The sequence below is a fragment of the Camelus ferus genome, chromosome 32 (assembly GCF_009834535.1).
Source record: "Camelus ferus isolate YT-003-E chromosome 32, BCGSAC_Cfer_1.0, whole genome shotgun sequence".
In the NCBI taxonomy this organism is placed as follows: domain Eukaryota; kingdom Metazoa; phylum Chordata; class Mammalia; order Artiodactyla; family Camelidae; genus Camelus; species Camelus ferus.
Window position 1 is genome coordinate 9,768,601 of NC_045727.1, and position 128,765 is coordinate 9,897,365.

Sequence of the window (128,765 nt, forward strand, 5' to 3'; positions counted from 1 at the left end):
GCACGCATTGCACATATCTGCATACATATGCAGACATGTGACCCGGCACCACAGCTCCCACACCCGCCGTGTCTGGAGCACATGCTGACTGTCGGGCCGGGATCCCCGGGCTCAGACCCGTCCGGCCTGTCCAGATGGGAATCTGGGGAGCTCTGAAGGCATCTGCAAGTGCTGGGGGCTCAGCATTCTATGGGGGTGCAGACCCCAGGCCCGGAGACATGGATGGGAGGAGAGTCAGGCTGGCAGTGTCTGAATTTGTGGCAAATTTCCTGGGATGGAGGGCAACAGTGATAAAAGCTCTGTTTGATCGTCCTGCCCAGGGAGGGCTTGCTGCTGAGGGAGATGGACCGGCGGCACCTAGAACTTCCTGTCCGAGGTGGGCCCATGGGGCCGTGTGTCCTGCACTTGCAATGGCTGCATCGTGTCCACGTGGGAAAGGAGGTGGCCTCGAGCCCCCTTTCCCCCTGAAGTCCGGCTGCAGGCCCTCTGGGGTGGGGTGAAGAGTGTGTCCTGCCCCGGGAGCCCCCAGCCCTCACAGCCTGCCCAGGGGAGCAGGGGTGACCCTCATGAATGTGTCCACTTCTGGCTGCACCTTCAGGACCACTTCCCTGTGACCCTGTGTCCTGGGGACCTCCCTTTACGGCCTCACGCACCCCAGCACACGGACGTTCCATCACAATACGACTGACACGAGTCGCAAGGTGTTTTCTCTCCGTTTGTCTTTTGACCTGTTCTGGGGTTTTTTTTGGTCTTTGTTTTCCTTTTTTGGTCATACATTTAAAAATTCTATTAGTCTAATGTGTCAGTCTTCCCTTTAACACCTCTGGATGTTGAGTCATAAAAAGGCTTTTTCTGAACCAGTGTTGAAGAGGAGCTTCCCGGATTTTTCCTGGTATTTGTGTAATTTCATGTTTCCACTCAGCTCCCCGACCCAGTGGGAGTTTGCGATTGTGTACAGCGTGTGCGTGAAATGTGGGTTTAGTTTTGTCTCTTTCCAAATGGCTGCCCAGCTGTCTCAGGACCATTTATTAGAATGTCCATCTTCATCCCGGATCTTGGAGAGTCTGCTTTGCCCTGGACTGAATTTTCACCTGTGTTTGGGTTTATTTCTGGAATTTCTAGCCATGGTTTGAGTAGCGTGCCTTACTGTCTGGTGAGGTGTCTCTGGTTCTGGACAGGTTCCTCGGGTCGCAGTTCAAGCGTCAGGCCTGCTCTGCGGCTCTGACTCCACGGACACCGCTCCCCCGTGCCTGCCTCCCCTTCCTGCTGCTCCTCCTGACCCTGACGAACGCACTTTGTCACCTTCATCCTCTTGGATGTTTCTGCCTTTCTTTGATGTCCTTTATTGCATTTTCACTTTCATTTGAGTCTGTTCTCCTTTGGACACTATGTAATTTATTTATTTTTTTAAATTAATAGACATCTTTAGAACAGTTTCAGGTTTGCAGTAAAATTGAGCCGGAAGTACCGAGAGTTCCCATGTCACCCCTGCCACGTGTCACCTCCTCGAAGATGCATCTTAATGTTCCTCCCTGCCCCTTCCTCTCCTGTTTCTTCTGTGACCAGGGGCTGGGGCCTAAATGCCACTCCTGTCCACCAAGAACCAGTGGCTGCAGACCGACCTCGGAGAGAGGGTGAAGGTCACGGCCGTGGCCACCCAGGGCAGGTATGGGGGCTCCGACTGGGTGACCAGCTATGTCCTGATGTCCAGCGACAGTGGCAGGAACTGGAAGCAGTACCAGCAGGAGGAGGGCATCTCATTAGGTCCCTTCCTGTGCACATATCCTCACACATCAGAGCGGCATCTCCACCAGCTGCAGAGCTCAAATCAGAATCACTTTGCCAAGGTGTTCATGCATTTTCAAACGCAAGACACAGCCATAATTAAGTAAGTGCCTAAGAGTGAAATAACCTTATAGTGCTCTCAAAATTGGAATGAAACCCTGTGGTTTCCATTAAAAGTGTGCGTGTCATGTGTAGTTGGCGTGTGCTGCGGGGCAGTGGGAGGTTTGCCTTGTCCCCAGTTATCCCCAGGACCAGGGGGTCCACCCGTCTGCTCCTCCTGGGATCTGAGGTTTCCCAAGACAGGATGGAAGAATCCATGTCTGGCCTGGGCAGAAATATGAAGTTGCCCCACGGGGGCTGCAGGGTGCGTCCTGCACCCTGGCTGCTTAGTGAGCTTTGGGTGGAGACCTCAGTGGGTTCAGTGACCGTGTGTCTCTGAGCCACGTTTCTTTGGGGCAGATGTTTTTGTTTGCTTGACTTTGGTGACTATTAGAGAACTATGCAACGTCCACATGTTCCATTATGTGCCCATCGCAGCAGTCTTTGCGGAATCTGCGAACCCTGCTCGGTTCTGACAACAGCTTAAAATGCCTAGTTTAGGGGCCAGAGCGCGGGGCTGGGAAAAGCGAGACCATCCGACATCGAAGGTTTGGGTGAGAGGCGGTATCTCGAGGTGGTTTCGATCTTTATCTGATGTTCAGCATCTTTTCATGTGATCTGGCCATTTGTATGTCTTTGGAGAAATGTCTGTTCGGGCCCCTCACTGGGTCGTTTTTGTTGCTGCTGCTGAATTGTGAGTTTGTTCTATACTCTGGACAGTAACCCCCCATCAGACATACAATTTGCAAATAGTTTCTCCCGTTTCATAAATTCCTATTCACTCTGCTGGTTGTGTCCTCTAATGTGCAGCAGGCTGTCATTTTTATAGTCTTATTTGTCTGTCTTTTGCTGCCTTGCTTTATTTATATATTTTTTAACTTGGTTTTTTGGGGGGCGGCAGGGGAGGTAATTGGTTTATCTATTTTTATGTTTTAATGGAGATACTGGGAATTGCACCCGGGACCTCATGCACGCTAAGCAGGCACTGTACCACTGAGCTGCACCCTCCCCCATTTATGTTTAAAGAGGACATTGGCAGGTTGTGCTGAAATAATCTATCCTTAAAAACATCAGTGAAGCTATAATTACTATTTTATATTCTAATTTAGAGGCATTTCCTCTTTTCAACTTTCTTTTAACCAGAGCTATTTTCACTGTCACAGAGTAAAATCTCTCTGGTTGATAATTACTAGAATTATCCTATTTTACTCCCTTAAAACAAAACAGCCTGATCTTGGCATTTCTGACACCATCGTTTGTATTTAGCTGCCTTTAAAGTAAATCAACACTTTGTTAGAACCCCGGCCCTTCCCTAAGCATTTGTTTCAGAGGGCAATTGTGAAAGGCAGTATTGATTAACCAAAATGTTTCCTTTCATTGCTCCAACTATTAACGCTCTTGTTTACGAAAATAATCTATGGTTAGCTGTGCCAGCATGTTTGCAGATCTCCCACTTTTTAAAGTACTGTTTTGCACTGGCATCCCCGCGCTGAGGTGGGTTTTCCTAATCAAGTCACGAGGTCCCACAGGGTCTGCTGTGCACTGTGGACTTCATCCCAGGACCCGGAGCCTCGGGCCACCCTCCTCCTTGGGCAGGTGCCGGGGCAGCAGCTTTGCCTGCCTGCAGCCTGGTCCAGGGCCCCCTGCTCTGGGGACCTGCAAGATGGCTCACAGCCGGCCCTGGGCCAGGCTTCCACGCCCTCGGTGTTCACCATCGGTACCGTGCTCCTGGGACTGGCTGATGAAAACAAAAAGGAAAGAAAAACTGTCGCTTGAGCTTCACTTATCGTCTCTCCTGATGGCTGACTGGCTCTGGGGCCGCCTGTGGCTACCAGGCAGAGCGAGAAGAGAGGAGGCCGCACGCCGCGGAGCCGGGGGCCGCGTCAGCAGGGACGCTCACTCTCACTGAAGAGGTGGGATTGGTCCTTCCTGAGTGACCGCTGTTGTGCTTCAGGTGAAGAGTGACTCTCCAGGGAGACGTGATCTTATGGGACGTATGTGAAGGGTGGTTTGGAAGGGTCTGGGAGCCTGGTCGGGGCAGAGGGGGGACCTCACAGTCGCTGGGCAGGGGGTACTGGTGACCAGCACCTGTGCGGCCCTCAGAGGCTTCTAGTGCCCTGGACGCTTGAGTGTTAAGTCCATCAAGTTCAGTGACTCCTGGAAGGTGTGCAGGGGCCATGTGGAGGAGGACCGGTCCCCAGGTGGGGGTCAGCGACCAGGGAGTTCGTCCTCCCGGGCACTTTGTGCAGCTTTCTCTGCTGAGACAAGGATGCTCACAGAGTCAGCGGCTCACACGGCACCTGCTGTTCACAACCAGAGTTCGGGACACAGTTTTGTCCAGGCAGCCGTTTCACACTGTTCTCTCTGGAATCTTTCCTCAGAATCGCCTGAGCCTTGAGTGGGGCCACTGCTGCATCGGGAAAACTATTATCTATTTACCCCACTAGTTTAATGAGTTAGCTGGTTAGTTTTGTTGCCTGAAGTGTCCAGAGCGAAGAATGAGATGCAGGGATGGGCTCACGTCAGTCAGGCTCTGCAGGGCCCAGTCCGGCCCTTCTGGACGGCCGGGCAGGAGGGGAGGGCGGCACGGGGCACCTCCCCTCTGCTGCCCCCTGTTTCCTCCCCTCCCAGCTCTGTCTCTCCCCCTCCCCTTCCACCTCATCCCCCACAAAAGCCAGGCTCCAGACAGAAAAGGGACCTGAATGTCTGGGAGGACTCAGGCACAGGGATCTACTCAGAGCTTACTTTGGGTTTGGTTCCCAGCTGTTAGAAAGAGGACTCTTCCCTTCAGCTCCACCTGCCCAGGGGTCCCTGCAGCTGCCGGGCCAGGCCCAGTGGGGGGCCAGCCCCACCCCCAGCATACACAGACCGCAGGAGGTCGTGCCCTTGAGGACCAGTCTGTACTTTCTGCAGAAGCGCTGGGAGCTCCTGCTCTTTTTAAGAACCATTAGAGCTCTGATTCCAAGGTCCCACATACACTGATGAATTTGAGGTGTGAGCCATTTCGGATTCAGTGAACACTTGAAATCCTGGTCCTGTTGTGCAAGCCCTGTCTGTCACATTCCAGGAAGACACATTTGAGAAGAATAGAAAGGAAATTAATTAAAGTTTTAGCATAAAAGCCACATCCATTCAAGAGACACTTACATTTTTGCCTACAAGAATTTCATGCCTGTATGAACTCAGAACAGAATTCACCAGACTTTAGTGCGTCATGCACAGCTTTAAGCTTCTTGGATGTCTTCCACGTGTAAGCAGGAGAATGAAATGGGGAGAGGAGGACGTCTCCAGGAAGGGGTTGGGTACCTCGCATTGTGTCCCGTGGAGGCAGCTACGACCTCATAACACAGAGAAAGCTGGACTGTTCGGGTTGGGCTGGAGGGTTTGGGCTGCATCTGTAAATAAATCCTTATTTAATTTTTACAAGATCTGCAGTGCAAATTTAACAGTTAAATTCCAGTCTTGTTTGTCTTTGTTTGTTTGAAACAAAGTTTATGTGATCACAATGAAGGCGTTTGGGATGCATTTTTAAAAGCACTGAAGTGAGTCAATAAAAATACGAAGACATCCTCTCTGTAGGAAAGCAGGGCTCACACTGATGGAGGGCAGCCTTTTTACATCAGCCAAGTTTCCTGTGACCAATTTGGGGTCACAGTTCCTTGAATTTTTAATAGTTGAGCCCAAGATGCTGACCAGGTAGATGAATGAGAAAAAAGGGACCGAGCTCACACAGACAATGCACACACCGGACACGGCCAAAGGGGATCAGAGAGGCCCTGAATTCTGACCAAAAATTAAACGTTTTTGAAAGAAATTCAGAGTTGGTCTAATTTCCGATGGTTTGGGGGAGCTTTTGGCCCTGCCAGGCAGGCCAGGACCTCATCATAATCACTGCATCTTCAGTGGCTTTAGGGATGGGCTATTTGCGGAGAGGATGCGGGGGCCCAAGTCTAAGGCAAGGCCCAGCAGGGTCGCCTGGCCTTTTCAGTACCTGAGGCCCAGGCTGAGCCCCAGGTTAAACTGGTCTCTGGCAGGCAGACCCAGCCAGCCGTGCCCCCTCGACAAGCCTGCAAGTGATGCCTGTGTGCAAACTGGGGTTCTGAAGTCTCTCAGTGCGAAACACTTGGGGCTCTCACTGCACTGTGTCTGTGGGCTGGAGGCACTGGCACCACTGGATGCTTCTTAGGAACGCAGCGTCTCAGACCCCTGTCTGAGGTCCACAGCCTCCTCCAGCACGCAGGTGCTCTGTGCACCATCAGCCTGAGCATGGCTCCCACACGCCAACCGTGGAGCAGCCCAGGACGGGCACAGGACCCAGGCATGAGCACAGGGTTGCTATAGAAACTTGAGAGAGTGACACTTGCTGGTCTAATAATACAATAAAACCTGGGCTATTGTGTTGATGACACACTGCAGGCACTGGTTCCACCGCAGGAAAACGTTAGGCAAACCCAAGGCCGGCCTGGTGCCCTGGGCTCGGGGACGAGTCAGGACCCTGGACAGCGGCACAGGAAGATTCAGGCCCCCTGTGTGCTCGGAGCAGGCAGGGGAGGAGGTGACAGAAGGACGCCTCCTGAGGTCAAGGGGTCTCGGGATGGCGGGAGGGACCCCGGAGACCGCACCTGAGGCCACCCTGCTCCCAGGGCTGCGTCACTGTCTGGAGTGAAGAGATCATCTTTATGACAATAACAAGAAAGCCTCAGCAAGAACACAGACCAGGCTCACATCCCCCCTCGGGGACACTGTGGAAGAAAAAGGAAAACGGCTCTCCTGGCATCTCTGCATCAACTTGAGGTGGTTTCCCTCTGAGGTAAACCTGGGCCTTGTCACTAACTGTCAGCAGTCCCTGTAGTGTCTCTGTGGGGTAATTTCTGCCCCTTAGCTTCTGAAGGAAGGAAAATGAGAGGAAAGTCGTCAGTCATGCTGACATTGGGGTGAAGAGGCTGAAACTCAGTGCGGAGAAACAAGTAAGTCAAGAAGAAATTGGGGAAAACACTGTGAGGTGTTTCCAGAAATGGGGCCCAACATGAGCAGCCAGGGTTATGTTCAACGTTCACCGTGGCTCAGCTGGAGGAGTGAGAACCTGGGGGTTTGCCCAGCACGTGGTGCCATCCGTCCCCCAGCCCCGGGACACACGCTGCCCCTCCCACTAGGCCCTGTCCGGGGTCCTCCTGGGCTGGCGTTCTGGAAACTGGAACCAGCAACCTGCCCTGCAGGGGGTCTGCGTCTTCGGATCTGGGGACCCATCCTGTGTGTCAGATGCAGGTTTGGACTTGCGAGTCAGTGAGGCCCTTTCAAATGCTGGCACCAAGCTTGGGAACCAGAAAAGGTATCCAATAGACAGTACATGAACCTGTTCCTCTGCTTGGGAACAAATGAACTCAGGCCTGTGAAGCATTTCACACGGATGCTGAGCAGCTATCACTCTGGGAAAAGCGTGGCCACATTCACAGTAAACTGATTGAGAAAATTTTAAAAATCTTTTGCAGAACACACTACCCTTGAGAATACCTTTAGATTTTTTCCTGTGTAATCAATGCTATTGATTTCTATTGCAATTAAAAAAATACGTTCTCACTGGAAACCTGTTTGCCACCACATGATGTTTAAACCGCATTTGAGAGTCATCGTGTTCTTCAGGGGCATCTTCCACATCCTCAATGTATTCCCTAACCCCTGTCACCTTCCCAGGCCCCCTCTAATCCTGCACATTGTAACTGTTTCTATTATAAGTTACAAACTGAGGCTATTTCCCACTCCCTCACCTGGGAGAGGGGGAGGTGGTGAGGGGCTCTCAGTCTGTTTCTTTCTGTGCTTTGGTGCACAGGGAACCCCGCCCCACTGGGACCCTGAGCAAATGGGACCCCACCCCCACTGGGGCCCTGAGCACGGGGCCCCCCAGCCTGTGGGAACCAGGAGGAGGGTGTGTGAGGCAAGCCTCTCCGGCTGGGAGGTGGTTCAAGATTTTCACGTCTATTCTTCGGGGCTGCTGGTTTTCTGGGGGTGGACACAGGGGTCAGGAAAGACAAAAGAAGGGAAAGGATCCTGCTCAGGGCTCTGGGGGCAGAGGCCCAGCTGACCGGAGCCTGTTGCCTTGCAGGATTTCATGCACCGACTGTGACCGCCCCTGGAGGTCAGGTCCCTGCACTTCCTGCCGACCACCTGGACCCCAGAGGGCCAGATCAGGATGTGCGTGGAGGTGTAGGGTGCCGCCACCATGAATCCAGCCACGCGTGGGGCACCCAGAGGGCGGGCACGGCTTTCCTAACCTCACCTTCGTGCTCCTGCAAACCTGAGACAGAATCCAGACTGTTCTCCTTGGTCTCCTGAGTGTCTGCGCTCAGTCAGGCTGGGTTGGGCCCTGCCCCATCTCTGTCTCTGTGTCTCTGTCTCAGTCTCTGTCTCTCTCTCCCTCTCTCTGTCTCTCTCTGTCATGTCTCTCCTTCCCTCTCTGTCTCCCCCCCTCTCTGAACACCCTGTCACTTCACAAACCCCGAGTGGGGAGAGGGCAGGGGTCTCACCCACATGAAGCCCCACGTCCTCAGACGTGGCCTGGGTGTCGGTGACGTAGACCGGCTCCCGGTTGCTCACTGACCGTGCGGACGCTGCTCAGGACCTGCTCTCCGAGGAGCGCTGTGTCAGGGGTTTGACATGGGAGGTGCGTCTGTTTCCCTAATGAGGAGGCGATGACACTAGGGTGTACAGAAGTGTGAGGTCGGGAGTGTGAGCTGGGACGGGGGTGAGCCCGTCGGGGTCCAGGAGGTTGGTTTCCGGCTGTGGACAGTAGCAGGACAGGTGTCAGATGCTGGGGCGCAGGGGCACCCAGGGCTTAGCATCCAGGCAGGGCCTGCCAGGCCGCCGCTGTCTCCCCACTTAGGTGGGTGAGGACGCCCTTTCCCGGCATCCTGGCTGCGGGAATTTCCTCCTGGGGTTTGTGCCCCCCGCACTTCCCCCCAAGACACCCTAAGTCTCTGAAGGCACTCATTTGACACGAGACGCCCCCTGAGCTTGTACCTCCATGCATCCCTCCCGCTCAGAGCTCAGAGGTGGTGCCCTCGGGAAGGTCCTGTCTCCAGGCATTTCCCAGAGCTGCTGGAGCTGAGGGCACCCCCAACCCACCCCCAGGGAGCCTGACTGAGCCTCTAAAATTAGGAGAACCTGTCACGGGGAGCAGGAGGGTCTGCGGAGAACTCAGGAGATGACCCCTCCCCGCAGCCGCAGCCGGGAGACATGAGATGCTGTCTTTGATCCCAGTGATGAGAGACGCCCTCTCATGGCTCCTCCTTGAAGAGGCTCAGCTCAGCCTCCAACAGGCGGTTCACGGTGTCCTGCTCCCCTGCTCCCGCATCCCCTGTGTAGTCCAAGGACAAGCCACTCCTCCACCTGGACGACAGGGGGCAGCCCCCCACCCCAGCCCGCACCTCCATCCCGGTCACTGCCCAGTCACCCCGGACAGGCCCCGCTCTCCCACACCCTCTGGCTCCAGGCCCTGCCCCTGCCATCGGGATAAACCCTGGACCCTAGACGGACCCCCGCAGACTCATCTCCATGCCCCCTCCTCCCTGCCTTGTCCTCACACGATCGCCTGCCCTGAGGCACCGTCTCTTGTTTCATGTTGCCTGGGTTCCTGGCGTTAAGGGAGCACTCCTTGTTGAGTGACAAGGATGGTCACTGGGGACCTTGGGGATAGGGAACACAGGGCACCCTGACCGCAGTGGGGAGTAGGCGGGGACCCCCGGGGAAGGGGTCTCTGCAGATGGACTCCCGCCACCGGAGGACGAGCCGGGGGGTGGCCGGAGCCCAGAGCTGCCGACTGCACGGGGGTCGGGAGGGTGCTGGCCGCTGGCTCTGCTGGTAGTTTTCTTCCTTGCTGTCCCTTGGGTGACAGAGTCCTTTCCTGGCCACAGGTCCCTTTCCACGTTGGTGTCCAGCTATGCCTCTGACACAGGCCTCTTTGGACACCAGCTCCCACCCCCGGCTGCTCCAGGGCACTGGATCATCCCTCCCTCTGAATCATCTCCAAGGACCATTGGCCACCCGATGTCCTCTCTCAGAAAGCAGACCTGCCTTCCCGATGCCGGATTCAGTTAAATCGGGGCACCTCATACCCAGTCAGCCCCGAGCTCTGATATCCCTCCTTCCAAGTTCAGTTTTAATCCACCCAATTCTCTCCGCTCTTTATTCTCAGCTTGGTTTGAGTCCCACCTGCCCTACCTACCCACGTGACCATGGCAGCCCCCCAGGGGCCTCAGACTGCAGCTGGGTGGAGCCTGCCATGTGCCAAGCCCACAAACACATCAGCCAATGTCTCCATGGAGGGACTGGCCCTGGTTCTTAGTGTCATCTCTATGTGCACCTCACGTCCTTGCCCTGCACACCTGGCATCCACAGGGACCCAACTTCAGACCTTTGACAGGGCCAGGATGTCTCTGGTGGCCACAGGGCCTTTGCACAGAAGTGTCTGATGCCTGGACACCCAACCTTTTTCTGTTGTTTGAGGTGAAACACAGAGGAAGGTACACAGTTGGTTACACCAGCCTCTCACACCCCTCACAGCACCGGCCCTTCACCTGCAGCTCAGTGTCACCTGCTTTGAGCTTAATACATGAATACTCGAGGGCATATTGCTGGTGGCAACTTCCCAGCATGTGTCCCCATGGCAGTTGCTCCATCCCCATGGCAACCTGCACTTCCCTGGTGGGGCCCTCCTGACCTGTCAGTGGGGAGATGGATGAAGCAATGGGTGTGTGGTTGGGGGGGAGCAGGTGGGCAGTGGTGCCACCCACTCCTGCGTCCATGCCGGTCTGAGGTTAAGACCAGAGGGGGACAGACGCCCAAGGTTGGGATTATCTGATTACATGCAGGCTCTCTGAAGGGAGAAGCTGGGACCATGAGTCAGCCAGTCCACACGGCTGTGAAGCCACTTGAAAATGAGGGCTTTGTTCTGTGGGGAGGAGGAACCACGCACAGGAGCCGCAGACGGATCCCTGAACCTGCAACCAGTGCCTTCGCCAGGGGTGCTACCAGGAAACAAAACCACGCGGGAGGGAGGACATCCAGCCGGACAAAGCACAGCTGAGGGGATGCTGGCCAGCCACCTCCTTCCCTGCCTGGGCCGGAGCTGGCCCTGGAGCCAGTGCCCGCAGACATGAGGCCTCCTGTTGTTAAACAAGGGCCGAGGGCGGCCTTGCTGCAGTGAGTAGACCCACGTTCTACGGGCGGCCTCGGGTGGGGACCTGCCGCTGCTCTGCTCGGGGACAGGGGCAGGCAGCAAGGTCTAGCCCAGCCTGATGATTGCCGCGTGGATGGCTCCACGGTGGGCCCAGCGAGCTCTGTGTTCCCACTGCCCCAGTGACCGGCGGGCACATCCCCGGGGACGAGGGCAGTTCCCAGCCACGGGACCTGGAAGAGCCTTGAATCGGTCTTAGAAACCCTGGACAACAAAATAATTAAACTTGTGTGCTGCCCGAGTTCTCCCGTGTGTGCACGTGTGCGCGTGTGTGCGCGTGTGTCTGATCCTGTGCACAGGTGAGTGCTCCTCACTGCAGGAGACCCGTGAGGAGGACGGTCTCCCCCACCTTGTCAGCGGGTCCCAGGCAGACCCTGGGGCTCCTTCATCCCGTCTCACCCTGTCTTCACCTTGGACATCAGATATGCTTATAAAACACAAAATCCAAGTAAACTATACTAAAAAGTGTGTGACAAATAAGTGAATGAGAAAGTTTCAAGGAAGAGAAAGGAAAACCTACAATATGAGCCCTTCTAACCCCCATGCCTTGTGTCTGCAGCCTTCACACCAAAAGCAAGATGGCAGGGCGGTTGCTTCACAATGTCTGAAATTCCTCCTTTAGGATGAAAACAGCCCTCGGATTTCTGTTACACGGGAGCTTCTGTTCTAGGAAGCCCCCCCTCTGTGCTCAGGGTGAGGGTGGGAGGGATGCAGGGCTCACTGTCCTTCCTCCGTGGTTACTGGCACTGCCCCCCTCGGTGCCAAGGCTGGGGCTGACACCGAGTGACCATGTCCGAGGCTCTCCGAGCACTGCTGGGGGAGAGGCACGTCCCTTCAGGGACAGAGAGGACACACGTGCCTGGAGGGGACTTGTCTGCACTTCTGGAGAAAACTCATCTGAAGCAGGTTGCCTGTGGGTGCGGATCCCAGATGCTGGTGGGGCACGTCCTCTGGCCCCAGGTCATTGCATGTCACTCCACAGAGCTTCCTGCTGGTCCCCCTTGTTCAGAAGGAGTGGCCTGTGGGAGAACATACCTCATAGGAGATGAACCATTCACTCATTGTGCACCTGGTAAACAAATTACTTTTAAGCACATCAACCAGATGGAGAATTTAAAGCATGAATTTCAAAAAGAAATCCTCCTAAGGTGGGCAAGCGTTGTTATCAATGGTTTATTTTACATACGACGTGTCATTGAAAGCACGTTCCATGTACAGAAGTGCCCGCATTGTGGGTTTTGTCAGAAATCAGTATGAGAAGCAATAATTCCATCACTTTGTCTTAGAAGAAGTTACCCCACTAGGTACATGCCCGCCTGCCACCCCATCCTGCGGATCAGGAGCAGACGGGTTTGGATGTGTGGGGCGGGGAGCCCCAGGGTGATATACGGAGCTTGGAGGGGGGTCAGGCCCTCAGGCTCCTGCCCCCGTGAGGACTCCCAGGGGTGATGTGCTGGCTCTCAGCATCTCCGCCCCCACCAGACCACCTCCATCCGGCATCTGCACACCTGGGCTTCTCCGGGGAGGCTGAGGGTCCTTCCTAGTTTAGGGGCTTTTCCAGGATCCCTTCTCCCCTCCTTAAGTGGGCACTGTGAGCAGGACCCGGTAGCTTCCCAGTGGCCTTCAGAGGAGTTTGACCCATTTCTTACAGAGGAAGTGAGTGCAGGGGCCCGACGAGGGTAGAGGAGGCCTGGGGCCGGGCGGCCTAGGCTGTGGGCAAGTGGGGTCGGGCCCGTGGGAGAGATGGAGTGTTTATCTCAGTGTTACCCCAGGTGGTCCCTGCGGTGAGAGAGGCGTCTCTGTGGGACCATCAAAATAGTTCTTTAGAGGGGTCCTGTGCAGGAGTCTGCGATGTCAGGTCACCAGTGGCCATAGAGCGTGTCTAAGGAAGATGCAGAAGCAGCTAGATGCCGAGAGCGCCTGGGGACGACATGGCCACAGGGCGAGGTGGCCAGCCACTCAGACCGGAGTTCTCAAGAGTGCGTGCGTGGGTGAAAACAATCGTTAGGTCTCTCAAGCCCTGCTGGGGAGAGCGTTTGTCATCTGATGAGGAGGTGGGAAATGTACTGTTGATGTGTGTGTGCATGTGTGTGCCTACGTGCACACTGCATCTGTGTGTAGTGTCGTGCGTGCTTGTGTGCACACGGTGCATCTGTGTGTGTGCGCGTGTGTGTGTCTCTGCGTCTGCACGGCTCCACACACTTAAACACATTGATGAGCAGCAGGCTAACAACTTAGAACCACTTTTATCTTTTCTGCAGGATCTGAGGTGATTGATTTTGTTGGAAAAATTTCCCTGCTTTACAGATTTGCTCAAAATGCCAGGAGTCCATTAAAAGACATCATTTCTTTGAAATTCAAAATAACGCGGAGTGGCAGGACCCTCTTCCGCAGAGAGGGAAGAGGCGGCCGTGCCTCAGCCTGGAACCGGCGAGAGGCCGACTCTCTCCTCCTCAGCTCGGGTAGAGTGGCCCACCGGGGACCAACGGTCCAGTCCCTGCGTGTGATCTCTGCCGAGGGGCTTTTGTCCCCGGCCTTTCAGCAGTCACTGCGGACGAGGGCCTCCGCATACACATCTGTTTCCGCGCCAGACTGTTAACACGGACGAGCTGCGGCATGAGGCCCGGCGGGGCTCCTTATACCCTCGAGTGGGGATTCTGTCCGGGCACTGCTGACGTTTCGGACCAGCGGGCTCCCTGTGGGGGCATCCCGTGCGTTGTGGGGTGTCAGCAGCGCCCCCAGGCTGTCCCCACGGAATTCAGTAGCACAAACTCATGCCCCACATTGTGACCATAGGAAGTGCCTACGGGCCCGGCCACATCCCCTGGCTTCGCTACCCTAACCTCGGGGCTGGAGCAGCAGCACTGATCAGGGCACAAAGCCAAGAGGGTGTTCCCCAGGAGAACAGATGAGGTTTTGAAACAAAGCAGAGAGGCCGAGGCTGGAGCTGCAGGGATGCACGCGGCCTGGCCCGGGCCAATGCGGCGGCCTGGGCTCTGGGGGCTGAAAGCTTGGCTGGGGCCGGGAGCCAATGGCCCCTTTCCCTGTGCTCAGGCGATACTGAGCCCCCTCCCTGTCCGGCCCCGACGGCGTCCCCCTGGGCAGGCTGCTGATGACTAGCACTGGCACTTGGTCCTCTTTGAACACACCCAGCAGCGCGTGAACCCGACCGTGGACAGGCATCCAGGCAGTTCCGGGCACTGACAGGCCTGAGCCGCCTGGACCTGGACCCCGAGGTGCGGAGCTTCCTGGCGGTGGGGACGGTGGTAGACGAGGGTGCGGTGGGCCGGGGAGGGATGACCCCATGGAGTGGGCCCTGCCTACCCAAGTGCAAGGGGGCCCAGGTAGAAGGAAGACCCCCATAAAGAAGGCCTTTCCTTGTACCTGAGTCCTGTGTGCATCGTCCTGAAGGTGAGTCACTGCACTTTGCAGCCCGGTGGCCGGGGCACTGCTGTGCTGGTTCTGGCAGTGGGGAGGGGGCACAGAGGACAGGTGTCTCCACCCAGGCTTGGGAGCCTCTGCCTGTCCCTGAGCCCCTGGGTCTCAGCAGTGCATTCTTGTAGATGCAGATGTTACAGAGTCAAACAAATCATGGATTCAGCACATTCAAGCACATTTTAAAAATACCTGACATTTACCCCTTACTCACATACACCTAAACTGCAGTAAGATACAATGTTCTAATGCCATTCTTGTAAGCCGTTTCAAGTTTATGAACTATATATGAAAACAAGCTAAAAAAGTTTTCCAATGTTCGTTCGGTATGAATGGACTTGGCAGATCCCCATAACAACGGGTAAGTCTTGTCCTGTTTTGATCATCTGTGATCTTACTGCTCTGTGTACTGGCAAAGGCAAGATCGTATTTTATACACACATGGATGTGTATTCCATCCAGAGATGTATATAAGCTAGAAAATCATTTCAGGTTTTCACACAAGATGATTTTTGTGCAGATCAAAGCATCCTATTCCAGGGATGTGAAGATGGGTGTCCCCTCCCTTCCCCCAAGTCCGGCCACAGCCAGATCTGACAGTTGGTCTGATACATGACCTTACAGATGGGGGGGGTCCTTGGGACACGAAGGATGGACCACCCTGGGGAGAGCAGAGCAGGATGGGGGCCGGGCAGGATGGCTGAGCCTGTCCCCTGGTCCTGCAGGGAACTGGGTGGGGGGCTGCATCCTGAGCTGCCCTGAGGCCCGGGGACTGGGTCCTCACCCCCACCCTGCCAGCACTGCACACGGTCCTCCCCAGGGATGCAGCTTCCCCGGCTCTGGAGGAGCCCAGGCAGGTGTGACAAGGAGGAGGGGTCCGTGTGCTGCTCCAGGGCCCCCAGGCCTGGCCGCCCTGCAGCTGTCGCCCCAGTGCCCCTAACTAGAGATGCTGCGCTCTCATGTGGGGGCAGCAGCTGTGTGTGAACTGAGGCAGGATCTGCGTCTCAGAATTTCACTTAAAACTAGCACCACAATACGTAATTACGCAGAACAGAGCTACCTCTGACTCTTACTGCTGGACATGTGAATCATGACCTTTTCAAGCAAATTATCAGAAAATCACTAGAGAATATATTGATGTCATTTTTCTAAGATCAGCTTTGGAAGGATGTTAGCACCTGGAAAATCAGTGACATTTCAAGGAAAAACTTCGATGGATGTTTAGAAAATATTAATTTTAATGGAGAGGACATTGTTGATTTGGCCAAGAGGCAGCAACCACAGATCCTGGTCAGGGTGAGAGTCACGTGGGGACGGGTAGGGGGGGCCTGGGCTCTGCTGGGGATGGGCCCCATCAGGTCACCCCAGAGGCAAACACAGAACGAAGCAGATGTAACTCACAGTTGTTTTCCTGAGAGATGAAGAAACATGTTTTTGATTAAAATATAAACGTTAGACAGGATCTGGAGTGGCATTGCCAGCGGGCAGGCGCTTTACCACCGTTAGAGATCCCTCTCTGTCTGTGTGGCTCTGTCCCCATGATGCCACCCACTGGCCGGGCCACTTTCTTGCGGTCAGTCACCTTGCAAATGCCCTCCCGCCCACTGTTGGTGCAGGCGGGCCAATCACCTGTCTCCACTTTGCATTTCTCACTTGACAGTAAATATGTCCTGGAGACCACAGCACATGGGTAAGTGGTGACGTTCCTCAGCCTTTTCGTAGCTGCATAGGCTCCCATGGACACCACCCTCCTTCCTGTGTTTGCAAGGTGCGCCTCACAGTCCGATGCTTTCCTTCCTTGAGTGGGTTTCCCCCCTCAACTCTCCTAGTGCAGGAGGCCCAGGAGCAGGTCCTGTGCATGCTGGCCCAGAGCGCCTGTCACATGTATTCTGCACACAGGATTTGGGCACAGGTGACCAGGAGCAGGGGGGTCAGCCTCCCTCCAGAGGGTTCTGGTGGAGCTGGGGCTGGCTGGCTGGCTGCTGCGTTGGGTGTCTGTTAGGTGGCAACGGGACCCTCACCTGTTGGGGACAGAAAGCCTTCTCTCCCTCCTCTTGGTCTTAGCTTTGCTGTCACCTTGGGGGAGCTCAAGGGAAACTCTTAGCAGTCAGTATGCTGTGACCCTCTGATGCCCACTTCTCTGTTTAATAACCTACTTTATTACAGTTTCAGGGTGGGTGGAGAGTAGGAGGTGTGGGAACTCCTGCTCGTCCTCTGCCCTGAGGTGAAGGCACTGCCGTCGGGGTAGCCCTCGTTTGCGGGCCCCGGATTCGGGAAGGGCACCCTGTGCTTGACCACCTTTGGGTGCACGGTGGGGCTCTGGGAGTTCTGTCGCCCCTGTGAAGCTGGAAGTAAACTTTCTCTCCGCAGTGCGTTCTCCTGGAGAGTGGCTGGGCCGTGCGTGGTGCAGGGTGTCGTCAGCTCTGAAGGACCTGGTGATCCAGCAGCACGCTCAGGGCCACTGCTCGGAACTTTGGGCTCTGGGGACACTGGTGCCACCCCTTCCTGCTGCCTCCCGCCCTTTTTGCACAGGAAGTGCCTTCTTTCTGGTGTGCAGGGAGGGCTGTCAGACCGTAAATGCTGGAAAGCAAAGGCCATGTTCAAGGCTGGGTTCGTGTGTGTCCACATTAAAATTAGTCAAAAGTAAACTGAAAATTCAGTTCCTCAGCCACATTCCAAGGATTTGATCATCACCCGTGGCTGGCAGTACCTCGGAGGACAGCAGACAGAACATTTCCACTGGCCCCGAGACTCCATTAATTTTAAGTTAAATGACAAAGATGTGCCTTGTTTTCAGCACTGATTTGTCCATTTTTGCTGTGAGATAAACTTCCTAATGCGACCTTCTCTCTCTTTGTTCTAATCTTGAGGAGTATGTGACCTGCCATATACAGTCTCCTTCCAGAATATCTTGCCAAGAGTCCACATGAAAGGTGACCAGGGTGGGGATGCACATCTGTGTGGCCAGAAGACTCATGGCCAATTTTGTTTGCGTTTAGGGCCTGCTCATTGGGGTAATTAGTAATTTAATATAGTTAAGTGAGTATGAATCATTTAAGTACTCAGAGCTGAAATGGTGTCTTGGATGTGCGTCAGAAAAGCTTGGGGAGGGGGAGAGGGTACAGCTCAGTGTTAGAGCGCGTGCCTAGCCTGCACAAGGTCCTGGCTTCAGTCCCCAGTATCTCCATTAAAATAAATAAACCTAATTACCCCCCAACCCAGAATTGCTTAGGGGCAGGGATGTTGAGCATCTGTCCAACAAGAGTGGCAGGAGCTCGTGATCCCTGCAGCAGATGGGCACAGAGGGTTCACTGTCCTAAGCTCTGCTTTTGATTACTTTGGATTTTTCAATACATTGTTGGATTTGCATTTCTCTAATAACTAGTGAAGTTGAGCATCCTTTCATATGCAGTTTAAAAAACAGTGACGATAGCAAATACTGGTGATGAAATAGGAAAGAACAAACCTGAGTCCACCTTAGATTTGTTCCTTTTCCTTTAACCCTGTGCCCTGTTCTCCAGGCTTGGTCTTGCCAGCTGTGCTCCTTTTGTGAGACAATGTTGCCTGTAGCCTGAAATAGACAGGAGAGCCTGTTCTCAAGGCTCTGACCTTTAAGGATGGTAACACTTCTGCACTCCTATAAAAGTAACAAGCTGCAGAAGAGAAAATAACATTAGTTTTGTTGGAGGTTTTGCAGGAGCACCATGGCCTGACCCATGTGGACAGCTGCAGAAACAAACAATTCCTACAGCAAGAAGTTTGCAACAGCCAACCACACCCCCGCCCTTTTTTGTTGTTGTTGTTGTTGTATACAAGGAGCTTGTACTTTGACTGGGGGAGGATGGTTCTCCAAGAAATTAGTCTGCCACCCTCTAGGTCTGCCAGCTTTCCAAATAAAGTCACTACTCTTTGCCCCAACACCTTGTCTTTCGATTTATTGGCCTGTCATGCAGCGAGCAGAGTTTGGGACTCGGTAACAGTTTCAGATGTACAGCAAAGTGATTCAGTTACACATACAAATACATACATACTTCTCTTCAGATTTTTTCCCATTATATGTCATTACAAGAAGCTGAATATAGGTCCCTGTGCTCTACAGTTTGACCTTGTTGTTTGTATTTTATGTAGAGTCATGTGTATCTGTTAATCCCAAACTCCTAATTTATTCCTCCCCGCCCTGTGCCCTTTGGGAGCCATGTTTTGTTTTCTGTGTGCAGGAAGCATTTTTAGAAGCAGATTCCAGTGAGTTATAGGTGACGTACATTTAAAATCCTGGTAGATACTGCCAAATGGCTCTTCAAAAAAGACCGTACAACTTTACACACCCACCAACAGCAGTTGGTAAGAGTGTCTTGCCAACACTATACATTGTCAACCTTTTCCAGTTTGGACAATCTGAGAGGTCAGATTCTCACAGTTGCTTTAACTTGCCATCCTTTCATTAGGATTGAGGTTGGGAATCTCTCTGCCTCCCCCTCCCAGAACACAAACACATCCTCACTCACTGGAAAATACACATACAGAAAAAACAAATTTCTACTGTACAGCACAGGGAACTATATTCAATATTTTGTAGTAACCTATAATGAAAAAACATGAAAAGGAATATACGTATGTACATGTATGACTGAAACACTAGGCTGTGCACCAGAAACTGACAACACTGTAAACTGGTTATACTTCAATTACAATTTTTTGATAAAAAAAAGAAAATACACATACAGAAAGGTGCACAAAGCTTTATTTTATGTGTGTGTATCTATTAATGAATAGATGCAAAGCAAACACTTGAGCAAGGTCAAGAAACAACATGGAATGTGACCAGCTCCCCAAAGCACACCCTGCCCCCAAGTTCCCCTCTGACCACAGCCCCTCCCTCCCGCAGAGGTAACCGCTATCTTGTGATGAGAATTTCATGCTTTTCTCTATGGTTTTATCATCTGAATATGTACACCCAAATCATACAGTCTACTTTGGTCTATATTTGAATTTTCTATGGATGGAATCATATTACACACGTCCTTTGGGGCTGGACTTCTTTTGCCTCATGTTCTGTTTGTGAGATTCATGCCCTGTTGCATGGTGATCAGGTGTCATTTCACATGATTAAAAATCATTTCAAATTCTCTATACTGGGGGCTGGGGGTCTTCTCTCAAGAGTCTCTCTCTCCCCCTTGAATGTTTCATCGGTATTATAAAATCTCCCCACGTTTCTAGGGAGAAAGGTCAAGAAGGTGGGAAGAGGTTTGGGAACTGGGAAGAAGCTGAGGCTCAGAGAAGCCACACAGCCAGCAGGCGCCAGCCCAGATTCACATCCACGACTGACACCAGAGTCCAGGCTCACTGCCCCATCCCAAGGAGATGAAGCAGCTCCACACAGACCAAGGGCGTCCAGGGTGACCCGGGCTCCGTACAGGGCGCACCTAGACAGCGAGGGCTGTAGCGATGCAGAAGAGAGTTCATGGAAGGCTTCCTGGAGGGGGCAGCAGTTGACCTTTGCTCTGACCCTTCTTCCTCCCCAAGGCCCCTGTGCCCCTAGCCCAGGGTGGGGGGCTCCAGATGCTCCCACCTCTGGGCAGTGTCTTCTTGGAAATGACTTGTCTGCCTGGCCCCAGGTGGGTCCTAAGACAGGTTAGAAGGTGGAGGCCATGGGCCTGTGTTGGGTTCCTGGGAACCCCGTGGTGACTTACCCTCTGCCTTCCCCTTGCAGACACAGCCCTGGACTGTGACCTGAACTGTGAAGTCAAGCAGGACAGGGGCTTTGTGGACAAGGCAGGGGATCTCTGGCTGGGCCCAGAAAAGGGGATGGGGCTTGGAGCTGCTCCAGGCTGGGTTAAGAGGGATGAGGCCCCTCAGGTGTCCCCCTGCCTCCCAGCTGATGCCGAGGTCGGGGGGGCCAAAGAGGAACCAGGCATGGCTGGGGGTCTTCCACTGGGAGAAAAATCATCAAGAATTTTCAAGCACACAGGTGCCCAAACCTTCCTTTGAATGGAAAAGTCCTTCTGGATTTTCAGTCTAGACTGGGGGTCAGCAAATATTTCTCCAAGAGCAAGCTAGTGACTGTTTGAGGCTTTGGAGCCATGCTGTCTCCGCTGCAGGTACTTGGTTCTGCCACTGTGGGATGAGAGAGCTGCAGGCAACACAGAAACAAAGGGATGTGACAGTGTCCCAATAAAACTTCACTTAGAAAAACAGGCAGTGGCTGAGCAGTAGTATGTCAAGCCCCTAAACTTGGTGAAAAGGGAAATCTACCAAGGATGAAACTAAGAGCTTTGGGCTGGACTGTGGTGGCACTTAATGCACTGGGAGCTCAGAGAAGAAGGGTCAAGATGGGCTTGTGAGCAAGAAGGACTTACTTATGTCCACTTGAGCTGGGCTCCAGAGCGATGCCAGAAGGACAACATTCCAGGTGCGGGGACGGCAGGGGCCAACACCTGGAGGGAGGAATGGATCTTACAGTCAGGAAGCTGCCTAGGGAAAGAGGATGCTGGCTGGAGACATAACACGGACATCCATGAAAGACAGCCATGTAGTTAGACTTGACGGTGTGGGCACTAGGGAGCCATTTCCATTTCTTGAGCAGGAGTGGACCTGTCCTCAGAGGGTGGGGTGAAGATGAAGAGATGGGGTTTGGAGGCTGGCCAGGGGGACACGGGCGACGGAGGTGCTGGTCTGTTCTGGGACCCCACCACCAGCTCTGCTTTGCCATTGGCAGCAGCAGTGGGTCTGGGGGCCTGGTGGGTAAAGCCATCCTGATGGTGAGCTGTGACAGGCACAATCTAAACTGTGATGACCAGGACAACTATGTCCACCATGTGCACTGCCTGCAAGGTGAGGGGGCAATGGGGCAGCTCATGTCCCTGGTTTCCAGGGTCACTGCTCAGCTATTCTGCAGGGATTCTGACCCACGCAAGCGGCTCTGAAGGCAGAGCTCGGGGCCAGAGTTTCAGCTCCTGATACCGTGATGTTCCTTCAAACCGGCCTCAGGCTGGCAGCTGGCCCTCCCCCACACCCCCAGTGCCAGCGGGCACACACACCACGCAGAGCTCTGGACATGAGCAGACTCCCCTTTCTCACCCACTAGGGGAGTGGAGATGCCGACACGACTTAAGCACCTACCGTGAGCCGGGCCCTTTCCCAGAATTCTCTAATCCCCAAGCCGGAGGGCAGCATTTCCCCACTTCAGAGACGAGGATGCTGAGGCCCCTGGAAGCACTCAGCTAGTCTGCAACAGATCCAAGCTTTCCTATTCCAACACCAAATCCGGCCTTCTCCCCGGGTGCTCTAAGTTCCTTGGCCCTAAGGATGACAGGGATCAAGGAGGGTGGTCAGAGGGTTCCCCAGTTCCCCTCCCCCCACTTTTGGTCAAGAAGCAGGTTATCGCCTGAGGCCCACAGCACTGCTGCGGCTTGAAACGGGGGGCCAATAACTGCAGGATTTAGGGGCTCCCGGGACTGAGGAGTGTGTGGCCCCTACAAGATCCTGAACCTTCTGGCTGAGATGAGGACATCAGAGCCAGAGAGCAAAGGGACCCACGCCAGACGGGAATGTCCATGTAGAGGGCTGGGGGTCAAAGGGCTTTGATGCATCTGCCTGGAGCTGTTTTCTCACCACCCGCATCTTCAGCCTCACCTTTGGCACATTTTGGGTGCCTGCTGCGGGCCAGGCACCGTGCCAGGCGTCCCACATGGTTCTGTCTTTCATCCTCATAGCCTGTAATCAGTCCTAGGGAACTGTTATCATCCCCAATCTACAGCTGAGGAAACTGAGGCCCAGCGAGAACAGTAGCTCTTCCAGGGATGTCCTCACCTGGCGGATTCTGAATCCCAGCCCAGGCTGCCTGACTCCTGAGCTCTGCACTAACTCCCTCTACTAACAGGAACTGGGAGTTCTTGGGCAGTTCCTATGGGATCTGTCTTTTACGTGGATTGTTTCAAAGCTGCACGACCACCCTCTGAGGTAGGGACCTGTGTGGTCCCCAGTTTGCAGGTGAGGAAACTGAGGCAGCTCAGAAAGGTGAAGGGCCTTGGCCAAGGTCACAGAACCCACATCTCCTGAGCTCAAGTTGAGGCTTATCTGAATCGCAGCTTGAAGAGAGAATCCCTAAAGCCTGCCCCGTCCAAACCCCTCATCTTATGGCTGGTGAAATGGAGCCCCAAAGGGGAGCGGAGGCTCGCCCAGGCCCCACAGTGGTCGTCGGCAGCAATGGGACGCAGGTCTCCATGGAGTCCCTCACACAGAGTTCCCATTTTACAGATGGGCCAATTGAGGCATGGAAAAATAAATGGCACAGAGAAGGCTAAAGGAAGAGCCAGGGTGGTAAACCCAACTTTAGCACAGAGATTCCTGAGGTCTCCTCCCCTCCCTGCCAGATCCCCCAAGACCTGTTCGGGGGCAGGGCTCCTGGCTTCAGCCAGCTTGACCCTGGGCCCGTCTCTCTATAAGTTCAGATTTTCTGCCATTCCAGCCCTGAGCCCCTGCCCCTGGCCTGTGCGGTGCTCTACCTCACCTGTGTTGGGAAGCTGGGGGTCTCAGCCAAGGGCGGTGTGAAATTGGTGCAGGGTTAAATATAGACCAAAGGAACAAATAGAGAACCAGGACCTAGACCCAGGCTCATGTGATTATCAGGTGACAATGAACTTGAAGCCCCACCTAACACCATACTCAAAAATAAATTTCTCTAGTGGTTCCCAGTGGGGGGAGGGAGGGAGGCAATGTAGGGGGAGGAGGTTAAGACGTACAAACTATTAGGTATAACATAAGCTTCAAGGATGTACAAAGAACTCTGTCTTGGCAATAGTTTGAGCATAAACTCACATGGCCCGGTCTCTGTGGCAAGCGCTGAGCACTGTGTTTTCAACGTGTGTTGCTGCTTTAAATGTGTACCTGTGTTCTACCAAGGAGCAGTGAAGGGGACCATGCCTCAGCCTGGGGTGCTGTCACAGTGACTCTTGGCCCAGAGCAGCGGGACCAGATGGAGGTGCCTCCCAGGTCTCCACCCCACCGTGGGATTCTAAGCCCTGAGCCTGAGCCCCAGTCAGCATCCCTGACAAGGCAGGAGGCAGAATGTTGAATGCAGTGCTGTGTAAAATGCTTTAGACATAAACCAAGTTGAGAGCAAAGGCCCCTTGCTGACTCCATCGAAAGAGGGGCTCAGACCCTCTCCTAGCCCATCAGATAAGGTGTGGGACTCCAAGCACCACAGGTCCCCAACCTGGGCTCTCAGATGAAGTGCCGGCTTCTGAAAGCTGGCCACAGAAATCAGAAAATCAGAGGGCCACAAAGACCCAGGCCTCCCCAGTCCTGGCCCCACTTGTTTTCGGTTTCTCCAGCTACTGCCTCCACAAGCCTTACTTTTGGCCTGGACATAGAACACAGGATTGGTCCACAACCCATTGCCAGAGAGAGAGGTGGCCTGGATCCGGGCCGTGTAGCTCCCCTGGTGAGCCGGCTCAGCTTGGCCCCTGCACACTTCCTGTGCTCCTGTCTGGACACACATCCCCGCTGATCCTGGGGAAATAAAACACATGTGTCAGTTTCCCACAAACATGTGAGGACCAGGCAACTTCCCACCTAACAGTGACCCCGATTTGCAGTAAAGGGGGAAAAGCCAAGCCTTACACCGTGGCAGCCCTCTAACTCAGCACACCCAAGTTAACCAAACGTCATTTTTTTAATCAAAAAGAGTTCCAGAAAGACTAAATCATTAAGCCGAATGTAATACAGACTGAAAAATCATTTTCTGCAACACAGGAGTGCCTTGAGGGCGAGAATAAGCCAGCTCCTGGCACACTCAGAATCCCTCAAGGAGCGAGGAACAGGTAGAAGGCTCTAATTCTCACGGACTTGCCTCCTTACTTTATTGTTTAAGGTCCTAAGCTGGCCAGGAGGTGCTCCGTGTCACAGCCTAACTTCTGCTGTCACCTGTGACGGAAACGCACCTGGACACGGGCCACTGCCCCGTCTCACCTCGAGTGTGGTCCACGTTTTATCTCATAGATTAGAATCGCTCCACAGGGATTCCCAGGTTCTGGCCACTTTAAAAAGATGGAGCTCTCAGACCTTGGCTCCCAGGTCACCGGTCCAGGAACGTCATCTGCTTCCTCTGTGCAACAACTGAAACAAGTGATAAAGCTGGATTCTGGTCCCCAGGGAGGGACAAAGAAACCCCGGGCTAACCTAAGAGTACCCCCTACACGCAGCACGCAGGACTGCGGACAGCCGCCGCGTCAACGCCTCCTGACTGGCCGCGTGCCCAAAGCCAAGCAGCATCGAAACGGTGCTGAGAGAGCAGGAGCAGCCGCCCCCGGCTGCCAGGCCTGGACACGGGCCCTCGCACTCCGCTCCGCACACGGCAGATGTGATTCCTGTGCAGGCACGAAGGACCGTCCATGAGCCCGCCTGCAGGAAGCTGCTGGGAAGCTGGTCCATCAGCCACTCCTCCAGCTGCCAGTGAGGCTGGGGTGCTGGCTCCCTTGTTTTTGCTGCTTAAACCAGGATTCCAAGTGGTGAGCAGAAGTCTCTGCAAGTTCCAGCTGCAAAAGGCTCTGAGACATCAGCTGGGCTGCGTCTCCCCTGGGAGGGGAGGAGATGGAGGCCAGGGAGGCTGGCAACTCCACACAGGTGCTAGAGCCGTGCCCAGGAGGCCCCACTCCCAGGCTGCAGTCACTCTGTGCTCTGCATACCTGCCAACTCCACAGGGAAGCGGACGGGGCAGTTACCCATCCTTAAAGGTGGGTGGGTGGCTGGCTGAGCCACAGGCAGCTTCTAACTTACAAGGGGAAGGTGAAGACCAAACAAGGAGGACCAAAGGCTGCTCCAGGAGCTGACCTGGAGGATTGCTCTGATCATGCTAATCGAGACAGCTAACTGGGGACTCCGCTGCATCTCTGAGAACTCAGCAGGGACCCCGCAAACCCGCTGCGCACAAATGAGGGTAAGGGGCCGTGGGAATGTACGTGAACCAACCAGAAGGGAAAGAACTGACCCTGACTCGAGCTCCCTGCTCTTGGGTTCTCTGCGTGGAGAGAATGGGAGCGGGGAGAGGTGTCACCGTGAAAGAACGCTACCCCTCGGGCTGCTGGGCCACCAGGCTGCCTGCAGATGATCACCTGTTCTTTAATAAACATGACTGAGACTAAGGTGTCGGCCTCCATGTCTGTAACCCACAACCTTCTCCCCTTGACTGTAAGTGAGTTGGGAATGGTGCGAGCTGGATCACGCCATACCTGCAGGCACGGTTCTCTCAAAGACAAAGTTGGAGGCGCTGCAGCCCAGCTTCTCAGCCTCGTGGTTACAGCTGTGGGTATTGATGCGGTACGAAACGAAAGGCCAGAGGTTAGAGATTACAGTTCTCTCCTTGTCCACTCTGCTTTCGAAGAAACAGTACTCCGTCTCGAGCTCTTCTGGGTCTGCGGTGTTGTAGGTGTCCACCACCGCGGTGTTCCTGTTTCAGCTGGATATGGTGGTGCTGGCAGCCTGCATGGCTCCCTCTGCTTCCTTTTGGGTCTGCAAGGAAGAGAGAAACTTGGCTTATACGTGAGGGCCTCCCCCTCTTGTCTCTTCTATGACTTAGGTTAGAGTAAGAGAAAGAAAAGAAAAATCTTAACCTTGGAATAAAAGGAGCTATTCAGGTGCGTTGGATGAGAACCAACAAATAACACAGGGATTCCCTTCCTCGTTTTTTACTATGCTTTCTCTGCACTGCAAACCTCAGACTCGCCATGCACACTGCCTCCCGGCTGGCAGTGGTTTCTCAGTGGTTGCCGGAGGCAAACTAACGCCCCAGCCCCTGGCTCAGCAGCACCATGGCTGCTGCATCAGAATGTCAGCGCCATCTGCTGCACAGACCGATGGTGTGGGGTGCAGGCCCAGGGAGGTGGGCAGAGGGGGCTCATAGGCCTGTGGTGGTGGCTTTTCTGACCCCCTGCGACTGGGGAATAAAAGCAAGATGCCAGCAGCCAGCACTCACTTGGACCTCCAGGCCCCTCCTCCTCTGAGAGGGGTCTGTCTATGTTTGTCACAGCCCTGGAGGTCTTTTCCAGCCTGGCCCTGCCTCCCACTCCACGATGACCACCTGTGGCCTCCCCAAGGCCCTGCCCATGACAGGGGCAGCATCCCTGCCATGGGTCTCAGTAGGGCTTAGAAGGACAGGACAGAAAAGGGACTGCCTGGAATCACCAGGGCAAGAACATCTATACCCCAGATGCAGGTGAGGCGCCCAGGAAGCTGAGGCGTGGCTCTTCCAACGGCCGCTTCTGTGAGAGATGGCTCCCCCAGGAAACCTTAAAGCAGGCTCCTAGTGCTTACAGGGCCCAACAGAGACAGATCGTGAGGGTAATGAGCACCCAAAACTGGCCACGGGCCCCACTGTATCCGCCTTCCTGATGCTGGGGAAGGAAAGGCTGGAAAACGAGGCTGAGAGCTCCCCATCCTCACGCTCGACAAACCAGCCTACCTTCCTGGAAGGGGAGGGCACAGTTTGGAACCACACTTGTTGCTAGGAAGAACTTTTTTGACACCCACCAGAACAAATTTCCTGCCATCTCTTCAAAACCAACACAACACCCACTCGGGTCTACAAGTAGGAAGTTGCTTGGGTTTAACTCACTGCAAAATACTACTGGGTCAAAACCCCTCCCAGGGCCCAATCCCATTTACCTGGGATGACACCATGAGCTCACTCAGCAGTCTATTTACAAACACCACACTCCCAGAGGCTGCAGAGCCATTGACAGGGGCTGGGGAGGGAGGCCACACAGGACACCGCCAGGAAGGCAGGGGGCAGGCAGAATGCTGCATCCCCCATTCTCTGTAAGCAGCCTCGCCTCCCAACAGTGTGACTGACCAGTGGCAAACATCACCCCCAGCTTTCCCCACTCCCACCCTCCGGACAGCTTACTCCGAGCGGAAAACCTTTTTGACTCTTCAACATCTGTTGACATTTCAGTCACTTAAGCCAAACCACCTGACTTAAGATACAAAGGCAGCGATCAGCGACAGGTATTCCCCCAGATACGGACGCGGGAGAGCAGCTCATGAGCCCCAGCTGCTGGCCTGCTTCAGGACACACGGGACATGTGGGACAGTGCGTAACACACTAAACCTGACTTGACGGGCTTTAAGCTCCCAGACAAACTGTACTTAGAATGAACTGAAGGAAATAAAAATTGTCTTTGGACAATCTGGTTGTGAAACAGAAAACCTCCCTTTATGATTTTTTCAGTCATTCTGTTACCTGAACGCTCCTTCTACCTGAATTCTGTCGGAAACTGTGCGGACATCAGATGCAAGCCTCAGTAGGAGTCTTGAAAAACACACACATGAGGTTCTTATCAACTGCGGCACCTCACCATGGGCAAGCCACAGTATTACATCTGTCCTATGGGAAGAGACCAGGAAGTGGGACTAGATTTCAGAGAGAGGCCGCCAGGCCCGCAGGGTGGACACACGCACTGAGCACGGGAACCCGGCACAGAGGAAACCTATCCTGAAATCAACATGAACATGAGGCATTCATAGTACCTGTGTCACCCACAGCTCTGCCCTCGCACCACCGGATCTTGTGGTCCACATCTAATGAGAAAACAGGCACTGCCTTGTAACCATAAGCAGAAAGGCACAGGGCTTTTTAGCAAAACCTTTCCAGAGCCCGGACTCACAACCTGAACCTCGGGCAGGTCGGGGGGACAAGACAGCAACATAACCAGCCGCCTCTGATGCAGAATAAACGGACCGCTCCTGCCCAGCCTGCCTGGGACACTCAAAACACATCCTCTTCTGTGCCCACAGGAAGTAACACCGGCCGAGCCTCCACTGGCATGGGGAGATGGACGGTGCTGAGAACCGATGCCGGGAAGGGAAAGAGCCCTGGAGTGTGGGAAAGGAGGGCCAAGCCCCAGGTGGATCATTAATGAATTCAGATGGTGGACAAGCCCTTGAACCTGGGCTCTAGTTTTGAAACATCTCTGAGCTCTTTTCCAGCCCTCAAACTTTCTGACTCTCAGAACCACACGTGACATACAGATATCTGGACTAACACATGAGCCACAGCCCTACCATCCCTCAGTGAACAGATGTCACCGGCGGGCTGCGCGGGGCTGGAGGGTCCGCGGTTTTACCTGTGGGGGAGGAGGGCGTGGGCAGAAGGGGGCTGAGCGACAAGAGCTTCATTCTGCAGAGGAAATAGTGCCTCTGGTTCTAAAAGGTCTTCATTTCCTGTTTTAATGATTTTTCAAAGCAAGATGTCTATCTTTGACTATTAAACAAGTATCAGGAGGGTCACTTGACAGAAAAGAAAAAAGTCTCTTTCAAAACCATTCGTTGCTCCAACCTCGGCTAGCGTTTAAGGGCAGAGCAACTGCAGACTAAGCAGAAGCTCGGGGCCACCGGTGCCCCCCGGGTCGGGGGCTGGCAGATGAGGGATCCCTGGAAAGCAGGCAGGCAGCGGGCTGGCAGATGGGGTGCCGTGGGGGGTTGGGGACACGGGCTCATAGGGACAAGGCTGGTCTGAAATCCTGCTCCTCTGCCCAGATTTCAGGCATGAGGTTGTTTCAAAACTCTGCTCGATAATCTTTCAGGAAGAAAACGGAGCCAGCGGCCACCACTCCGTTTCCATCTCCTTCCCCAGACACCAATCACAAAGTCTCCCTGCTGAATGTCCCTCCACCTTTCTTTTTTTCCCACTAATTTTTGTTGCAGTAAAATAAAGTTTAAAAAAAAAAACTAACAAAATTTGGTCATTTTAACTTCTTTTAGGTGCATAATTCACTGTCACTGATTATTCGTAATGCTGTGCAACCATCACCACCATTTCCAAAATGTTTCATCCCTCCAAACAGAAGTCCTACACACAGTAAGGAATAACTCCCGTGTCCCCTCCCCTAGCCCCGGTAACCACTAACTCACTTCCTGTTGCTATGAACTTGCCTGTTCTAGTTTCATGTCCATGGAATCATACGATACCTGGCTGCTTCGACTCGGCATGTTCTCAAGTTTCATCCAGGCTTCAGAATCTCGTTCCTTTTCTTGGTTAAATAATATTCCGGTGCCCAGAAAGGCCACACTTGTTCACCCGCTCAGCTGCTGGAGGACACATGGGTTGCTCCCAGCTTTGGGCGGTCTGAATAATGCTGCCCTGCACATGGACCTCCCTCTGCAGCGGAGCAGACAGACGCTTGGGGCAGGGGCCGCTTGCTTTTAAAGGCTGTCTTTCATGGTGCTTCCCAAACCTGCTTGTCCAGGGTGCCCATGGCACCTGGCTATGCTTTGAAGTGGGGCTCCTTTCAAAACTGATTCTCATTTTTCTCACCCGGCTCCCTTCCTCCTCAGGCAGGCTGAGAGGCCACAGGAGGGGTGGGAAAGGCCTAAATCCTGGCTCCTCTGCTCACGGGTTTCTGCAAGTGTGGCCCAGTGGTTTCTGCTCTCTGAGCCCTTGGGCTCTCTGCACTGGGCTGAGGGTCAGCTGCACCTGTCACCTGTCACACAGCCAGCCTGCACCCCACCCCACCCCAGGGCAGGCTTCAGGCTCTGAGCCCCTTCCTTTGTGCAGAAATCCTACCCAGCCATGCCCACAGCCTCTATTTTGTCCCTCCTCCACGGCCACTGGGGCTCACCTTGAGGCTGCTGACCTACAAAGACCAGGGTGGTGAGACAGCACCAGACCCCGCCTGGAGTCATCCTCAGAGGGCAGGTACTGGGCATGAAGACGGCGTTGTGCAGGGAATTCTTGAAGATCTTGCAGCCCTCGGCCTCCTCTTTCTCGGCTTGCTTCTCAGCCTTGGTTTTGGGACAAGTGCAGCACAGCCCTTTCTCGCCACCACAGTTTGGTCTTGAGATTCTCCATCACCTCCTCGCCATTGATGATGCCATCGGCCTACTTCCTGATGGGGATTTTGTCTGCTTGGAAAAGAGGAGCCCAAGGAGAGCCAGGTTGCACAGGCTGGTGGGGAAAAGGAGGGGCTGTCTGCACTGGTAATCGCCACCGCTGCTGGGTCCCCGCCGAGGGCTGGCCTGCTCCCGGGGACAGGGACACGCGGAGCTGGGGCTGGGAGCTCACCTTTGGGGCAGCAGTTGTGCCGTGAAGGCAGCTGTCCTGAGGCAGGTGCCACCACTGCACGATGTAGGAACTCAGGCTGCTGCTGGGCAGAGAGGGCGGGTTCCACTTCACCATCAGCTGAGAGGAGGAGTTTGATGCTGAGAGAACATCCAGGGGAATGGAAGGACCTGGAAAGGGGAACACAGGGCATTTCAGAAAAGGGTCTTCCCGGCTGTCAGGTATGGGATGCAAACCCACGAGAAGCCAGAAGTTTGACCCAGACAGGAAAACAGCGGTGAACCCTGAAACACACAATGAACACTGAACTTTGTTTTGAGGTCTTATTAACCCCCCTTTACAATATCTGTTCTCACGTTACCTCTGTGGTAACGAACATCACTGAGCTGCAAAAGGAACAAGGTGGTGGGGGCTCGGCCAGGGGTGGAAAGGCAGGCTTAGACACTACAGTTAATTCAAACACCGGCTTTTCCTCATGTATGACAACTGCCATCCTCCAAAACACTTAACTCCAGCAGTTTTAGCAAAAGGTAAAACTGACCGACTTGGATTTCATCCGAGATTTAGGAGTTTAAAGTATTAAAGCCAACATTCCAGTCCCAAAGGGTCAGCTGTCTAGAAACTGTAATGTAAAATTTCACACCACAGCTCTCATTTCCCCATCGTCTCCAAGTAGCCTATGTTAACTGACTGCGCAAATTCGATTGTAAGCAGCTCCCTCAGTCTTTGAAGGGCCCACATCCTGTCACTGGCAGCTGAAATTAGTGGACAGAGAGGGTCAGAGGATGAGCACGGTTCCCTCGGAGCAGGACAGACCTGGAAGCACACGTGCCGTTACCTAAGGCGCTCAGCTGCGCACAGGCCGCCAGAGATGCCGCCAGGCAGGGGACGGTGCTTCTGTTCGAGGCAAGGTTGAGCTGGAAGTCCGACAGACATGTCACCAAGTCCACCGATGGACAGGAGAGGATGCAGAGATTGGAAAGGAGGTCTTTAGGGCCTGAAGAAGGAGCATTATGCTGTACACCAAAAACTGACACAACATTGTAAACCAACTACACTTCAATAAAAATATACATATACAAAAAAAAAGAAAAAGAAAAAGAAAAAGCACAATAAACGTCCCCCCGGTGGAGCAGGCGAAGGCTCCCTGACAAGGAGTCTCGCTCAGCCCAACCAACAAGGGGTGGACCCGTAGTCAGAGAGGGGTCCAGGGGCCTGTCACTGTCAAGGTCACATAGGTACGTTCTGTACACTGACATTTTACCTGAAAGTCAAACGGGTTAAGGAAGGCAACCAGCAAGAGCAGGGGAACACTGGGCGGGGAGGGGGGCTGACACCCTGGCCGCTGGACAGCGGAGGTGGCTCACTGCGGCTCGGACCCTCGCCGTGGTGGGGCCCTGGGCAGCGCTGGCTCCCCACACAACAGGAGAAGGCGGCCCGCGAGGCACTCGGTGAAAATGACGTGTGTCCACCCTGCGGGGTCAGCAAGCCCTGGCGGCTGGAGGCCGGGCCCCTCCTTACCCGTGGCCGGTGTGATGGGGTAGACGGTGAAGCGCCAGCCCCACCCGTTCACAGACCCATCGCTGATGAACGTCCACTTCAGCTCGTCCCCTGGGATGCGCAGCTCGCTGGACCAGTTGGACCACTCCTAGCCTGGGAGAGCGAACAACACTGGTGTGGGGTTCGCCCACCATCAGATCAACATCGACTTCTTTAGACCCAGAGTCATTTGCGCCCTGTCTGGAGCACAGCTGGCTCCTCCAGCCCACTCCTCCCATGCGTTCACACTGTGCCCTCAACACACCCTGCGCCAAAAAGTGGGGAAGCAGGGAGCAGGCAGGCAACGCCCCAAGGGAGATACTCACATGCACCCATGATGCTGTGTGAGGGGCCTGCAGAGCCAGCCTCTGCCCACAGCCAGGTCAGGGGCCACGGGGAGGCTTCCTGGGGAAGGTCTGACATGACAGTGGTTCCCATGCAATGGATGAGAAAGCCCCAGCCTTTCCCAAAGAGGGTGCAAGTATGCAAAGGCCTGGGCACAGGGGCAGCTCAGCATGGAAGAGCCACCTTCAGGAGGATGGCGCAGCCCAGCCAGAGCCTGGGGAGCAGACAGACAGGGCTGCAGTGCGCCACCCCAAACAGGCTTCTACTTAGAAGGGCCACCAGGCACATCTCCCAACATGACTAAAACCACATTGACATTTGTCGAAATGCCGGAAAGAAAGCCATGCTCATCTGTGACCACATCCTTCATCCAAAGTAATGTCTTGTGAGGAAAATTTCACTGGGACGCAGCCAGGCCGATCATTTATATTCAGGCTGCGGCTGCCTCTGCTACAAAGGCAGAGGGGCGCAGTTATGCCAGGAAACATTAACAGACACTTGCTCCAGATGAAGGATAAAAATAGTCTGAAGAGATCGCACGCACATACAAATACCTGCACTGATGATTCTAAAAAGCCCCGTGAGAGAGCATTTAACAAGACCCGGTACAGAGGGACTCAACCCCTGCTCAGCCGCGGGGAGCCTGTCAGCAGAGCAGGGAGAGGCCCGCAGGTGACCGCTCCCGTCTACCCCAGCGCTCTGTCCTCCCCACGCACAGAGGGCACACTCCGTGTGGAGCCCATGCCCTCACAGCATCAATTAAAAAACAAATCCCCTTAAGAAGCTCTGTAGCACGAGCCTGGCCCTCCCACACTCTTTCCAGCACCATCTCCACTGTCTGGGTAAGGCCGGCCTCCTGGACGGCCTGTGCCCCCAACAAGGACCTGCTCTCACACCGGTCACCCAGGAGTCCCACCCATCAGTGGTGAGTGAGGTACTAACATCCGTTGGATAATGATCTTACTGAAAGTACTGGCAGATAAAATCTGCTGTATTTTGTGGGTAATCACGTATTGTCCCTTCCTGAAATCTCACGTGAGAATGAAGTGGTAACACTCTGTTCAGTAATGGTCACTCTTCTGTTCTACAAAGGCACCTCAACCTCCCCTCCCACCTGACCGCATGGAGACGATCCGGTTGACGCCATCCATGACTGTGAGAGGGTCGTGGCGCCGCTCTGTTGAGCCCTGCAGGCCAGACTCCACCCTGAGGCCTTCTGCGCCAGGAAGACAAATGAACAGGAAGCACAAAGTGACTGCTCCCAACCAGCACACCACAGGCAAGGCCCAAAGTCGTGACATACCGCACAGAAGCAGTGAGACTAAAACGCTGCCTGACAGCTAATGCAGAGTAGAAAGTCAGGAAGAACGAACCTCAAAAAATAAGAACTGAAGATTGACTCCGGCTCCCCCCAGCCCTGCCTCCCACAGAAGAGCCCCCGTGATGAGCACACCGGAAGACACTTGCACTGGGCCAGCTGGTCTGGGGGCCTCACTTCTGGGCAAGTTCTCATGCGGCAGCCCCAGCTGCAAGACCAAGTTCTATATCCTGCCCCCTCCATCTAAAGAGCTACGTGAGATCACACCCCTCAAGCATTTAGCATTAGGTCGAGTCTTCTGAGGGACAAGTTAGGCTACAAAAGCATCAATGAAGGGCCAGATCTGAGTTATGGTGGAGGGAAGAAGTTGGCAAATCCTCTCCCCACAAAACTATAAAACCATTCAGAATTGTAAGACACAGTGATTCCAGGGCTTGTCAAATCAATTAAGGGCAAACAACAAACTGAGAAACATTGCTGCACTCGGGCAGGGACAGGGGAGCCTGTGGTGTTCCCGCCTGGGGCTGGTCTCCACGAGCTGGAGCACAGCCCGGCCAGGACGGGCCCTGCCTCCAGGGGCGCTCGCTGGTGCAGAGCAGGGGCAGAGATCCTGGGAGTCAGAGGGCACCAAGGGCAACAGAGAACATGAAGGAGAGCCTGCCTCACTGCTGGCCTGAGGAGTAGTGGGACTAGGCGAGTTCAGACCTGAGAACTAGCCAGGGATCTGACAGGAAGATCCTGGAAGTCAGGGAGCAGAGAAGGGCTCACTGAGGACATCATGGCGGCCCGGGTGACCTGGGGCACATGAACTCAGGAAAGCGGGAAGTCGGGTACACACACAGGAAAACTGCTAGAATACTGACTTCCACGCACTCCCTGCCCCACCCACACAGAGATCCATCCACAGAAGGGAAAACTCAGCAGGCTTGGGCGCTATGCCAAGCAGATATGGAGCAAATCCTAGAGGTCACGCTAAAAAACAAAAATGAAAATAGCAAAGTGAAGCCATGACATTGGTAGCTATGGGACATCGGTAGGGAGATTTCAAAGAGTCATTCCAGGCATGTTACAAAACAGTCAAAGAATTGTAGCAACATTTACAAATTAAAAAAAAAATAAAGGTCAGAGTCCACATGACACAACACAATCTAAAATGTCCAGTTTTCAATAAAAAATTGTGAGCTACACAAAAACACTGGGAAGTGTGAGCCGTACGCAGGAAGACAATCAGCGAACAGAAACTAACCCTGAGGGGCCAGGTGCTGGGTCTAGCGGACAACAACCTAACAGCAGCTGTGATAAATGCGTTCCAAGGGTTTGAGGAAACCAGAGAAAACATGATAGCCAAGGAAAATATGGTAACAATGATTTAATGAAAAGAAACACAAAAAGGAAGTTTTGAGGGTGGAAAGTACAATGACCAAAATGAACAATTCACCAGCTGGACAAAACAGCAGCTCTGAAATGGCAGAAAAAAAGAACCATACAACTTGAAGACTATACAACTTCTATTATTCTCTATCTGGAGAACAGGAGAAAAAAGACTGAGTAAAAATAAACAAAGTCTCAAATACCTGGGAGACAACATTAAATATACAAACATACGCATAATGGGAATTCTGCACCTCCCCCACAAAAAAAAAAGAGGGAAGAGAAAAAAGGGGCAGAAAAAGTACCTGAACAGATACAGGCCCAAACCCCAAATTGGATGAAAAACATTAATCGACAGCTCCAAGAACTAACAAACCCCAAGTAGGATAAACACAGAGATCCACACCCCAGACACATTAGACTGAAGCTGTTGAAAACCAAAGACAAGGGGAAAATCATGAAAGCCACAAGAGGGAAAAAGACACAAAATGCGATTATGACATCTCCTGAGAAACAATGAATGCAGGAAACCAGTGGGGGTGACAAATTTAAAGTGATAAGAGGAAAAAAGTTCTATCAACTAAGAATACTATATCCAGCAAAACTATCCTTCAAAAATGAAGGCAAAAGAAAAACACCCCCAAATACACGCATACTAAGAGATGTAAATCCAACCACGTCTACACTTACATTAAGTGTGAATGGCCTAGGCATCTCAACCAGAAGACAAACTCTAGCAGTTGGATTAAAGAAAGCAAGATCTAACTAAAAGGTGCATAACAAGAGACAAACTTTAGACTCAAAGACATAAAAGGTTGGGAGTAAAAGGATGGAAAAAGATCTACCAGGAAAACAGGAACCATTAAGAGAGCTGGAGTGGCTACACTAACATTACACAAACAGACTCAAGAAATGTTAGTAGAGACAAAGAGAGACATTTCACAGTGAAAAATGGGTCAAACATCAGGAACATAAAACAATTACAAAGATATGCACACCTAATAACAAAGGCCCAAAACACGTGAAGGAAAAATTGACAGAAATGTCAAAAGGAGACAAATCCACAATGACAGCTGGGATCTCAAAACACAACTTGCAACAGGTGATAGAACAAGTAGACAGAAATCAGTAAAGATCCAGACGATTTCAACAAGACCACCTACCACCTTGACCTCACAGACGTTTACAGAACACCCTCCTGTGCACCTCTTCATCTGGCTATTCATCTGTATCCTTTTTCATATACTTTACAATAAGCTAGTAATCAGCTGCCTTTTCCTTCCTGATCTAAGATTGCTTCATTGCTCTACCACCTGCTTTTACCTCCCCCTTCTTTTCTTGCCATAGATTTGAGTCTAGCCTGTCTTCAGTATCAACAGCCAGCACACATTCCTCTCCATTCATGGTACTAGCCATGGCAGACATGTGGGAAGGGGGTGCTGAGGAAGAGAATGAGGGACACTCCACCAGGGCGACCATGCCGGCTGGCATCAGGTCCCCAACCACGGCGTCTCTGTCAGGAGAGAGAGCCAGGCCTGGGGAAGTTGCCCTTCACCACCGCGGGGCAGCAGGGTCGGGGCAGGACAAGCACTCACCACACCACTCACTTTTATAGAATAAGTATGAAAGAGTTTTATTTTAAAAAAATGTTATTACTACGTAGCCCCTCGCTAAAAGCTAAAATATTCAGTCCTGATATTATTTATTGAATGACCAAAGTGATGACAGGAGAGAAACTGCCAACATAAAAATCCAAGCAGAGGGAAGGGACCAGGTGGAGCCCAGTGGTTTCTGTGGGCACAGGAGGCAGAGCTCAGAGCCGGGGAGCCTGACGTGGCCCAAGCTCACAGGACACAGGAAGAGAGAATTGCCCAGAGAGCACCCTGGAAATGTGGAGGTGCCCCCTCACCCAGCTGAGGTGCAGCAGAAGCTGATGGGCGCCTGCATGAGAGGGCACTGCCCAGAGCCAAAGAAAGAACTGCAGGGAAGGACTGTGCTGGGCGCGCCAGCTGGGAGGGCACAGAGGGCCCGGCACGGTGCCTGCTCCTGTCAGCCGGGTGGGAAGACCTCACCGTTCACCAGGCACTGAGCAGAACACCCAGTGGTGCGGAACAACTAGCCCCAGACTGACATCAGGCCTGAATCCACTTAACAAATCCAAAGCCAAGACCCAAAGGGATCAAAGCACTTCAGAGTAACTTAGTTATATCTAAGCTCAAGAAAGTTTATAGACATACAAAGATCTCCAGGAACATTCAGAGTAAAATTTACAATGCACAGCATCTAACTACAAGTTACCAGGTAGGCAGGAAGGCAGCAAAGTATCTGTGATTCAGAAATAAGGAAAATCAATAGATCTAAACAATCCAGAACTGACACATATCTTACAATCAGCAGGCAAGTTAAAACACTTATTATATCTGTATTACATATGTTCAAGAAGAGAACCAGAGACATGGAATATAGAACACCCAAATCAAATTTCTAGAGGAGGATGGGGGTGACGGGTATAACTTAGTGGTAGAATGCATGCTTAAAATGCATGAGGTCCCAGGCTGAATTCTCAGGACCTCCATTGAAAAAATAAATAAATAAATAAATAAATAAATAAATAAATAAATAAATAACAATTTAAAATAGTAATTTTTGACTAAACTTCAATAAAAACAAAGAGTTAATAGGTGACTGAATTTTAACTCTTAAAAAAAAATCTCTAGAGAGGAAGCTACAATGTCTGAGACCAAAATAGTTTGGTAACAATAACAGCATATTAGAAAATGAAGAAAAGACTGGTTTATTTGAAGATACGGCATAGAAACTATCCAAAATGAAATACAGAAAAAAAAGTTAAAAAATGAACAAAGCGTCAGTTATCTGTGGGATAACTTCAAGAGACCTAATATACATGAAACTAGACCTCCCAAAAGAGAGGAGAGAGAAAGGTACAGGAAAAAATTTTTTGAAGAAATGATGACTGAAAAATTTCCGAATTTGATAAAAATTATAAACCCAAAGATCCAAGAAGCATAATGAACTACAGGTACACAAACCATAAAGGTAAAAACCAGGAAAATCAAGAGAAAATCTGAAAAGTCATCTGAGATAAAAGACATGTTAGGTACAGAAGAGCAAAGATAAGAATGTCAGCAAATTCTCAATGAAAACAATGTCAACTCCAAATTTTATACCTAGCTAAAGGATACTGTGAACACAGAGCAAAATAATGACTCGTTCAGATATAAAAAGCTGAAAGGATGAACCCCAGATCTGAACTACAACACATAACAAGGGAAGTCCTTCAATGAGAAGGAAAACGATGCCAGACGGAAGCAGGGTCTCCACAGAGGAATGAAGAACACCGGAAAAGGTAACCACATGAGCAAATGCAGAGACGTTCTTTTCTTAACCTAATGTGCAAAAAAATGCTATCAAGTTTACAACATACACAGAAATGTATAAAAACAACAGCACAAAGAAATAGAAATATACTAGCGTGTGACTCGTTTACTTTACGTGAACATCACTAGGATAAGTCACAAGCGCATGATACACATTCTAAAGCAGTCACTAAAATAACACAAGTTAGAGCTCAAAGAAAACAAAGAAGAAAAAATAAAATCATAAAAAACAACTAATTCAAAGGAAGGCAGAAAAAGAAAGAGAACAATGAACAGCTAGAAGTAATAAAAAACAAATAGGGGCATACTGATAAAAACAAATAGGTTAAAAGTAAAAGAACGGAAAAGATACACAATAGTTCGCCATGGTATATGGAAGACCATGGCTTAAATACTATACAGCATTGATCAAAAGAAATGTTATTGTATCACATGATTTATATTAATATCAGACAAATATGATTTTAAAGCAAAAATTTTAAAGCAAAAATTTCAAAGCAAAGGGATAAAGAGAGTAATTGGTCAAGCAGTCAACTAATTAAGAAAAGTAACTGTCTACTTAGAAAAGTAGGAAGATCCTGAGCCAATGACCTAAGCGTCTTAGACAAAAAGAACTAATACACATCAGAGCAGAGATCAGTGAGATAGAAAACAGAAAAACAATGGAGAAAATCAAGGAAACCATAAGCTTGTCCTTTGAAAAAATTTAATAAAAAAACTGAATAAAAAAGAAAATACAGTATACCAAAACTGGAGACATGTAGCTAAAGCAGTGGTGAGAGGGAAATTCGTAGCACTGAAAGTTTACATTAGAAAAAAGGTCTCAAATCAATTATCTAAACTCTCATGTCAAAAAACTAGAAAAAGAATAGAAAATAAACAAAAAGCAAGGATAAAGATGAGACTATAAACCAATAAACTGAAAACAGATAAATAACAGAGAAAAATCAAAGAAACAAAAAGCAGCAAAACCAACTGGGGTCTGTTCAAAATATGGAAGACCGACTCAAGATGCTGTACATGAATATCCATAGCAGGTTTTATCTGTGATAGCCAAAAACTAGAAATAATCCAAATGTCCTTAAAAACAACAATTCTGTTTCTACACACTAGCAAGGAGCAACCTGAATATTTCTAGATTATAGCAAAGAATAAAACAAAATTTTAACACATATCTTACAATCAGCAGGCAAATTAAAACACTTATTATATCTGTATTACATATGTTCAAGACGAGAACCAGAGACATGGAATATAGAATACCCAAATCATTTATAACAGAAGCAATAAGAAATACTTAGGAATAAATATAACAAAAGATATGCAAGACCTGTGCACTGACACCGCAAAACACTGCTGAGAAATAGTAAAGATTTCAACAAACGGGGAGAAGTACTACATTCATGGGTTGGAAGATGCAATACTGTGAAGCTGTCCCAAACCGATCTACATTCAATGCAATCAAAATACCAAGTAGGCTACTTTGTAAAACTTGACAAGCTGATTCTAAAAGTTACATGGAAAATGCTAAGGGCCTAGAATGCCCAAAACATATTTTAAAAAGAACAAAGCTAAAGAATTAGCAACGCCCAAATTCAATCTTTAATCAAGCTGCAGTAATCAAGACCCTGTGGTATTGGCACCAAAACACAAAAATAAATCCATGAAACAGAACCGAGAATCCAGAAATAGATCCACACATACACAAAAACTGATTTTTGACAAAAGTGCACATTCTTTCAATAGAGAAGCAACGGTCTTTGTCAACAAGTGCAACTGAAACCACCGAGTATCCCTGCACCAAAAATAAATAAAATCCAACCCATTCCTCACACCATGTATGAAATGTAGCTCAAGTGCAAGCATACACCTAAATATCAAAAACTATAGAACTTTCACAGGAAAACACAGGAAAAGAATCTTAATGATCTTGAGTTAGGCGACGGTTGTTTAGACACAACATCCAAAGTATGATCCATAAAAGATAAAAATGGATCAATTGGACTTTATCAAAATTGACATTTTCTGCCCTTTAAAATTTACCTCAAAGAATGAAAAGACAAGCCACACTGGGAGAAAAAATGTGCAAATCATGTCTGATGAAAGACTTGTACTCAGAATACATAAAGAATGTTCAAAACTCAATAATAAAAAAACAAACAACCTAGGTTTAAATACAGGCAAAAGATATGAACAGACACTTCAACAGAAAACATATTTGGATGGTAAATAAGCAAGACGCTCAGCTTCATAAGTCATTAGGGAAACGCAAGGTAAAACCACAGTGAGACACCACTACACACCCACAAGAATGGCTACAATTAAAGACTGGCCATACCACGTACAGACAGAAATACGGAGCAGCTTTGGAGCAAGCCCTTTGCAAATCAGTTTGTAGGTCTCTTAAGAAGGTAAACATGCACCTCCCATGTGATCCAGGCACTCCTCTCCTAGGCCCTTACCCTAGAGGAGTGCAGGTGCGTGTCCCTGTGAGGCCTGTGCACAAACGTTCCCAGCCATTTTGTTTGTACAGCCCCCAAACTGGAAACAACCCGAGAGTCCGTCAACTGGCAAATGGAGGAACAGACCGCAGCGCACCCATAAATAAAATACTATTCAACAATTGAAAAGAATGAAATTTTGATGCAACGTGGATGAATCTCAAAATAATTATGGTGAGTGAAAAAAAGTGAGATTAAGAAAAGAGTACACACTATAATTTCATTTATGTAAAACTCTAAGAAGGCCAGCTGATCTACAGTGACAGGAAGGCAGTCAGTGGCTGTGGGAGGCAGGGATGGGCCATGAGGCTGCACAAGGAAGCTCGACGTGGTGTGTGTGTTTGTTCATTATCCTGACCGTGTGCTGCTCTCACAGGTGCACACGTGTCACAGCTGGTGGCAATGACACTTTCAATACATGCGGCTTATTGCGTGTTGATTACACCTGAATAGAGCTGCTGAAAACACCACGCGGCCCAGCACGGTGCCTACACTAAGTGCTTATTATAAAGCCTCCCCTGCTGGCCAACGTGCACAGCATGGCCAGAGCCGGCCTGATCATAACACAAGAACCTGCATTCTAGCTCCTTCTCGAGTTTTCACCCCAGCAGGAATCCCAGCACAGCGCACCCTGACGAGTCTGCGGCTTTGGCTCAGCGTGCAGCCCACACAGCGCTAAAGCCTCTGACCCGGGAGTGCTGTTAAACGTTCTATCTGTGACACCGGTGCAGCGTACAGAAGGGTCTCGTATAAAACACAGATCTGTGTTACCTAAATAGGAAGCACCTAAGGGGTCCCTCGCAGTCTGGAAGAGGACGGGCTCGTGGACAGAGGGTGTTGCCACATTGACCGTCGTCCGTGCCACGCTGTGCGAAGACCCACAGGCCACTCGTGTGATCTTCTGGCCTTCTAAGCCTTGTGTGAGTGTGGCCTTTCTATTAACCATGGTTGTACCACTGCCCTGTCGCCCATGGTCACTGTCACGCCAAGCATATACCTGTTGGGGGAGGGGCAGAATTTTTCAACATTTCAGAAAATCTTCTTGATTTCAAAATTCTTGCCAATGACTACAGATGAGTTTTTACTTAATATCAACCCACTGAACTCATTCATCTATTTCGTTCTGTTACAGGAAGCAGGAAGGTTTTCCTCTTCAACTAAATGCAGTAACATTTTTTCCTTTATTTTGCAAAGAAAAATGATCAAAAATAATATGCTCACTTTTCAAGTAATGCACTTCTTGGCTTTACAGAATTAGAAAGTATATTCATTTTTAATTCATTCTGATTGAAGCACAGTGTGCTGATTCATTGTCAGAAATGAATTTAAGAGTATGTCACCCACAAGCCTGTCTGCCTACAGCCTCCCATGGCAGAAGAATGAGGAACATTTGTCAAGGATAACTTTACTTCTGAAATTAAGTACATATATATATCTCCCCATAAGACACTCGAGTGGGACCTGTGTCAGTCAACACCTCCTTCCCGGGTGCCCCACTCACGCTGGCCCCTGGGCAGGTGTACACAGGAACACAATGGACCAAGCCCCCCCTCCTGGTTCAAGGACCAGGACTCATCTCCTTTCCTCACAAGCTGCACTTCTGAAACAACAAAGACTTGCCAAGATCTCGCTTACCTGCCCTGCATCAGTGACCGCCAGGCAGTGCAGGGCCCCGAAGGCCACGTGCACAATCTTCTTTCCGCTCAGCCCTTCCACCACCTGTGGCTTCCTCACGGGCACGTCAGAGCCACGGCCCGGCCTGAAGGAATCCCCCTTCCCCCTGCAAGGAGGTCAACAGATTTTAATAGATGGCTGCGGTCTGGCGACGGCCCACCAGAAGACACTCATTGCCACGGTGCTGGAGCAGCTCACTGACATCACACACAATACCCAAGGTCTTTGAAATCACGGTACAAAATAGGATACCATTCATTGAAATTAGTTCATTCATTCTGCTAGCAAGATCCTGAATGTGTGTTTTACAATATTGAAGCTCCTGGTGGAGGTTTCACACAGGTTGAAAACATGACGTCCAGCCTCAAATGGCTCTTAAAACACCTCTCTGCTCTAATTCTTTCTCAACCTGCTTCTGGCTCAAGACACTCAAGCTAAGGCCATTACACTGTCCTCGGTCAGCTGGAAAGTCCACTCCTTTCTGATTTAATAAAACCACCCTTCACTCAAAACACACCTGAACTCTTCCAGGGACCAAAGAAATCAGAAATCTGTTTCCCACCCATTTGACCACTAGGCTTCTTGCACAGCAAGAAAGCAGGAAGACCCATTACACACACCTCACCTAAACAAGACAAGCTAAATTTTTCGTGTTCTTACATAAATGACCCAGTTGTAATGGGAAATGTCTTCTGATAATATTGCTGCTAATCCCAACGCGACATAAATAAAAGGACAGAGATGCTTACCATGCCTTTCAAACGCCAATACCACCATCCCTTCCATACAGCTGAGGGTGATGGATGCTGCATGAGCTGGAGGTCCCTCTTCCTGACAGGACTGCGTTTCCGTGCCCAAGTGTGTTTGGAGGACTTAAAAAATCCAAATGTCCCACCCCCAACCTGAAACAAAACAAAAATGGGAAGAAAAAAAAAAAGGAAAAACAAACAGGGGGAAAAAAAACACCCTCTTGGGGCCCTTTATGCAAATTATGTGCAGTGCCTTTTATTTTAAAATTAGTTGGCAAATGATCAAGACCAACATCGGAACAGTAACTTTTGTGGAATAGAAAGATAAAAAAACCCCACTGGCAGGTTAAAATGAGGGAGGCAAAAAGAGGACACCTCTGAGCTATCCATGAAGATGGGTTTGGGCATGGCTCTTTTAAAAACTTCATTGTCCCTTTGCAATCTTTCCAAGTTAAAAAAAAAAAAAGTCAGCTTTGCCCTCTTGTAGTGGTTCAGTGTGTTAATCTCCTGATTCAAGCAGCTTTGCATTTTATTTTTTGGAAAAAAAAAACACCACTTCTATAAAAACACACAAGAAACAAACTCAAGTTTCAATTTAGTCACGAGCTAGCTACAGGACTCTGTTGCACACAAACTCCTGTCATGGGGGACTGTTCTCTGTCAGCCCCTTACCTCACTGTCCGATGTCCTTCAGTCAGGTAATGCGCAGGACCTGTATTAGCAGGAAACTGGTACACTGGATGTCCAGCTATGCCAGTCTCTTGGCGGGGATTGGAGTAGATGGTTAAATTAACGTCCATAGCTCCATTCTGTCTGAAGTCCAAGGTATTAGCAGCCACTGGGCGGTTCTGCTAGGCCTGACTGCCTTGATTGCCAGTAGAGGAGGAAGATGTGGAGGAAGAAGTAGTTGAGGAGGACAGGGATGTCATGGAGTGGTGACAATGGCCAACCTCCATAGAATCCTGGGTAGAGGAGCTATTTGTTGGAGAACTGTAGACCCTTGGCCTGGTCCGGTTACCCAAGGCTCGTTGTCCATGGTGGTGCTGGGAACTGTTTCCATGGTGATGATGCAATGCATTCTGTTGAGGGGCTACATGGAAGGCTGTTCCTTGAACGGGATGAGTTTCAACAGTGACTTGTGTGGGAGCTTCAGTGCCTGACCAACCAAGGGGAACAGGAAATTGCTGGCGCACCTGGAAGAACAGATTTTAAGAGGATTTATTCAGAGTACCGTTGCCAAGTTTCAATCTTCAATGAAAGGCTACAACACTAGCATTTACATTAATTAGAGGATTTTGAAACTTTAATGTGTTAGATAGTTCTGTAACACAAACTTCCAAATACGTTCAAGAGTGAAAAACATTTTACTATGAAATCTTCAGCAAGTTATACCCATAAACAGGCTCATATATTTTACTGGCCACCTTCTTTCCTTGGGAGCACTGCTTATGCCAGGCGTCAGCAAACATTTTCTGGAAAGGCCCATAGCGTAAATATTTCTGATGGGTCCCAAAGGAATTCTTCACTGTCCCCCTAAAGCCCCTCCCCCTCCATCTTTCCTGTTTTGATAAAAGCCCTACTACTCATCCAGCTGCACGACCATCCCTCCATTCAGACAGCCAGTGAGCACTACTGAAGCCACCTCCAAACCAGAGCCCAGTCCGGCCTCTCTTCTCCATCTCCAAAACCTGACCCTAGATGAGGCCACTACCAATCTCTTGCCCAGACTAATACAACAGCCTCCTAAATCAATCAACTCCCGTCTTCCATCCTTGCCTTTTTCCAAACCACTCGCCAAAGAATAGGAAGAATAATTCTTTTTTAAAAGCACAAATCCAAGTTAGGCAAGAAAAGGAAATAAAAGGCATCCAAATTGGAAATGAAGAAGTAAAATGGTCACTATTTGCAGATGACATGATATTATAAAGACTCCATCAAAAACCTGTTAGAACTAATAAATGAATTCAGTAAGGTTGTGGGGTACGAAATCAATAACAGAAATCTGCTGCATTTCTGTACACTACTAAGGAAATACCAAACAGAGAAATAAAGAACACAATCCCATTTACAATGGCATCAAAAAGAATAAAATACCTAGAAATAAATTTAACCAAGGAAGTGAAAGACCTGTATATTGAAAACAAGACACTAATAAAAGAAATAGAAGACAAAATAAATGGAAAGATAGTTCATGCTCGCAGATGGCAAGAATCAATGTTGTTAAAATGTCCAAACCACCCAAAGCAATCTACAGAGTCAATGCAATCCCTATGGCAAAATTCCAGTGGTCTTTTTCAAAAAAATAGAGAACAAATAATTCTAAAATTTGTAATCCACAAAAAAAAACACTGAATAGCCAGAGCAATCTTGAGAAAGAACAACAAAGATGGAAGCATCATGCTCTGTGATTTCAAACTATAATACAGAGCTATAGGCACTAAAACAGTAGAGTATAGCATAAAAACAGACACATAGATCAATGGAACAGAACAGAGAACCCAGAAATAAACCCACGCATATATGGTCAATTAACTGATGACAAAGGAACCAAGAATATACAATGAAGAAAGGACAGTCTCTTCAACAAGCTGTGTTGGGAAAACTAGATAGCCATACAAGAAGAATGAAACTCAACCACTATCTGGTACCAAACCCCAAAATTAACTCAAAATGGATTAAAGACTTGAACCTAAGACCTGAAATCATAAAACTCTCAGAAGAAAACATAGGTGGTAAGCTCTTTGACACAGGTCTTAGTGATGATGTTTTGAATCTGACACCAAAGCGAAAGCAACAATAGCGAAAATAAACAAATGGGACTACATCATACTAAAACACTACTGCACAGCAAAGGAACCAACAAGATGAAAAGGCAACCTACTGCCTCAGAGAAAACATTTGTAAATCGTGTCTCTGATAAGGGGCCGTATCCAAAATATATAAAGAGCTCTTAAAACTCAACTGCAAAAACCCAAACAATCCAATTAAAAAATGAGCAGATCTTAATAGACATGTTTCAAAGAAGACACACAGATGGCCAACAGGTACAAGAATAGATGTTCAACGCCATCAATTATCAGGCAAATGCAAATCGAAACCATGACAGATATCCTCTCGCACCTGCTAGAATTGCTATTATCAAAAAGACAACAAATAACAAATGTTGGCAAGGATGTGGAGAAAAGGGAATCCCACTGTTGGTGGAATATTAACTGGGGCAGCCACTGTGGAAAATAGTATGGGGGTTCATCAAAAAATTAAAAACAAAATGACCATATCCAGCAACCCTCCTTTTAGGTATTTATCTGAAGAAAACAAAAATACTATCTTCAAAAGATACATGTACCCCCATGTTCACTACAGCATTATTTACAATAGCAAAAACATGGAAACAACCTAAGTGTCCACCAACGAATGAATGGATAAACAGAACAATCCCAAACCCATGTGCAACCTGCACAATCTGTACAATGCTCATCTCTCCAACCTTTTCCTCCAGCCACCTGGGCTCTGACTATACAGGGTCTTCCTTCTATTCCTCCACCTGGTCAGAATCTTTCAAATCCCTCAGGATATTTGTCCTTACTGTTCCCTTCTGCCTACAATGCTCTGATTTCTAATTTCTGCTTGGATGCTTCTTCCTCACCCATTCAGTTTCAGAGTCTCCCCTCACCGCCACGGCTAATGCTGCCCCAACTTCTGCAGCAGAGGCTACTAGCTGTCCTCAAAAAACATATTCTTCTTCCTGAGCACATGACTGCACTCCATATACTAGCCTCCCCTGTACAAGACATGGCCATGTGACTGTTTTAGTCAAAGGAATATGAATGAAAGTCCCTATGTCATGGCCAGATCTGGCCCTTAAAATACCTCCCAGGTACTTCGCCTGCTGGAGGCAGCAGACAACCAGGCCCTCGGGGATGGGCAGTCACAGGATGGTAGGGGAGAGCCACACCACTAACCTGAATACCCATGCAGGACTATTACATAAAAAAGAGTACTTTTATTCCTTTAGCTACCATATTTTGGGGGTCTACTGATCTGCTATCAGTTGGGCCTACTTGAATTAATATAGTCCACCCAAAAAACAGCTATTCTCTATTACATTAGGTTTTGTTTATTTACTGTGTCACTGTAAGCGCTAGGAAGGCAAAGACTGTGTCTTTAGCACCAGTAGCTAGCACAGATCATTAAGTATTTACTCAATGAAGGTGGTCTCAGAATCAAAATTTCAGAAATACTATTGAAAATAATCCAGTAGAAAAACAGAAAGTTCTCAGAAAACACTAATGGTTTTTAAATTATGAAGCTACTCACAGGGAAATATATACATGATCTTGTGGTGGCTCACAGTGAAAGAGAACGTAACAATGAATGCATATATACGTAACTGAAAAATCGTGCTCTACACTGGAACTTGACGCAACATTGTAAAATGACTATATCTCAATTAAAAAAAACTTAAAATAATTAATGAAGCTACTCAAAATTCATGCATAAGAAGAAATGAACAAAATATAACTATACTCTGTCCAGCACCACTTTTCATTTCAGACTTCGCCAAAGGTGATCGCACTGACTGTGTCTCCGAACTCTGTTACTGGGAAGCTAAACTGATAAAACTACATGGAGGGCAACTTGGCAACAACAAAATGACAAACCACATTATTCTTTGACCCAGCAATTTCACGTCCAGGAATTTTTATCACAGACAAACTGCATGTGTGGATGATCTATATATAGGGTTATTTATTATGGCATTATTTGTGATAGTAAAAAAGACTGAAATAAGCTAATATGAGCTACTGATACGACTTACAGAATATCTAAACAATGGAATACTGTGACTTAAAAAAACAAGAAGAATGAAAAAGCTCTCTATGTAATGATACAGAAAGATCCATATATATATATATATATATATACATAAAAATTTTTTAAATATATGTGTAACATGTCAAAATAGAAAACCAGGTGTGAAACAGTGTGCATGGTACGCTACCGTCTGTGTACAAAGGTTAGGTGAAGAATATGTATTTGTATTTGCTTGCATGTGTATAAAATATCTCAAAAAGGATACATAAAGCTGGTAACATTAATTTAGAAATTGGGTGGCTAGAGGACACAGAAGGGAAGACGGCTCACTGAATCCTCTTTTATGTTTACTTTTAAACCATGTGAATGTATCAAGTATTCAAATATTAGATAAGAAAAGAGCTGACGCAAATAAGGCACAACACTGACATCTGTTACACACACGGGGGGGGGGGGGGGGCAGGTGGCTTGCGCTATGCCCAGGATGGTTTTGTGTGTTTGCAGCATTTACTGTATTTAGAGGGAGAAAGGGAAGAAGGAAGGAAGGTTGTTCTAGAGAATCAGGGAAAGCCTTTGGCAGAGATATTTAAGACCCGCAGGATACACAGTAGTTACCAAGGCAAGGCCAGAGGAAAGGAGCACTCCAGGCTGATTGCAGACGACGGGAGAAACGTGAGCGAGAACACACATTTTATATTCCAAAAAGTGAAGAGCATCCAGTAAGACCAGAGAGGAGGATGAGCGGCCTGCGGAGGGGCCGGACCACCGGAGCCACGGTAACCTCCCTAAGGAGTCTAAACTCTTTTTCAGTACGAGAGAAGGCCAAGAACTGGCTGAAAGCAGGGGCAAGAGCTGGATCAGACTGCTTGACCGAACACTGACTCGGCTGCAGAGAAGAGAACGGGATAGACTGGTGAATGAAACTGGACGGTGGAGGACCAGTCAGAATAGTCTTTCTAATCAGATAAACTAGAGATGGTTGTCGCAAGGGGGTGAAGTGAGGTGGGGAGAATAAAAACACACACAGGCTATTCAGAACGCACGCTCTCCACCCTCTGATTCGCTGTAGGCGTGAGGGAGAGAGGAGTCCGGATCAAGTCCCCAGGCGCCAGGTGTACGACCTGAGCAAAAGGGTGAGTTCAGGGCCATTTGCACCAAGAACAGGTAAGGGCAGGAGGGCGGCGGTGGACGTGGAAATGATGGCAGCAGTTCACGGGCTGCATCTGGAGTGTCGTGTTGTGGAGTCTTTCAAAGCGATACTGACAGTAAATGATTAGAAGTAAAGGCATGAGGCTCAGGAGTGACATGTAGGGCAGCAATAAAGATGGAAGTGATGTGCCTCAGGACGGTTGCTGCGGTCACTGGCTAGAGCTGTGAGGTGACCAGGAAGTGTGTCAGGTGAGGGAGAGGGGCACAGGGTGGGAGCAAGAGGAGAATCCAGAAAGGAGACGGCGGGGGCGGGACGGGGTGGGACAAGGGACAAGTAAGACGGAGGAGAGTGCTTCGAAGAGCAGGGGCAAGCCAGTGTTGTCAATGTGAGTGAGGAACAGAGCGAAGTGACCGTGTGCCGTCTGGACACCTCGTGACCAACACTGGTGACCCTGCAGGAGCAGCTCTTGGAGCCGGGAGGCAGCCCAGCTGGGGCGAGCTGAGGAGCTGGTAAGGGGGACAAGACAGAGCCCTCAGGAAGCAGAAATGTGGGGTGAGAAAGACATGGGCCAGGGAAAGGTTTTGCTTCCGACGGGAGACCTGGGGACGAGCAGGGGCTGCAGACAAGGAGAGACATGGACGGGACAAACGGAGACTGGTGACACACAGTGAGGAGTCCCTTTCCTAAGACTGTTCCTTACACAGTGACGAGTGAGAGAGAACAGAGAAGGCAAGACCAAAAGTTTCTAAGAGGAGAAGGAGGGTTTGAAACAATTATTAAAGAGAACGGGAGAGAGATGATGGCTGGAGAACCAGGAAAGCTTGCCCAGGAAGGCCGGTGACTGTGAGCAGACAGCTGCACACGCAGATTTCTGCACCGGGGACGGGGGCTGGTGTTCATCAACTTCAGTTTTATTTCACTCATCAAATAATATACTGGCTTCTTGTTATAAAACACCACTATGCAGTACTCAGCATGAATTAACTTATTATTTTACAAACGGTATTTAACGAATATTTTTACTACCACCATCTGCTTCACCCCTTAAAAAATTTACTTAACTAGATCCTCTTTAACAGCTTTAAAAAACAAAAAACCTCCAAAACAAAAAACGAAACAAAACAACATGGAGGTGAAAATCAAACCACAATTCAGAATCAGATTCTGATTCAGAATCTAGGCCTGTCCGTGATCAAAGGCCACGGGAGGCAGAGAGTGCAGTAATTAAGATGAGCCTCAGGAAGTTACTTAACCCATGAAGTCTCAGTTCCCAACGTAACATGAAAATCCACACTGTGTGAGGCTCAAAATGCTGCCACGGTAAATGAATAAACATGGAAAAAACACTTGAAGCAATGGCTGGTATGCGCTTAATAAATGTTAGCTATTTCTAAACAGGGATGCGCATCTTCAGTCAGAAATAAATTAGAATGCCTTATAAACGAGGAAGGTACGGCTCTGCAGAGCAAATGACACAATCATTCAGAAGTCACCTGGTGCCCTGTGCTGCCCCCCCCCCCCCGGGCACGGCAGTCATGGGGTGAAGGGCGGCGCCAGGGCCCACCTGCGGGCTGTGCGTCTCGCAGTCCATGGCCTGGACGGCGGCGGTGAAGCGCCCGCCGCTGTGCCGCTGCTGCTGCGTCGGGTCCGACCTGGCTCTCCCACTGCTGCTCGTCCCCGACAATCCACCTAAAGTATCACAGCGCAACACACCTTGTGAGTTGAAAGTTAATTCTGTCCAAGTACATATCCTGCAACTGTAACATTAAAACTGGAACTATGTCACCAAAAAAATTTCTATTAACGCGAAAGTATACCAGGAAGGCATCCAATTCTCTGTGGCCTTTCGCATCAACCACTGAACTAAAATATAACCGAGTTTGGTTACATCGGGAAAACTCAAGCATGTAGACCAAGTATTTCTATTTTAAAAACAATTTAAAATTTTGATTTTGTTCCCAAGCAGCATTTATTGACACATATAACTAAGTGTTGGAGCTTTAGGGGAGGTGACTTTTTTTTTTACTAGCCACAAAGAACAGATTTAGGGCAAATAGTTCTTCCCTACCCATTAACAAACCTTAAAAACACTTTAAAATAACCCCCACTTTGTAAAGAAAAGGGTAAACACATCAAAGCCTAATTAATCTCAAAAGAACCGACCTGAGCTTGAAGACGTACTAGAGGTGGTGCCCGAAGACTGCGACTGCTCCACGGTGGGGCTTGTGGACACGCTATTACTCGTGTTTGTATCTTCATCAGCTGTCTTCTTGAAAAAACTGTGCTGCAGGGCATAGTAAGGTTGAATTCGAGCTTTGGGGTCATAATCAAGCATCCTTAAAATGAGGTCTTTGGACTTCAAGCAGTCAGCTATGTATGACCCGATTCCCCAGCACGACGCCCACCAGGTCCTCCTGTTTCTGCTCCAAGAATATTATGAAGTTTACGGGTTCCTGGTGGTTTACACTCCTAAAAAGAAAGATGAAAAGACTTCCTTTAAATTTGATGGAATATGTAAAAGCCTACATAACATCAAATATGTTTACCTGTATGATATGTTGAGACCTTTATTAAAAAGAATGCTTTATAGTTAGAGCCTCTGTATTTTCACACATTACTATTCTGAATGCACTGTAGTTCGGAGAAATTCAAAATAATTTTGAGACCAAAAACGACTATAAAGATCATCTAGCCCAGGGATCAGCAAACTACGTCCTGGCCCAGATTCTGTTTTTATACAGCTTCAGCTATGAACGGTTTTTTCATTTTTAAAGACTGTGAAAAACAAAGCCAAGTAACAATACGTAACAGAAGCCCACGAAGCCTAAAGCTTTACAACGGGGTCCTGTGCAAAGGCAGCGTGCCAGCCTCTGCCCCAGCCCGGGGGGGGGGGGGGAGGCGAACCTCTTTTCTGCCCGACGCACCTGTGAACTCAGGTGTACTTCCTCAGTAACCGCGGCTCACTAAAGCTGTGGGGATCACTCCTAATAAAGAATCCCAGGTCTAACTCTCCCCGCTCCTATTCAGATAAGTTGAAAGCAAATTATTTATGCCTCCCTTTAGAAAATATGTTTAATAATAAATTGTCTTAACATGCACTGAGATTTTCTGGAAACTCATTTTTCAACAAATAACAATATAACCTTTAAAATCCCTAAGACTACTGAATTTACTCAGAATAGTATCAGTGGAGTTTTGTTTCTAAGAAGAATGTAGAAATTTGCAAGAGACCATAGCTCTTACTCTAAAAATCAAGAACAAGCCAGACAGGCAAACCACAAAATCACTGCTTTTTAAAAACCCATCAGAGAGCTAAGGACTAAAGAAACCACAGTTAACTAAATTCTAGAAAATGAAAAGCCTTTCCTAGGAGAGAAGAGACTTACGGTGGGAGAAGAGCAAACGCCACAGATCTGATGAAGGAGAACCCAGCCCAACTCCAGACCAACTTCTAACAGCTACGTGTGGCTAGGCTGAAGAGTGGGACAGGCAGAGACCCGGAGAGGATCCCCCAGGGCTCTGCAAAGCTGGGGCCGGAGCAGCCGGATGGGCACAGATGGCCCTGAAGCACAAGAAGTTAGGAATGGGCTGCTGGCTGGTCAACACGTATAAAAGATCCATCCAGTCTCCACAAACACTGCTTAAAACCTATGAAGACAGCGGAGAATAGAATCTAAGTCAAACAAACAAAACAAACAAAGCCCAGATTCAGCTAAACTACAAAAGAAATTGACTCAGTCTCTTCACACCCGTGGCCTGGAGAGCGAGAGGCACGCCTCTTTCTACAGGGAACCAGGATTCACCTCCACCTCAACTGTTCTTAAAGACACCAAGTCCAGCATACATTGAAAAAAAATTCCAGACATAAGAAACAAAAACTGGGTCCATAATCAAGTGAAAAAAACTGTAGAAAACCCACATAAATAAATGACCCAAATGTTGAAACTGGCAGAAAGGCATTTAAAACCATGATAAGAAGAATTTAGTTCAAAAGGCAGATAACATGTGTGGACAGTTGGGGAGTTTCAGAAGAGAAAATTAAAACTATTAAAAAAAAAAGGTAAATAAAAATGTGAAAATTTCAGAACTAAAAAATACAGTATCAGAAATGAAGAATTCATTTAATGATTTTTAACAGCAGACTGGGTTCAGCAGAAGAAAAACAGAACTAGAAGACAGAGCAAAAAGAATCATCCAATACCCCCCACAACTAAACAAACAAAAATTAACCAAACCAACACACAAAAGGAAAACAAAAGGAGTAAACCGAACAGAGACCTCTGAGATAATACTGAGCACCATACATTTAATTGGAGAATTAGAAGAGAGAGTGAAACAGAACAAACATTTGAAAAGATAATGTCTGAGCTTTAATTTAAAAAAAAAAACTGATGAAAGAGATCAACGCACAGATCTAACAAACTTAGCAAAGTCCATGGAAAATAACTGTAAAGAAAACTATACAGAAGGACCTAATAGTCAATTGCTGAAAACTCAAACATTAAAAAAAGAAAAGAAAAGAAAAATCTGCCAGGGAGAAGAGAAATATTTTATAAAGAGAACAATGCTTAGAAAAACCAATGACTTCTCTTTAGAAATAATGTAATACAGAAAAAAACATCATTAACATCTGTAAACAATGTTATACCATCATCTCTTTTGCCAAAATGTAAGCCTAGAATTCTACATCCATTGAAATTTCTGTATCTATGGACAGTACTTTCCCCCAAATAAAAGTGAATAAACATATTTTCAGGCAAACAACTGGTGAGACAATTAATCAACAGAAGTTATTCATTGTAACACAAAAAGTTAAAGGAAGTTCTTCAGGCTGAAGGAACATAATACCAGAAGGGAATCAGGAACCGTAGAAAGAAATGAAGAACTAACTATATGGGTCAAAAGAAAGAACTTCTTATTATCTTTATTTTTCATGTCTTTTTAAATCTCCTTAAAAAGTTCTTTTTAACTTAAGCAGCTGATGTGTTGTGAGGATTATGACAAGCGCTACACAATGATAAGCGTGGAAGGGTCAGATAGCAGCACACGATTATTACATGGTTTATCAAGTGATCTAATATCCTGTTAAGGTCAACTGACAAGTCAAAATGCACATAATAAGCAACATTAAAAATTACACAAAGAGGAATAGCTAAAAAGGCAGTAAGAGAAGATGAAATAAAATATGAAAAAGTACTCCACTCAAAAAAGAAGTCAGGAAAGAAGGAACAGGGAACAAAGAACAGGGAAGAAGAACAGAACACAAATAAGAGAACAGTCTAAAATCCAAACCTGTGAAATACTAAATGGGCCAAATATTCATTGTGAAAGAAAGATACTGATTGGGTTAGAAAGCATGACTCCACTACATGTTGTAGACAAGTCATACTTTATATATAAAAGTATGAACAGGTTTAAAGTAAAGGGTAGAAAATATATACTATGAAAATGGTAAGAATTAGAAAGCTGGTACAGCTGCAGTAGTATCAGACAGAGTAGACTTAAAGACAAACCATCAGTAGAGATAGAGAGAAACACTTCATGGGGATAAAAGACTGAATTTATCACTAAGTCCTAATAATACTAAACGGATATACCTATTAAGAGAGCTTCAAAAAAGAAACAGCAACTAAGATAAGATTAAGTCAAATCCAGAATTATTACTGAAGATTATGCACTCCTCTCAGTTATTGATACAACAAATATACAAAGATGCAAAGGATGTAAAGAAAAATATCAAACAACCTGACCTATACTGACATTTATAGACCACTACACCAAACAAATGTAAGTGTACATGAAACACACACCGAGACAGATTACATGCTATGTATAAAACAAGTCTCAATGGATTGTAAAGGAGTAAAATCATGTTTTCTGACCACAATGATACTCTATTAGAAATCAGTAAAAATAAGTTATCTTTAAAAATCATCGGACCTTTGAAATTACATAACATTCTAAATAATCAGCCAATAAAGAAATCACAGGAGAAATTAGAAACATTTCAGAATAAATGAGTTAAAACATAACATATCAAAAACTGTAGGATGCAGCTAAAGCAGGGCTTAGAGGGAAATCTATACCATGAAAAGCTACAGAAAAAGAAGAAAGTTTTTCCACACTCAGAAGCTTGAAAAAACCAAAGTCAGTCTAAAGTAAGGAGAAAAAAGGAAATAACAGAGGGAAAATCAATGGGAAAGAAGTTAGACTAAGAGTATGAGAAAAATCGAAAGCCAATACTTTGAAAAGATTAATAAACTCACAAGTCTGATAAACCCCAAGCAAGACTAATAGAGAAAAAAGGAAAGAAAACACAAATGACCAATATCAGGAATAAAAGACAGACTATCACTACCAGATCCTCCAGAAATTAAAGAGACAATTACAAAGTATTATGGGTAATTTTATAACAAGCCCAACAACCTAGATGAGAAGGACAAGTTTCTTGAAATACGTAGCTACCCAAGTTGACTCAAAAGTAGCTATATATTTACAAAATATGTCAACTACAATCAATAAAGAACATCCCAGGCTGTGCTAAGTTCCACTAACTCCGTTAAACCTTTACAAAAGAAGTAACGCCTGTTTTATACAAAGTCTTTCAGAAAAACCAGGAACGAATACTTCCCAATAGTTTTGAGACCAGCATGATCCTAAAATCAAAATGTAATGAAAATATTACAAAATTTTAGACAAAAATCCACTTAACTACAAAGAAACTAGTCTCCTATCAACAGACCAGCAAACTGAACCCAGCAACATGTAACAGGATAGCATACCAAAAGTAAGTGTGGCTTACCACAACACGACCTGAATTATTACAAAAGTTAATTAATGTACTTCACCACAAAACAGAAAAAAAATCATGACCAGTAGTAGAGTGCATGCTTAGCACATACAAGGTCCTGGGTTCCGTCCCCAGTACTTCCATTATAACCAAGCAAACAGCTTTCAAATCATGTCTACAGATACATGAAAGGCCATGTGACACCATTCAAAACCCATTCATGATTTAAAAAAACAAATTAAAAAACACCTCTCAAAATATCAAACATAAAAAAAATCACTCCTTCAACTTGATAGAGGGCTATGAAAAATACACAACTAATGTCACTGATGTTGAATGACTTTTCTTTAAGGCTCAGTACATGGAAAAATGTCTGTTCTCATCATTACTATTCAATATATGGAGATCCTAAGTCAGTATAACAAAATAAAAAGAAATAAAGGCATACAGATTAAGAGAATGAAACTGTTCATTCACGAGGACTTAATTATTTAACAAAAGTCTGCAGAATCCCAAAAACAAACAAACAAACAAACAAACAAAAACCCTAGAACAGGTGAATTTGGCAAGATGTTAAGACACGAAGTCAATATACATAAATCTACTGTATTTCTACATATTAGCAATGAAAAATTAGAAATGGTATTTTAAAAATAATGACATTTAAAATACCCCTCAAAATTTAAAACTTAGAAATAAATTGAACAAATTTAGAGCCAGACTTCTGCACTAAATGCTACAAAATGCTAAGAGAAATTTAAGACCTAAATAAATGGATAAACCATGTTCATAGATTAGAAGAGTAACTATTGTTACGATGTCCATTCTCCTGAATGGAATCTCAGTGCAATCCTAATGAAACTTCCAGCAGGACTTTATATACAAATTTATAAGCTGATCCTAAACTTTACTATGTAAATAGAAAGGACCTAGAGGGGGAAAACCCCAACAATTTTGAAACAGAAGAGAAGAGCTGGTGGGCTTATACCACTTGAATTAGAGACTTATCACAGAGCCACAGTAATCAGCAATGTGGCCCTGGTTCAAGGACAGACAAACCAATGAAACAGCAGAGTCCAAATAAAGATCCCCACACAAAAGATTGATTGCTTTTGGATAAATGTGCCAAATCAGATCAACAACTTAGTGCTAAGCATGTGAGCAAAATGAACTTCAACTCTTATATCCCCATCCCATACTCAAAAATGAATTCAAGATAGACCATGAACTCTGACCGTAAAAGCTAGAATCAAAACGAACGACCTTCAAAGGAGAGTCTCTTCACAAACTTGAGGAAGGTAAAGATTGTTCATAAAAAAGAGTTGACAAATTTTATTTTGTCAACTAACATTTTCTGTTAATCAAAAACTACAACTAAGCAAATAAATGGGCAACTCACAGTCTGGGAAAAAATACTTGTCACATACATGTGACAAAGGCTTATATCCATTATATGTTAAAAAAAAACCTCCTACAACTCAATAATTAAACATTCCTATAACAAACAGGACAAAGACTGGACAGACTGTCACAAAAGAAGATATATGAATGGCTAATGAGCACAAGAAAAAGTGTCAACATTATTAGTTGCGAGGCAATGCAAATGAAAACTGATATATACCGATTAGAATGGCTAAAATAAAAAAAAACAAACAACCATATCAAATGGTGAGGATGTCATACAACTGAAGACTCACATGCAGGGGGGATAAGATGATAAGACTTTGGGGGACTATTTGGTATTTTCTTGTGAAGGTGAACACACATATACCCTAATGACCTGGTCACTCTGCTTCTAAGTAGTGACCCCAGAGGAATAAAAACATGTGCACAAAAGATTTATAAAAAATGTTCCCAGCAGCCTTATTTGTAATAGTCCTAAACTGGAAACAACCCAGCCAACCACTGAGAGGTAAATACAGATAAATTACGGTATTTCCATTCAGAGAAATACTACAATGCAATTAAAAGGAATAACCTCTTAGACACACAACAATATGGATGAATCTTCAAAAACAATGTCTGTTAAGTGAACAAAACAAAATAATAAATACTATAGATTCCATTGACATGAATTTTGCTTAAGAAATAGTTAAAACTAACTTATAATTACAGAAATCAGAGAGAGGGTGGGATGACAGAAAAGGGTCACAAGAGAACTTCTGAGGTGGCGGAAATAGTTTTTTAGGTAGTGGATACACTGCTGTATATAAGTTAAAACTCAACAAAGTGAACATTTAAAATAATGCGTATCTTATTGTATATAAATTATACTTCAATAAAACAGCATAATTTCCAGTCTTAATTCTTCATCCTCCTTCCCCACCAAAGGAAAAAAATACATAGTAAATATGAATTTCATTACTAGGAAGCAAAAATGGGCTCTTGAAACATAAAATGAGAAATTAGGAGTAAAAATAAAGTCACTAAGGAAATAAACCACACAAACATACCCGCTGACAGTGCATGCACTTCTATTTATACTTACGGTTAGAACCCCTAGTGCATCCGTCACAACATAATCGTTTGGTTATGGATTTGATTTTTTTGTTGTTAAAAATTTATTTCTGTTTAGAGAGAAATAATTATTTTACACTTTTAAAAATTAATTTTCTTAAGTCAGTTGCTAATTGCAGCTCAGGAAAATCTCATAAAATCTATAATTAGTATGTATTAAATGTAGGTTAAGATACTTTCAATTTTAAGAAGGGAAAAGATCTATCTACTCTTTTTTGAAATGCCCCCCAAAATAATTTAAAATAATAATTATTATAGCCCAGTTTTGGAGAAATGATAGGTTACAGCCCATAGTTAACTGTGGTTTTCCTAAAGCAGAGATTAGGGAAATGGAATGAGATGAATGTTTCATTTAGAAAAAGGGAAGAACTAGCAGAAGTAGGCAAAAAACTTCAAATTGGAGAAAGAAGCAGAAGCCTGTATCACAGAGAGATAAACACATTAAAGAGGCCTCATATCCTCCACGCTAATTAAAATCAACTGGTAGGAGCTACTCTGAACGCTGGTGAAGCTAAGGAGGAGTCCCAGGCTGTGCTCTGGTTCAGTGGGAAAAGGGGCCATGACTGATAAGCTATGTGGACAAAGGCCAAAGGGCTCAGGATGTCTGCTTGGCATTTTCCATCCTTTCTTTATGTGGAGCAGGTATCATTTAGCTGCCAGATATTGCACTGCCTGAAACTTTAGACAATGAGGCGGAATGCAGTAAGTTACAAATCAGCTGTGAAAGATACAACTACATTTCTTTTTAATATTCTAAAAAAAATTGGTATTAAAAGTTAAGACTGCATAGCTGAAGGTGAAGTACAGCGAACATCACCTTCAGTTCACTGGAAATGACCCCTGGTGGCAGCATCGCTGAAATGCAAGGGCAAAATAAAAACCAGCGAAAATGCAACCTCTTAAGTGCTAAAAATGCAGAACTACAGTCACAGGGTGTCTGGTATACATATCACATACAATCATGTATTTATAGGTTATATCCATCTTATACTAGAAACAAACTAGATTACAAAACACACGATTATTTTCAGATACATAAAACAAGGAGGTAAATCAAGATGTAAAATTGTCATCATTTACTCCTTTAAACTGACACAGTTTCGGTATCTGAAAATTACTAAAACAAACCTAACATTTTAAAAGCCTCACTTCCAAAGATTTTGGAGATGTGAGACTCCTGCTATCCATGCCATCAAGCTGGGAATCTGAAATCTATCAAAGGACCATCCAGTCAGATCATATTCTTGTCACAAACGGCTTGAGTCAAAAATCCTTCTCTCTCATCTCAACTTAAAAAAATAAAAGCCATTTACTGCAATTGTGACTTCTACTGTTCACAGCTGCACTACTGTGAACTGTGACTTCACTATACACCCAAACTATAAGACACAAAAGCCAAATCTACTGATTCTACCATTGAAACAAGGAAGGGCGATTTGATCAGCTGCCTCAAAAGGCAGAGACATACAGGTTTTTTTTTCATTTTTTTCAGTTTTATTAGGTAGAACTGTTACAATATGCACATAAACAACATATTGCATGTGGATACATATACACTATATACTGCACATTAAAAAAAAAATATATATATATATATGTACTGACATACAGTTTTCAAAATGAAGCCTTAAAGAGAACCCTGAGGATTAACCAAACACTGGTCTGTAACAGATAGTTTAGGTCAAACTATAAAAAATATATATACTTAAGTTACCAATGGAACCAATTAACTGTAACACTAATTTCAAGTAAAAAGTGTGCTTAAAGACAGTTCAGTAAAAAGAAATAAAGGCTCAAAAAAAAATTCCCTGTTTTACCCATTTTCCATCTTTGGTCTTTAAGTTCCAAGTGCCATCTGGCAACTTCTTGAAGAACTTTCTTGCTTTTGGTGCTTGGTCAAGGATATGAACAGGTGGAATACCCAGAACTTCCACTGTTTTATTCATCTGATCTACCTGTGTTCAAAATAAAAACAAAAGCCCTGTCATTTCTACTGTAGTACATCCTACTTCTGCTCATCAATTCATTCATTCATTCATAAATTATAAATGCGGTGAGGGAGCAGGCGCACTTCAGGCCTGGCACAGGACGAGTGCAAGGGCCTGGCAGGGCCTGCGGCTAGACCAGACAGGAGGCTGTGTGCGGGGGCCGGTGGGAGAGAGGGAACGGGAGCAGAGGGAGCAAGGGACCTTCAAGCTGCTCAAAGGGCTTTGGCTTTTACCGTGAGTGCGGTGGAAGCCTCTGAAGTTTCAGGCGATCTCAGTATTGTTTAAGCCCACGGAAAAGGTACTATTACAGGGTGATGTTATTTATTATTAAAAGAAAAACAAATGTATGCTATGGTAGTTACTGCCAAACAGGAGCTCACTAGCCACAGTGAAGTGACTTAAAAGGAAGGCGGAAGGGACAGGTTCCTGACACTATTGACAGCTGTATAACCCAGGACAAGTCATTACATTTCATTAGTCTTTCTTGTCTCATGTGTAAATGAGTGGACTGGTCGTGATCTGCAACTTTTAATTTTTCTTTAAAAAACAAAGAAACACCAAAAAAAACCCCCAAAAAACCCACAACCCAGAACCCCACAAGTGAATAGTTTGAAAAACCAATGAAGGCCCAGTTCCTCTGACTGTGAGGGAGCTTGGCCTCTCCCTCCCTTGCCCTCCCACCCCTCCCAGGCACTGCCTCTGACCTGCAACAATCTTCTAAGAACACAGACTGAAAGCCTGGGGACTAGAAGAATCACATTAGTCTGTAGCTCTAACTAGGTTCTCTAGTCCTAATTTGCCCTAAATTATTGAGATCAAATATCCATCAACCCTCCCTACTGGTCATCATTTACTTTAACTCCAAATCATACCCCCAAAATTTACAGTGACGTTCACGCTGTTTTTAGGGTGGCCCTCAATTCTTCAATATCATCTTTTTCTGTTATCATACTTATTAACATTTCAGATTATGGTTTGAAACTATGCTACAATTGAAAGTATCTGGGACACCATTGACATTTTACCATCAAGAGTAGCTTCTGCCACTATCAATATAATTTTTTATTCCCCGGGGACTGATATAGAAGTCACCCTTACACCTGGCCCCCTAGTGGTTCATTTTGAAAATACATGTATAATCCTTTCTTCCATTAGTCCCGGACCTACTCATTTCTCTGTAAATGATAAATAATAAAACACCATGACAGAAGTTAGTATGGAGCTATGTATGTAAGGTTTGAATTAGCACCATGTAACCTCTACATCTTCCAGGGGTCACCTGATCAAATGCATCTTAGTCCCAGTCTGCTCTGCACAGCCTCCAACACTTCAATATCCAATACCCTTTCCACTGTTCCCTCAGGACCTCATTTTGTCAGCAGCAAATTTTCCAATGTCACATTCTCTTTGCATTTTTTCCTTTCTTTTTCTGACTGAAACCTGAGGACATGTAGTCCTCTTGGGTGGCTCTATTCATTTGTTGCCGTATCTACACCATTTCTCTTCTTCCGCCTCAAAAGCCTGTCCATGTTCATCAATGGCTATACCGTGGACCATTCTCTCTCGAGCTCTGTTTCTTTCTCCCAAGGTTCCTTTCAAGCATCTCCTCTCCTCTTAGATCCTGTCCATCCCCAGGCTTGTGTCCCTTTCTCTAACACTGTTGTCATCATTCTTCATGACGTCAGTATCTATCTTGCAAATCTACCCATCTTGGTTGCTTAAATCCTTTGACAATTATTTTATGATTTTTTCCCCTCCTCCCCCCAATTTTGGTCCATTTCCCATGGTCATGTCTATTAATCCATCATGACCCGTAATTACATGCCCTGTAACACCTTGATTTAAACGTTTACACTCTCTGATCATCACTTCATGTACTTCAAGCTCACTCAATCACATACACTAATATTGAAATTATGTATATTTTTCTACCACCAACAGGTACCTCTAATTATCTGATGGAACTTCCTCTCCTCTGCTCATCACCCTCAGCAGGTCCCCATTTACCTTTTTACAAAGCATACCTGTATATTCATTTTCAAATTCTGTATTTCCCTTATTTCATGTTCTTGACCTGAAAATACCAAACGAGTTTAATCCTGCATCTAACCAGGTAAACCGGTTCCCATTTCCATACAAACCTGATGTGGCATCTCAAAATTCATATATTCCGAACTAATGGTTGATTTTTGCTTGGTTTTTTGTTTTTGGTGGTGGTGGTTTTTGTTTTTTTGTTCGTTTGTTTGTTTGTTTGTTTTTGGTGGGGGAGGTAATTAGGTTTGTTTATTTATTTTTAGAGGAGGTACTCAGGATGGAACCCAGGACTTTGTGTATGCTAAGCATTCGCTCTACCACTTGAGCTATACCTCCCCTGTGGTTGATTTTTAATCCCAGAATTAAACTTGCTTTTCTGTCAGTGTTCTTTATTTGATCCATGGTTTCTTTCATTTCTTTGTCTTTCAGCCTTCTTCTGGTATATCAGTAAATCTTTTAAGTTCCTCATAAATATGTATCATGCATATGAACATTTTTATCATTACAAAGTTGACTCTTTTGTTAAAACTACCAAAATTTCTCATCTGGAAATCTCATTAGCCTCCCATGTTCCTTCCCTGCTTTGACTCCCCATTCAAGTGTACGTAGAATGGTGAGTGAATGTCTCATTGAGAAAGCGAGTGTCTGGGCAGTGGTTTGAGTGAGGTGACCGGACACACCACTATCTCGAGTGTCCACAGCAGAGGGAGCACCCAATGCCAAATCCCTGGTCTATTCAGATCCTACTAATGAGGCTGGTGTTAACAGGTCAGGAGGAGACAAGGGGAAGCAGTGAGGATGGACAGGAAACTGGAGCTGGGGGCAGTTACTGACCATGAATGCCATTCTCAGGTCATTGACTTTTACCTTAAGGTGAATAGGAAGCATAGCAGTGTTGCTGGCAAGTGGGTGAGTTATTTTGCTTATACTTTAAAGTGATGCTTTGGCTGCCGTGTTGGAGAACAACTGTAGAGAAGGACAGACAGATGCGAAGAGCTCAGTTAAGAGCTAATGCAGTGATCTGGGCAGGAGAAGATAGCGATTCAAAGCAGGATGGGAGAGGGGACGTGTAAGAAGTGGCTAGATTCTGGATAGAGCTTTAAGGTGGACTTGATAGGATACTCCCTTATACTGGTTTGAGTTAAAAAGAGTATAATTAATGACTCTATAGTTTTCAGCTGAGCAATTAAAAGGCAGAATTGCCATCATTTGAATGGTGAGAGCTACAGATAAAGCAGAACTGAAATGTTTTTTCTTCCTTATCATCTCTTTCCTACACAAGAGACTGTATTTGTTTTAAAATCATGTTACTCCCCTGCCACTCTCCCTCACTGGGTTCCTGTAACACTTAAATAAAATCTAAACTACTTTAAATGCATATCGTACTGGCTGTATTTTGTCTCTGCCTTTCCCTCCACCATTACCTTCTACTACGGTGCCTCTGATTACTCACTTTCTGCCCCTGTGGTCTACAAGAAGGTTCTTGAATACCTTAAGCATCTACTTCAAATCCCTGTATGTGTTGGTTTTCTATCTATGGAACATTTTAACCAGAAATTATGGTTAATGTTTGGTACTCAATGTTCATTTCACTTAGAGTTTTACTCAAATATCATCTCCTCAAAGGTGTATTTCCAGTTGTGTTTAATAAACATTCCAAAAATAGCTCTTCTCAACTACTCTCTCTACTTTAACCTGTCCTTATTTTTTAAATTTTATTGCCCTTATCACAGTCTATCATTATGTTTTATGCATTTATGATTTTCTGTGCCACAGTCTAAGCACACAGTAAGCCAGAGACATTTCGGTTTCAATATTTTTAACACTGACTTTCTGTCTCCTGGGATTGAAGTCTATCATGCGCATTGAATGGCCAAAATCCAGAGCCTTGGTCTAATAAACTTATTTTAAGGTTTGAAGAACCTATGAAACATGACGCTTCATGTCTTGCGATCTGGATAGTGACTCAGTTGTCCAGTTTATGCCAAAAAGATAAATTGATGAAATGAGTGATCTATTGTTATACATTTGTCTGTGCCCATAAGAGTCTCAGTCTGAGCATCCAGCAGTATTGCAAAGCTTCTGTTTTTAAGAATGTTTTTATTTACTTCAAACGCTTTTTCTAAGAAGTGGAACACGACAGTGTTGAAATTGATACACGTAACCCTGCATCAGAATCTTTGTTTATACATGATGAATCCAAAGATGACAAAAGTAAACACAATGCTCTATTTGAGACAAAAATTACAACTTACTTATAATAGAATGGCTCAGGTCCCAGAAAAAAGAATGTACCAAGAACCTCCTCCAAGTCCTCAAACAAGTGATAAGAATATTTCAAGATTACAGAATCAGAGAAAACAATTTTGAGTTACTTTACAACTATCTCCTTTCAATTTCCAGGAATAGTACTGAGTTTGAAAGAGCTATTTTAGCAGCTGGACACTTTAAAGCAAGAATATACTAAGTATCCAAAAGGGACCCTGTCTTTGATGCATACTGTCTTTGAAGCAAGCTTGTTCAAAAAATCAAATAATATTTAATTTTCAAGTTTCTTTGTTTTGTTCTATGATTTATGGTTACTTCATTAGTTAATGCAGTGCCTCAATAATTTTCTACCAGTCAGTTGTTATAATAGCACTACACATTGTTTTATTTTATGAAATTTATGATTTCCTTGATATTTTGAAAAAATGCCTATTCTAACAACTTGTATTTGAAATATACTAAATATTTACATTCACTGATTTTTTATTTCATTTTATGAATTCTCTACACTTAAAAAATAAGCAGCTGCAATTAATGGCAGGATTTCTGTGTTACTGAAGGATTTACCACAATGCCAGTGATGCCGTTTTGCTCTGGTGTTGCTGACACTATTCTGCTTTGCTGGATGCTGTGTCCCCAACATGGCCTGACACTTCTCATTAAAATGAGTAGCATGTATTCCATTGGTAATTGAACAAAGGAACAAAGTTTGGGGTACTCTGTCCAAGAAAGAGAGTAAAGCCTATTGTCCAGTAAGTATTGGCCTAACTGACAAAAATGCAACCTAATAATGGAGATGCATTTAAGGCAGTTATAGGAAATCATCTTGAGAAAAAAAAAATAGGGGGAGAAGATAAAGTTGTTTTCTTTCTTTTCTCCTAGCTTTTCCACTGAGATATTTTATTTTCATTGTCTATCTTTTCTTCCTTTTTTGTGTATCTTTGCAATTCCTCTCTACTTTTCCATATATTATCTCCCTTTTTATCACTGAAAATAATACCTTAAACCTATTCATTAAAATCATTTACATCCCACTTACCCTCTAGTCTCCCCAAAATATTTTTGTTTCCTAATTTATGAAGGGGAAAAACCCACAAAGGGACCAGCAAGACCTCCCAGGTAGGGCCATTGCCTTCCCATTTTTGTGCTTCTGTAAAGCAGCTTGCTTCTAGGAAGATGAAACTTACCCCTAAAATTCCATTTGTTCTCAGTAGCTCACTCCTGATTGGCCCATTTCTAACACCTCATTTGCATATGGTACAAACTTAATTGAAAGCTAAAACCCTATAAAAGCCTGTGTAAACCTACAAATGGGGTCCAGAACTTGGAGTGTTAACTCCTTTGGGCCCGCAGGTGAAATAAACCTGAGTACTCCAACCCTCCAAGTGTTGCTTGGTCTCTCAACTATCCATTGGATATTCTAGAAAAATAACGATATGAAATGGGTTTCTTATTTCTCTCCTCATAATTAAAGCAACTGCCTTCTTTGACCAAAATGGTTGGTAGAAACCTTGTGTGACTAAAATGAGTTAGGTCTTAGCCTCTCTCAACAGAGCAATTTCTGCAGACTTTTCTGACTTTGTCAGCTAGGTAAGCATTTGTAAGTTAGTATGAGGAACAGTGGGACAATGACCAGAAGAGAGTGGCTATGTTATCAGTACACAATGACTAAGTGAGGGTGGGTCAGAATAAGTCTGCTTAGGTATTCTCCCTCTCTTTTGCCACAAAGGATCAACTCAGTTTTGAATTTAGGACAGAAGGGATAAAAATGAGTTAGAATAAAATGGATACAATTTGAAGGGGTTAGATTCTCTGGAGGAAAGAGAGGACAACTTAGATAACTATAGTTAAAATACGGAAAGAGTTTCAAAAGGAGAGCAAAGACATTACATGTACACAACCAGACTTCAGTTACAAACCATACTTTTCAATTAAACAGTTAATTTTAAACTTCAAAGGAAATAGTGACTCAAGTTACAGCAATCTAGAATGTTTCAATGGAAGAACTATTTTAAAGTGGAGTTAAAAATAAAGAGATGGGGATCTGCTTTGACCTCCAGGCTGTATACGTGACTCTTACTATAAATTTCTGCTGGGCTGATGGTAATTTGCCCATGAAGCTGTCATTGGCAAACTCTGGGAAAAAAGCAACTACCAGTGCTTCCTGTCCACTTTCATTTGCTTTATGTTTCTCTTGAAATACACCTAATTTTTATTTTCTGTCATCTCTCACTAAAAGATAAACCACATGAGGGAAAGGGATTTGTTCATCAAAATACGCACCTACCTGGAAGAATAACTATCTACAGCAGGAGCTCAAGGGTTATTTCTTGAAGAATTTAGTGGATAAATTAGCAATGACATGGTGAAGAAAGCTGAGTATCTGGGAGAATAGATTGAGCTGGTCTAACACTTGAATGATAGCAGCTCTAGAAAGAGTAAAAAGAACACATGGAGGAGAAGCAATAATTAATCAAATTGTAGAGTATTTCTCTGAGCTGGAGAAAGGGCCTGCGTATTAACTCTCTAGCTAGATTGATCAAGCTAGATTGATGCATAGAGAAATAGGTGTCAAACTTCAAGACAGAAGTGACAGTTTACTTACAAAGGAAAAGTAATCAAAGTCTGCTGTAATCCACCTGCCCCCACCTGGGCTCTCCCTTCCCCCCAGACCCCTCTCTCGGGCCAGATGCATCTGTCCAACCACTGTGTCCCCTTCTCACCTTGAGACTGACAGGTCCCTCACAGGACTGTGATCCTGCCACTCCCCACACCCCAGGAGGCAGCCCCGCCTTCCCTTGTTGCTGAGCCTAGACACCTGGGGTTTTGGGTGTCACACCCCCACTTTCCTTGTGCCATGGTGACTGTCAGCTCTTCCTCCCAAAATGCCAGGTGGTGTTTTGCAGAAATTGACAACCAATCTAAAATTGATGTGGAAAAGGCAAGGGGCTCAGAAAAGATCAAGGAATCCTGAAAAAGAAGAACAAATTTGGAGGTGTGGAAAGCCAGGTGGAACCCCAGTTGGTATAAAGATACTTTAAGCTGAAGATGCCTGAGATTTAGATGCAGAAAAAGGCCTTCTCGGAGCTCCGCTTATTGGAACACAAGCAGAAGTTTCTGAGGAATGACTACAGCTGTCAGTGACCACGTCAGAGTGGCTTCTATCCCCGGGAGAGAGACCAAGAGTCAACCCACCATAAATCCCTTTGGTGGGATGTTTTAGGGCCCAGAAGAAGAGAAAAAGATCACTCACCCATGTACAGACACAGATTACGTGTGAAGACATAATAACATGGGTACAGGTCCACGTAGACGACAGATTATGCTTCCATCAAGCCATCAGCCACTTCAGCAGCCCCTTCCCAAAGGTGCGCCCGGAGGGGAATTTAGGGTTTAAAAAAATAAGAAAAGCCAAGATACTGACCCTAGACAGTTTAGGTGCACATCAAAGGAATAATTTCAATGAGCCCAGATTATTGAATCTTCCCATACACAGACAAACACTAAAACCCTTAACCTGAAGTGTATGTTTTTCATTATTAGCAATAATATTGTAATGTCTGAATTCTTTTTTTTCAACAAAAACTCTTATATAACCTGGCTCCTCCCTTACCTCTTTGGAACAGTTCCTCAGAGCTACACGAGGAGCTGTTTCCAGGCTACAGTCCTCAGCCACATCCCCAAATAAAACGTAATTCTCAACTTTTGGGTTGTGCTTTTTTTCATTAGACATCTACAAGTGTGAAAGTATCAAATGGGGCCTGGGAGCCCCTTCCCAACACTTCCCAAACATGGTTCATGGAGCACACAAATGGAGAAGTATCGGCATCTGGACCATAATCAGTTTTCACTAACAGTAAGAAATGAGCTGCACACACCTTTCCAGAGCTACATCTCCCTGAGCCAGCATCCCGGCCCCTATCGTACTTCTGTATTGCCCTGTTCCTTGTGCTCGCATTCCAGAGCTAGTACAAGTCAGAGAAAGAGAGCAGTACTGAGTCATTCACACTTTTTTTTAATTGAAGGATAGTCCGTTTACAATGCTGTGTCAATCTCTGGTGCACAGCATAACAGTTCATTCATACATATACATACATATATTCCTTTGCATATTCTTTTCCTTTCTTACTACAGGATATTGAATATAGCACCCTGTGCTTTACAGTAGAACCTTATTGTTTTTTTGTCTATATAGCAGTTAGTATCTGCAAGTCTCAAACTCCCAATTTATCCCTTTCCACTCCCTTTCCCCACTTCATTTCTATGAGTTTGTTTTCTACGTCTGTATCTGTTTCTGTTTTGTAAATATGTTCATTTGTCTTTTTAAAAAATGTTCCACATATACGTGACATCATAGGGTATTTTTCTTTCTCTTTCTGGCTTACTTCACTTAAAATTATAGTCTCCAGGTCCGTCCATGTTGCTGCAAGTGGCATTGTTGCATTTTTTTTAATGGCTGAGAAGTATCCCATTGTATGAATACACCACAACTTCTTTAACCAGCCATCTGTTGATGGACATTTAGGCTGTTTCCATATCTTGGCTACTGTAAATAGTGCTGCTATGAACATTGGGGTGCAGGTGTCTTTTCAAATTAAAGTTCCCTCTGGATATATGCCCAGGAGTTGTTCACACTTTTATTGGTGCCTGTAATGCCTGGGCCTGTGTTAGGCAACAGGCAGCCAGAGTCAAATGTTAGATAATTTGTACGATAAAAGGGCAGATAATTTATACGATAAAGTAGACTATTGCTGCTACTTAACATTCTCTTCCCAAGTCTAAGGTGACTCAAAGGTAAATAAGGAAACAATTGAATGCTTTGGGAATGGAAGCAGAGAGCAAAACAGTATCTTTCTGTTGCTGTCTCTTCTTATGGCAAAAATTTTCACTTTAAAGATGAGGAAATTAAAGCCAGAGAGAAGAAAATCTGCATGTAAGGTCCAAAGCAGTGCCTTGAAATCTCTGATACAGCCAGCATGAGACTGGCCCATTACCATCAGCAACTAGAAAAGTGACCAAGTATATGAAGCAAGTGTTTTCAGAAACTGCACATCAGGTAGAAAGCACTGTGATCCTTGAGAAAAGAGATATAAAATGGTCCTGCTTGATGGTTTAAATAGGCCCACAAGTTCCTTGATCATTTCTTCAAGAGGGAGAGCCTAATTCCTCTACCTTTGAGTGTGGGCTGAATTTGGAGTTTTTCATTTAACAAAAAGTCATGTGACATAGCCAGAAACAGAAAGAAAAGTGCTATATGATATTGCTTATATGCGAAATCTTAAAAAAAAAAAAAAAAGGACACAAATGAACTTAATGACAAAACATTAACAGACTCACAGACATAGAGAACAAACTTATGATTACCAGGGGGTAAGCGGGGTGGGAAGGGATAAATCAGGAGTTCAAAATTTGCACTTCTTGGGGAGTGATGGAAACGTTAGCTATCTTTATTGTGGTGGTGGTTTCACGGGTGCACACATCTATCAAAATTCATCAGATTGTACACTTGAAATATGTGTAGTTTGCTGTACAGGAACCATACCACAGGCAAGGTGTTAAAAACGAAAACTAAAAATTTTAAAGCATGGGGTGTGTGGAACTCTGGAGAACAGGTATAAAGCACAGGCTATTCCTCCTTGCTGTCTCTCGCGGTTCAGACTCTGGGCGGTGCCTGGAACCACACTCAAGCAAACACACGCAGGGAACCAGGAGGAACTGCCCTCCACCAGCAATAATGTACCAGGCAAAGGAGTAACACTCACCTTAGAGGCAGATCCTCCAGGACCAGACGGTAATGATGATGACTTGGCTGCAACCTCATGAGAGGTCATGAATCAGAACCACCAGCTAACCCCCTCCCAGATACTGAACCCACAGAAACTGTGGGAGAATGTAAGTGTTTCTAAGTTAACAAACTGCATGGTAATTTGTTAAGCGGCATTACATAATTCATACAGGTTTTGTTACGTATAGCAGTGGGTTGTCATAACAAAACCTAAAATGTGGGAGTAGCTTTGGTATCAGGCAGCGGGAGAAAGGGAAAAGAATTTCAGAAGTGTCAGTGAAAGCTTGACTCGGTGTGAACGTTCTATCAATAGAAGTCCATATTTTGAGGAGGCTGTTGGTGAGGACTTAAAGGGTAGAATCAAAAAATCTGACTACAAACTAGAGGAAAGAGGGTCTTTGTTATGTCGTGTCAGAAAGTTTAGTAAAAGTGTTCCTACAGTAATGTGGAAAATTCAAAATGAGCCCAAGCATTGGGTGAACTAGTTAAGATTTCCAGAAAGTCCTGAGTGTCTCCTGGCTGCTTCTTCCTTGCTGCTTAAACTAAATGGCAAAAAGGAGAGAGAGACAGCTAAAAGGACTATTAAACAAAAAGGGGCCAGGACTTGGGCAATTCCCTGTCTCTCCAGATAACACAAAATGCTAAAATTTAGAAACGGACTATAGGCACTTCTCGCTGAGAACCATCCTGTAAGAGAGCCCTCCTGGGAACGAATTGAGTTCACAGGCTGACACGCCACTGCAGAACTCGGGGTCAGCGCTGGCCAAGCCCCGGGTGGCTGTGGCTCCTTATTCATGTCAAAGCTGTCTGTGAATGCCCCGAATTTTACCCTCCAATTTGTTCCTCTAATTATACAGAATCCCATGAGGATGCTTGTGAGGATTATCCCACTCTGTATGAAAATGTTCAGGACTTTTTCAATCATCTTACAAACCATTTCATAGGTTTGGAAACTGAAACTGAATGGTTTGCAGACACTGTGAATGGCGGTGTTACAATAGATGATGTTTTGCAAGAACATGGAGAAGCCATGTATCAACAGGCCATGCCATGTCTATCTCAAATCCTCTTACATGGGACCTAGCAATTGGCAACTTTCAGAGAGTGGCAGTTTCCACTAATTCCTACTTTAAAGATACCAGAATTATTATGAAGTTAAGAAACAAGATGCAAAAAAAATGAAGTGACTTGAAAATGATTCCATGCATTTTTACTCTTATTGGAAGAAATTTATCTTAACCTGGAGATCAAGGGAACAAATGAACCAGGTTATGACAGCAGGTCCTCTTCAGGAGATGCTGGATGCCCTTTTTTCTAACCCTCTGGACAACAACTTAATTTGTGCAGTACTGTTACTGAAGTTGACAGGGTCACCTTGGAAGATACTGGAAGGAAAAAGGAAAGATTGGTATCCAAGAAATTATTTAAAGAATTGAAAGTGTCATCCTAGATGCAAATGGCCACAGAGATGTAAATCAGATGCTCAAGAATCTTGTAGAACTCTGCTCAGGAAACTGGGGTAGAACCCATGCAACCTCAATAGAGAAGCAGCACCTGAAGGTGAGACTATTTTATGAGTGAACCAAAATCCTACACATCTGATGGCATTCTTTTCCCTGCAGTTGATTCAGATTATCAAGGGAAATATTGAGAATTACTTAAAAGAGAAGACTTTTTTTTTCCAGATTAAAAAGAAAATGGAACAGATTTATCAGGGGCTGGTGATCCACACTTGGATGATATTGATGAGATGGACTCAGAGATCAAAGAGACTTATGAAAAGTTTGGTTTGGCATCAGAGCATAAGCAAAAACAGTGAAGATGAAATTCAGCTTATCTGTTTAGCTTATGGTGATTTAACAGAATACAGGAAAGCAAGAAAATGTGTTACTCTTATACCAAGTTAAGGATGTTGAGTTATGTTGCTAATGTACATGATTTTAATTTTGTTTAACTGTATCTCCCAAAATAACCTTTATTACCTCCCCCTGGAAAAAAAAGGATTCTAAACAAAGATAAAATGCAGGGCATGGTCAGGGAAACATATGAGAGTGGAAAGTCCTTTGCTAAGACAGCAGAAATATCAAATGTCTTCTGGTACCTCAGAAGACGTTACACAATGCAATCAGACAAAAATCTCATTGTCTGAGATTTGTCCCACTTATATCAAATAAGGAGTTCTAAGTAGCTAGTGAATATTCCTAAAGACTGTAGACTCTCAAGTTTAATTTTAAAAACACATGCAATTTTGATTTTTTTTCAAAATCATACAACTTCAGAATTTTTCATACAACAGAAAAGGCACAAGATAGATCAAAATGTTGAAATATCACTCTTTTGCCCCAGGTTCATACCCCTGCCCCTTCCTTGAATGAAACCCAATTACTCTTAATCTATGTTTTAGGAGGAAGCTGCATTGAGAAAAACACAAAAACTTATTACAACCAACTAGGCCCAAGACTGCAGAAGATTTGACTTCCAGTCGACCTTGAGCCTTATTACATACTCACGGTAATATATTAGCATGATAAGTGACATACCCACCAGCACCATGACAGTTGACAATTGCCACGACAACAACCCAAAACTCCCATACAAGGATTGAAAAGGAGTTGCATCAGTGCCAGGTCCAACCACATCCCTGTTAAGTCATTAATATTCCTCCCACTCTTTCCAATCCCCACCCACCCTATGCAGACCTTTCACTTCGACCCCCCTATATATTTGGTGTCTGCAACCGAGTTGAGTTGAGATGTTTTATTTGCGAGCTAGGTTGCCACTTTGCCAGTCTTTGGCCATTGAATAAAGCTTGTGCTCTTCCAGTCTCAGCATCTGTCTCATCTGTCTCAGCTGTGCGAATCTGATCGGAAAAAGAATCTACCTGGCCTGGGCAAGGGGTCCTGGCCCCGGCTCAACCAATTCAGTAACAACCAGGAGGGAGAAACAAGAGAGTGCTAAGCTGGAAAGGCCTTCCCACCAGACGGAAGCGGGTATGGCTCTCAAGCCCTAGGGCTGGCAGGGAAGTCACAGAGGTTCAAAGATTGGGCTGGGCAGAAACCTGGGGTTGAGACGCAGATGCCTCTGGTGCCAGGTGACCATCACTGGCATGAGAGCCCAATGGCAGGGGAGAGGACTCAGGGCCCCACAGGAGCACACAGAGATAAAGTCCAGCCGGCAGCAGGGGGAGTCCCCTGGCCTCAGTCCGCCCTGCATTAACCGGGAACAGGCCCATGGCACATGGTTTGCCCAGGCCACTGCAGGCCCATGCTCACGGGTCCTGGTTGCCCACCTTCAAGGGAAAAAAATTAGAGCAGGAAACAGTGGCGCCAGACTGGCCACCAACCAGGTACGCTGGGATTTCTGGATGCTGTAGTCCAAGAATGGGGGCATGCCAAGGATTCTGGGTATGTAGTCCGCGGATGGGGACAGGGCATGCTGAGGATTCTGGGTACTGTAGTCCCAGGCCACACATGGGATTCTGGGTGCTGTGCTCCTGGACCCTTGGAGGCGCTTTAGTCGCCGTCCCTGTTCCCTGTCTGTCACACTGAGAAGCAGGACTCCCCACTCCTCTCTCCTGCGTGCTTTTCCCACGGGGAAGGAGGTCTGTGCAAGGCTGACCCTGTGGCTGTGTGGGCAAGGCCTGGGGGGGTGGGAAGCGCTTACAGGCCTCAGGCCCAGTATTTCTGCTGGGGGAGGGAGACGAGATTCCAAAAGCACTCCAGAGAAAGGCAATGGGGTGTGGCACCGCCGAGGAGCCCAGGTCAGAGTGCCACCCAGGCTCGATGCCTCCTGGCAGGGTGGAGGCGTGCAGCTGGGGCAGGCAGTGCTTGAGTTTTCTAGGCCTGCTGAGTAACTGAAGCCCTTAGTTTGTTGGGGTAGCAGCTTCTCCTCTGGTGGGGCAGAGGTGCCCAATAAACTTTGAGGGTCCATTGACTAGAGGTGGAGTGGACAAGGGCCAGAGCAGTATAAGAGGGAGAGGGCATTTCCGCCCCTGAGACTTCTTGCTCTGAAGCTGTATATTTTGTTGTGGGAGGAGGGGTTGTAACAGAGCAGGACCCTATGGTGCCTTCTGGGGACAGACCCCCTCCCCGACACCCTCTGCTTTCCCTCCGCTCTGAAGTACCCAGATAATAGTATCTGAGGCACATTCCTGAGTTGTTTTACAGATGCCAAAACCCCCACCAAATGGAAGAAATAAACTACTTGATGACCATAAGCATGTAGCTGCCAGATCTACTGGCACCCAAAGAGTGCTAATGTTAACCCCTGTGACACTGCCCTGTTACCTAACCATCAACCAATCAGAATTGTGCACAAGCTGATCACAAATGCTGGGACTCCTCTCCCTCACCTTGCCTTTAAAAATGCTTTGCTGAAACCCCTTGGGGAGTTTGGTCATTTTGAGCATGAGCTGCCCTAGACTCCTTGTTTGGAGCCCTGCAATAAACATTGCATTTTTCTTCCTCACAGCCCCAGTGTCAGTCGACTGGCTTTCCTGTGCACTCACGTGGCCAGCAGACCCAAGTTTGGTCCAGTAACAGGGTCAGTGACTTCACTGGGGTGTTCTGGATGAGGGCTGCGCTCAGGGTTGGGTTGGGTCAGGCTCTCCTTGGGACAGTCAGTCTTCTTCATGTGGGGAGGTTGGGCCTGCCATGAGTCCTAGCAGGGGTTTTTGAGATGTGGATGGGGGGCTAAACTTGGGGCAGTCGTCCAAGGGAGGTTGGGTTGCTTAGGGAATGTGGGCTGCCTTTCCCCAGACCCCACACTGGTAGGACTCCCTTGGTTATTGGGGTGGGGGCAGTAGAGGGGCCAGGCAGTGTTTTTAATGCCCCTGGGGCTGTGGGATAATCACCAAATAACAGTGTAGCCAAGCAGGACCCTGTGGGGCCTTTCTGGGACAGACCCCTCTCCTAAATCCTCTGCTGTAGCTCCTCTCTGAAGATAACAGTATCTCGTGCATATTTCCTGACTTCTTCCAGTGCTAAAAACCACCATCAAATGGAAGAAATTAACTGCTGGGTGATCATGAGTACACAGCCCCCAGACCTTCTGGCACTGAAGGCCAGAGAACTGCACACAGCTGGTCACCCAGGGAGGCTTTAAAATTGCTCAGCTGAAACCCTTCAGGGAGTTCAGGGTTCTGGGTTCATGAGCTGCTGGTTCTCCTTGCTCGACCCAGCAATAAACCTTTCTTAACTTTTAAGCCCCTACTCCTGATCCTAACCCTAACCCCTAACCCCAACCCAGTGTATACTAGCAGGATCTATAATCCCAATCCTCAAACCCTATTCCAAGTCCAAGTGGAGCCCTGAGCCCAGACTCTAGCCACTAGCCCTTAACCCTGAGCCCTTGCCCAAACCTGAGACCTGAAATCAGAAACTGGAAACCATAAACCAGAACCAGAATCCATGACTATGACCGGATACCCAAAACTGGAAGCCATAACCAACACTATTAACAATGAATCATAACCATAGCCAAAAACCTTAACCCAGCCCCAGTTGCAGCACCAGGCCTGCCTCAGCCCTAGCCCTAAGCCTCTAAGCCACTGATACCAACCCCAATCTAATCAAATCACACAAACACATGTTAAGAAAACTACAGACCAGTATCCTTCCTAAATATACATGCAAGAATCCTCCACAGAATGATAGCAATATGAAACCAAAGGCACATTAAAAGAATTATGCACTACAAGCGTCTCTTCACCAAAATTCCAGGTTTTTCAACATAGTAAAACCAAGCAATGTAATACACCAGTCACTATGTGACGTAAAAAGACATGGTTATATCAACTGATGCAGAAAAAACTTTACACAAAATCCAGTGATGTTTCATGTTCATAAATATTCAAGAAAGTAAAAGGAAATGTGTTCAATATGATAAAGAGCATTATGCAAAACCCACAGCAAACATCATGCTCAGTGTTGAAGAACTAAAAGATTTACTCCTGAAATCGACAATGCAGGTGGCCAGTGTATGTTAGAGATGCTTGACCTCTCAGGTGAGGATGCTCACAGATGTACACACTGTGGAGACAGCACTGGTCACCATCACACTGGCAGGTCTTTAGTCTGGTGACAACCTGAGGAGGCAGAGGCCCCAGCAGATCCCCTGGAGGGAAGAGTGAACAGACACTCCTCTCTGGGAGAACAGGGTGCAGGACGCATTAAGTTTCCACAGGTGCATCCCTTTCCTAGCAGTGCTGATCCTTCGAGCTGACCCCACCAAAGTTCTTGCACAAGGTTTCAAAGATGTCTTTTCAAAGATGTTCATCACAGCACTGGCTGAAAGAACAGGGAATTGCAAGAAACACTAATGTTCATGAAGAAGGGATGGGATCCATCAGTTCTGGTCCATGTGGACGAATGAATGCTGCACAGCTGGAGAAGTGGGTGCAGGGTCTCTACATGATGTCAGGGGACCCCTCAGGGTGGAAGCACCTGAACCTACCGTCTGCATCGAGGGTCCCATCTGTATGACCCCGTACGTGTGAAATCAACATAGATGTAAATGAATCTGATTATGAGTGTGTGAGACAGAGACAGAAAGAGACAGAATGAGAGAGACACAGACTGAGAGATGTGCACCAAAACATTCATGACAGTCACCTCTGCAGGTGACATTTGCAAATCTCTTCTTTAGGTGATATTTCAATTTTTTATAATGTGTCTGTATTGCTCTACTAATTCTAAAAGGATTAAAATCATATGTTACATGTGATCCATTCATTATTCATCTATGGTACATTATTCATCTAAAGTACATTATTTTCATTTTTAAAAGATTTGTTACAAGAACAACAGGCATTTATGAGAGTAAAATGATAAATTCTAAAGAATTAAGAATCAAGTAAAGAACAAAACCTTTTGGTGACTGAGTCACAGGCCATCTAAGTTGCAGCACATGGCAGGGTAGGGGCAAGGTTCTCCAGGAGGTCGTGTACATTCTGAATCAGCATCTGATAGAGGCAAGGAAAAAAATACAAGTCTTGTACACTGAAAACTACAATAGCTTGTTGACAGAAATTAAGACCTAAATTCACAGAAAAATATTCCACATTCATGGAACAATGTCAAGGAGGCTAAAACGTCTTAACTACATTTATTGGTGTCTTTTGAATACCAGTTCATTAAAATCTTTGTTTCAAATTTCTTGCATTAATCCCCTGAAGGTTCCAGACCAGTTAAATACACAGTTGATTTCTATATTACATACTCAATATTTACAAATATGATATTTGTTTTGCACGTGTCTACATGGCTTTACTACTTTCAGGACAAAAGTCACATATAAAACTACAGACTACTAAAAACATAACAGTCAGTAGTTGTCTAGAATGTAGTTTACAATATAGAGCTTGCAGAAAACACAGACTATACATAATTCATTTGTTTGAAAACAGAAAGTAGCGTCTCATACCAAACTCTGGCGTAAGGTGCTTAAGCACAGGAAAATAATTTGTGATTCTCCTTTATGCATGTTTATAAGATAAACACCAAACTATTTCACATGTATTCTATCTATATACATATTTTAACAAATTCTGGTTTAAATAACCACAGACCAACAATATGTAAATACAAAATGTTATAAAAGATTTAACATACATAAGGGAAAACATGCTTTATGCATTGTAAAGAGTGTTTACAACCTAGCGTAAAGGCAAATGTGGTTTTTGAAAAATGAAATCCATATACAGTTATAGGACGATATTTAGCCAAGCCACCTAACAAAATTCACAAACATCATTTATTTAATATTATGTCCCCAAACATCCATATATTGCAGATGTCTCTTCAAGTCAATCAGAATAACATCAAGACCTGCAATTTGAAGTGTTAGCAGATAAATGGAACTCATGTTTTCCCTCTGAAAGAATCAGGCTTGACTGTCAGTTAAAAGGCAGGTAAACACAACTATTAAGTAGTTTTTTACAACAGTTTTTTTTTTTTTTACAACAGCTTAAATTTACCAATTTAGGGCAATATGCACATTTTTCCAACTAAGTAGCCACGTACTATTCTGTGATAAAATGACTCAGTTACTTAAAAAAAAAAAAAAAGCGTAAGAGGTAAAACAAGCAAACAAAAAACCCTCAGTTTAGCTAGCGAACCACAGAGACACTGAATCCCAGCAACACCCAAGAGGCTGAGATTAACCCTAAAGTCTGGACGACCTACCCTCCATCAGTGGTACCCAACTCAGGGCTGGGCACCTGCGCTCCGGACCACGGTCTAAACTCCAGGGCGGGGCGAGGCCTCAGTCCTCGCCCCCGCGCGGGCCGGGAAGGGCTTCTAAGAAATCTCGCGATCTGGAGGCTGTCGGGTTACGCCTCTGAGGTGGTGTGGGCCCGGTAGCAGGGTAAGGGGCGGTGCCAACGCGGGAGCCTCCTCGGAGGGGCGGAGCTAGTCTCCTACCGGATGACACAGAAGGCGGGGCGCGTTCAGAGCTGTCGTAAAAGGGGGCGGGGCGCCCCGCGCGGAAGACCGGCGTAAGGGGGCGCGCGCCGCTTCCGCGGCGGCTGGCGCGGCACGGGCGCCATGGAGCGCTACGCGGGCGCCTTGGAGGAGGCGGTCGACGGGGCCCGGCAGCAGGAGAGGCACTACCAGCTGCTGTCGGCGCTGCAGGGCCTGGTCAAGGAGCTGCCCAGGTGCGCGGCCGCGGGGCGCGCGGGGCGGGGCGGGGGCGGTCGGCCGAGGAGGCCCGGTCCCACCCAGCTCACCTCGCCCTCCGCTCGCAGCTCCTTCCAGCAGCGCCTGTCCTACACCACGCTCAGCGACCTGGCCCTGGCGCTCCTCGACGGCACCGTGTTCGAGATCGTGCAGGGGCTGCTGGAGATCCAGCATCTCACCGAGAAGAGCCTGTACAACCAGCGCCTGCGGCTGCAGAACGAGCACCGAGGTGCGCGGGAGCGGCGGGGCCGCAGAGCTCCTTCCGCGGGAGGTCGGCCTGCTCAGCGGCTCCCGGTCTCGGCGGGCCGAGCCCTTCCCCGGGTACCGCTCGGAAGAAGTCCCTGAAAATGACCAGATCAAGGGCTTGGAGCCTTTGGTGATAAATGGGTCAAGCCCGTTTTACTTTGTCAGTTGCACGGTCTTTTGTTAGCAGGACATCCAGAAACTCCTTGCTCGTGCTTCCCCTGCCCTCACCCCCTTCTAGGAAGGACGGCCCGATGTCTCTGTGCTTGGTCAGCCCAGGGGCAGGTCATCGTGGCGGCGGCTGACCGCTAGCAGTGATGCCCCGCAGTGCTGACAACTGCGCAGCGCCCTTTACGGTCAGTTCCCTCTGCCGCGCGTCAAGTCCCATGCACTGTTCCCTGTGGTACCCTCCGGGACGCGAAGACTTACCTATTTGAGACACGTTTGGCCAAAGCGTCGTGAGTCTTGTCCCCTCCCAGGCGTCCTTACTACGTGTCGGGGTGGGGGAGCCTCTGGAGCCCCGTCCTGTAAGATACGCTCAGCAGCTCTTCCTGCCCCCGCAGATTTCCCACCTTTGTTATTTTATTTTTCCCCAACTTTTTATTTATTAAAAAAAAAGTTCAAACATTTAGGAAAGTTGGAAGTATAGTATGATACCTGCACGTTCCCCATCTACACTCGATAATTGAAGTTATGACACAGATCTTTATGTTGTAAGTAAGTATATGCAACACCGCAGGGCTTCATCGGGGTCTTCAGCTTTCCTCTTGTCCCGGGTTTTCAACAGCAGTACTGTTTATGTTGGTGGCTGGACAGATCTTAATGGTGAGACACTGTTCTGTGCATTGCAGGCTGTTTAACAGCATCCCTGCCTTCTAACTGCTGGATGACAGTGGCACCTTCCCCTAGTGGTGACAACCAAAAATGTCCCCAGGCGTCCTTGGTCCAGGATTGAGAACTAGTGCTCTGGATCCAGAACACGCTCCTTTGTAGCCACAACAATGGATAGAAATTAGTCATTCCAGGGTATGTTCTGATCTTTAGTCCATGGCCACATATTGGAAATTATCTCAAATTTTCTGTTGATTTATAAGGATCCGGTGTGTGGTTTTGCATTGCGGTTGGTCACTTTGGTCTCTCTGCCTCTGGAATAGTCCCCAGCATTTACTGTGGCACTGACTTGTTGAAGAGTCCGGGCCTTCTGCTGTGGGCTGTCCCCACTCTGGGTCTGTTGGATTGCTTCCTCGTGCTGACGTTTTGCCTTTCTCCACCCTCCGTGTTTCCTGTAAACTGAGCAGCAGGTGGAGACATGCGTTAAACTTATGTGGCAAAAATTCCTCCTAATGAGCGTGATAGACATCTGCCCCCGATTGCTGTCTCTATCGGGAATGGGTGTTGGGTTTAGTCAGATCCTTTTTCTGCATCCACTGAGATGATCAAGTGGCTTTTTGGCTACTATGGTGAATTACACTGGCTTTTTAAATTCCTGGGATAAACCCTACTTGGTCATGATGTACTGTCTTTTTTGTCTGTTGGATTTGATTTGCTGAAATCTTGTTAAGAATTTTTACCTCTGTGCTCACGGTGGACATTGGGCTGTCATTCTCTTGTAACATGTTTGTCTGGTTTAGGTAAGCAGGGTAGTGCTTGCTTCACAGAGCTGAGAAGTGTTCTCTTTGGTCTTCCAGATTCTTTAGAATTGCTACTGCTTCCTCCCTAACTGTTTGGGTGGCTGTCCTTGTACACATTTGTATGGAAGAGTAAGATGCATACTCACAGAGCCAAAGTACACAGCTCATTCCTTTTAATGCTCAAACTGGGCTACATTTGGCCGGTGGGAGAACAGCGGGCTGGCCTCTGTGTCCTTCTGATGTGCCCCCATCATTCTTGCAACACTTTCTGGTACAGGAAGGTGTTCAGGTTCGTCTGGCGTTCTTTCCCAGCCTCGGCCCCTCTTCTGTCAGCTGCCCCCAGCTCCCCACACCAGCAGCCTTCCATCAGGACCGGCCTTTCCCTACTGCCACCACAGATCTTTCCCACACCTCCTGCCTGTGATTGAGTCTCTGCCAAATGCATCTGCTCCCATTTTGGTGATCTATGTTTCTCTCCAGAGGTTACTAGTTCAGGGAGCAAATAAAGCACTCAATAATTTTTTTAAAGGGGGGAGGGGGCAAAGAGGAAACAAGCCACCTCTCCACAGAGCCCTGGTTCCTTTCAATGGGGAGTTTTGATAGCTCTCCAGACACTTCGCTGCTTGTCCTTTGGAAGGTTCAGCAGCTTTGCTGTCAGCAGTGACTTTCTGCTTCGTTCTCTGGCTTAGCAGGTGGTGTTCGGCTGGTCGTTGCTGAGGCCGGGCCTCTTCGGCCTGGGAAGTGGGTGCAGCTCTTTTTGCCTCTGGTTGCTCAGCCAGTGGAATCTGGAAGTTGACCTGGGATTTGTGGTGATGTGTGATAAATGGAGTGAAGCTGACATTTCCGTGCATTTGTCTGTTTGCTCACATCCTGCCTCCACGTGGTATAAACATAGCTAGGGAGTGTCTTTCTGTGTCTGTGTTCATGGAAATGTCTTGAAGGCGGCTCTCAGCTTCAAACTCACTTGGTGTGATAAATGCCATGGTTGAGGTGTGCACACAGTGCCAGGAGACAGAGGTTGGCGGAGGCTCTGGGTGCAGCAGGGGCACCTTGGGGGCCCTGCGGAGAAGAGCTGTAACGTGAGGTCTCTGCCTGGGACAGAGTGGGCGCTGTTTTCTTACAGGGGAGACTAGCCATTGACACTTACTAGTCTAGGATTTGGGTTGAATGGCGTTGAGTGTTCTGTTTTGTGGCTGGCTTCTTTCCATCCTGTGCCGCCTTTTCCTCTGCCGAGGCCTGCACAGTTACTGGGGACCGTGGCGCTTTGCTCAGAGGCTGTGTTGCGCCCCTCTCAGAGCAACACAGACTCCCTGGCACACAGCCTCTGCCAGCTCCTCCCATCTGTCGAAAAAATAATCAGTAGTCAACCTAAGAAAGAAATGGAAAATTTTAGTCGAGCCAGCCTGAGAAGTATAACCCAGAGGCAGTTTTTCAGAAAGCTCTGAGGACAGTTCCACGAAGTAAGCGCGGAGGCCAGAATGTGTGATTTTGGCAAAGAGGGTGCGTGCAGTCGAGCACTCATCCTGGTTGAAGGTCACTGCTGTTCACGAAGAATAGATTGCTTAGTTAATGGTTTTAGTTTTCTATGTGCGAGGATGCAGGAAACTGGTTTGTAAAATTTTCTCCTGAAAATACCTATCTGAGGGCCAGTTCTGCCAGTTTTCCCAGAGCACAAAGTACTTCATCCCGATCTTCGCCCTGAATTCCCTCCCGGGTGGCTGTAGGTGCATGACTGCAGTGGGCGATGACCGGACTCTTGTAGGACCGGATGGTGGACAACGTTCTTTATCTGCAGTCCCCTTCCTTTCAGGCTTGGTTATGACCAAGGCGTGGGAGGCATTTCATGACCAGTTTGTCCCGGGGCTGCTCATTCCCAGGTCAGGTGAAGACCTGGCTGATAGGCCAGCCGCTCCGTGCGCTGTTCCCAGGCGAGGGCCTGGTCACTGACAGCAGCCAGCGCCTTGGGGCCGCCTGTCTCGCTGGCCTGTTAGTCCAGGACACGGCACCCTCCGTGGCTTCTTCCCACGTTCTGAGTCACTATTACAACCACTCATCTTGGAGGACGACAGATTTGGCCAGCTGTTTCAGGTCACCTAGTCATTATTTTTATCAGAGACTCAGCACACACTTGGCCATGCAGGAAACAGTAATCTTGTAAGATAGGCCACATACAAGTACTGTAGTGACATTAATAAGGTCAAAAGGAAGTATTGAAAATAAGAACTTCCATTAGGTGCGGCCCAGCATCTCCCCAGGTCGTCTGACCAGTCTGTTCTGCACCAGTCACTGTCTTTGAGGGAAATGATACCTTGGCATCGTACATAAAGTCTACCAAAGAGTGTACGTATGTGGCGGGTCATCGTGAACCCTTACAGAACTGAGAAAAGAATGTTATCTTCTAAGGAGTTACGTGGCTGGTGCCGGAAGGAAAATTGACCTTTATTGTTGAGCAGGTGTTTCTGCCATTGTCTTAACACATGATTATAGCCGCACAGTGCACCTTGGAGGGAGGGAGGAGGCCCAGAGTGACAGTAGAGAGGTAGTTTTATGTTTAAATTTTTCTTGTCTTACATTAAATGTGGCTTTTATTTCATCACATCCTTGAGCCTCCCAGGGTCTGTGTGCACCCTACTCCCTCTGGGAGCTGTGGATAGGGTGGTGCAGGGTGGCTCTGCATGCCCCACCCCACCCCCGCCCCCAGTCCACCAGGGACAGCACTGAGAGGGAGCGACACTGCCACACCCCTGGGGGCAGAGGCCGCTCTCTTTGTCCTCCTTTTCCAGGCCTTTGCTTGCTTGGTCTCTTGGACATGCCAGTGGCTGTCCGTGGATGATGGGCAGTTCACACCAGACTCCTAGCCTGTAGCCATCTGAGCCTAGAAAGCCCCAGACCACAGTCTCCCCTCCTCCCATTAGTCTGCCGAGCCTAGGCTGCAGCCTTGGCCCCACCCGTATGCCGGCATGCCTGGTCTCACTCTCCTCTTGTGCCAGCACCTTCCGGAGTGCCCTGGAACCTTGCTGGAGAAAGGCCATACCCTGAGTGAGGGCAGGCCTGAGTGGCCTGGGGGCTGGGTGTCCCGGTGCAGGCCTTCATCACGTCCACACCTTTGCCTGCTGCCCTGTGGTGGGGGGGCAGCAGAGCAGGCGCCAGGGTGGGAGATGTTCGGTGCCCCCCCCGACCCACCCCCCCCACCTACTGATGCTCTGGTCTCCTCCCCTCCCAGTGCTCAGGCAGGCGCTGCGGCAGAAACACCAGGAGGCCCAGCAGGCCTGCCGGCCCCACAACTTGCCTGTGCTCCAGGCGGCTCAGCAGCGTGAGCTAGAGGTAGGGTGTGGGCGGGGTGGGCACCACCTGTGCTCTGCTGGCGGGACCAGGTGGAGGGGGCTCAGCCTGGGGAGGGCCACTGCAGGCCTGATGAGCCCTCGTGCTGCTCTTCACTGTGGGGGGCTGGGGTGTGCTCAGGCTGGGTGGAGAGCGTGTGACCCCCTGCTCCCTGCCACCTGCTCTGGAGACTCAGCTCCTTGTGGGCTGGGCCTGCGCAGGGCAGGTATGAGTGGGGGCCGTTGTGCCACGAGGCCTTGGAGATGCACAGGTGATGGTGGGATGAAGGAGCCAGCCCGCAGGGGTCCATTCTGGGAACAACCCACAGGCCCACACGTAAACAAGAAGACACGGCGGGTGGGGGAGCGGGCAGAGACATGTGCCCCAAGCCAGAGTGCAGGGAGGAGGTGCCAAGCTGGGGTCGGCCACAGCTCCAGTGCAGAAGAGACATACTCAAGGCCCAGAGACGGTGGCCAGCCTGATAAGTCAGCAGAGGTGGAGCCGCATCCAGCCGGCTTATGTTGGTCCCGACCCAAGCTGTCAGGGCTGGGCGAGGCCTGGCACAGCAAAGCGGGGACGCTTGGCAGGGGCTGCAGCAGGAAAGGTGTTTGGGAAAGGGCATCTGAACCCGTCTGCAGGGTTCTTTGTGGCCAAGAAGGGAGGGCCCTTCATGCAGTAAGGGCAGTATCCATGGTCTTGGAGCTGGAGCCTCTGGGGAGGGGAGAGGGACCAGAGGAGGCTGAGCCCATGAGCTGGCCCTCGCCGTGGCAGGCGGTGGAGCACCGGATCCGTGAAGAGCAGCGCGCAATGGACCAGAAGATCGTCCTGGAGCTGGACCGGAAGGTGGCGGACCAACAGAGCACACTGGAGAAGGCAGGGGTCGCTGGCTTCTATGTGACCACAAACCCCCAGGTCAGTGCTGCGGGCCTGCCCTGGCCCAGCACAGGGGATGCTGGTTCCCAGAGGCCAGATTCCATCTGGGGTTTTAGCTGGTCACTGGGGAGCCCAGGCCCGCGGAGGAGGGAAGCGGGTGGTGAGTTAGTGAGGCTCCCAGAAGGGTTTCTGCCCCGTACTTGGCACAGAGCCACAGGAGGGTAAGCCAGCTGACTGCAGGGCATCGCCCATCTTCCCCAGGCTTGCTGCACCACACAGGGCCCTTGTCTGCAGTTCCCCTGCATACACCTCCACTTACGTCAAGCCAGGGCGACTGCATGCCCTGCCGTGGGTGGAGTCCCGGCTTCTGCCCCTTTCTGGCAGGTGGCAGGCAGGCTTCCCTGGAAGCCAGCCCCGTGGACTCACTGCCTGGTGCTCTCTAGGCCTTGATATGTGCCCTGGGTCCCTGGGGAAAGGAGGCTGCTTCCTGGGGCCTTTGCCATGGCTAAAGGGGACCACGTGTCACTCTAGCCTCACAGTGGCCCCTCTGTACCCCAGGAGCTGACGCTACAGATGAACCTCCTGGAACTCATCCGGAAGCTGCAGCAGAGGGGCTGCCAGGCAGGGAAGGCGGCCCTGTGATCAGGCGGGACTCCTGCCAGTGACCAGCTGCCCACCGCGGCGGCGAAGACAGCCCTGTCTCAGTTGCCAGAGGCAGCGGAAAGCTGAGTGGTGCTCATCTTCCTGAAGTCTGACCCCCACCTTCCCAGCTGCTGCAGGAGGGGCTCCCGTGAGGAGAGGCTGTGTGGGCCTGGGCTGCACCTGCCACCCGCCCACCTCCATCTGGATTTTGTCCAAAGTAGGGTGGTCAGGTAAAAGGAACGGTGGGCCCAACCCTCAGCCGTCTGCCCCAGGCATCCTATTTGCTCTTGTCTTGGCCCCACCCCTGGCAACTACAGCCCCAGAGTGGGAAAGGCTCCCAAGTTGTATGTGACCCCCAAGAAATAAAGAGGGCCCAGTATGGCATGCACGTGGCTTGTGTGACACCTCTGTGGTGCCTGTCGTGAGCAAGGCCCACCCAGGCCTTCGTCTAGGAGCTCCGTGCCTTAGAGAGGAGTTGGCAGAACTTGCCCCACTCCTCATGTTACAGAGGCCCTTCCTGGGGTAAGTTCCAGGGTGCCAGGGCCACCTCCAGTCTGCTTCGTGGGGAATGGGGTGGCCAAGGGCCTGCCCCTGTCAGAACCGCAGGAGCCTGGTGTGGAGCACTGGGGTCAGGACACGGAGTAGCAGGGAGAGTCAGGGAGGGAGAGACCGAGGGTAGGAAAGCACCAGGCCCCCCAGGAGTGTCTGCGTTGGTGTGAGCCTGGTTGTGGAGTTGGGGGTACACGGCTGGGTCTGCAGTACAGCCAGAAGGGAGGTGTTGGGATCCCTGCCGTGGTGTGCCGAGGCACGTGCTGCTGGAGAGGCAGTGCCTGATGGGGAGACTCCTCGGCCATCGGAACCCCTCCCTCTGTGCCACTGACCGCAGGTGAGGGCTCTGCGGGGAAAAGCATCGCAGGCATGGAGTTGAGGGCTCTCAGCTGCAAACACAGTGGTTTATTGACAGGCCAGTTCCTCCAGCCTGGCCACTGCCCAACGGTGGGGCTCGGCGCGAGTGGGTTGGACCCTGCAGAAGGCGGTTCTCCTGGGCCAAGGTCTGGGGGTGGGCAGAGACGCAGCCACGCTCACTCACTGAAGGGCAGGCCCTGACGGTTCCCAGTGGCCCTTGCAGGTATGGGGCTCAGCCCACACCCGAGTGCCCACATCCTGGGCGGGGCCAGCAGGGTCTCACCATTTGGGATGTAAAAGGTAAATCCGTGTGAGGCTGGGGTTGGCGGTGTAGCTGTAGTGTCGGTGTCCGCCTGGGGGCCACCCAGACACCCTAGACCCCTGCCCTAAGGGCCCCTGAGTCGCAGCCCAGGTGAGGCAGCATCTGGAGGTGGGGGCTGCAGTGCTAGGCTGGGCGGTGGCAGAGGCTGCCCGTGCGGAGCCTCCGCTTGAGCTCCTGCCACAGCAGCTGCCGCTCCCGCTGGGCACCCTTCATGACCCCGCTGTTCTCCAGGGCTCGGCGGGACAGGTAGGGCAGCACCTCCATCACGGGACCGTAGGGCACGTACTTGTACACGGGGAAGCCTGCCTGGCCTGCACACATGGGCGGCAGCGGTGAGTCCCGGCCCCGGCCGCCCCACCCCCACCCCCCAGGGGATGCCCCGCTCACCCAGCGGGAAGCTGATCTGGTCGCACATGCCCAGAAGCTGGCCAAAGTACACCTGGCGGTCGGCAGGGTGCAGGCCCAGCTCCTCCATCCTGTGAACAGGCAAGGTGGTGGGTGAGCCTCTCTCTCCCTCCCCCACTAGACCCCCAGCCTCCATCCCCTGCAGGGGGCAGTGCAGGTGTAGGCTCTGTCCTGCCTAGACCAGGCCTCCGCCCTGCTGCTCCTGACCGTGGCCCTTGGACACCAAGCTCTCTCCCTCCCCAGCCAGCCTCCCCTCCGGCTGTGCTTGCTCCCCTACGGCCCCTTCCCTGCCGCCCACCTCAACGCAGCGAGGGAGACCCACCCAGTGGCCGGCACTTGGTGTGGCCCCGGGAAGCTCTCAGCCCTCCCCCAGCCCTTCCTCTAGCCCCTCAGTTCCACTGCCATGTTGCCAGCCCCCCAACCCCACCTCCAGCCTCTCACTCTCCCCTCGCTGGCTGCTCTGTCCTTAGGGCAGCCACTAGCCGCTGGCGGCCACCAAGCCTTCAGAGACGCCAGTCTGAATCGAGATGGGCTGCAAGCATCAAACACACATGGGTTTTGAAGACTTAGTGTGAAAAAAGGGTGCAGAGTATCTCACTGTTCTTCTGAAAGCATGTTTAAGTGGCAATACCATGGATATACTGGGTAAATTAAAGTGTATTATTGAAATTAATTTCATCTTTTTTTAACGTGGCTGTTGAAACACTCAGAATTGATGGATATGGCTTGAATTTCTATTAGTGCTGCTTATACATTGGGGTGGGGGCCACCAGCTCTATCCACACCCTCTCCTGTCCTCACACTGCCCCTCACAGAATCTTTAAAAAATTCCCAGGGTTTGAAATACATATTGACGATTCCCACGTTTCTATCTCTGGCTTCCTGTATGTGCAGATCGGACTCGCACGTCTGCACTGGCCCCCTGCAGCACCCAAACCCTTCCACCCTCCAAGGGCGTGTTCAGCCTGGGTCCTCCTCACACCCACCCAGGCTACAGGCTGGGCCTGTTCGTTCCTGTCCCCATCCCTGGGGCCCACCTCCCATCTCCTCACTGTCTCAGGGCCCTGACCCAGGCTCCTGGAGCACCGAGCGCATCTCTCCCTGGACCTCCACACGAGGGTCATCCCACAGACCCTTCCCCTCCTTCCCCCAAAGCTGGGCTCCAGTGTTGCGGCCCCAGTCTCCACCACACTGCCCTGGTATCCAGCTTCTGTGCTTCTGTCCCCCACTAGAACATGAACCACATGAGAGAAGGGTTGCCACCGAGTAGCTGCCTGGCAGTAGTGAGGACAGCTGTGTAACATCCTGCAGGGAACGACCGTTCCCCACTGCTGCTTCCTCCCCGGCCAGTGTCCACGCCCTCTGCCACGTGACTGCAGCCTCTCCCAGCACCGGGATGCAGCTCTCTCCATCCGGCCTGCCCGTATCTGGGCTGGGCACGACTTCCTTTGGCCAACAGAACAGTAGTGAATGTGACTTTGGCAAAGGCTTGCCCTCTTCAGGGCTTCTGGAAACCTGAGACCAACCTGGAGAAGCTTGAGCTGGCGCGCTGGGCACCAGACCTGCAATGCAGTGCCCTTTGCTGCCCCAGCCACAAATGAGTCTACTTAGGCCCAACCAGACCCCAGCTGACCACAGATGCAGATGGACCCCGGGCAAGACTGGCAGAAGCAGCCATGCTGCTGGTTCACGGACCACCTTGTGTTCAGGCCTCTGAATTTTGGGTTGGCTTGTTACTTGGCCAAACTAATACAGGCTGTCTGACTGCGGTCCCTGGTGTGTGGCATCAGGAAGAGGCCCACACTGCTTCCTCCAGGAAGTCCACCCAGGCTGTTCAGGGCTCTGCAGGGGCCGAACCTCCTCCAGGACAGCAGTGTTTGTGGAGCCTGGCACAGGCTGTGGAGGCTATGAGAGAAGGAGGGGGAGCGCTCAGCTGGCCCTCAGGACAGGGTAACAGTGTCCAGGGCAGGAGCCCACTGTGGCCAAGACAGAGAGGACAGACATGTTCCCAGTGGCAAGATCCAGAAACCAGGAGAAAGGCCGTTTTCTTTGTACCTTCCGAAGCTCCAATGTGCCCCGCCTGAGCGGACTGACCACTGCCTAAAACGTGAGTGGCAACCACAGGCAGCTGTGTTCATGACCGACACCCAAGGCGATGGCTGCTGGGCAGGCACAGGGGCTCCATGCACAGCCTCTGGTGAAGGACCTGGCGCCAGAGACTGGCCTCATCAAGGTTCCATCTCAGAATTGTGTTTTTAAGCCTAAGTCAAAGCCAGCTTTTAAAATCTGCAACTCAACCCTGTCTGTACCTTTCGAAAGACAAAGAAACCAGAACTAATCTTCCCTGAGCACGAAAGGTGTTCCTGGCCATCCCACATCCAGGGACAGGATGGGGCGTCCAAGGTGGGACTAGTGCCTGCGGGAGGGGTGCAGGGACGGAGGGAAGAAGACAGAACAGTCCACCCAGCTGGGACGCCACTCGGACCCCTCCAGCCCCCACCCCACATGGAAGCAGCCTGACCCCAACCCAGCAGGCCTTACCCGGGCAGGGGGGAGCTCAAGAAGGACAAGCAGCATGTTACCCAGTGGCTCAGGACGACCTGGGTCAGCGCCCCAGGCAGCCCTGCCTGCCCGCTGTGGGCAGGGAAGGCGAGAGCCAGTAAGGACGCTGCTGCCGGCTTCCTGTGGGGCCAAAACCCGCAGGAAGGTGGAGGCTGGGGAGAGGAGCTGGGGCCCCTGGTGTGGTCCGGTTTGGGTTAATGTATGAGATAAAAGAACGTGGTGATAATACTGGAATTTTTAGGAACTGACTTCATCCTGCCTCTCTGTCTGAGACCATATTAAATTCCAAACATAATTTAAAACGTTAAGAGGAATTGTTTACAAATGAGGTGACAAATCAGAGGCCTCCTAAGGGGACTCCAACATTTCACGCTATTTAAATGACCTAATGGATTTTATTTTTTAATTTGAAACTTCATTAAGTCAGGTATTAATGATAAAAACCAAAGAAGTAACTGCAAATAGCCTTTTTGCTACTGCAGCACGACGCCCAGCCAGGCACGGGGGGTTCTGGGGACCCTAAAGCCACAGCTCCAGCTCTTTCCACAGATGTCCCCTCAAAACCTACGGCCTGCACATGCTTCCAGGCAGCACTCACCCCAGCCCTGCCGACCACGGGGTGCCTGGCGGAGGGGCCGAGCCTACCTGCGCAGCGTGAAGCGCACCGTGTCCTCGTTGTGGGAGGCCACCATCACTGCAGCCCTGGCGTGCTTCAGCTCCTCCAGGACGTAGTTGAGGCACCTGGGGAGGGGAACACGTGAGCTGGGCCAGGACAGGGCAGAGGCCACGGGCAGGCCCAGGGCTTTCCCGTGAGCTGGCTCCCACCGTGGGTGCCCATGGCGAGGGGACCTCGGGGAGGACCACCTGCCCCCTCATCTGGGCTGCACGTTCAACAGGACTGAGGCACAGCACCCCGTGCACCCTGAGAGGTCACAGCTTCACTTCCAGGAAGGGGTCTGGAAGGAAATTAAAGGCCTGGGGACCTCCCTGTCTCAGGGCATGAACAGGGCCACCATCTGGCAGTGAGGACAGTCAGCAGGGTGTGTGTGTTCTGACCCAAAACTCCATTTCCAGCAGCCCTGCCTGGGGGTACAAAAGATAGGGACACCGTATGCTGTGAGTCACCATTGTAACAGGAAGGCATCCCACCAGGAAGCTTGCAGAGCCTGGCATGTAAGCGTGGGCACCCTGCGCTGCCACGGGGGAACACGAGGGTCTGCGCGCTGCCACGGGAGGGTCCGCGCAGGAAGGTACATGGACAAGTGAGGGCAGAGGGCTGACCCACAGATGCACACAGCACGGACGACAGAGCCCCTGGAAGGAAGCAGGGTGTGGCCGGGGCGCGAGCCCATCGGGAGCACACGCGACCCCAGAAGAAGGAGGCGGTCTGTCCCCACTGTGGGACCCGATCCCCAAGATCAACAAGCAGAAGCAGGTGCAAAACATGGGCAGTCCTGGCGTGGAATTAAAAGGCAAATCGGCCTCATGTGGTGGGTGGCGGGGGTGCTGCTGGGGCACAGCTCTCGTCCTCAGCGCCAACAGGAGCAGGCTGGGGCACCTGACAGTCTAGTCTGCTTCAGTAGACTTCCATATTTAACAAAACCCTTAATGCTTTGGGGAAACGTAAAAGCAGAAGAGGCATTGGTTCTGGCCCCAGGGCTGCTTCTGCTTTGACAGGGTCACAGGCCAGCTCGAGCCCCTCGCCTGTTTCCTTGCTCCCCTCCCCAGGAAGCCATAGGCTGCACGGGCCACAGGGGGTGGCACACCTGTGGTACATGGTGTTGGTGGCCTCGTATGTGGGGTTGATGGGGTCCTCGTAGCCAATCTCCAGGGCGCGGGCACGTTCCTGGGCCATGTAGGCGCCACGCACAAGCTTGGCCCCAAAACACCAGCCCTCTCGGCGAGCCAGCTCCACATCCAGGGTGACGTTGTCATAGGCATCCTGCGGGAGCCAGGGCTAAAAGTCGAGGACGACCAGGATGGGCTCCTCCAGCCTGGGTCCCCTGGGGCCTCCCCAGTGTGTAGCCAGCCAAGGTTTGTGCTCAAGGGTCCTGCCCTGAAGTGCCCCTGGGCTCCCCGAGGCACACACACAACTCTGGGGAGGGGCCCAGAGCCTTCATCAGATCCTTAGAGGGAACCAAGCTAGAAACAGTGGGAGAAAACCGTCACTCTCGCAGTCTGGGGCTTGAGGCCCGTTAAGTGAACTCTCAAAAGTTCTTTCATCTTCCTCCAGCCCCTTCAATGCCCTATCTGGGGCCTGAGGCCCGGAGGCGGGGCCAGCTGGCAGCCGTCCTGGGAACCTTTCTCCCACCGGGCCCGGGCCGCCGGGAGGCGTGGGAGCACGGGCGGTGGGAGCACGGGCGGCGCACCTTGAGGTAGCACTGGTACGTGTTGAAGATGAGTGGCTTCTCCACGTTGAACCTGCGCTGCATCTCCAGTGTCAGGCGGCTGATGGCCGGCTGGAAGTAGGTCTGCTCAGCATCCACCATCAGCCGCACACCTGCCTCGCTGGCTTTCTGAGGATGCAGGGAGGGAGTGAGGTCTGTCTGGGGCTCGGGTGAAACAGGTGCCCCCACCCCCAGGCCTGTCCCAGAGTCCCCGACCTTGGCCAGGACATCCATCCTCTGCAGCATCCTTGTCATCTGCAGCTCTTCCTCCTTGGTGAACTGTGACAGCAAGGGCTCCAGCTGTCCCGTCTGAGGGGGCAGCGCAGTCAGGCCACAGCAGGGCTGCAGACCTGGGCTCTCGAAGCCAGCGCTCCCTCTGCCCATGGACACCCTCCCACCCCCAGGTGCTGGGCCAGGACCAGTGGGCCTCATCCCTGCCCCTCCCCTGCCCTGTCTGTGCATTAAGATCTGGCCGGCCACACAGTGTCCCAGAACCATGCTGCCTGCCAGCACACCCTTCCTCACAGGGCTGCTGCCCTAGGTCAGGCCTCTTCCCAAGGAGTCTGCTCCCAGGGACTCCCCAGGGTCCTCAGGATGGGTCCCCTTCTGCTCCCACACAAAGCTAAGGAAGAGACCCTGGACCCACCCAATCACCTGGAAGGCCTCAGCCCCCAGCAGGGAAAGGACCTGGAGGAGGAACCGTGGCTGCAGGCAGACGGGGTCAGCCGCAGCACAGACTCTCATGCAATAGGGGCACAGAGGCATCGTCTCCAGATGGTGGCCTTCAGGGGCTGGGAGGGTCAGCAGTGGGCTCCCACGCTGCTCACTCCACCTGCCCATGAACACCACCCAGGGCACTCCCAGCAAGGTCGCAGGCACCAGGACTGGAGTTTATGGAAGGTGGTGTCTGTGGGATGTTTCCCTGGCCCCTCTGCAGCTTCCTCATATCCTGGCTTGGAGTGGTTTCAAATCAGACCACAAACATCTGGCCACCCTCCCAGGGGCAGATGGAGTCTCATTCTCCACCCCTGAACACAGGCCGGTCTAGCAACTCTCTTTTGACAAACAGGACTGGGCAGAAGTGACAGCATAAGACTTCTGAGGCTAGACTAGAAAAGGTGATGGTGTCTGCCTGCTTGGTGAGGACACTTGTGCTGGGGACCCAGTGCCACTCTGCAGAAGCCCTGGCCGTGTGAGTGGGGACCCTCCGTGACCACCCTGAGAGAACAGTGAGGTTGGGGGGACTGGACGCACACGGACGGGTGGTGTGGGTGGCATCACCTGCATGTTAGGGACCACGAGGTGCTTGGAGAGCTCAGTCTTGCTGTCGATGAGGCTGTCCCAGTCAAGCAGGTCCAGGGTGCTGCAGGGAAGGCGTGTCAGGTCACAGGCACCAGAGCCTCCCCAAAGGACCCGCGGCCACGGGTCTGCTGCAGGCCCAGCCCCAGACCAGCCCCTTCCCTAAAGGAGCACCTGCAACCCAACCCCCATAAAGCCTGCCTCAGTGCTCAGCTTGGAAAGACAGATAAAATGTAAACACTATCTTCTGTTTAAAAAATGGAAACCAAAACACAAACATTCTTTTGTCAGGGCGGCAACAGCAGTAAGAACCCAGGGCACACACCGAGGCCACCACCGGCCACGTCAGGCTTGGGCAGCAGCCAAACATGGGAGACCAAGAAGGAGGGGACGGCATGTAGCCGCCAGCCCCCAGCCCCTCACGCTGCGGCGTGGGGCTCTCCGGTTTCAGCCACCCTCCCCCTTCGCCTTCCCCTGCCTACTGGGTGGGTCCCAGAACGGCTGGGTGTGGCACCCTCACTTCAGAACCCAAATAATCCCATAAGGAGCCCTGCAGTTTGGGGGGCCCTGCCCAGCAGCAGAGCCTCCCCGCAGGACAGCCAGCTCTGTCACCTCCCACTGTGCGTCTCGGGTGGTGGGGGCGGGGAGGGCGGCAGGTCCCTCAGCACCATCATCCCAAGGCCCACGCCCTGGACAAGGGTGGCAAGGATGCAGAGAAGACTCCGGAAATCTCAGTCCCAGCGTGGGGGCCTACTCTTACCCGGACACGCCCAGGGTCTCCGCAGTGAACCAGTTCTCAATCTCTGTCCTGGATGCGATGCCCATCTTCACCACGCTTTCCTTCAGGAGTGAGAAGGTGTCAGTCCAGCCCCATTCACGAACATCTCCTGCCCCCGCCCACTGGTCTGTGATGCTGTACTAAGACCAGGCTACAGTTCTGCCTTGGGTTCTGCCCCACAGATGGGTCTATCCCGCACCCCCCACAATGCACCTGCCCACCCCTGCAGCTCCACAAGGCTCTGCTACCTGCAGGGCAGGTCCTCCTCCAACCCTCCCGCCCAGGACATCCTCAGCCTCTGCTCAGACCCCCTCCCAGACGACCCAGCAGCTGTGGGCTGGGCTGCAGGCCCTGAAGCAGCTCTGGGAACCCAGGCCAGCCAGTTCCATCTGAGCAGGGCTCCCCCTCACCCGCCCACTCACATCCACCGGGCAAGGGCGGCCCCACCTGCAGTGCAGCCACCTCCAGCTTCGTGTCCACGGCAGCCAGCCCAGCCTTGCCCTGCTCTGCAGCCATTTGGTGGAAGAACCGTCTCCACTTGGTCAGCACATCTGAGAACTGCAGCTGCAGACGCACATCGCAAGTGCACACCCCGCCCCCTACCCCCAGGACCTCCGTGTAGCCCCCGAGGCCTCCTCATCCCGCCTGTGGGCCCAGCACCCAGTGCCAAGGCACTGACTGGCACACGAGCTTCCCTTCATGCTCACAGCAGCCCAAGTCCTTACAAACACTCTGCAGGTGGAAGGTGCTCAGAATTACCAGAAACTGGGGTCTCCCCAGTGCGCTGAGCTTGATGGCTGAGAAGCCGTCCTCGCTGGCACCACCTGTGAGAAGCCACAGGAAGAGCTGTCAGGGCTGGGAGTTGTGGGGGGCCAGGAGCCCATGCCCAGAATCTGTGCCACTCAAGAGTGAGGGCACGCTGCTGCCGTGAGACAGACTGCAGGGCTGGTGGTGGCCGATCTGCCTGTTAGTTCCCTACAACACACAGCACTGGGCCACCTTACTGATGGGCCCTGAGGCCACCAAGGAGCTCCAATGATCCAGTCACTAAAACTGAGATGGTGCAGTGGCACCAGCAGATCTGTCCCCCTCCCCAGCCAGGCCCACCCCCACAGGGCAGGCCTTCGGCTCCCAGGAGCCACTCGGGTGGCTGCTTAGCAAACTCAGGCTGAGGTAGATGGCAACAGGAGGGGAAAGCCCGCCGCAGACCCAGGCCTCAGGGCTGGCTGACCACCTACTGGCAGGGGGACAGTGATCCTGCTTTGCCTGTAAATGCCCTGCACATGGCCGCTCGCCAGGGGGACGGGCACTGTGGCCGGGTGTGCATCTGCCACGTGGGTCCAGGCAGTGGGCGAGGGAGCTGGAGAGACCTGCCCACCCTCTCCCAGCCTGTTTCCTCTCCAATGCCGTTGGCATCCGGCTGCCCCGGGGGTTCGTGGGCCACAGAAACGCCAGCAGAGCACAGGCTGGAGGCAGAAGGAACTCATCCTCCACACCCATGTCTCTCCTCTGGCTTCTGGAAGCCCACAACGCACATCTCTGCTCTTGTGTGGCCCTCCCATCTGTGTGCCCCCAGGCAGAGCAGGTAGGGAACCAAGAAGATGCCCCTGGCAGGGACGCTGGGCAGCTGAGTGTCTGCCTGACCACCCAGGGTGCCCCAGCACTGCTCCTAGGGGCTGCTTCCAGGCGTCACTCACTCTCATTCCTTTCAGAGGGCAGCAGGAGGGCTGCTGGGGACCTGCTGGGTGACCAGTGAGGAGAGTCCAGCCCCTGCCTGGGACTGGGGGCCACTCAGCCCACTGACGGGTCCACATCTGGGCACCTGGTGCCAGCAAGGGGAAGGCACCCTCCTGGGACAGCCGGGCTCCACAGGAAGGGTCTGGACTCAGGGTGACCCCAGACTGACGCTCCTGCTTGTCACCCAGGTCATGCTCACAACCCTCTGGGCCACCCAGATGGGGACGAAGCCCTGGGCGAACACTCCGGCCACAGCCTCACATCTGCCCACCAGCACCTCCATGAGGCTGGGCCCAGCGGGGGTCAGCCGGCAGCGAGCAGGGCCCACCTGAAGCCTCGATGCAGCGCAGGAACGTCTCCATGTGGCTGTCACACTTGGCCTCGCTGGCGTAGAAGTAGGTGCGCGCGCTGACGACACCGCCCCGGCGGTCTCCAAATGCCCGGTGGGCCTGGAACTGCTTCTCCCTCTTACTGGTGCCTGGAGAGGCGGGCAGGGCCCTGAGCAGGCTCCCAGCTCTGCGCTGCGTTCCGGCTCCAACCCCATGCCAGGCACCCAGGCCCTGCCGACCCTGGCCCCCACACTGTGCTGCTCCCTGCTCCCCAAATCCACCTGCCTGACATCTGCTGTCCCTTCTTCCTAGCCAAGCCCTAGTCATATGGAAACCCTGGCCAGGAAGGCAGAACTCAGACCCACTGAGGGTAGAGTCGACTGGGTCCCCGGGAGAGGCTGTGAGGACAGGGCAGCCACTCAGAATGACAGGCGGGGTGCCCGGGGACACAAGGAGGAGCCACAGCATCACCCCCAGCCCCAGGCTTGCGCGTGCCTCTGACACCAGGTCTCCCGAGCCAGGGCTGTGCGGGTAGGAGAGTGTCTGTTCCTGAATGGCTGCCCCTCACTCACCACGGCTGTCCCTCTCCACCGCCGAGGTACAAGACCTGCGGGAAGGAAGACGAGGGCGAGGGTCAGGGTCATGCCACCTCCAGCACAAGTGACAAGCGTGTCCCACTGAAGAGGTACAGGGGGAGGAAGCTAGAGGTGGAGCCCTGATCCTGACCAAGGAGCGGAGTGTCACCTGGGCAGGTGAGAGTGACTGACCCCACACCACTACCCGGCCTCCCGGGTCACCCCCTCTGAGCCTCGCAGACAGGACCCAGCCAACCAGCCAAGCCCTGTGCCCCGAAAAGCCCTGGGTCTCCCCGTGGGTGGAGCCCCCCACAGAGAGTGAGGAGGGGGAAGAGCAACACAGAGGCAGGAAGTGGGTGGGTCCTTGAAGCTGGCATCCCTTCCCATGAGGAAAGGGTGGGGCCGCGTGCCAGGCAGGGCCAAGGAGGATGACGAGGACTAGGGAGACAGGGAAGCCACCAGCGGAAACGACCCCAGAGTCGAGGAGAGGGGAGCGAGGCCGCGCTCTGCCCTCCCCACTACCCCGCCCGCCTCTCAGGGTTGTTTTCAAACCAGCAACCAAAACTTTTCCTTTAAAATGCAAGCTCTTCCTTGGCCATCACACCTGAATAACCCCGAGTCCTCTTGCAGACAGGACACTGAGGCCACCCTGGGAGTGGGCACCTGTAAGAGCAGACCGAGGTCCCCCCACTGTGGCCCCCAGGTGGTGGCATGACCTGGCACCACCATCTGCACCCAGGCAGGGGCCTCATCCCAAGGTGGTGTCTGTCGGGGACTCAGGACTACACCATCATCACACAGCCCACAACCTGTGGGTATCTGCCTTCTAGGAGAGGACACCATTATCCAGGGGCTCCCAAGGGCCTGCGGCCATGTGACAGTCCCAGTCAGCATTTCCACCGCTGGCCCATCTACCCTCTGAGCCCCAGCCAGTCTCCAAAAGCACAGAGGAGCCAGTTGGCCACACAGCCACACAGTCAGTCTCCGAGCAGATGACACTCATCAGGAACGGGGCTGCACTCTGGACGAGGCCAGGCGAGGAGTGGGTCACAGGGAGACAAAGATGGCAGTTACCAGACTAGGGGGTGGGGGGGTGTCGTATCACCATGGAGAGAAGGAGGAGCATGCTCTGTGCGCGCATACACGTGCACACACATGTGCACACATGCTCACAGACACACGCACAACCCAGGATGTGGAGAAGGGAACAGAGCAAGAGAGGATAGCAGGAGTGACCCATGGGCTTGCAGAAGTGGCAGGAAGACCCCAGCCATCCCCTCGGCCACCTCCAAGCTCACCTCTGCATCAGGTGACTTGTTGGCTGGGTGCCTTTTAGAAAAAAGCAGAAAGTGAGGGGAAACCACGCTGGCTGCCCTCACAAGAGCTCTCCCTGGTCAAATGCAGGAGGAGACAAGCGCCCCCGGGCCCTGGCTCCGGGCAGCACCCAAGACACTACACACGCCGGTCCCGAGGGAGCGGCTGCTGCCCTGGGGAGCAAGGCCGGGCCCCGCCTCCAGCCAGCCCTGGGACTGCACGGCCAGACAGACACACCTGCCTTCCACACTGTCCCTGGCAGTCCTCATCACAGCCGGTCATCAGGAGGAGCCCCAGCCCCACGGCTCTCAGCCTGCAGGGGCCACCTTGGGGGGCTTCTCTCCTAGACTTAGGGCCTGGGCCTCTGCCTTCTAACAAGTGTTCCAGGAAACACCATCCCACTCCCTCCTGCTCCCTACCCTGGGGAAGCCCTCCTGGGCCCCCTCCTCCCAGGGCCACCAGGCCTCCTCACGTCCTCAGGATGCCCGCTGGGCCTCCTGCACACTCAGGTGCCTCAATCTTTTCCATGCCTCTTACAGTAGGTGCCTGGGGCAGGCCCCCCACCACCTGCACTCTCCCTCCCCCACCCCACTCCTGTGGGGCATGTGGCCTTTGCATCATTCCCTAGAGCAGGGCCTAGGGGCCTGTGAGAAATCTGTTCCCTACACAGGGGTCCTGATGGAGAACACACAGCGAGCTGGGCAGGCCCCTCGATGGCGTGGATGTTTAACCAGCGCCTTTGAGCCTGGTTGTGCCCCTTCGGCCAGACCCCCACCAAATACACAGGGCTGCCTGGCAGCAGACCTTCCTCGACACCTGTCACTGGCATTGGGCGGTGGCCACCGTGTTAGGACAGGAAGGGACTGGTACTCATGCCCCAAAGCCACCAAGCAGGGCTCTTGCAGCACAAGGGGCACCAACAGCAGGGGAGCCCAGGGTCACAGGCTGCACTGCCCAGAGCAGGGAGAGGCCGCCCACCTCTCAAAGCTCCCCTTCAGGGCAGGGAGGAAGCCAAGACGATTGCCCTGGGAGAGAGGTCTCTTCGTACCAGAGAGAGAAAACCCCATTGTGAAACCACCAGCCTTCACCCAGACCCAGTGGGGACACAGCCCACTAGTTATTCAAAAGGCAGCCTCAGTGAGGACTGCAGGCCCAGCCCACAGCCCCACCAGGAACACAGGGGTGCCAAGCTGGAGAACCCCGCCTTCACGACAGCGAATTGCAAGGCAGGGGCTCGGCCCCCCGGCCCAATCCACCAGCAGCTCAGCTGGCTAGGACATTCTGTTCCCAAGCCAGAAGCCTCATGTGACGCCTTCCCCTCCTCTCCCTCCCTTCCCCTCCTCTCCCAGGCCACAGCAAACACCAGAGCTTGAGTCAGGGCAGGTCAGGACTCAGGGGCCCAGAGGCAAGCGAAGGCCAGCCTGGAGGGGTGCAGGCACCAGCCCAGAACCAGGTGTTCTGCACAGAAAGGGCTAGTCCTGCCTGGATCTCCCATGAGGCTGCTATTCCGGGAAGCAGAGGGTGACCTGGTCCTCAAATGTGGTCCTATGGCCCATCTAGGAGCGTGGGTCAGGGAGGTGCCCATCTGTCCCCATACTCACTGTCCAAAGAACGGGCCTTGCAGCTAGTCAGTGACTGGGGCTGGCCTGCCACACCCCTCCTGGCAGCACACTCCTTTCTCTTTGGAGAAAGGCGCCAGGCCTGGCAGACTCCACATCCACCAGGCAGAGCCAGTCTGCTGATTGTGCCTGCTGGTTAGGAAATCGTCTCAGGGACCAGGCACAGGTGGGGCAGTGGGACCCATCCAGGGGGACAGGAATCCCCGAAGAGAAGCTTCGCAGAGCAAGAGGCTAGAGAACCTCTGACACCAGAGGGGGCAGATGTATTTTGCAAACTGCTGGGTAGCACCTATGCTCAGCCTTGGGGGCCGTATGGCACCTGCCATGGCCACTTCACTCTGCCCCTGTATGGCTAAAGCAATTTGAATACCATATAATTTTCACATGTCACAAAACATTATTCTTGCTTCATCTCAACCATTTAAAAATACAGCAATGATTCTTTGTTTGCAGACTGTACAAAACCAGGTGGATCAGACTGGGGACCATAGTTTGCCGACCCCTGTCCTTGCCCCTCCTCCAGCCTCGTGCACACAAGGCCTTCAGTGAAAGCCCAGAGCTGTCATCCTCACAGGGCAAAAACACAACCCCAGGCAGACCCCAGAAGGCGGCCGGCAGTCCGGCAGTCAGGCAGACCCAGCTCTCCCAGCCAGGCCTCGGCCCAGCTCCGCTGTGGCAGGACTGCCAGGCAGGCCTTACTCCATCTCCTTGCGCTCAGCCTCCTCGGGGGTGAGGTCCTCCTCCACGCTGTAGTCCAGGATGGAGCCCACGCCGAAGGCCCTGTTGTGCTGGATCAGGGGCCGGATGGACTCCTGGTCCTCGCCGGCCACGAACTGCCCATAGAAGGTCATCTTCATCAGTCTGTCAAACAACCTTTGCCCCAGAAGTCTCCTGGTGAGATGCAGCAGCTTAAAGGCAAAGGGAAGGGACTGTCCTGGGCCACCCGGCACCCCCGGTCTCCAGCAGGACACCCCTGCTTCCCCACCCATCACAAAGCCTTGACACACTCTCCCCAGGCCCAAATTCTGCTCATGGCCTTGGTTTTGTGGTGACACAACCCGAAGCTGCTTGCTTCTCCACTCACAGTAACTGCCCATCACACACTCCTCAGGCAGGGCGGCTGGTCCCAAGCACTGCCCTTGCCTCCCTACCCTGCACACTCATGGGTGACCCCAGCAGCACACAGCGGTCTCCCGACCACCGCTTGGTGGATAAAGAAGTGAATGGAGGTCTCTCTGAGAACAGCAGTGGGCGTGTTCATAACATTCTCTGTATCCACACCTGTGCGGGTTACGTGGGGAAGAGGAGGTTTTGGTGTGACTTTGTAGAAGGTGAGCACCCAGGTTTTTCAATGTTTTATTCTAAGCCCTAAAACAGTACCTGGCAAGGGCCAGCCCTCCAGTGGTTGTTGAACAGATGAACACATGCAGACTCAGAATGAGTGTGAGTCTGCTGGAGGAAGGCTAGGCTAATAGGGAGCCAGGTGACCATCCATAACATCTGAGATGAATGCCCACCTGAGACCAGCGGGGACTCAGCACAGTCACCCAGAGCCACTGCAGACCAGCAGCTCAGCAGACATGCCTCTAAGGAAGACAGCCGCCCTCAACCCCTCAGCTTTCTCCTCCAATCACATTTCACCAAACCCCAAACTTCTGCATCATTCATTCAAGTGTCCCAAGCAGCTTCCTCCTGCCTGGCACAATTCTAGGCTAAATTGTGGACGAGGAGCTCACATCCTAGTTGCAGGGAGACCCAGAAGGAGGGAAGTGCAAGGTACCTACACAGAGTGATTCGGAATGGGGAGTGAGGGGGTGCCGGCCAGGGCAGGGGCAGGAGGCGCTGGCTATCTTAGATCCAGGGCAGGGGGCTTGCCAGGAAAGGAGGTGACATGGAGCTCCTGCACTGGGGACTGCCAAGGCAGGAAGGAATGAGGACAAGGAGGCCCCTGGGGCCAGGGGATGACCACTGGGAGGACAAACCCACCACCTGTCTGGGAATTCCTGCATGTCCACTACCCCACCTCCAGCTCCAAGACAGGAAAAGCCTAAGGTTTCTCAAACCCTACGGATAGCACAAGTCCACTTTTTGGGGGGAACATTTCTTGGGATCAGGGCTTCAGGAAACAATCTAGCCTAAGCAAAAGCATGAGTGAGTCACACACTTTCATCCCGGTACCAGTCCCAAACAGCCTACTCCACCCAAATGTAGACACACTTAACTACGGCTGGGGCTCAGACAGAGACGCTTAGGAGTCACACCTGCAGAAGCCTCGAGGGGGAAGTCTCCCAGGCCATCGCGTCTGCCTCGCTGCAGCCTCTCTGCAGGGCCTGACTTTATTGAATCTCATTACTTTAAAAAAAGAAGATTAGAAATGGAAAGTGAAAGTTCCAACCAGGACACGGGCAGGCCTCCTCCACCTCAGAGGAGACCTGGCCAGAGCAGCCCCGCAGGAGGAAAAGCCAAGTCCTGGACATATCAAAGCTCACCCCAGAGGCGGCAGGGCAGAATCTGGGACCTGAACACCATCATTCAGCTCTGGAAAACCCCTGACATCATATATGCTAGTTCTGAGGACTGTCAGAAACACACCTTGTGTGGAAGTGGGCCGACTGTCTGCTCTTGTTCTGGCAAACTGTCCCACCAAGGGTAAATAATTTAGGCTGTGCGGGCCACACAGTCTCTGCCATAACTACCCAACTAGCATGAAAGGCGCCCCAGCCAATGCTCATTGAAGGGACAGAAACAAGGCTGATGCTGGGATACGGTCCAGGGGTCGTAAGCTGGTGACCTCCTGTTCCCCAAGGGGAGGCAGGGCTCAGAAGGAACAACCAACAGTGAAGACCACCCAGGTACCCAGAGCCAGTCACTCAACCTCTCACCCTGGCAAAGGGGAGGCCAGCCTGTCAAGGGGACGACGGATGCACATGGGGCAGGTCTGGCGGTTCTAAGCCAACTCCAAAGCAAAGTGGCCCCTTTAAAACCACCCTGGCGTCAGGTGTGCCCCAGGGTGATGAGGATAGCCCCACCTCTTCCCTAGGTAGGAGCACCCTTTGTGGACTTAGAAACTTGCACCAGTAACACTCACTCATTTTCACCGTGAAAGACTCAAACAGGCCACATGCTGAGCAAGGACGGGTAAAGCTGGTTCTCTCCTCCCTGCCCTTCCTCCCATGAGGGGCCTTGTCAGTCCCATCCTCTCTCTCACACTCTCCTGTGATGGCTCACACCCAAGCACAGAGAAGACCTGGATTTTCTAAACTCTTCTCAAAAAGGCCTGCCTTCCGGCAAGTGCAGGCCCCCCGCTGCGTCCTAAGCCAATGCTGCAGCTCACACTGGGCTCCTGCAGGCTTTCACTCCCGGGGGGCAGGAGCTGCACAGACCTGCACTGGCTCCGCAGGAGGAATTTTTGCTGCAGGCTAGAGCACGTGGAAGAACCAGGTTCTGGTGAGCAGCCCACAACTCTGCAGCATGGCCTCTGCCCCATTTCCTCCAGCAACAGGAGCCAAGGCCACTGTCTCCAGTGGGACCACCAGCAACGACAACAGTGGAACAGGTGCCGCGGAGGGCACACAGAGCACCTCACACAGTTACTGGGCTACTTAAGGATGTCCCCAGGACACAGGGAGAACAGGAGGAGAGCCCGGGAGAAGTCTTCCTGCTCCTCCAGGCACCCACAGTACAGTCCCAGCATAATGACACTTCCCCCAGGCAGGCACTCGAGAGACAGTGGAGCTGACATGACCCCCCCAACCTGTCACCCACAGTACTCCAGAGCCCACAGCTATGCTGGCTTCTCTGCTGGTTTTGAACCGTGCCTGTCAGAGCCACGCAACTCTAACTTAGTGGGCCTCTGCCCTCACCTTCCACCCACAGTGGCCTCACTTCACCTATGCCCAAGGTGTGGCTTGCGCTCCTCCTAGGTCCAGACACCCCAGCCTCTCCCTGGGGCCAAGGGAGGCAGCACAGTACCCTGAGCACAGTCTCATCTGAGAAATCAACACCACCTGCACTGAAAGCCGTCCAGACCCTTGGCACCAACTGGACCCTTGCTTTTAAACTGTTTCCAGGATCACCTTGACTGACAGTGGCTAAGACACTTCTGCTTTTTACTTTCCCAGAGCCCTCACACTTTTCAAAGTTACTGTGTTAAAGTTTCAAAAGTTGGATATTTGAGCAGCTTCCCATTTTCCCTCAACACTGTCTGTTCAGAGAGGTCATGTCTGGGGAGCCCCTGGGTCACAGCTTCCAAGAACTCTGGGGACCCAGGCTATGAGCCATTGAATACTGCCAGGCTTCCCTTTGGGCAACAAGGGTGACGCTCAGTTTTAAACTTCAGGTAAAACTATGTATTACTGCAAGTAGTATACAGCTTAGAAATTAAACTGGTCTTCGTCTTTAGTTGCTAGTAACTGACATGTAGTAAAGTTCACGGACCCGAAAGGGAGTGCAGGAAACCCCTCCCTCCCGGCTACAGGCGCTGCTCCAGAGCTCCACTTTGCACTTGGAAACCATAACGGCTCCCAGCACCCGCAGAAGACCCCGCGGGGCCCTGGCCGCGCGCCCCTCTGCATCCCTGCAGCCCCCGCGCACCTGCTCGTGGCGCGCCAGCAGCGCGGGCGAGGCGCAAAGGCGAAGCACCAGCAGGCTGCGCGCCAGCTCCCAACTGTACCGGCTCCGGTACGCCTCCTGTGTGTTGCCGAAGTCCACGGCGGGCACTGGCGACCGCACGGCCTCGGCAGCCCCGCGTCCCGGGCCCGCGGCCGGCAGCTCGCTGGTCGCCTGCGCCGTGGACTGCGTGGCGCGGCGAGAGACTCCGGAGCGCAGAACGAAGAAGATGCGTTTCAGATACATGGCCGGGGGCGCGCGCCGGCCGGGGCCAATTAAGTACTTGACGCCGGCCCCGCCCCGCCGGCCCGCGACCCTCTCCCGGCCACGCCTTCTCCCCTGGAGGCCCCGCCCCGCTCCCTGCCCAGCCCGCGCTCGTCCGCCCCTAGTGCTTAGGGCCACGCCCCTTTCCCAGAAGGCCCCGCCCCTAATCCTAACCCTAACCCCGAGCCACACCCTCTCCTCCGGAGGCTCCGCCCCGCGCGTTCCCGAAGGGTGCGCGTCCCCCAGCAGGCCCCGCCCACCGAGCCTCGCCACGTGCACCTGCACCTAAACCCCACTTCTCGGCTGGGGCCCGTACCCCCGAGGAGACCCTGCCTCCTTGGCTGACCACGCTAGCTCTTCCTGCTCCGCTGGAGTCCCATCCTCCCCTCCACCCCTTCTCCCGACTAGGCTCGGTGTCCTGGGGCCTTGCCTGCAACCAGGGGTGTGATTTCCCAGGTCCTCAAGCTGGCCAGGGGGGTTCAGAGCCAGCCGTCAGCCCCATCGCACACCTGCACACCTGGGCGCCTCCCTGGTTGAGCTGAAGGAACTCAGCTGAGGCCTGGCCTGCGGAGACTCCAGGAAGGCCCAAGGCATTGCCGTTTGTCCTCTCCTGTAAAGGGGCTTTGAGAAGCCCTCCGTCCTCTCCCCGGCCTAAGGCTCCACAGTGGGCAGGAGTCTCCTTAGCGGCTTGCCAACTCCATTTTCTCCCGTCTTTCCGGTCCCACCGCCCACCCAGTGAGCAAGTGCAGACCATCAGTCTCCCGTTGCAAGCCCTGCAGCCCCAGTGGTTCCAACACCTTGTTTCTCCCCTACAGGCCCCACCCTCAGTACTGCCCTTCCGTCTGACAGCAAAGCCCCTTCACTCCTAAGGACTTTAGGGCCTTCCCACCTCTGTCCCTCTGCCTGGGGATTCCCTTCCTTCCAATGTCAGGCTCTGCCTGCTCTCCCAGCCCCAGATATCATCTCCTGGGGGGGACCCGTCTACACGGCCCACCCTAGCGCCCCCCTCCCCATCACTCCCTCTCCTGCTTCTTCTCAGGATGCTTCTGCACCCCCACGGGTGCTGGGTCTGACTGCGGGTGGCGGCCTCACTTCCCACCTTGCCCGCCTGTTTCACTTGGCTCACTGGGTTCCCCATGCATCTTGGTGCGCTGGACGCCCTGACCTGTTCAGCACTGGAGACTGAGTAACTGTGGGGCCTCCTGTGCACTGCATCCCAGGCTTCTACCTGCCAGATGCCTGTAGCTCCCTTCCCTCAGCCCTGCCAATGTCCCCAAGGGACACAATCGCCACCATCTACACTGAGGGAGGCTTCTTGACAATGCCACGGGTTTCCTGCCCACCTCCTCCCACTGCAGTTGAAGAGAAAAAGGGAAAGACATGGGACAGGTGAGTCAAGGACCAGGGGCAGGAACTTGGGGAGGGTCCCTCCAGCAGCTCAGAAACTTAGGTCACCAAGAGTAGATCAGCCTTGGTCACTGGCCGTGGCCACCAGACTCCCCCATTTTCCTTTCACAGATGAACTTCCCCCTCCCACAAGCCCTCAGGGACTCATGGCTGCCATCTGGACAAGGCTGCAGGGCTCAGCCTCGCTCACACACACCTGCATCTCACCCTGCTGGTCAACCTGCTGAGCCCTCCTCTGCACTCCAGGCCATCCGCAAGTGCTCTCAGGCACCTGCCCCCCACCCCCACCCCCGTGCGTTAGCCCCTTGTCTCGTCCCTCTCAGGGTCAGCTTGGTGGGCGCATCCCCAGCTGGGTGGTGACCTTGGTGCCGTGTCCCGGCCATCTGCTGTGTCCCTCCCCAACTGCCTCCTGATGTGTCTTTACTGAATGAAGGAAAGAAGGGGCAGTGGAATGTGGGAAGTTTCACGCCAGGCTCTAGGCTGGTGACTGGTTGAAGACTCATCCTCCAGGTCCTGCCCTGAGCCCCGAGTCTCCGGGGATCACACCCACCCCTCGCCCAGCACCCTGGCTCCTGCTTTCCATGGAGACACCCCTTTGATGCCATGTCTCTCCTCTGCCAGGCACACCAACCTGGCCTGGACAGCACTCCCCCAAGAGCATCTGCACCCAGTTACCAGGACTGGACCCCGGTCCCCAGTCCTCAGCACCTGCCCAGGCAAATGTGTCAGCACAAAGTGCCGCTGAGCAGTTCTGTGGGCACTTGGTGGAGCACACACCAGTCGGTGTCGGTGTGCGCTCCCTGCCGACATTCACATTCGGGGCTGGAGAAGGTGGGAGGAGCTGCCTCTAAGCCCGCCTCTCCCCACCAGGAGCTGGTGCTGTGCTTTGCCCATCTTCAGATAATCTTGTTGATCTTATCCGCCCCTGCCAGCGACCTCCCTCTACCACACTCTGTTAGGGGCCAGGCTGGGTGTACTGGGGCACCACCAGCTGGGCCTCCGCTCCTGCACTGATAATGGAGGAGGCTGATGACCATCCGCATCACACACGTTCTTGGCAAAATGACTGCGCACGTGAAATGCCAAGTCCACCCGTGGGCCGAACTTCCCATGCACCTCTCCTCTAACGACCTATTCCTGCTCTGACTCAGGGACTAAGGGGGTGGAGTCTAAGCCAAAATACAGCTGCAGGGTCCAGGCAAATCTCCCAGACAAGGCAGCACAGTCATGTGGGGGTCAGTGCATCCTGACCACACAGGACAGTCCCCAGGAGCCTGTTCAGCCCTGCCTCATGCGTGGGAGGTCACGCTGGGTTCCTCACCTCACATCAGGGCTGGACTCCTGTCCTGTCCTCCTGAGAGATCTGAGAGGGTCGGATCTCAGGGGAATTGGTCATGTGGCAGTCACCTGCTGGCCACCCCCTGACGAGGGCTAGTCAGCAAGGCCTGGGGCTCCAAAGAGGAAGCACCAGACCCTAGTGGGCAGCCAGCCCAGCCACCTCAGCACACTTACCGACCCCTTGTGCCACAGTTGTGTGATACAGCTCCTTGCCGAGAGCCTCCCTTTGAGTTCCTCCTGCGCCCCATCTCCTACAGGTGCCCAGGGAAGTGTCTGTTTCCACTTCATCCTTAAATGTGGCATTGGAACTCTGTCAAAGTCATGATTTTCCCCCCATTCCTCTTATGGGTATTTCCTGAAATATTTGCCTGAACCATGGCTCTGCATCGGAACTCATTCTGATTTAGTACAGTTTACTGCTTTCTCTGTACACATTTTTACTGATAAATTTGCTGTCTGCACGCAGAGGAATTCATTCACATTTGTTTAATTTTAGGCTTGTCTTTCTGTTATAGACCTGCACCAAACACAGGCCAGTATTGACTCCCCCAGAGTGCAGACTCCCTCATCAGCACAGTATCCCCTCATCCACTCCCTGCTGGCTGTCACAGATTCTGCCCCAGCTCTGTTTAACTCTGTGATTTTAGTTATTTTTTCAGAGCTAGTCAAATATGATTGCATTTTCTGACAATGTGATGGTCTGCTGGATCCCAGACCACGCTACTGTGCCTACATGAATGCCGTCCCCTCACCGGCCACTTCATGTGCTGACTTTCACTACATGTGAGGAAAGGCATTCAGATATCCCCCCAGATTCTTTCCCTGTAAAATCAAAGTGTCCTCTATGTGCTGATGAGCGTGGCACAACCTTCCCCACAGGAGCTATGATGCTGCCCCATTTTGTGCGGGGAAAATTGAGGCTCAGAGGGGAGGAAGGTCCTGCCCAAGGGCCCAAGGCAGGATTTGAAGCCAGGGGCAGGGTCCCCAGAGCCTTCTTCACCTTTTCCAGTTATCAGGCGTGTGCAAGGTCCATGGAACACCTGACCCATCGGGGATGCACCCGGCTGGCACCGGGCTGGGGGCCTGGGGGCCAGGGAGGCAGGAGTGTGGGAGCCTTGACGGGGGGCCAATCCGGAGGGACCTGCAGCCATGGCGGCGGAAGGGAGGGCGTGGCAGCAGATCAAGGCAGGGTAAGCTTGGAGTCTGAGGTCAGTGAGGTGGAATCCTGCATGTGAAGAGGGCAGTAGGTGCCAGGGCTGAAGACACCTTTAAGGGGACGGAGCTGGCGTGTGCCCTAGGAAGGCTGGAGTAACATGACAGCAGTTCTCGTGTGTCCGTGGCTCAGCCTGTGCTGAGAAGCACAGGGACTCAGAGCAAGGCTCCGGGCCAGAGAGAGTTTGGGACTCCCTCTGCGGGGAAATGAGAATAGTAGTGATACCCTCCTCGGGGTTGCTGCCAAGATGCAGTGGGCACCGAAGGCGTTTGGCCTAAGCCCCGGCACCCACTAAACACCTGACAAGCCAGATCTGTGCTCTCACCACCTACTCAGGGCACCTGAGAGGTGCAGGATCTCCCCAGGCTGGGAGGGAGCCTCAGGGGATGGCAGGGCAGGGCTTGAAGATGAGCAGGTTATAGGCAGGGGATCCCGTGCGAAAGGGGCTACCCCACTGGCATCAGTCCTGGGACAGGGACGTGGCAGTGCCCCCCACCCAGAGCTACCTGCATGATGGTGGTTCCCCTGGGGGTGGTGGCAGTCACCAGGGACCTGCACCTTGTGGATGGCCAATGGGTCCTGGACGGAGACTCAGAGGCAAGGCCATCCTCGGTCTCCCTGCCTGCAGTCCTCCCTGGGTTACCCCACACACCCTGTGAGTCTGGGCGGGAGGTGAGAGACATGCCACGTGGTCCTCTGGGGTCAACCAGAAACCAGGACCCTTGGTAGCACTGGGCCAGCCATGCCTTCTCCACTCCAGCCTGGTGATGGTGACACCCCAGCTTGAGGGAAGGGGAGCAGGACCCAGCTGCCCCACATGGCTCCTCCAGGCGCCCCACCTGGCCTCTCCCCCAGGCCACGGGGCAGGACGAGGATGGCGCCTGTGACAAGCTGCCCCGCTGATCCACGTATGCCCCGGGCCCAGCAGGGTCTCCCGGGTGGGGTGCAGTGGGGCAAATACTGTCACTCGTTACCCTGCACACTGTCTGCCTGGGGCTTTTTGTCCCAAAAAGCCTGTGCGACTTCTGTGATTAAATATGTGTATATATATATATATATATATATATATATATATATATATATGTTTTTTGAAGCGTATAAATAATATCCATGGAAAGAAAAGGCAAAACAGCGGCTCTGGCTGAAGTCCTGGGCATTCGTGAGGGGTTGGCCCGAGTCAGGGCTTCATGACTGGCCTTTCACGGCTTTGGACACAGGTAGAAACAGCCCTGGCCCTGCCGGGTGCCTTGCATGGGCCAGGCCTGCACAGCTCCCTATCCGCAGCAGTCTTTCCCCCAGGGTGGAAGGCCCCAGGGTGCAGGGATGAGCTTGTGCGGAGTCCCCAGCTCCTGACCTGGCTGTGTGCACCCAGCCAGCCGCCAGCAATGGCCTCAGAGCTGGCTGTGCTTCCTGGGCCCCCGCACAGTGACCAGGAGGCTTCCTGGAGGAGGTGACAGCTGAGTTGAGATAAGGAGGACCCTGGCTTGGCTAGGGAGAGACTTGGCCCAAGGTAGGAGGCTGGCAGCCGTCCTCTAACAGTTGGACGTCCCCTGAGCACCGTCCAGCCAGTGGAGTGTCCTGGGGGTAGGGCTTGCAGCCTCTGCTTCTGATTTCTGGCCCGTGACCATGGTGCCCCCGTGCCCCCTTTTCCCCTCCAGCAGGACTGGGATGAGCCCAGCTCTCCCTGAGCTGCCATCAGCCCCAGCTCCCAAATTAGGGGTGCTAAATCACAGCCTTTCCTGGGCGTCTGGGCATGGGGGAGGTCGAGGGCTCCCTGACCTGCCTGCCCCCCAATAATAGGTACATCAGAACTTGCACCAGGGTCCCCGAGATGGCGTCCCTTGGGTAGGGGTGGGGAGCAGACATCATGACTGGCGCACTGGGTCCTGGCTGGGGAGGATATTGGGCTGGGGCTTCTTCCTGAGCCCCCTGACAAGGAAGGTTCAGGACATCCTTCAGTGTCACCACAGGGCTGGATGGGCTGGGAGCACCTCGGGGCATCCATCTGACGATAAATCAGCCACATGGGCACATGTCCGCAGTACACCGGGGTGCGGAGTGCCTGCACAGCGAAGCCTTGAGCCCACAAAGGCCACGGAAAAGGCGGAAGTGCAGCAGGGACCCGGGAACCAAGGGAGGCGGGGCTGGTGACTTGTTCCTTATGGTGATGTTCTTGTATTGATTGCTCTTTTACGAAGGGTTGCCATCATTTTCTACAAAAGTAATAATGTTATACAACAGCCCTACAGCTTATTTTGTGAAGTGTAATAATCAGGACCAGTGGGAGAGGGAGCCTCGGGCCCCAGGCCCACCCCTCACCAATGCCCTTCAACACAGGCTCTCCAGGACATTTGGAGACTGGTTGAGCTGCTTGCCTGGCACTGCCCGGAGTGCCTCGGGATTGCTGTTCGAGGCCCTCGGCTCCTCTCCAGGACTCTCCCCAGCACAGTCAGCAGATCTGCCTGAGCCAGGCGAAGGACCCCACCACCTCCAGGGAGTGTCCTGGTCCCTTTCCCAGGTTCCCACGGGAAGTGGAAAGGTGCAGGGGCCCCCAGCTCTGTCTCCACCCATGCCCCCCCGCCCTGCACCTGTGCAGCTGCGGCTGCACGGAGTCCCTCAGCCCAGCATTGATTTTCCTTCCTTGCTCCGGCCACACTTTGAAGTTGGCACTTGCTGTTCTTCCAGGTGCTCAGCGATGCTGACCTTGGCCTCCCTGCCCCTAGAAGAGCACGTGGCTGTTGTCTTCCTGTGCATCCTGCCACCCTCCTGGAGAGGCACCAAGGCAGGAACCACCTGGCCTCTGGCCATCCATGTTAGTCACCGTTACTGCAGAGAGCAGTGCAGACGAGCCTCCCACTCCTCTGATTAACGTTTAAACACACAGGGGGCCCGGGGATGGGGACGTGGCAGAGGGCAGAGGGGCCACGGAGGAGGAGAGCTACATCCTCTGTCCACCCAGATGCTGTCACTGTGAGGCTCTGTGCCTGCTCTGGGGGCTGAGCCTGGGGCATGAGGGTACCCACCGCAGGTGAGCCCCAGCGAGTTTCCTGGGGGCCTGGAGTGGGTCTGGAAGGACTAGGTTGGGCGCCCTGGAGTAGGGCAGGCTGTGGATCATGGTGGGAAGGTCCCATCTCCAGACCACAAAGACATCAGCCAGGAGGGGACTGGTGGAGACTGTGGGCCCAGAGGTGAGCCACTGTCCCACAGAGTCCACCAGGACCTCCTGGCCAGGATGAGTCACGGGGTCAACACAGGCTCCCAGCTGTCTCAGATTTCAGTAGTTTGACCCCATGCCTGCCCTTGGCACCGCCTGGCCTGGTCTCCCGGGGTCCAGGCCCTTGTAGGTACTGGGAAGCAGAGGGGCTGGGCCCACAGTGACGGCTGGCCGGCAGAGGGCAGCAGAGGCCATGCAGCCACCCTGCGGAGCACCCCCCCCCCCCACAACACCCCATGGGGCTTTGTCCTGCCTCTAGGACACCCAGCCCCGGACCCGAGGCTGCAGAGGGTGGTCAGGTTTCACTGCACCCCCTCCTCCACCCTAGGCCAGCAGCTGGCCTGGGGGCCACCTCCCCTTCAACCCCCAAGCACAGAGCTCTCCCTCCCATCCTCACCAGCCCCTATGTGGGGTCACCCCTGGACACCGTCCTGGCCCATCTCAGAGCCCAGCATCTCGAGGGCTGCAGGGTCTTGTTGCCTCTGCGGACGTCCTCCAGTGATGGGGAGCTTGCCCCTTCAAGGCTGCTGGGTCCAGAGCCCCCATGGCTCCTTCCCATAAGCCCAGGCTTGGGATTATCAGCGTCCTTGGCCTCACAGGCAGTGTTCTGAATTTGCCCTCAAGACCCTCCAGTCCTCCTGCTCCTCCTGCTCCTGCTTCTCCTCCTCTCTGCCCCCCTGCCGGTCCAGGCCTGGGTCCTGGGCCCCTCCCTTCGATGTCCGTCTCCTTTCTCTGGTGAGTGCATTGGCGCCTTGGCTGGAACTACGGTGCCACTGAAACTGGTGGTCCTCTCTCCAGCCCAGCCACTCACGGACACACCCCTGTGCCCAGTCGGCTCCTCGCACCTGACCCTTCCAAAACGAGCCCGCCCCATCCCCTCATCCACCAAATGGCACCACTGGCCCCAGGGACAGACCTCGCACCCCGTTCTCCTTCTCTCGCTCCAGCCTCCATTCTCCCTCTCCCTCCTTCCCCACCCCGCGTAGTTTGCCCTCATCCAGGACAGAAGCTCCTAACTGCCCCCCCCCCCGCCCCCAGCCGTGCCTGAGAAACGCCCAGCGCTGCTCAATGCACTTAGGGTCGGTCTGCGCTGCCTCCCCCACCCCTCCCCCAGCTACACTGGCACGAGTCCCACCCCACCTGCAGCCGCTGCGACCTGACCGGGCCCAGCCCATTCCCACTGTGAGGACTGGGGCCTGGCTGGCTCAGATCATCAGCACAGACTTACCCCTGCCTCAAGGCGGAACTGAACCAGGCAGAACCGAAGCCAGCCAGGACACTGTGCCTTGCCCTGGGCATGGTGCTGGTGCAGTGAGGGAGGAGCCCAGGGCGGCTACTGGACAGCTGGGGTAAGAAGTGCCCTGCGGGCTTCAAGGAAAGTAAGGCAGGTACACAGGGCAGCGTGGCTGGGGGAACCTCCAGGAGCAGAGTGAGCCCTGATCAAGCAGCCCCTGAAGCCTACCCTGCTGCAGATCTTCCCGGTTACACAAGCCCATGAGTTCCTTCACCATCCAGCCCAGTTTGCCGTGGGTGTTCTGTTCCTTGGAGCCAAAGGCTCGCTGTGGGTGTGTCCTCACTGCCTACCCCACCTCACCCCTACCCTAGCCCACAGCTTCTCCCACTGTGCAGCGAGCTGGGCAGGCAGCACGTTTGCCCTTCACTGCTGCCTGGCGTGTGCCTTCTCCATGGGCGTGCGGCTCCACGCCCTCTCCCGCACCCCCACGCCCAGGCCCTTTGCTGAGTGCTGCTCACTCGTTATTCATCCCTCACACCTGCCTCAAGTTGGGCGCAGCCAAGTCGACTTTGATGTTCAGTCAGCAGGCTGGGGTGGAGGTACCGAGCTGGGTCCCTGTGACTCACAGCCTCCCCAGGGGGCTCTGTGAGAAGGACACGGAGCTGTCCCAGGAGAGCCATGCCCTCCAGGAGGAAGGGCGTGGTGGGGGCACTGTGCCCCCAGCGTGGAGCCCCTGGGTTTGCAGTCAGAGGTTCTCGAGTGTTCTGTTCCACCACCCACGCCCACAGGCGAGCATGGAACACGGGGCTCACACCTGCTGGTCCTCTCTCTTCCATGGGGCTTGTGGGTGTTGTGACAATTCAGGGGATTGTGTTAGGGACCAGGCTAGGAGGCCTACCCCTGTTTTAATGGGAAACTTGGTTTTGGTTTTCCTTTTCCGCCGCCCAACTAGGAGTGAGGATGCCTGGGCTGGGGGACGTGGCTGCCGCCCTCCAGCCTGCAGGGCAGAATGCAAACACCTCCTCGGAGAAGGGGCTGTGCTAGGCACAACGAGCTCGAGTTCAAAGACTCTTGTGGTTTTCTGAGGAAGAAAAGAGAGGAGGTAGCAAAGGAGGCTGGGCAGGCACCAATTCCACTTCCAGGATCCCCAGGTGTCAGCTCAGCCACACCTCAGTTTCCAAGCAAATGACACCTCCTCCAGCCGATGACAGTGCCCAGGGGCTCTGGGTTAGCCGTGGGGCATGGCGGGCCTGAGTCCTGGTGCAGGCAACACCCCGCAGCACTCCGCTTCCCGCGCTCACCTTGCTGGAAGCCTGTCCTCCCAGTTCTTTCTGGCCAGCTCACTGGGGATGGCTGGGTCCCTGCAGCCCCTCTCCAGGCCCTCTGCCTCCAGAGGAAGCGGCGAGGAGCTGGCTGGGTGGCGCTGGCCCCAGAGCAGTCACACTGTCCCACAGCAAGCCCCAGAGAGACAGAGACACCCCGGTGACCCCCAAGGGCCCAGGGCCAGCCAACCCGGATCCCCATCTGGAGGGACAGACGGGGGGAGGATGTGCTTCCACAGGTCACGACGCCCAGGAGGACAATGCCCCCAACCCCAACACTCCGGGCTGGACTCTGGAGGCCATCTCCCCACCCCACCCCATCACCCCTGGGCCTGCAGCACCCCCAAACCCCACACAGGTCCACACACAAGGTCTCCTACCCCAGCTGTGCCCACTGCCCCACCAGTTCCCACTCTCACCCTCCAGGGCCTGCAGTCTCATGGCACCCTTCATCCAGCCCCCTAGCCTACACCAAAAGTTCCCAGCCTCCTGTCTGACACTGGGAGCACCAGGAGGACCAGGCCTGGCCTGACGCGCCCCATGCGCAGAGCCGGACGTGCAGCCAGGTGTGTCACCGGGGCTGTGGCCTTGGCCGGGTGAGAAGCTGGGAGACCTCTGAGCTCCCTCTGGGAAAGACACAGACTCCAAACTTGCATCCCTCCCCTCCTCAGGGTGTCGGGTGTGCACTCAGGTGCTGAGTGACAGCCCAACCAGCAAATGAGACTTGAGGTGCATTTCGGGGGCCCAGCCCGGGGCCGGGGTCCTGGTGACCGCAGGCCTCGTGTCAGGCAGTGTGGAGTCCCAATTCCGGCAGCTTTCCCAGGGGGCAGCCCCAGGGGCAGGGCCGGGTGGGGTGGGTTTCTCAAGCCCACTTCACCGAGGGCACACGTGAACCTGCTTCTGCTTGCGGTGTCTTCAAGGACAGGGCATTTTGTAATGAAAGGGTTTGATGATGAATGGAAGCAACTTCTCATCCACAGAAAACTGAACAAAGCCACTGCCACAGGCTGCAGGACACTGCCCCTCCCCACGCAGAACAGAGGCCCCGTGCTGGCCTGGCTCTCTGGCCGGGTAAGGACTCTGCTGCCGCCCCAGTTGGCTATGTGTCCCCGCTGCTACCAGTGCCCGCCTCAGACCTCCTGTCCTTTCGCTGGGTTTCCTGGGCGTCTTCACGTCCACTGCTCCCAGGACTGGCCCTGGCTGTGCCCACTGATTCAGGCTGCCAAGGGGACCTGCGGTCTCCAGCGGGTGCAGCCTCGTGCCCCTTCTCAGCCAGGTGTGGGGCAGTGGCCCCTGCTCCCAGTCTCTGAGGGAGGAGGGGAGGGAAGAGCTGGGGGGTTGGTGGGAAGAGGCTGAGCCAGGGGAGAGTCAGGGCACACAAAGGCTGGCAGGGCTGTAGCAGGCCCCAGGTGGCACTGACGGTGCCCCCAGGCCAACGGTTCCACTGGCCTGAGCCCTGTCTCCCCCTCTCCCAAACCTCACTTTCCTGCCCCGACCTCTACGTGGAGCTGAGGTGGAGACGTGTCTGGTGAGAGGAGTCCCCAGCGGGGTCAGAGAGGGTGGACGGGAACTGGGGGAGCAGGTGCAGCCCATCAGGAGGAGCTGCGGCTTGTCTGGGCTGAGCCCCACGGCGCTGGGCAGCGGCTGCGGCCAGAATGTGCCATTTGTTGCCCCTGACGACTTGGTCTTGGTTGGGGGTGGGGTGGGGGACACTGTCATGCAGGCTTCCTGAGCTGGAGGGTCCATCTTCGGCGTGGGGGCCCTGGGGCCATTCCAGACATGGTGCCTCAGGGAGAATGAACCGCCTGCCCCAGCTGGGCCGCCTTTTCCCCACTGCATGGGTCTTTCTGCTGGCCCAGCTCTTGTCCCTTCCCTTTTGCCTAGGTCCTGAATGGTTCCCACCTTGGAGCTCAGACCCTAAAGCTGAACTTGGGGGAGACCAAACGGACCTAGACGCCACCGGGAGGGAGGCAGCCTGGCTCGGGGCAGGGGTGGGTACGCGGGGTGTTGTCTCCAGAGGCGATGGAAGCAGCAGCCCCAACCGCCTGAAATTGCCCTGAGGCTGGAGCACAGGGGGCCAGGAGCTGGGGAACTAGTGAGGGGACAGAAGCTCAGATGGGCCACGTGGGTTTCGGAAGCCAGGCTCTCCAGCTCCCCAGAGGGCTTGCAGCTTCCACACCAGCCCGGGTCTCAGCAGGAGGGGGCAGGATGTGGCGTTTGCCACAAGCCCCTCTCAGCCCTGGGATATGGCTTCTCATTAAAATCTGAGGACCGTGTGTGGGGTGTGCCCCTCCAACATCCTTCTCTCGCCTCAAACAGAGGACGTGTGTGCAGCTCATTGTACATGCTGGTTTTGAATTTCCAATTTCACAGAATATTGCCCCAATCGACATTCACAGGGAAAGGAGATGGGATGCACTGCCGGGAGGATGGGGTGTGGGTCTGGGGGAGGCAACCAAGGGGCTATGACACTCACCTCCATCTCTCTCTCTCCTCAACCTGGCTCAGATCTTTCAAAAAGGGAAATAAAATCTCTGCTTCACAATGGTGGTTTCTGCACTGCTGTCGGTCTCGGGGTCAGAGTCCCGCCTCATGTGCCCTGGGTGCAGTTTCCTGCTTGGGGGGCTCTGGGAACAGGGTGAGGAGCTTGGGGAACGACGAGGCTGGCAGCTGGAAGCCATAAGTGGATGGCATGCCTGAGGCAGGCAGGACCCATGATGCCTGGTGGCCAAGAAGCCTGAGGTTGGAGGCAAGGCGCCCGTGGCCAGGTGGGGCAGGGGAAGAGGCTGTCCTGGGCCAGACGGTCCCCTTGGGCTCCTGGCTTCCGGTTCTGCCTTCACACTGTGGTTCTTTACGCCCAGGCCTGGCTCCTTCTGGTCTCTCTGAGAGGCCCTTTCGCAGCACCTACTAAAGCAGCCCCACTGAAGCTCTATTTCTGCAGCGCCTGGTTCAGTCCCATCTCCCCCCGCCTGCACCTGCTCTCGCACCTGGCACGCACCTGTCTCACTGCGTTTGCCGTGTAGACAAGGGCACAGTGAGGCAAGAGGCTCCCTCTCCCCCCCGGGGGGGGGCTCTGGGTGTATGTTGGACTCTCTTTCCAGCCCTGCCCTCGATTTACCCACACTCCGTCCTTCTGGACAGGCCGGGTGGCCCACTGGTATGTCAGGCGGGTGCTGGCCCAGGGGCCCAGCTTCAAGCAGAGGGCACAGCCTCAAGACCTCGGTCTGGCCACAGCCATGGGTGCGGCCCAGCTCGCTGATGTTCCCTCCCCATAAATAAAAGATTCTTCTCCTCCTTCCAGCCTTTCGCAGCCGCCGCCGCCTGCTCAGGCCCGGCCCTTTGTGCCCACGTGTTGCCATGGAGACGGCGATTCAAAGGCCTGGCACTTCAAGGCTTCCCTCCTCTCCTGGAGGGCCCGGGCTGGGGTAGCTGGGATGGTGGGCTGCAGGTGCCCCCCCCCACCTCCATCCAGCTAAATGCTGGGCTCGGCCAGTGGGGGTGTTCACACACTCTGCCTCTCACTCTGGTGTGGGCTCCTCTGGGCCCACCCAGGAACAGGTGCACTTTACAGAAATCTTATTCAAAATTGGACATAATGAGGGAAACTGAGGCATGATGGTCCCTGGATCCCCAGGTCTCTCTGCAGCCCAGCGTGGTTCTTGGCACATGAGGGCTGCAGCCCACCACATGGAGACCACAAGACTCTGGACGTGCCCTCCCCGCTCCCCAGCCAAAATCGCCATCAGTGCAGTGGGCCGTTCCCTGCCTGGGTGCCCACAGGGTCCCCAAGGCTCTGGGACCCAGGCCTGGGGAGATGCTGCCCCCAGGATCAGACGGCCCAAGGCTAGCAGGCAGGGCACAGGGGCTCCTGATCCAGGGCCTGGCCCTGGTCCTGGCCCTCTGTGCCTCTGTGTTCACTGTGTGGTGTCTGTGTCTGAGTCACCCCATCAGGGGTGCCGCGGGGTCTTTGAGGCTCTTCTGCTCTCGTTACGTCCTGTGCACCACTCACACATTTCATCTCCCCATAATCCACCCTTTAATCATCTCCTCAGACTCATGCAACTGAAAAAGTCTACAGCAGAATTTCCTGGTTGCAGCCACTCCCCTCCCACCCACTCTGGTGTGGCAGAGGAGAGGTGGCCATGGGGGATTGTCACCCCCCTCACTGTGGCCCCCGGGCACATCTGGGACAACTTCGAGCCTCAGTGTCCCCTCCTGCGTAATGGAGGGGCCATCCACCCTTTGACAAATGTCCGCAGATGCCAGGGGGCAGGGCTCTATGCTGGGCCTGGGGACAGGACAGCTCCTGTCTTTAGGGAACACTTCATCCCCTTCTTCCAACCCAGGAACTCATGAGGGCGACCGCTCTCGGACCTCACTCCCCTGTCCACGCCCCAGAGCCACTGGGCCAGTGAGGGACCTCCTGGGGAGCTCACAGAGGGAGGAACAGGTGCAGAGCTGGCTGTACCCGAGGCTGGCCCTGCGGGGCCCAGGGTTTGCAGCCACTTCCCCTGGCCTGGACCCCTTCCCACCTGAGCAGCTTGGCCCAGGGCAGGACCCACCCTCACAGGCTGCACAGATGGTGCCATGATCCTGGTCCTGGGAGCCAGCAAGGGGTGTGGACACGAAGAAAGGGGGTGCAGGCGAGGACCGCATGGCAGGGCACAGCAGGGGCTGGGCGGTGTCTAGGTGCTGGCCCAGCACAGTGCCTCGGGGGCCCTCCCTGTTTTACATTAGACTCTCGGGAGCAGGTGCTCCCTTCTAGAAAGATGCTGGGGTTGGCTGTGTCCCTTTTCAGTAGAGAGGTACCCTCTGATCAAGCAGGCCTACCCACCCCATGAGAAGCTATGAAATGCAAGTTCATGGGGTCCGGTGACATATCTGGCCCAACTGTCCCAGAGAAGGGGCCACAGCTGCCTCTAGCTGCCTCCCACTAGTGCACTGGGTCCCCAAACAGGAGGTTTTAGTGGACATGTGTGGCCCTGGGTAAGTCTTCCAGGTGTATAAGGAGAAAGAGGGAGGAGGCCAGGACTGCCTGGAGCCTCTGGCATGGTGGGGCCTGGGGCCTGGCCCCCAGCAGGTCACTAACAGAGCCGGGCCCTCACCCCACACCCACCCCAACCCCTCGTCACTCCTGCAGATGAGCTCGCAGACGTTACCTAATTGGGGCAAATCTGGGCTCCCTGGCCAGTAAAGGAGAGCCCTACCATGGGCAGAACTCTACTTGGCCCCTGCTTGGGTGGGCACAGTCAGCTGAGCACCACTGTCCACATGCCACCTCCCCTGAGCTTAGCGGGAGGGAACAGGTGTTTGTTCTACCAGGGGAGCCCCCAGCCCAGAGCAGCAAGGTCGCTCACTAAGGAGGGTTAAGGCTATAGTGTTGGGAGAGGGTTGAACACTACCCCCATGACCCTCAGGATTGGGCACCCCCCACCGAACTCTGATTTCTGCAGAAATGGAAGGAGGCCAGAGAGGAAGGGAGACTCAGCCACAGCCTCCCAGGAGAGACCAGCTGGGTCTGAGCCCACTGACCCCACCCTCTTCTGGTGGCTCAGATGGGACCACCCCTTATCCCACCAGGAGAGGAGGCAGGGCCAGGTGCTCGGTGCAGGGATACTCTCTGCAGACTGAGAGTCAGCCTCACTCAGAAGCCAGCGCCGTGTCGGGTTGTAGGATTGCACCCACTGGGCTCCCACCACCAGGAAGGGCAGTTCAGAGGATGAGGGGGTGGGGCTGGTGTCAGCGAGGGAGAGCAGGGGAGAGCAGCACAGGCCTGGGCCCCACGGGGTGAAAACCGGCGTGCACTGCCGGGGTCGCTCCTGGAGGCAAGGTGTTTTCCCATTTCGTTCTGTATATTCCAGGCTTTCACTGACAAAACCACCTCTTCTTTTTTTTAAACTAAACTTTTGAATTTTAGAACAGTTTTATATTTATGGAAAAATCGAGAGGGTAACACAGGGAGCTCCCATACATCACATACCTAGTTTCCCCCATTGTTGACATCTCACTTAGTGTGTATTCTAGATGAACCAATATTGATACATTATTATCAATTGAAGCCCAGCTTTATTCCTTTTTCCTTAGTTTTTATCTGATGTCCTGTTTTTGTTGCAAGATCTGCTTTTCAGTCATTGAAACTCCCCAAGAACAAAGGGACACATAGGTGTGGTTTGTCAGCTGGGCTCCCCAGCCCCCCAGGCATCTGGGGGGCTTCCTGGGGCCTGGACATGGTGGAGACAGTGACCCACCACACATCTGGTGTGGCCCTTCCCTGCTCCCCACCTCCTGTGCACCATGGAAACTATCCTGGGCCTCAGTCTCTGCCCCAACCACACCGTGCTCAGCACCCGACAGGCACTCAGCAGAGCCTCCTTCCTGCTCTTGGCCGTGGCCAGGTGCTCCTGGGGCTGGACTCCCTGCTCCCAAGAGCCTGGGTCCCCCAGACAGAGTATCCCCGTCCCAGGGTCTGCTCCCCGAGGGGCACACAGGAGGCATTCCTGACCCTGCAGTTGGAGTGGCTTCTGGAGTTGCCTCCCCCCATTCTCACTCCCAGTCTCACCCCCGTTCCCCACTCTCCTCCATCCTCCCACCTCAGCTGAAATGGTGACCTTTCAGGCAGAGAAAGTCCTGCCAAGACCAGACAAGCTGGTAAGTTATGGTGGGTGGGACTGGGGGGGGCAGTCCACAAGCTCTGCTTCTGGGAGGGCAGCTCCTGACTCATTCTGGGCTATGAAGCTCAGCTGGTCAAGCAACCCCTCGTTGGTCACGGGCGTAGGGGGCAGGCAAAACTAGGCAGGTAGGTCCTTGAGGAATCAGCCTTGGCCACCCTGGCCCAGCACTCGGGACCAGCTCTCTGGCTCCTCCTGGCAGCCCTCCTGGATTACTCACCTCTTCTCCAAATGACTGTTGTGTCTGTACCCCCCAGATAGTCATCCCTAGGAAGGACCTGCCAACTTAGGGACCCCCGACCCACTCTGGGACACCCTCAGGGATGCTACCCCCCCACATCCCACCCCCCCTGCCTTCCCCATTCTTGTTAGTTCTCCATCCTATGAAGTAGGAAACTGAGGCTAGGAGGGAAGAGGCTGTCCAGGGTCACGTGGCCAGCCTGCGGGACACCCACGATTTGCTGGCCACTCGTGACAAGTGGGGACAGCTGGGATGTGCTAGAGCAACGTGGGCGAAGCCTGGACCCATGAGGAGGGCAGTGGAGCACGTGGTGCGAGCTGCAGTGGGGGCTTGTGGAGCAGGGCCCCCATGCTCCCCTGTTAGTCTGGCACTGCTGCCGACAGCAGGACAGCAGGACCACAGACGGATTCCAGCAGGTCTTGCTGGCACAGCGCCAGTGAAGGCAAGAGGGAGCAGGCCCTTCCTCACAGCTGGGACACCAGGAAAGCTCCTGCCTGCTGCCTTGTCCTGGTGGCAACTGGGAGGGGATGGGGTCATTTGTTTTATTTTAAAATAATGCTTTATTTCCTGTTTTGACTGGATCCCCAACCTGTGATGAGGAATAAAAGCGGCACAAGAAAGTGTCTCCCTCTTATCCCATCTTCAGCCATCTGTGGGTGTCCCCCTACCCACGGCCCTATCTGGAGGTGTCTCCTCCACTCCCAGCCCTATGTGGGGGTGTCCCCCCTCACCACCAGCTCTACCTGGGGGTGTCCCTCCTACCCCCAGCCCTACTTAGGGGTATCCCCCCACCCTCCAGCCATACCTGCCAGTGTCCCCTACCCCACTGCAGTTCCTCGGGGGTGCCCCCTCTCTTGTAGAAGGGGTACCTCACTTTAATAAACTTTGCCACCCTGACAGGGGGTGGGGGGACAGCATCTCACTGTAATTTAAATTCACATCCTTCTCATTTTGAGTGAAGTTGAGCCTTTTGACGGATTCACTTCATATTTTGGTCATTTTTCTCTTGGGTTGTTGGTCTTTTTCTTACCAATTTGCAGGGATTTGTTATATATAACAGAAAGTGTCCTTTCATGAGATGAGTTGCCAATATTCCCACAGTATGCTGTTTATCTTTTTATTTTGTGTCCTCCCCCACCCCTGCCCTGCCATGCATCTGCCTTTTATTTTTATGAGGTTGAATATATCCATCCCGTACTTTATGGTTTCTGGTTTTTGTATAATTCTTAGAATGATTCAAGGTTATAGGGGTTTTTTTTTTAAATTATTCTGGTAGTTTTATGGTTTCTTTTCCATTTTTTAAAGGTTTGGTCCACTTGGAACTTATTTTAGTATCAAGGAGTGAGGTAGGGAATCAAAAATTTCCCCCACATGTCTGTTTAGTTGTCCTAAGATGATATATTTGTTATATATTTTGAATTATGTATTGAACAATCCATTTTTCCCTCCCAGATTTCATCTGCTCCTTTCTCATATTTGCATTGGAGTCTCCTTCTGAGTTTTCTCTCCCATCATCTGACTGTCCACGGGCTGTGTTAATTATTGTGGTTCTAGAATATATTTTAGGATCCCACATGGCCCGTCTCTCTCAGTATGCTTATTTTAAAATTTTCCCTGGGTTTCTTGCTTGCTTATTCTTTCACGTGAACCTCAATTACTTTGGCAGGGTCTCAGAAAACAACCAGTCAGAGCCCCAGCGAGGCCGAGGGCGCAGGGCCGGATCCACCTCCACCGACCTGCGCCCCCGCCCCCGCCCGGCCAGCCCCCGTCCTGGTACGGGCGGAGTGCGCAGGCGCAGTGCTGTCCGGCGTGCTGGACTGTTTCTCCCCCACCCCCCCACTCCTACCCAGGCCCTGGAAGGGGAGAGTGCCAAGGGAGTGGCCCAGGGGCAGGACCTTCTCTCTGGGTGCCCTCACTTGTCTAAGGGAAGGGAGGTGGTCCTGGCCGAGCCAGGATGCTCTGCAGGCCCAGGTGTGGGCCCTTCTGCTCACATGCTCCTGAGCTGAGCCAGCCCACCCTGTGGGACAGGCTGAAGAGACCCAGTGACCAGAGCAGGTGGGCAGCACTGGGCAGGATGTCTGGGAGAGGAGCTAGGCCCGGGCAGGTGGCTGTGGCCACCTTGCTGACCACTAATTCCAGAGGAGGCAGCAGCCAGTGGGCCCTCAGGCCAAACTTGCACATCCTTAGCCCCGACCCTGGAGCCGAGGCCAGAGCCCAAAGCCTGAGTATTGACTGGAGCCTCCCAGAAATCCAACCCTCAGGCCAGTCAGGGGTGGTGGCTGGGATCCAAAGATCCAGGACAAAGGCGGTCCACGGCTCTGCGCCCGGGTCCCCCCCTCACCTGTTCTCAGCTGTACCCCCAGGGTCCAGACTCAGTTCCCAGAGTGTCTGGCCTGGGAGAGCCTCCCCTGGGAAGAACCAGCTACCTGACAGGGAAGGGCTGCAGCTGGATGGGCTGATGGACCGTGGGCACTCAGCAGAGGCTGGGATGGGCTGGGTGGCAGACCCTAGATGTCCTGACGCAGGGTGGGAGAAGCGCCTTTGTGGCTGGCATCAAACCTTGGCCAGCCTGGCCTGTCAGCAGGAATCCTAGCTAAAAATACCCCAGTCTCAGAGGCCCGCCTGCTGCTGCAGCTGCCGTAGAGCCCCTTCCTCACTCCAGGCGCTGCAAACATCCCCTCCAACCCCCATGGAAGAGGCAGGCAAGGGGGCCCATTGAACAGATAAGAAAACTCAGAACCTGCACCCAGTGAAGCCAGGGCCCATCTCTAGGCCTGGCCACAGAGACCTCTGTCTCACCTGAAGGCCAGTCTGGTCCCTGCCTTGTTCTCGGCCTGAGACCCTGGGCAGGGGTCAGGGTGAGGCTCAGTCTAGGATAAGCTGGGGCACGCGATGAAGGCTCTGCTGACCCACCCTGTGCATGGCTCTCTGTCCCGTGGCTCTTGGGGTGCAGAGCCACTTGCTGGGGGGGCAGAGCCTCAAGACCTTGGGCTGAGTCACCCCAACAGAACGCATGGCACCAGGTGAGTGCTAAGTGGGCTCTGTCCCAATTGGCTGCCCTATTAGTGCATCAGTCCCAGCAGGCTTCTGGGTGACCACATGACATGGGCACAGCTTTTGTTTGGGGTTCATTAGCTGAGTGACTCAGGACAAGCTGTCCTCCCTGGGGCTCAGTCCCCCCCCCCCCACCGTACCCTGTGAGGGTGAGGGGAGTGGAGTCCAAAGAGGTATAAGGGTATCTGGAATTGGCCTCCCAGTGTGTTTGTTGAATGACTAAATGACTGAGGAAGAGAGTGGATGAAGGCATTGAGGAGGGGAGGGCCGGGGGTCCCCCATGGCGCCCTTTGAGTGGGATCTCTGAGCTCCAAGTTGGACTGGCCCTTCTCTGCCCTCAGCCTCTCCATCTGGAAAATGAAGCAAATCTTCATGCTCCATGGATCACAGCAGCTCGGAAAGGGTCTCGGGCCCAAGAGACCTGGGAAAAGCAAGACTGTGCACTAAGCCTGAGTCGGTTCAGTAGGACCCGCTTCACTGGGATCCCAGAAGGGCTCTGCAATGCCCACCCTGCCCTCCACTCCTATCTACACCAGCTGGCAGCCAGGGCCATGCCTAGGGCTGCCTTCCCACCCCAACGGGCAATCTTAGGTCCTCTCACCAGGTGTCCCCCCTCCCCCGACCTGGTTTTGACCGCCCGCAGGGCTCCCGGTGTGAACAGCGGCTCCCAATTTAGCTGTCACTGCCGGGTGGGTGGCTCTGGAAGGATCCGCATTCCCTGCAGGGGTGGGGGAGGGGCATGAATCCAGCATTGATGCCTTGGGCACAGCCTGGGGGCCCTGCCTTCCGGAGCTCTGCCCCTGCACCTCACTTTGGGCCCTCAGGGACCAGAAGCGTCTGAGCCCCAGCCCCAGCTGGTATGCAGACAGAGGCCAGCAGCCTTCACTCATGGAGAGAGGACACTAAGCCCCTCTACCAGCGACCACTAGGGAGACCTGGGGACTCACCACCCTCATCCCAGGAGTCAGCAAAGGGGCAGATCCAGCCTTGGGGGTGAGGTATCAGTGCTGCACATCCCACTCAACCTGAGTCACCTCCCCTTTCCAGGCTCTGGCTCCCATTCTGGAAACCGGCCACAGGAATCAGAGGTAGGGGGCGAGGTGAGGCCCACCACTGTGTAATACACAGGCCCATGCACATGCTTCATTGACCATCCCCAGCAGCCTCAGGGAGGTGGGAGGTACAGGTGTCCCCACAAGGGGCACATCCAACATGGTGGAATCCAGGAGGCCATCCTGTGGGAGGGAACCTCTGTTTGATGTGGAGGTTGGAGGCATTTGGAGATGGGCAGGCCCAGTGGGATACTTGGAGATGCTGCCGGGGACTGGGATGTCGGCCCCTCCCTGCGCTGGCCCCTGTTGCTGCTGTGTGCAGCTTTGATGAATAAGAGATGAGGAAGCAGATTAATTATGGCCTAATGCGTACCGAAGCTGGGCAGAGGGGCTCCTCGGGGGTGCAGGGCTGGTGACAGAAGGTCAAGACACCCTCTGCAGCCCGGAGGGTGGTGGGGGCTTCTGGGTGAAGTAATGGCTGTGGGCAAAGGTCATCCTGCGAGGGGCTGCCAGATGTGGGTTGCCCTGGGTGCCCCTGACCTCCGTTTTCCTGTCTATGAAATGGGTAGTGGTGGTGATGTCTACACCACAGGACAGAATGGGATGATGCACTTAGCAGGCCTGGCACAGAGTCCTGTTGGGCCTTGGACAGGCAGCTGCCCTCCGTGGAGAGAGCAGATGGCAGGCTGGTGCCCCCCCAGCTCCCTGGCATTAGGACCACATTCCCAGCCACCCACCAGAGTGCCAGGAAGGGTCACATTGGAGCAGCACCCGGGCCAGAGCAGATTTGCTGCACGTCCTCTGGGCTTCCTAACAGGATCTCCCCTGCACTGCCCGGGGATGTCCCAAAGTGTGTGTGACAGAGACCGTGCCCTTCGTTCCCCGCCCTCCCCGGGAGGGTGTGGAGGAGCTGCGTGCCCGTGGGCACCGCTCCAGCTGCAAAAGCAAAGCCACCACAGGCGCATCTCTCCAGGCTGGAAACGAGCCCTCCTGGAGCTTCTGGGCAGGTTGAGCCCTGTCCTGTCACCCAGCACCACCACAGCGGCAGGGGCCCCTCGTCGAAGCTGGATTCTACCAGACCTGGAGGTTTGAGGGAGAATTCCACAGGGCCCTCTTAGGGCCCTGTGCTGGCCTCTCAGGGAATAGGAGAGGTGGACAAAGGAGGGAAGCTGACTAGCTGACACAGCCCAGGAGGCGACAGTGTCTGCCTCATCCACAAGCTGCCTCAAATTCAGAGAGGCCAAGGGGATGGGCTGAGGTCACACAGCTGGGAGGGCCCTCTCATGCCTGACAGGCTGACCTCACAGGCTAGTCCCCAGGACCAGGGGGGTGAGGCAGCCCTGCACGTGGCCTCACTGGAGGGATGTGGTGGGTGAGCTGACAGAAGGCCCTGGCCTATGTGTGGTGGGTCTGAGGGGGGGCAATTCAGGCAGAATCCCAGGTGACAAGTTTGTTCAGCCCCAGGAGCAGAGCTCCAGTCTCCAGTCTGCAGTCTCCAGTCCATGTTCACTCCTAATCTCAAGGGCCAAGTGTCCAGAAACCCTGGGGAACTCAGATTGGCAAGGCCCAAATGGCCTGTCATCTCTCCACCCATGCTGGGTGTTCCAGGAAATGGTCAGCAATGGAGCCAGGCTCTTCCCATGGGGTCTCTGGCCCCTTCCCCAGGCACTGATCCCTGGGGCTGGCTGTGCTCCCTGACCACAGGCTCATGCTTTCCTGGGCCTGCCCATACCCAGATAAATGTGCCTTAGCTTGTCCTCCCCAGGTCTCTAGCCTGAGGAGCCAGCTGTGTCCTGCTGGAGGCCGACTGACCTTCCACCCAGCCCTGCTCAGCTGCCCTTCTGCCTGCCAGGAGCCCCTTCAGTGCTGCCCCACACCTACCTCCCCCTTCCTCCCAGCCAACACCCACCACCAACACCCAGGAGTCAGCCCACAGGCCGAGCTAGGAAGGTGCTGGCCAAGGTGCTGACTGGGTGTGCGGCAGCACAGGAAATCTTTTCCTAGGCCCACAGTGGCTGGCTTGCAGGCCTCAGCCCCACTCCCACAGCACATACCTGTGGGCAGGTGGTAAGCTTAGGCCCCAGGTCAGAACAACCAGGAACATCCGGGCTTGGTGGCTGAAACACGTGGACCTGTGCCGCAGAATGGCTGCCCCCAGCTGCTGCAGGAGGGGGTTTGAACCTACAGGCAGGCAGGGCACAATCTTAGCAGTGGCAGGCCGGCCCGGGGTTCTAGATCCTTACAGCCACCCAGGAGCATGGGATCCCGGTCCACCCCAGCCCTGGCCTCAGAATGATGGCCACATGGCTTGTCATCTGGTCAGAGATGGCCCTGTGGGGAGAACTCTTCCTGATCTGGGAGCTGCTGCATGCAGGGACCCTAGGGGAAGAGCTGGCACAGGGGACAAGCCTCAACCTCCTGCTGGCTCTGTGGACTTGGCTTCAGGTCCTCATCTACACAAGGGGCACACACCTCTGTGTGGCTGTAGGAAAGAGTCTCCCAGCAACCAGTACCCACCGGGGAGGTACTGCGGGTGCCTGGCCAGGGGCGGGCACAAGTGCACAGGAGCTGGGGGGTCTTGGCTCCCTTCACCTCCTATGTGTCTGGGAATTGCATGCACTCCACAGTGACCTGGCAAACCAAGACTGCCACAGGGGCAGCAGGGACGCAGCAGGCAGAGGTGTGGTC

The 128,765-nt window shown here is 51.6% G+C and overlaps 3 protein-coding genes and 1 pseudogene across 7 annotated transcripts; 2 read left to right on the forward strand and 2 right to left on the reverse strand.

The window, feature by feature from the left end:
• Positions 1 to 20,902: 20,902 nt before the first annotated feature.
• LOC106730681 (dual specificity tyrosine-phosphorylation-regulated kinase 1A-like) lies at positions 20,903 to 79,188 on the reverse strand. Of its 3 annotated transcripts, none has more exons than XR_004316730.1 (16): positions 60,587 to 60,788; positions 51,626 to 51,931; positions 51,027 to 51,151; positions 44,170 to 44,690; positions 43,498 to 43,650; positions 42,710 to 42,854; positions 41,846 to 42,071; positions 32,124 to 32,255; positions 31,441 to 31,599; positions 30,606 to 30,772; positions 30,163 to 30,445; positions 25,777 to 26,056; positions 24,518 to 24,664; positions 23,903 to 24,058; positions 21,668 to 21,847; positions 20,903 to 20,982 (listed from the first exon to the last, which is right to left on the reverse strand). XR_004316730.1 is itself a non-coding variant. In XM_032471983.1 (6 exons), the coding sequence occupies exons 4-6, from the start codon at positions 51,795 to 51,797 to the stop codon at positions 44,349 to 44,351; spliced, it is 639 nt and encodes a 212-aa protein (XP_032327874.1). In that variant the 5' UTR covers positions 51,798 to 51,931; positions 60,587 to 60,724; positions 77,711 to 77,805; positions 79,028 to 79,188; the 3' UTR covers positions 43,677 to 44,348. The 3 variants fall into 3 exon arrangements, 1 of the variants encoding a protein (XP_032327874.1); XR_004316731.1 differs by lacking the exon at positions 60,587 to 60,788 and adding an exon at positions 52,849 to 53,803; XM_032471983.1 differs by lacking the exons at positions 20,903 to 20,982; positions 21,668 to 21,847; positions 23,903 to 24,058; ... (7 more) ...; positions 42,710 to 42,854; positions 43,498 to 43,650 and adding exons at positions 77,711 to 77,805; positions 79,028 to 79,188 and having other exon boundaries at positions 43,677 to 44,690; positions 60,587 to 60,724.
• On the forward strand, positions 70,889 to 72,681 carry LOC102523182 (annotated as a pseudogene).
• A 123-nt stretch (positions 79,189 to 79,311) lies between the features above and the next one.
• DGCR6L (DiGeorge syndrome critical region gene 6 like) lies at positions 79,312 to 86,621 on the forward strand. 2 transcript variants are annotated; one of them, XM_032471981.1, is made up of 5 exons: positions 79,312 to 79,497; positions 79,588 to 79,790; positions 84,617 to 84,717; positions 85,486 to 85,626; positions 86,146 to 86,621. In XM_032471981.1, exons 1-5 carry the CDS (start codon positions 79,388 to 79,390, stop codon positions 86,227 to 86,229), a joined length of 639 nt encoding a protein of 212 aa, XP_032327872.1. In that variant the 5' UTR covers positions 79,312 to 79,387; the 3' UTR covers positions 86,230 to 86,621. The 2 variants fall into 2 exon arrangements, with proteins under 2 accessions (XP_032327872.1, XP_032327873.1); XM_032471982.1 differs by having other exon boundaries at positions 79,315 to 79,497; positions 79,588 to 79,748.
• A 542-nt stretch (positions 86,622 to 87,163) lies between these two features.
• On the reverse strand, positions 87,164 to 105,402 carry LOC102520773 (proline dehydrogenase 1, mitochondrial). 2 transcript variants are annotated; one of them, XM_032471979.1, is made up of 15 exons: positions 105,056 to 105,402; positions 101,162 to 101,370; positions 97,527 to 97,561; positions 96,954 to 97,103; positions 95,648 to 95,712; positions 95,336 to 95,452; positions 94,871 to 94,950; positions 94,093 to 94,174; positions 93,028 to 93,120; positions 92,794 to 92,940; positions 92,191 to 92,366; positions 91,070 to 91,165; positions 88,290 to 88,394; positions 87,845 to 87,933; positions 87,164 to 87,768 (listed from the first exon to the last, which is right to left on the reverse strand). In XM_032471979.1, the coding sequence occupies exons 1-15, from the start codon at positions 105,314 to 105,316 to the stop codon at positions 87,581 to 87,583; spliced, it is 1,893 nt and encodes a 630-aa protein (XP_032327870.1). In that variant the 5' UTR covers positions 105,317 to 105,402; the 3' UTR covers positions 87,164 to 87,580. The 2 variants fall into 2 exon arrangements, with proteins under 2 accessions (XP_032327870.1, XP_032327871.1); XM_032471980.1 differs by lacking the exon at positions 88,290 to 88,394 and having other exon boundaries at positions 105,056 to 105,401.
• Between the last annotated feature and the right edge of the window lie 23,363 nt (positions 105,403 to 128,765).

Bases quoted from the DNA above. Each gene is read 5' to 3' on its own strand.
- LOC102520773 (XM_032471979.1), bottom strand. From the start codon at position 105,316: ATGTATCTGAAACGCATCTTCTTCGTTCTGCGCTCCGGAGTCTCTCGC. The intron at 97,104-97,526 runs GTGAGTGAGGGG...CCGCCTCTCCAG, and splicing joins GGTGGAGAGGGACAGCCGTG to GCACCAGTAAGAGGGAGAAG. The intron at 88,395-91,069 runs GTAGGCTCGGCC...TGATGCTTGCAG, and splicing joins GTGCGCTTCACGCTGCGCAG to CCCATCTCGATTCAGACTGG.
- LOC106730681 (XM_032471983.1), bottom strand. From the start codon at position 51,797: ATGCTTGATTATGACCCCAAAGCTCGAATTCAACCTTACTATGCCCTG. The intron at 51,152-51,625 runs GTCGGTTCTTTT...GTGATACTTTAG, and splicing joins TAGTACGTCTTCAAGCTCAG to GTGGATTGTCGGGGACGAGC. The intron at 44,691-51,026 runs GTGGGCCCTGGC...CTGTTCTTCCAG, and splicing joins GCGAGACGCACAGCCCGCAG to GTGCGCCAGCAATTTCCTGT.
- DGCR6L (XM_032471981.1), top strand. From the start codon at position 79,388: ATGGAGCGCTACGCGGGCGCCTTGGAGGAGGCGGTCGACGGGGCCCGG. The intron at 79,498-79,587 runs GTGCGCGGCCGC...CTCCGCTCGCAG, and splicing joins CTGGTCAAGGAGCTGCCCAG to CTCCTTCCAGCAGCGCCTGT. The intron at 79,791-84,616 runs GTCGGCCTGCTC...CTCCCCTCCCAG, and splicing joins CAGAGCTCCTTCCGCGGGAG to TGCTCAGGCAGGCGCTGCGG.